Raw genomic sequence first — 112,337 nt, 5'->3', positions numbered from 1 at the left:
GATGCATTTGATGGTTCTCTTGAAGCCCCATGTGTTAGGGAGGGGTGTGGTCTACCTGCTACAGCAATTTGTCTGAAAACGATTAGAACAATAAGGGTCCTGAAGTCCATAACAAATTGGTAGTGGCTGTAAAATCTGCTTTGACCGTGAGGCAGGGGATTCCTTGTTCTATTTAGGATCGCTACCTTGCTTTCTGAATCTCGTGTGCATCTTTTGACCTCACCTAGATCACTAGAAGATCTCACGGGTCCGTGGGTTGTCGTACTCTGTGCTTTGCATCAGAGACGATACATTTTTTACTATGAACGAGGTCATTCTGCTTCCCACTTGAGTTCGTCTCTAGATTCTTTCGATGTCAATGGTTGTGGTACTCTGGCTAGTTTGCCACGTTGTGGACCAGAGTGCCGCTTAAGACGAGCACGGCCGTCCCCTGGAAATGGTGAGCCTGCAGAAATGCCTTCTTGTTGTGATTTTTCCTTTTTATTGGTCTTAAAGAAGAAATATCGTTTGCGCAATCTAGCTGAGTTGTTCGTGAGAAAATGTGCAAAACGAAGGTTGAGCACCAGTTCTGGTGTCAATGGTGATTCTTTAGCAGTTCACGTTGTCTGGCATTTGAAATTGATAGCTTGACGTTGCTAAAAGCTCTGTGCAAGTAAACTATTTGTTCACTGTCATCTAGAATATCAGGCTTCGGCAGATGGCAGTGCTGAAAATATGTGTACCTTGGCTTACAGTTTAGTTCGTCCAATTAGCGCTGAAATTAGTTCGCGTGGCATTTGCAAATGACAGGCCTGATAATTCTTGAGTGCTACTTCCTCCTGAAATACAGGGAGTTTCAATTTGCAAAGTGAAGCATATTTGCTGAGAATGAAGCATTTTTGCAAGCCGTGTATTCTCCCCAAACCAACTACTTGCTTCGACGAGGACGCTTCTTGCTCAGCACCAGCTCAGCGACCCAATCGCACCCGGCGACCTAAAAAGAGGTCGGCAGCCAAACGAACTACTTCTTGCTCCTACGTAGCTTCATGACGAGCGGGCGACACGTAAAACCGCCGTGTGACGACGGTCGCTCGTGTGGTGAGGGCGGCGGTTAACTCCCCGCTACCGCCGGAGCATGGAAAGGCCGCCGGATGGAGGAAAAAGAGGCTGCTCTTCTTCAGGCTTCCTGCAGCATCCAGCAGATGGACGGAGTCAAAGCCGTGAGCGAATTCGGAGTCAAAACCACGGCGAGCAAAAGCTTTCGGCAGTTGACAACAGGCTGGTCAGAAGATGCGACCTTAACATTCAAAATTTCAACAATCCCAAACAAAGAATGCTTCAAACCGGGACGAACCACGTTTGGTCCCGATATAACGTACTCGTGTTTCGTCCCGGTTTTGTACGCAAGGTGCACGAACAGTCAACGAAACTGAAAATGGGCTGGTAAATGTGAAAGTCTGCCATTCCAGTAACACTAATGCTCTACCGTTCAACATCAGAAAGTACCCAACTGATATGCTTGATTCAGGACTGATCGTGCAGTTTTGCCATTAGAATAGGCGCCTGCTTACCTAAGAATGTTGCGTGCACTAGTTGAATTCTTTGGTAGAGCGATTACCGCAGCAGCAAGCACGCCAGACAAAGAGTCAAATCCTCGCAAAGTTTAACAGTAACCCAAACGGAGGATTGCTTCTCCCTTCCAGCAAGAGGAAATAGCTGACCCCTTAACTGAATTCGACTCAGTTCATCCTACAAGTATACATAAGTAAACCACTCCTCAATGGCAGCATGAACATAAGAAGCAAGAAGCCTTGAGATTTCATATCTAAATTTAACACACACACATAGTATATCCACGAGATATATCTTACATATGACCTTCACCTGACCACTAATATCACATAACTGATGACTTAGTTCATGACTCGACTAACACACCTCTACCAAAACACACAGATAAAACGCACACCAAACCTTCAATTATTTTGCGACGATAACCTAACCTGAATCACACTCAGGTCGTCCAGTAACACTAGCAGATCACCTAAACCAAACAGCTATTTCACACACTAATTTACCCACAACTGAACTCCTGAAAAGAACACCATCAAGAACAAAGTAACCATCCACCTGCCTGCCCTTGATCCACCAACCAGCCTAGTTATTCTACCTAAAGACATCAGATTTCCAGAGAAGCCAACCGAGCTGCAAGCGACTTGTGAACCTAACCACCACCAAATCCAACCACCGGTTGCTCGTTCCCCAACCCTTCCTCTGAAAAAATACCGGAAGAGGTTGCCGGAGCGGCTACCGGGAATCTGATCTGATCTGATCCGGAGATGCTTTCCATCGGATCCAATCTCCCATCAGGCGCTAACCATCCATCACCGGAGACGAGGGGAGACTAAACAGAAAGGCGACGACTTCAGAGGAGCGGACGCTAGTCCGGCGGTGGCCGGGCCGTGTCAGGCGAGCTCGCCGATGCGGAGGAGGCAGCGGAGGCTGCGGGTGGCCTCGGACTCAGCGCGACGGAGGAAGAAAGCCGGCATGGGAAGCGAGCTCGGCTCGGGCGCCGCGGCAGCAAACGCCGGGCCCGCGTAGCCAGCCGTGTCGGCCACGATCTTCTTCGTTGGCACGACGGCGGGCGCCTGCGGCCCGATCCGGCCAGTGGAGCAGACGACGCGCTGGTCAACAGCCGCAGCGGGCGCTGCTAAGACCGGCGCCGGGGCCGGGGCCGGGGCTGGGGCGGGAGCAGGCGGCTCCTCGCCGCGCTTGAGGATCCGGACCTCCTCCATAACAAGCCGCTGCTTCTCCTTCGTCGGAGACGGCTGCTTCCGAGCAGCCGGCCTCGCCGGTGGCGAGCGGCGGCCCGCTGCCGCTGCCTTAACGGGCGGTGACGCCACCGCCGCCGCGGCCTTAGGCGCCGGAGATGCTACAGCGGCGGGCCTGGGGGGCGGCGAGGACGCGCCCGCCGGCTTGGGGCTCCGGCGCCGGCGGGGCTTCGTCGGGGACGGCGTGAACGCGTCCAGATGCATCCGGTTGGACAGCGCGTCATGGGATCTGAGCACCGCCGTCGCCATGAGCGCCGGATCAGGACAACTGAGGAAGATTTGAGACGGGGGGAGGAGACTTCGGAACCAAGGGAAGGGAGGATGAGGACGCGAAGGCGCTGAGGTCACCGCCGCTGGGCTAACCCTAACAGAGAGGCGTGGGGGAAGAGACGGGGAGGAGAGAGCAATGCGAGGCGGAACGGGTTGCGATGAGGCGGCTTATATGGCTCGGAGACGAAGAGGGGGGATCAGGGATGCGTGCGTGGCCAGAACTCCGTTTCGAAAATTAATAAAAACGATTTTATTTTATTTTCGTTTCCTTTGGGGCTCGGTCGGTCGGGTGATTGGGGGGAGATTTTTTTTCTGCGTGGGCGCGAGCGGGGCGCCGTCGGATGCAGGCACGGACGGCCGCGGATGCCGTGACGCGTGCGCGGTGGGCCGGGTCTGGCACCGCCCGCCTTTGTTGAGTGGGGCCCGCCCTCGCGGTTTGGCTTTGGCTCGGGCGTGTGCGGTGTGCCGTGTGCGACGCATCGGTGTCGACATGGGCGGCTCGGTTATTGGTGCGGTTAGGAAGGTGCCCTTGGTGTTGCTCAGAATTACAGGACGTGCCATTGCCGGGATGGCGGTTCGGTACTGGTAACCCGTCTGTCTAGTTTGACCAGGTGTGATCATGCCAGAATTATTGTGATTGTATTAGCGAAACCAATAGAAATCACCGGGAAATATCCACCTCACTGATACAAAGAAACCAGGTGTGGTTGCGAGTTTCAACATGAGAAACTCAGGACATGCTTGTTCTAATGTTCTTTTATTTTCATCATCTAAAATCTACTCGTGGCACTGCTGGGGTTCGTTGGGAACATTGCGCCAAACTTTCCCTTTGACTCGGGCATAAAGAGGAGACGGGAGCAACAAAAGAAACTAAAATAAAATGAGGAAAAAAAAAGTAAGCGAGAAAATGGGGGCAGTTGCCGTGTGAGCCGCGCAAGTGGAGAAGGTGGTGGGCCAAGCGACAGCTGTGGTGGGCGTTCCAGCGGCCTGCGAGGCGGTTTCCCAGCAAGCACGCAGGGCCCAGCCCGGCGCGTCCTCATTTACTAATCCCACCCACCAATTATTAAACCCCTCCAATAATCCCCTGCTCCCTCATAATTGATGCTCGGCATCTCAAGGGTGTGGTTGGCATAAAATTAAAAGAAAAATCGCCTTTGCACTGTGGCCTATAACAACAAGGTTTGGCATCATCTTCCTTTTTCCAGATAATAAGAAATCTGTAATTTCCGATCCGTAATCTCACTCACTGCGTTCGGCAGGCTGGAGTTGGAGGCTGGAGCTGGAGTGGTGTGAGAGAAAAATATTGTTATCTGGCTGGTGGCTGGAGGCTGGAGCCGGAGCAATATTAGAAAGAAATACTGTAGCGCTGGAGCTGGAGGAGCCGAACACAGTGAGTATCTTCTATGATCCTCTCGATCACCGTATAAATTAACACCCCTTTAGCCTTTGTCATTATGCGCTGGTGGGGCCCTGCAGTCAGTGCCGAGGTGAGAGAAGACACGGCACCCCGCACCCAATACCTTTCTCACCTTTGGCGACCAAACTTTGAGCTGCCGTGGGCCCGCCACTTCCGCTCCGGCCCACATGTCATGGGTGGGCGCTAAGCGCAAAGGTGCGAGAGGAGGGGTATCGGTTTCATCACATGATTAAAGCGCTCAAAGAAAGGCCGGGGGGACACGTCAGTCCGTGGGGGACAGACAGGGAGACGAAAGGTGATGCCGACATGGGATGGTCGGATGGAGCGTTTGCTCGGCTCGCTCACGTTCACGTGCACCGCATGCCACCTCCACCGCCTTTGCTTTCCCTCTTTCCCCGGCATCGGGGCCGTCGACTGGACACAGGACGCGTGCGGCACGGACACAGCGCGGCCACCGCTGGACTGCTGGAGAGACGACGGCCACAGCCGAGCCGGGGTCGGCACGGCGACCACACGCCGCCACAGCTGGGTCTCGGCTGTGATCACGGCTGACTCAGGGAGTCCGTGGCATCGGCAGGCGGCAGCGACTTCTTACGGGGGCAGAATGAAGGCTTGACGATTGTCTAAACTGAGTGAAACCTCCGCCATTTTTTTTGCAGATGCAGAAATCATGGCAACAAAGGGAATAGGCAAGAGGGCTGCCAATCAATCAGTTTGGTGGAATGGCAACACCAAGACAAAGAGGAATCTTGATCGAACGATATGTCTCAGTCAGTTCCCTGTCACTACTAGGATCTGCATGATATCCTCTACAACCCGCGACAAGCTTGCATCAAACTCGCCACAAATGACAAACCCATCGGCCGTACCATCAAAATTTACCACAAGAATGCATAAACCGAAGCTCCTAAGAAAAATTCTGGAGCCCGCAACGTCCAATTGGCGGCCATCGAGCAAGCAATTTGCAAAACGTGAATGTTATGGGCAGGCGCAAGTAACATTGCCAATGCCATTATTTAATTAAGTATTACGATCCTGTAAATAGCTACTGTTACATGTAGCCAGGCACTTGAGTTGTGCTGTGATGACAAAAAATTATTTGTCCAAATTACACTGGGTGTAATACACCTGAAAACTATAGCTGGAAGGACCCAAAAATCCCAGCCAAGCGTCCAAGGACTCAACCGGAATAGCTTCACCTCAATTCTTTAGGCCTCTATCTAGCTGACATTGTGGAAGGAATCGATGATGGCGTCGGCAAGATAATCGCACTTAGCCAGGGAAAGTCCAGCTAACGAAATCCGCCCATCCTTGGTCATATAAACATGCCATTTATCTGTCATGTTATCACTCTGCAAATAAAAAGAATGAAACCATGAGTGTATGATTTTTATGTTTTAGTAATTAGTGTGCAATTGGTAGCTGAATAGCATGTGCCATATGCACAAGTAGAAACAGTTTTACCTGTGCTTTGTTCAGGCCAGTGTAGGAGAACATACCAATCTGCCTCAGAATGAAAGACCAGTCCTTGCCACTCTTGTCCTTTGCAGACAAACTATCATAGAGCTTCTGCCTTACATTCTTGATCCGCCCTGCCATTTGTTCCATCTCCTGCTTCCATTCACCAAACATAGTTGGGTCACCAACAACATTGGCAACTATCCTAGCACCATGAATAGGGGGGTTCGAATACATGGGACGAGCCAGACGTTTCAGCTGGCTCTTTACCCTGCAAGGAAGCATGGAATGTCAGACAAAAACATGCTTTACAATGCAAGCATAGGAAGATGATTTGCTTGTAAATTTTCCATATCAAACAACAATCGCACACATTAACTGTTAAATGTTTTACTGCTTACCTAAGTGCTGATCAAAATGTGTGTGTGATGTGGGTCGGGTCCAGGGGGGGAGGGGGGGAGTGGGTAGGCAGGCAATCAGCAAGAAAACAAAATATTACCTATCTGCAACTTCTGGTGCTGAGCAAACAACATTTATTGCCCCAACCCTTTCTGCATATAGACCAAGGTTCTTGCTGTAAGATTGTGCAACAAATACTTCCATGCCACGCTTAACAAAAAGCCTAACTGAAAATGCATCTTCATCAAGGCTTCCACTGGCAAAACCCTAAAAGAAAACGTACCAGTCAGTAGGAGGCAAATTGTGATAAACAATAAACAAAGTACACGAGTAAAAAATACGCACCTGATATGCAACATCAAAGAAAGGCATATGCTTTTTCTCTTGAATAACATCTGCAATTTTCTCCCATTGCTCAGGAGTTGGGTCTATTCCAGTTGGGTTGTGAGCGCAACCATGTAGCAGAACAAAAGATCCTTCAGGAGCAGCCTGTTGTGCAAAGAGGAAATGCATGGATAATGAACACTGAACAATCAATTGGTTTGTAGCAAAGTATTCGTTTTGAAAAGAAAAAAACTTAAATGAATGCAGCCCTAATTGCTGAAAGCATTACTCCCTACACCCAACAGACTTCATCATCAAAAGGAAGGTAGCCAGTGGTAATAACAATGCTGAATTTTATTGCAAGAACATCTAAGTACCTCAATGTCAGCTATCATTCCCTCGAAATCTAACCCAACAGTCTTGGGGTCATAGTACCGGTACTCTGACCAAGGTACCCTAGCATCATTGAAGATGTTCTTGTGGTTCCCTGTTAACATGCAGAATGAATGATATTCAAAGTCAGATTGACAAGACACCCCACGAAAAACACAAAAGTTCAAAAATCATGGCTCGTGAGTTGCACATAAGTCGTGAAGAATAGTTGCATACCCCACGTGGGTGATGATATAAGTACTTTGGCTTCAGGGAAGTATCTTTGTATAAATGCTGCAGCAAGTCGTAGCGATCCAGTGCCTGAGAGAGATTGAAGTGTAGCAACCTACAGAAGAAGAGTTATTAAATAAAGTTAAACTAAAAGAAGCAAAGGAAACACCTCACTATCAGCATTACACGAAACACTACAGGTACAATACCGGCAGCAAGTGCAGCATAGTACATACCAGTCCTTGCTTGATGACGGGGTTGTCAGCTCCAAGCAGTAGCTCTGCAGTTGCTTTGTTAAATGCTGCTAAGCCTTCAATAGGAAGATACTGCACCATAATCCAGAACTTTCCTTCAGTTTCAGATACATAAAACAAAAATAGACTAAGGAGAAATGAATTCTTATGACCATGCAACTTGAATTCCAAACTTCCACCGTACCTCTTTGTTTTCTCCTTTCTCCAACATAAGATTTTCAGCCTACAGCAAGCAAAAGAGAACATGAAGACAGGAACCTCTATTATTAACAAAATGCTGCTGCTGATTAGGCTCACCTTCTTGACTACATTGAGGACATAGGGCTGCAACTCTTCTGTTCTATAGGCACCAACACCAAGATTGAGCTTCAGGTCATTTTTATCTGCTTTAAAGGCCTCTGAAACCCCAAGAATTGGGTCTGGAGGAGCCATTGGCACTCCCTCAAAACGAGAAACATCCACTGCAAGGGCCATCATAACATGGCCAAAGCTCTGCGCTCAAGAAAGGAACAATCATAACTGAAAGCACAAAGAGTTGTCAAAGCTTCAGACAGGATTGCAAGACCAAACACTAAATAAAGGCGACAAAAATACAAAACATCACCCTCAATGAAGAAGAAAATTCTCATAACTAGCTAGCCTGTCAATAGTGATGTGTCTTAGCTTCAGCATAGGAAATTCAAGTGTGTACCAATCAACATAATAATCATTCCTATACAGCACTTGGTGCGTCATTTTGTTTATCATGAAATGAGGTTCTCAGTTCCTTTCAGAACTCTAAGACAATTATTTGCTTATGCATTGAAAGCACTTAAGCTCCGACAGCTGTGTTCATAAGTGAACTTATGATATTTTCTGCATGCAGAAACACAGTATGGAGCATATCTTTTCTTGCAGAAGTTATTAACGCAAGTAGTCCTCCATTCAAAGTCGATGATCCTGTGACATGCTTATAGATCAATGGTTAGCAGGACAATTCTGCTGCTTACCCAACAGTAACCTACATGCTTATATGGGAAGGCAGATAATGTCCTAGAAACCTGCAGTAACTGATAACATAGGAGATCACAGAGACTAGAATTCGGCAAAAGCTATTATAAGTTGTCCCAATTCATGAATGGCTAATTAAGAAACTGATGACTAACAATTCACAGACCATACACGACGATAACCATGGCCCATGGGCATCTCATGCTACAGCACCCAAGTAATTCACCAAATCAACTCCACGATCCAAATAAGCAGTACGAGGCTACGACTACGAGTAATTAGAAAGGGCAGCAGGCGGTCACCTTCCTCGTGATCCCCACGCGGCAGCCATTTCTCCCCTGATTCTTTCCCCCTCCAAGCACCTGCGCCCATCAACAAGCCATCACAGAAGACATTCAGACCCCGGACCAGTAGAGCAGCAAATGGGTAGGGACTGAGGGTTAGGGGCGGGCCGTGCCTTGGACCGGGCGGCGACGGCGGAGGCCGCCGGCGAGGCGACGGCCAAGGCGGCGGAAGCCATCTCCGGACGGCGAGGGAGCGGCGGATCGGAGGCGTGGGTAGCCTGCTGCTACTACTGTACTGAAGAGATCAGCGGATGGTGCTCGTCTCTTGCGTTTGTCGGATCAGGCGGAGGCGCGGAGCCGGGACGGGAGCAACCGAGTGGGTGGGTGGCGATTGGCGATGGCCTCGGTCTCTCCGTCTCCGTCACAAACTGGGACTTCGCGTTTTTTTTTTGGCTTTCCAAATTCTGAAAACCCACGTGAGGTCCTGTCCTGTTTTTTCAAAAAAATTTATACAGTTGCCGTCACATCGAACATTTAGACACATGTATAAAATATTAAATATAATTAAAAAAACTAATTACACCGTCTAACTAATTAGCACAAGCTTGAATTTTTTAAACCTAATTAGTTCACAATTAGACATTATTTATTAAGTAACAACGAAATGTGCTACAGTATCAAAACACAAACTTTTTCACCAACTAAACACACCTTGAGTGGGAGCCACTGTTTTTTTTTACCCTACTAAAACTAGATCTACGCTACCGCCACAGAGAGAGCAAATGCTAGCAAAACTCCACAAATCATCTTCTTTAGCTCCTTATTCAACGGATGTGTTGATTTCCTTTCGCGACTCGATTGCAAAATTGGTGTGGCCCAACTTTATGTGTTTGCTTTGCTAAGCATTCAATAAATATGGCTACTAGAGTACTAGGTATACGGCTTCAATGAAAAATAGATATGATGGATAAGAAGGTTTTGTCGAATTTATTGTAATTCCTTTTCTGGTAGGATCTATTTTGTATTGGTTTTGCGTTTTTTTATATGAACCAGGTTTAAAATACCCAAGTTGTTTTTTGTCGGGAAATGATGCTAGTGCTAAAATAGCGTTGATGGTATCTCCATTTATAAGTAGATCTAGGTAATATATGGTCTGCATGAGAACTGGTTGTACTAATTTCAAACAAAAGATATAACGAAATTCATTATGAATTATTTGGTCTGTAAGAAACAAGTGGAGAGCCAAGCAACAAGCTCTGTATACAGTGACCAAAGTTATACCCCATAGTCCATAGATGCTAGAAGCATAGAAAGCAGCTCCTTATGGAATTTGCACTAATACTGCATACTATCTTTAAACATGTCTGTCGAATACTGGATATATGATTCTTCTTTTGTTTTCGAAAAAGATATAAGAATATAACTGCTGGTAGGATGTTGTTTTATTTTCCTTTAGACCCTGAGTCGAATTTTGATGTAGAAAAAATGTTTTCCCGAGAGGAAGAAAAAACCATCTTTTTTTGGTTGTTGTTGCTGGGCTTTTGTTCAGTTCAGGATTCCATCCAAGCCTGACAACCAGCTCGGCCCATAACAACAGTCCTGCTCTGAAGTTTCTCCCTCCGCCGCCGCCAACCCTATCGAACAGGCAACGAGCAAAGCCCTCCTCCCGCCAAAACCTCCACCATTTTCCCGCCCAATCCCTCCTCTATTACCCTCTTCCCGCCACCATCCATCCCCGTATTCCCGTCCCCTCGCCGTCCTCCCAGTCCACACCCACGCACCCGCATCCCTCCCCCTATTTCGCCGCCGCCGCAGCCATGTCGGGTTGGGACGAGGGCGCTGTGTTCTACAGCGACCAGGCGCAATTCCCCCGCGGCGGCCCTGGCGGCGACCCAGCCGCCGACCTCAGCCGCCACTCTGCTCTCCGCAAGTTCAAGGAGTTCCTCCGCGGCTTCACCGGCCCCACCGGCGACTTCCCCTACCGGTACGGCCCTCATCACGCTCTCACATTCATTCTCTCTCTCTCCAGATTCGACGCTTCCATGGCGAAACAAAACTGATCCATGTGTTCATCTGGTTCAGTGAGAGCCTGGTACACAACCGCGACCATGTCACCGTCGCCATCGAGGATCTCGATGCCTTCGATGCCGAGCTCTCCGACAAGATCCGCAAGTCGCCCGCCGATTATCTTCCATTGGTGCGCTGCATTCTCAGAAATTTCGTTAGTTGTGTGGACCATCGAGCTCTATCTGACTCACATATGGGTCTGTGCAGTTTGAGACGGCTGCAGCCGAGGTTCTCGCAAGCCTCCGTTCGAAGGTCGCCGGCGAGACCGGGGAGATGGAGGAGCCCGTCACCGGAGATGTTCAGATCTTCCTCTCCTCCAAGGAGAATTGCCTGTCCATGAGATCTATTGGGGTCAGTTGTGGAACAATTCTAAACGGGACGATGTTGACAGTGTTCCAGAGAATTCATTTCGGTATTGTTGTTTGAAATTTCAGGCAGATTACATGTCGAAGCTGGTTAAGATTGCGGGAATTGCAATTGCTGCATCCAGAGTGAAAGCCAAGGCCACCCATGTAACTCTTCTCTGCAAGAACTGCCGGAGTGTCAGAACAGTGTCTTGCAGGCCAGGCCTCGGTGGGGCTATTGTTCCACGATCGTGTGATCATGTTCCTCAGGTATATTCCTCAGGTCATACTTGAGTATTCCGCGACTTGCCCAGCCATAAGAACTATTCTACTATTCCCCAGACTTGAAATCCAAGCAAGAAGGTCCGGTGCAAAAAAACTTTAATAAGATTGTTTTACATCAAGCTATAAATAACATCCGGAACCAGTGGCGAATCTAGAATTTGGATGTAGGGGGGCTTATCTTCCTCTTTTTCTTCTTCTTCTTCTTCCTCATTTTTCTCTTCTTCCTCTTGATTCATGGTTGAAAATTGTAGGGGGACTTTGGGGGCTCCATGGGTTGCATTGGAGTAGGGGGGGCTGGAGCACCCCCAGCACCCCCCTAGCTCCGCTGCTGTCTGGAACCTACTCCAAAACAATCTTACATGCGACAGACAAACCTCTTAACAGACTTGTTCATACTGCATTATTCGATCGTTAATGGTTATTTACTAACAGTTATGTACGTATGTAATTCCTTACCCTTAGCCTGGAGAAGAACCTTGCCCCCTGGACCCCTGGATTCCTGTCCCAGATAAGAGCAAGTATGTGGATCTCCAGACCCTCAAATTGCAGGAGAATCCCGAGGTTAGTTGATGTTCTTCCTTCATTGTAGTTTTGAGTCAAAGCAATCTGCTGCTAGTGTTGTTTGTGACTGACAATGACCTCCTTTTTGCTAGGATGTTCCAACTGGTGAGCTTCCTAGAAATATGCTTCTGTCTGTAGATAGGCACCTTGTTCAGACCATTGTTCCAGGGACTAGATTAACTGTTGTTGGCATCTACAGCGTCTACCAAGCATCCGCAAAGTATGACGAATCTGAAGCTTATTTTGCCTGTTTATTGATCTTAACTGTACCAAATACATGACTAATAATGGTGTTGCATTCATTTTGCAGCCAGAAGGGCGCTGTTGGTGTTAAACAGCCATACATTAGAGTTGTTGGTTTGGAGCAATCTCGAGACAATAACTCAAATGGACCCTCCAATTTCACTCTCGACGAGGTGGTTTCTTTCTCAATGTTTTTATTAATAAGGGAGTTACATGTACCCGTAAGGCTAATATTTCTTGCTGGCTTATAGGAAGTGGAATTCAAAGAATTTGCACAGAGGCCAGATGCATATGCCAAGCTTTGCTCAATGATTGGCCCTTCAATTTATGGTCATTCTGATGTCAAGAAAGCTATTGCATGCTTGTTATTTGGGGGATCTAAGAAGGTATACGTTCTTATCAAGTGACTTGTAGATTTTCAGAGAAGCAATCTTAATTCCATTTGATTTCTCAAAATAATTCCATTTACCAATTGACGGTGTTCTCATGCTATGCTTTAAACCTCTTTCTGCAGAGGCTACCTGATGGTGTACGTTTGAGAGGGGACATTCATGTCTTGCTTCTGGGTGATCCATCCACAGCAAAATCACAGGCAAGTTTTGTTTGATATTGTCATAGAATTTACCTTGATGGCAAAAATAAAGTGACAATAAAACTCACATCTGCGCCTGTGCTTTGGCATGGTGTGAATTGGTACTTTAATTCAGTTTAGTAACTTGACAATAATGCCTATGATTCTTTTGTCACTATTTTAAACCATAGTCACAAAGTTCCTGGGTCGACCGAGTCGAGGAACGGAGTCGAGGGTCGAGGGTCGTCACTTTATAAAATTGTGGTACGAAGGGGGTATACCTCTGTGGAACGATAAATTATTATGTGGAACGTGATCCTGATTCATCCGGGTCGATATTTTCGGGTCGATGCGTCTTTAAAAAGACAAAAACTATATATGTGCTACTAATGAAGAAACTAATCTGCACAAGCATATAAGAAATGTATAAAAAGAGTACATTTAGACAATAGTACACGTACTCGGCTCATTATCTAACAAAAACCACACCCTTAACCTTCTCATCCCAATTAAATCTGCTAGTAATGGGGCTGCGACCCCTCTCAAACCGGGACGCGATCCAATCTTGAATGGGACACTGACCCTCTTTGACCCCGACCCTCGAATCGGAACGGCGTTCCCGGGTCGTGGGACGAGGCATCGACCCCGAATCCTGTAACTATGTTTTAAACCGAATGTCCATAGTTGAGTGATATTGAATGTCTCTTTTTCCACAGTTCCTCAAATTTGTAGAGAAGACAGCTCCTATTGCAGTCTATACATCTGGAAAAGGTTCCTCTGCTGCTGGTCTCACGGCATCTGTAACGCGGGATAGTAGCTCGGTAGGTTTAGTTCACTCAATTGTTTGTTGTTTACCAAAGCTCTGTTTCCAAAGGTTGTGAACATTTCTTTTCCTCTGCAGCGTGAGTTTTATTTGGAAGGAGGGGCCATGGTTTTGGCTGATGGTGGAGTTGTTTGTATTGATGAATTTGACAAGATGAGGCCTGAGGACCGGTAGACATCAGTTTATATGTTCTTGTGGATTAAACATAATATTCTCTTCTTTTGGTGTGCTCTTTTGAAATCTTATTAACCTATTGCCCATTGTGTAATTCCAGAGTTGCAATTCATGAAGCCATGGAGCAACAGACAATATCTATTGCCAAAGCTGGCATTACAACAGTACTCAATTCAAGGACTTCAGTTCTTGCAGCTGCCAATCCAATTTCAGGACGTTATGATGATCTTAAGGTCAATGAACATTTTTTAATTGATTTTCTTAGTATTATTTTTTTAAAAAAAAGTGCAACTGTTCTAGTCATATATATGAAACAATTGATTTGACAACTTCTCTTTTGCTGTTCACCAGACTGCACAAGATAACATTGATCTGCAGACAACCATTCTTTCTAGATTTGATCTAATCTTTATTGTAAAAGATATCAGAATGTATGATCAAGATAAGGTATGAGGTCAAAATTTTTTCTTCAGCTTCTCTGTGGTATTCAAGAGACTAAATGCAACTTAAAAAATTTGCAGCGAATAGCAAGCCACATTATCAAGGTGCATGCCAGTGGTGCTGCTGCTTCATCCAAGAACACAGAGGCAAGTGAAGGAGAAAATTGGCTGAAAAGGTGTGGTTCGCCTTGCCTTTCTTGCACTTGACTTTATTTTCTTGGCTTCTTTTTCTCGAACACGCAGGAGAGCTGCGTATCAATATATTAAGAAGAATATTTTTCTTGGCTTCTTATGTATTATATTTTTTATATATAGGTACATTGAGTACTGCCGTGCTACTTGCAAACCACGGCTTTCAGAAAAAGCCGCTGAGATGCTGCAAAACAAATATGTTGAGATTAGACAGGTGCGCACTGGGCATTTTCACGCAATTAACTGGCTCTCGAGGATTCTATTCCTCTCTGTTCCAGATGTCACTCGCGCTACTGATTCAAATCCATAACTTCCTTGAAATAGATCTTTATATGTGTTTATCTTGTACATTCTGCAGAAAATGAGACAGCAAGCTCACGAGACAGGGAGGGCTGCAGCGATACCCATTACTGTGAGGCAGCTTGAAGCCATCATACGTTTGAGTGAATCTCTTGCAAAGATGAGATTGTAAGTACTAGTTAATCACATGCCACAACTGGAAGATGTGTGTATATCCATTCTCATGTGCTATGGCACGAGTTCACTCCATTACATATGACTGATGCCTGAATGACTCTTAGGACAAGTGTGGCCACACCAGAGCATGTTGAAGAGGCATTCAGACTATTCAACGTTTCCACCGTTGATGCTGCAAGATCTGGAATCAACGAGCATTTGAACTTGTCACCAGAGATTGCAAACGAAATCAAGGTTAATCTTTGCAGCCAGAAGTTAAAATTCATTTCTTGAACCTAGCATTTTCTGAATGCCTTCCATTTTGTTCTGACAGCAAGCGGAGGCACAAATAAAAAGAAGAATGGGTATTGGAAGCCACATATCTGAGCGACGGCTGATTGATGAGCTAACTAGGATGGGAATGAATGAATCCATTGTAAGTATCTCGTATTATATGGCTGAAATAATCTCCAAGTCATATACACTGGTTTTCTGATAATCTCATCACCAATGTGTTTCAGATCAGAAGAGCCCTTCTGATCATGCATCAAAGGGACGAGGTCGAGTACAAGAGGGAGCGCCATGTGATCGTCCGAAAGGCTTGATGGTGGGTGGGTGGAGAATGCGCATCAATGACATGGAAGGCGTCCTCTCTACTGCTGTGTGTATACCGTCACTGAAACTGCAACCCGTTCCGGGGAGGAGGACGAGGCACGCAGGCTCCGCAGAAGGATGAATGAACGAAGTTCTGGCCTGCGAGGAGATGGCAAGATGTGATCCTAATTATCCAGTGTGACTGACAATGTAGGCGCTTAGCTTTGGAACCAAGGCTCTGAACCTGTACTACTTACTATAACACCGTTCGTGGTTGCAAAGCTTGTTTTCTGCATCACAATTCACAACTCGATGTGTTGAAGAATCAGGCCATGCTTTCCCAGCATTCTGAGTGAGTGGTAGCAAGACAGGATGTGTGCATTCACAGGGGAACAGGTGGTGGTGATTGCTACAATACGAGATGAATTCAGGAAGAGTTTACAGGTTACAAGAAATTAGAAACAAGGCCGAACGCTGGTAGAGAAACCTGACTGACGTAACACGTAACCAGCGTCCCCATCTCATCTCTTCCCAGCGAAAGCACAGACGCGCACAAATATATGTTGATTTCTATGTGGAAGTTAAAGAAACTGATGAAAACGAGACCCTGATGGATGATGGATTCATTCCCCTGCCCTCTCAGCAAGTCAGCAGTCAGCAATGTCATTACACGGTGTAGCTCTGCTGGATGGTGTCGATGTCGAGCCCCTTGAGCTTGACCACCGACTCGACGTGGCCCTTGAGCGTGTGCAGCTCCCTGAGCCTGGCCACCTCGGCGCGCTTGGCGGCCTGCTCGGCGAGCTCCGACAGCTCGCGGTAGCCGGTGTTGTCGCCGAAGAGGTCGGAGCCGGTGGCGGCCTGGTTGAGGCCGTGCAGCGTCCGCTGCGCGGTGGCCCACTGCGCCTCGCGCTCGCCCCTGCCGTAGTCGTTCCGGTTGACGAAGGCCGTCTTGTTGTTGATGTTGTTCCAGGCCTTGCCGCTCAGCGCGTAGCGGATGGCGAACTTGAGCACGTCCAGCGGCAGGTAGGTGGCGACGCTGAAGGCCCAGATGGCGACGCCCCAGCCCCAGCCGACGCCCTGCATCTTGCAGAAGTCCCAGCTGGCGTACACGGCGATGCAGGTGGCCACCAGCTGCGCCACGAGGAAGGCGACCACCAGCAGCGCGCCGGGGCGCTCCACGAAGGACCAGCTCCGGGACCGGGTCACGAAGATGAGCGCCTGGCTGATGATGCTCACTTGGAGGTACAGCGCCGCCATCAGCTCCTTGTCGTTCTCCTTGATGGACCGCACGCCGAAGGTGGTCGTGAAGAAGTCGGTGTCGTGCGCGAGGTAGAAGAAGAGCGCCGTGGTGAGCGCCATGTAGGTGCCGAGCACGATGCCGGTGGCGAAGATCTCCTTGAGCTTCCACGAGTCGGGGGTCGGCGACGGCTTGACGCGGTCCTTGGAGATGGTCATGATGGTGCCGTCGTTGAGGATGGCGATGATGAGCACCATGAAGGGCGCGAAGTCGAACTCCCAGACCAGGGCCACCAGCAGGAAGCCCAGCACGATGCGGATGGTGATGGACACCGCGTAGATGGTGTAGTTCTTCATGCGCTGGAAGATGGCGCGGCTCGTCAGAACCGCGCTCACGATCACGCTCAGCCCGGGCTCCGTCAGCACGATGTCCGACGCGCTCCGGGCCGCGTCCGTCGCGTCGTCCACCGCGATGCCGATGTCCGCCTTCTTCAGCGCCGGCGCGTCGTTCACGCCGTCCCCGGTCATGCCGCAGATGTGCTTCCGGTCCTGCAGCCGCTTCACGATCTCGTACTTGTGCTCCGGGAACACCCCGGCGAAGCCGTCCGCCTTCTCGATCAGCTCGTCGATGTTGAGCCCGCCCATCTCGCCGGTCTTGTTGTCGCCGAGCAGGGTGGTCGAGGGGTACATGTTGCTGCCCATGCCCAGCCGCCGCGCCGTCTCCTTGCCGATGGCCAGCTGGTCGCCGGTGATCATCTTCACGTTCACGCCGAGGTGGAGCGCGCGCCGGATGGTCTCCGCGCTGTCGTGCCTCGGCGGGTCGAACAGCGGCAGCAGGCCGATGAACTGCCACGGCTCGCCGGCGCTCTCCTTGCTCTTCTCCGGCACCTGCTGGTACGACACGCCCAGGGAGCGGAGGCCGCGGTCGGCGTAGCTGTCGATCAGGCCGTGGATCTTCTTCTCGGCGTCCTTGCTCATCCGGCACAGCTCGATGATCTGCTCGGGGGCGCCCTTGCTGATCCTGTGCCAGTCGCCGTTGCCGTCGATGTAGGTGATGGCCGTGCGCTTCTCCACCGGGTTGAAGGGCAGGAAGTGCACCTCCTTGATGCCGGCGCGGGCCTCCTTGGGGTCGGCGAGCATGCCGACGATGCAGGTGTCGATGGCGTCCTGGTTCTCGACGCGGGAGGCCCTCGCGGCGTAGAGGAGCACCATGTCCTTGTCGACGCCCTTGCCACACACCTCGATGAGGGTCTTGTCGACGGTGAGCTTGTTGAGGGTGAGCGTGCCGGTCTTGTCGCTGCACAGCACGTCCATGCCGGCCATCTCCTCGATGGCGGTCATGCGTTTGGTGATGGCGCCCTGCTGGGAGAGGCGGTGGGAGCCGATGGCCATGGTGACGGAGAGCACGGTGGGCATGGCGATGGGGATGCCGCCGATGAGCAGAACGAGGAGGTTGTCGATGCCGTCGCGGTAGGCGCGGTGCTGGATGGGGTACATGACGATGATCTCGATGACCATGCCGACGGCGATGGAGATGATGCAGAAGTTGCCGATGGCCGTGAGCACCTGCTGGAAATGGCCGACGTTGTTGGTGCTGTCCACCAGGTGGGCCGCCTTGCCGAAGAAGGTGTGCACGCCGGTGGCGATGACGACGGCCTCAATCTCGCCCTGCTTGACGGTGGAGCCGGAGAAGACCCCCTGGCCCGAGTGCTTGTTGACGGGCAGCGACTCGCCGGTGAGCGCGGCCTGGTCGACCTTGAGCGGGTCGCCCTCGAGCAGCCTGGCGTCGGCGGGGATGATGTCCCCGAGCTTAATGCTGATGATGTCGCCGGGCACGAGGATGGAGGCGTCCTCCTCCTTCCACTTGCCGTCCCTGAGGACCTTGGTCTTGGGCGCGAGGCCGGCCATGAGGGCGGCGGCGGCGTTCCCGGCGTTGTTCTCCTCGATGAAGCTGATGGTGGAGTTGATGAAGAGGAGGACGGTGATGCCGACGAAGTCCTGCCAGTCCGGGGGCTTGCCGCCGCCGTTGGCGAGGACGATGGCCATGATGGCGGCGGACTCCATGACCCACGAGAGCGGGTTCCACATGAAGCCCAGGAACTTGAGCAGCTTGCTCTCCGACTTCTCCTCGAGCTTGTTGGGCCCGAAGATCTTGAGCCGGTTGTCGCCCTCCGCGGTGGAGAGCCCCTGCTTGCTGCATTTCAGGTGCTGGAACACCTCCTGGACCGGGACGGTCTCCTGCATGCGTCGAGCCGAGCCGAGCCGTGCCGTGTTGTGCCATGTCAGCCAAAGCAAAGCCATGGGAGAGAGAGGTGGAGGAGGAGGCGTACGAGGTCGACGGTCTCGTTGCGGACGTCCTCGAGGGAGATGGACGCCATCTTCTTGTTTTATTAGTTGATGACGACGGAGGAGCTGCCGGAGGAGCCCGTGATGGTTCGGTGTTGGTGGTGGTGGGGGGCGCGCGCGGACTCGGGAGGCGCGCTCGCTCGCTCTCGCTCTCCCGGCTGGCCGCTCGCTCACTCGCCCTGCCCGCGCGGGTACGGCTAGGCCTTCATTGGAACGGGACGGAGCCGGGCCCTGCCCTTTGCCTCGCTCCGCGCGCTGCTTGAAGACGAAGATGCCCGTGCCCCGCCGGAGCACCTCTTATACCGGGACGGACGCGCTCCTCGCGGGCCGACGCCACGCGACGCGACGCCCGCGACGCGCGCTGCCGAGGCGCGCGCCCGACCGCCTCCTGCTCGCTCGCCGCCGGCCCCCGCCTACCCGCGTGCCTGCCTGCCTGCCACTCGGCTGGCTCGCGTTGCAAAAATAGAAACCGGAATCATTTTTGGGTGCCTGCCGCCAGCGTCCATTTGGATGCATCCACCTGGCCGCGGCAGTCAGCTCCAGGCTGCATAAATTATATGATTGGAAATAGCGAGTTATGAAGTTTAGCGGTAACTTTCTCTAAAAGCTATAGAATAGTTATAGCGAAATTATAGCAGGCTATAGCGAAAGCTAAATCATTTAGCGAAATAATAAAATAATAAATAATCTCATATAAATTATAAGTATCGTTGGTCTAACACCTAAAATTTGAGTCTAACACGTCTCTTAACTACCCAACAGTACCCAATTGACATTTAGTGCTGCCAAGTCTCACAAAAACCTATTTAGCGGACATTTAGCATGGCTAAATCTCATAAAACCTCCTTTAACGGATATAGCGAACAAATGTTGTATAGCATAGCGGTAGATCTCCTAAAAAACTATTAGCAGGCTATAGCGAAACTATAGCGGGCTATTTCCAACCATGCAACTAATAAATCTACTGGCGCAGCTCCAGGCTGCTGCCGTTGCCAATCATCAATCTACTGGCGCAGCTCTCGCTGTGCTTCCAATCATCAATTGCTACTCGTCCGGTTCTTGCCTTCTCACAACAAACTGCTCAGCCTACATCAGGCGTCTCCTCAAACCATCAAACCAAACAAGGACTTACTATTTTTGCTACAGGTACCATATACATTTGCGGTAAACTCGTGCTACAATCAAGAATCACTGCACAAACAACAGCCACCTGCCAGCGCAAATTTCAGGTGCACAACCAGAATCGGAGCGAGGCAAAACGTTCACAGGAACGAAGGTCATGAAACATCGCATCACAAATCCAGGATAAAATTCAACGCGCCATACTAACTAAATTAGCATCCCAAACGAAGCAGCAGGCAAACCAGCATCAAGAGAAGAACAATTGTGCCAATGATATGACATCAGAAATGTTCAGTGCTGGTTCTGGTATTGCAATTTTCAGGTGCACAACCAGAACCGAAGCGAGGCAAAACGTTCACAGGAACGAAGGTCATGAATCACTGCATCACGAATCCTGGATAAAATTCGACGCGCCATACTAACTAAATTAGCATCCCAAATGAAGCAGCAGGCAAACCAGTATCAAGTCAAGAGAAGAACAATTGTGCCAATGATATAACATCAGAAATGTTCAGTGCTGGTTCTGGTATTGCAATTTATGCAGTCTAATCATCATAACTAGCAAGGTGGCTCACGCAAATAGTGCGGGTATCTAGATTTTTCATACTAACATTTTGTGTTTATTTTTAAAATTTTAAATTGAATTAATTTGAATGAATTTGTTTTATTGTTTCGAGTCCAAGTAAATCTCTAGACCATCAAAGTTATAATGCAAGGGTAACGTCACATGTTAATAAAACCACTAAATCATCATAAAATTTAGTGTTACATGTTCTTTTACTTTTCAACTAACTTGGTAATTCCTAAAACCTCTTAACATTTAAAACATATTTATATTTATTTGTTGTACTCTTCGGCATGCTCCATTTTTTGTTAGTCTAAACTTGCAGGATCAGCAGATCTATTTGTAGTTCATATATTTTTAATTAATTTGAAGATCTAATGAACTTAAATATTTTCTCATAGATCCTTTTGATTAATTAATATTGATCAAAGTGTTTTATGAGCATTTGCGTAAAAAATATAGATATTGTAGGATCTTAAACTTTTATCATCACTGAACCACCATCGGTTTGTAAGCAATTTCTTACCTGATGCCCATCTAAAAAACAAGCGAACCTACAAAGCTTCCCCTAATCTTATCCTCTCCCATCCCCTTATATTGTAGCTCATAGAGATCCCATCACTTCCGGCCTCTTCCTGTGGCGTCTTGCTAGTGATGAGTGGGAGGTGGGTGTCTCCTTCTCTTAGTGTATATTATCTATAGTTTGTTATGCTCGGATGGGCGTTTGGCCGCCGCCGCTCCCCTACTGTTGTGGCTATTGCTGGTGTCGTTAGTGTCCTCATCGCTTTCTCTGTTTTTGTGGCTTGCTATGGTGGCTGCAGGGTGAGCTCGAATAAAGGTCCCCCCCTCTTATTCATCTTTTCGCTCTGCCCGACCAAATCTCATCCATCTTCCTCCATTTCCTCGGCCCGCCTGGTTTGGGTCTTCCTCTTCCTCCTCCTTCCTCTTTTTTCTCCTCTTTCTCTTGCTTCCAGGTTTCTACCGATCTGGTTGCTTTAGTTTTTGTTTTGGTTAGAGTCATGGTATATTTGCTTTTGCTGCTGCTGCGGATTTGCTTCTGTTCTTCATAGGAGTGAAATATATGTGGTCTTTGCTTGCTGACTTTTGTTGTGGCTCCGATTTGCTTCTCCTCTCACCGCTATCTTTTGTATTGAAGCAGCTTTGAGCTTTTTTCTCTTCGGGTTCCCGTGGACCTCTATCTTTTGTTGCGTTGCAAAATTTCCCTTGGATTTGAGGATTATGCTTTTCTACCTGTTGGCATCGCTTTCATCTACGTCCTTGGGTCACCAGCATTGGCCTTCATCAACAAAGTCTTTTTCCTCTTCAAGGCTCCGGAGTAGGCTTCTCCATACTAGCTCCAAGCATCATTATATGTGGGTCCCTTTGGACTCCGGTGCCTCTAGTGGCTTTTTTCGCCGAGATTCACTGAGGTGACAACAGTGTTTTGCATCTTGCTCATGGATTCCTCTAGGTTCTTGCTTCTGCGATAAGTGGAGGGGTTTGTGTGTGTCTGGTCATTTGGGCCTGGTTTATAATTGGCTCCTCCTTGGAGGGCCTTTCTGTAAGACTACTACTTATATAATATATGTTATAAGGTTATTTTCAAAAGAAATTTGTATAATATATCTGATGTTCACCGTTTATGCTTCCCATATCACCCAATTATTCTTTGCAATAATTAAGTGTTGTCTAATCTTTAATTTTTTGGATGAAATTTTTATTCAACGTAGATCAATAGCTCATCATAAACATGTTTGGTATGACTTTGAAGAATAGATGCCACCCTTAATCAGCTCCTACATTGTCTGTACTGATCCACAGCTGCATAGCTTCATTGTGACGGTAAACTGCGCCTTGCCGGAAGTTTGCTTGATAATAACTAACACATCATTTTGTCAAAACGACTCGATCTTGTGTCCTTCCCGCTCTCTTGCCGAACCAGCTAATTCCTCCCTTCTCTAGCGTCAGCACCCTCCTCCCTTCTCCTTCTTTTGCTAACCCTGCACAAAATGCAAAACGCAAGCCGCGTCGCTGCCTCTGACTCTATTCCAGCGATTATTCATCATCATGTAACATCCTATTAGTTTCTTGGGCTAAAGATGCTGATGGATTCAACCTCAACCTTATTAGCTTCCCCTATGCTATGGTCAGCTCCTCTCCTAAGAAAACAACCGTTGTTTCTTTCAGACTTGGCAACAATTGATATATTTTATATTCTGCATTGTGTGCCTGACATGTAGCTTTAAATTGGTCACCATCGAGCTCAGGCAGTACGAGGCCAACGTTCTTGTCCTCACGGTTCACCTCCTCAGTCCACCGAAGACATTGTCGATCATCGCCCAAGCAAGCTAGAAGTTAATTGCATTTTTGCAGCGGTCGCCGAGGCGTCAGTCTAAGGCTGTCTGCACTCGTCATACTCTAAATTCATTCTCTAAAAGAAATATCCGTTCTGGTCATCAAAATTCTCTTCTTTATACACAGTTTCTCTGCATCCGTCATACTCTATATTTCATCTTCTATCCCAACTACCCACCCGCTGGCCCCATATGCCAGCCTCACCTTCTCTCTCCCTCCCCATCACCTCCCCCTCTCTCTCTCCCCCGGAATCCCTCTCTCCCTCCCCATCCCCTCCTCTGCTACCTCCCTCCGTGCTGCCCTGCGCCCCTCGCCGGCGGCCGGCGGGTGAGGACGGCGAGGAGGAGCAGGTGGCGGCGGCCGTGGGCTAGTGCGGCGCCCTCCCCTCTCGCCATGCCCCCTCCCTGCATGAGGCCTCGCCGGATGCGTGCGGCGGCCGCCTCCAGAGCGCGCCCGCCGGCCGCGCTCGCCGGCGGCTTCTCCAGGCCGCGGCGCGCCCTCCTTCTCCGCGAGCACCGGCCGCCCCTCTTCCTCGAGCCCCTCCTTCTCCTGGAGCGCTGGCCGCCCTCCTCCCGCGGCTCCTCCTCCGGCCGCGCCCCTACTCTGGCCGCGCCCTTCCTCCGGTCGCGCGCGGCGGGGTGGGCGGACGGCGGCGAGCAGGCGGCCCCTACTCCCTGGCCTTGCTCCATCCGCTCGCGCCGGCCCAGATCCACGGCGAGGCGGAGCGGCGGCCGCGACAGGCTGTCCGCGGCGGGGCGGAGCGGCGGCTCGGGTGGTGGCGAGCGGAGAGGGCCCCGGCGGCGGCTTCCGGCGAGCAGGGGCACAACGGCGGAGGCGAGCGCGACCGGCGGCGGAGGCGAGCAGGGCCCTTTCCTCCTCCCCTGCTTCCTCCCTGCAGCGTCCCGACGCGACTCCCTCCGCGACGCCGGCCATCCCCCTCCCCTCCCTCCTCGGTCCACCCTACGCCGGCGCCCCTCCTCTTCCGCGGCGGTGTCCGCGGTGTCCGCAGCGGCGCGTCCGTGCGTCCGTGGCGTCCGTGGCGGCGTGCGTGTGCGGCGGCGTCCGCGGCTGCGGCGTGCATGTCCGCGGCGACGGCGTGCGCGTCCGCGGCGTCTGGCGTGGTGGCGTGCGCGTCTGCGCCGGATGCGTGCCGCGTGCGGCGTCTGCGGCGGCGGCGTGCGCGTCCGCGGCGGCGGCATGCGTCCAGGGCCATCGTCGCGGTGCCAGCGGCGAGCAAGGGCGGCCAAGCTCCGCGGTGGGGTGGACTGGCGGTTGGGGACGGACGCGGAAAGACGAAGGGGGCCCGCGCGCGCGTGGATAGCGTCTCTTCCGTACTGCGTTCTACATGCCGCCTGCCAAGCGCTGCGGTAAAATGGCGTACCCTACACGAGCTGATCGATATGAGAATGGTCTTCTTCCTTACAGTACCGACTTACGAGCTCAGGTTGATAGAAAGAAAAACTTTTTTGTTGACATGAACAGCCAAGGCTCTGCTTCAATAGGGAAAAACAACACAGATAATGGGCAGGGATCAGAGCCAACACGTTCAATTACAAAATCATCTTACAACCAGACTTTTGGTACTGGTGTTCCAAGAGAACAGAATGAAAGTCATAGTAATGATGATAAAGGGGCGAGGATACACTTCCCAGCAGAATGAATAACATAGAGGGGGCAATCTTGAATGATAGTCCAAAGCACGATATCCCAATTTGCATAAGAAAAGAAATATCTCAGGAAAATAGCTGTAACTCTTCAGGCCAAGGGAAAAAAGAAAGCCTTTTCAAAGTTCTGAAAAGGGGAGAAAGATTTAATAATGGAAGATACTAATGGTGCTGGCTCTATGGAAATGGCCTTAGTGGCGGTCCAGCCAACTGGACCACGTTATACTAGAGCGGCTTACGCAGATGATGAACCATATGAAAGTGAATGAACAAGTTAAGAGGCAGAGGAAGGAGTATGAACCCACACTGAGTATATCGGCGGTGGCTGGGACCCAGCCCCGCCGAAAGCCATGAATCTCTTATGTTGGAACTGTCGAGGTTTAGGGACGGACTCGACAGTTGGTGAGCTTCGTCATTTGGTGAAGCGATATCGTCCCTCCCTCCTGTTTTTATCGGAAACTAAAATGAGGGATACCAAAGTGAGGAAATTTATGTGGTCTCTGGGGTTCCATGGCTGTTTTGCAGTTAGTAGTGAAGGGAAAAGTGGAGGTTTGGCTTTATTTTGGGTTCAGGAATGTATAGTTTCTCTGAAGCATTATTCTCCAAATATTATAGATGTTACTATAGGTTCAGAAGCAAATCAATTATGGAGAGCTTCTTTTGTCTATGGTGAGCCGAGGTCTAAATTGCGCCATAATTTTTGGGATCTTTTGCGCTTTGTTCGTTCCCAGTGGTCTGGACCTTGGCTCTGTGCCGGGGATTTTAATGAAGTCCTGAGCAGCGATGAACATCTGAGCAGAGGGGAAAGAGGGGAGCAGCAAATGAGGTTATTTAGGGATTGCCTTGAAGACGGTGAATTATCTGATTTAGGCTTTTCTGGGCCAAAGTACACCTGGAATAATAGGCAGGTTGGAAGTGACAATGTGAAAGTACGCTTAGACAGAGCAGTGGCAAATGGTCATTTTATCCAACTCTTTGAAGATTATCATGTTGAAAATGTCATCACATCAACTTCAGATCATTATGCCATTCTTGTATCAATTAATCGAGATTCTCAGTATAATGATAGGAGTTCCTTTGATAACAATTTCAAATATGAAGCAATGTGGGCAAGAGCACCAGATTATAATGATATTGTTGAAAAGAAATGGAAAGAGGATTTTGAGGGGCCTAGAAATCTCCAATCATTTTGGTCAAACCTAAGCAGAATGGCGACCTCTTTAAAACACTGGAGCTCAAGAACTTTTGGGTCTATCCGGAAGGAAATAAAAAAACTTGAACGACAGTTGGCGATGCTTCGTTCCTCAAGTGCCACACCAGCTTTTTCAGTTGAAGAGAGGAGAATTGAACGAAAGCTATGTGACTTATTTGAATGTGAAGAAATTATGGCTCGCCAACGTTCTAGAGTGGATTGGCTCCAAGCGGGTGACCGAAACACTTCATTTTTTCATGCCAGAGCCTCTGCCAGAAGAAAAACTAATAGAATTTCATATCTATTGAGAGAAGATGGTACAAGGTGTGAAGACAGAGAGGAGCTTAAAGGTATGGTCCGTGATTTCTATACAACTTTATTTTCTGCAGAACGTTGTGACCATATAGATGATATTCTTGAGGCCATCCCGTGCAAAATAGACCAAAGCATCAATGAAATGTTATGTAAACCCTATACAGATGAGGAGATACGTGAAGCTCTGTTCCAGATGGGACCGACCAAGGCGCCTGGTCCTGATGGCTTCCCGGCGTTGTTTTACCAACGCCATTGGGATTTTTTACAGGCTGATATCTGCACAGCTGTTAGGGATTTTCTACAAGGTGATGCTATCCCAGATGGTCTCTGTGACACAACTATTGTTTTAATTCCTAAAATATCAAAACCTGAGAGGTTGAATAATTTTCGTCCAATTAGTCTATGCAATGTGCTTTATAAAATTGCATCAAAGGTCCTTGCTAATAGACTAAAAAATTTCCTTCCGTTTATTATTTCTGAAGAGCAAAGTGCTTTTGTCCCAGGCAGGCTTATTACAGATAATGTTTTAGTTGCTTATGAATGCATGCATACCATTCGTAAACAAAAGGCCAACACCCCTTTCTTTGCTTTGAAAATAGATATGATGAAGGCTTATGACCGGGTCGAATGGAAATATCTTCAGGGAGTTTTAAGTAAGATGGGTTTTGCTGATGGATGGATCCAAACTGTAATGAAATGTGTGACAAAGGTGCGATATGCCATACGAGTTAATGGTGAACTCTCTGAGCATTTTATTCCAACAAGGGGATTGAGGCAAGGAGATCCCATCAGTCCATACCTTTTTCTCTTATGTGCGGAAGGCCTATCTTGCTTAATGAAGAAAAAAGAAGCTGAAGGTAAAATAAACGGTGTAAAAAATGGGAGAACTGGACCAGCAATATCTCACCTCCTTTTTGTAGACGATAGTATTTTTTTCATTAGAGGTGATATGAAGAACCTTCAAGCTCTTAATGAGGTGTTGCACTTGTACAGTGAAGGAACAGGCCAGCGGATTAATTTTCAGAAATCATCACTTTTCTTTGGTGACAAATGTCCGGAACAAGTTAAGGACAGAATTAAATCATATATCAATGTCCGTAATGTAGTTGTGCAAGCAAATTATTTGGACATGCCGTCTTGGGTGGGGAGATCTCCTACAAGCACTTTCAATTTCTTACCTGAACGTATGTGGAGGAAAATAAGAGGCTGGAATGATCGCCCCCTTTCAAGGGCTGGTAAGGAGGTTATGTTTAAATCAGTCATTCAAGCAATTCCAATATATGTTATGAGCTGTTTCCGCCTGCCAGCTGCAATTTGTGATAAGATGAGGACAACAATCTCGAATCATTGGTGGGGCATTGAAGAGGGTAAGAAAAAGATGCACTGGCGTTCATGGGAATGGCTGACCGCCCCTAAAGCCATGGGTGGCATGGGGTTTCGAGATATGCAAATTTTTAATCAAGCTATGTTGGGCAAACAAGCTTGGAGAATTCTAACTGTTCCTAATTCGCTTTGTGCGAGAGTGCTCAAAGGGCGCTACTTTCCTTGTTGTTCTTTTTGGGATGCGTCTCAGCCCCGAAGTTCATCTTTCACATGGCGCAGCATCATGTATGGTAAGGAACTTTTAATGAAGGGTATCATATGGAGAGTTGGAGATGGGAGAACAATTCGAATAACTAGAGACTACTGGGTTAATGATTCCAGCATGCTTAAACCAATTGTCTCCATATCTGATAATTCAAATGTGTATTCTCTTATAGATGGAGCAGCTGGCAGCTGGAATGAAGAGATGGTTCGAGCTTGTTTCAATGAAGATGATGCTGAAAAGATTTTGCAGATACCTCTGTGCCATACTCCTTGTGAGGATTTCCCAGCTTGGCTACACACTAAGTCAGGTATCTACACGGTTAAATCAACTTACTTTTTAGCAAGGCTAGAAAGCTTCCATGTCTTTTTGGGTGAAAATGGTAGAGGTGAAACATCTGATCAAAGTAAAATCTCTAAGTCCTGGAAACGTCTATGGGCAATTCAAGCACCACCTAAAATGAAAATAGTATTATGGAGAATGGCTCATGACTGTCTGCCAACCGGGTCGCAACTTAAAAAAAGACATATCCTTGATTTTGATGCGTGCTGCTTTTGTGGGCGAGAAGAAACCGTGGAACATGTGTTTTTTATGTGTCAATTTGCTTCTGAGATATGGCGCCAAGTACGAAAGTGTTTCAATATAAATTATAAGATGCATGCTTCTGCTAATATTAGACATTGGCTTTTTTATTTTTTAGAGGCCGCAGAGGATCATGAAGCAACAGTTTTTGCAATCACAGTATGGCACATTTGGGAGTCAAGAAATGCAGTTAGAAATGGTGAGAATATGATGCATCCCCAATCCATTGCACAACGAGCAGTAGCTTACATAGAGATGTTTCTGTTACACGTGACACAACCAAAAAATCAAAGGTGTGAGTCTAATTTCTCTGTATCTAGATGGACTCCACCGCCGATTGGTCGGTTGATGCTCAATGTGGATGCTGCTCTTTTTAAAAATCCATCTCGTATTGGCGTGGGTGTAGTAATCCGCGATCACGATGGGGATTTCAAAATGGCCTTTTGCAAGGTGATGGATAGGATTAAAGATCCTGAGATGGCTGAAGCTATGGCAGTCCGATGTGCTGTTATTTTTGCGAAGGAAAAAAATCTTCAACATATTGTTGTTGCATCAGACTGTCATAATATCATCAAGAAGTTACAATCACAAAATCTAGACAGATCTGAAGTTGGTGCTATCATATGTGATATAAAAAACTTAGTAAGAGAGGTTACATTCTCTTTTATGTATATTCGTCGAAGTTGCAATGGGGCAGCTCATGTAATGGCTAGGCTAGCAGATCAATTCTCTGAATCTGTTTGGTGTAATGAAGCTCCGGATGCAATCCGGGCTATCCTTTGTAATGACCTTTATAGTAATTAGTATGAAGCTGCCTTTTCAAAAATGGCGTACCCCTTTGTAGTACCCGGTGCAGCGTTTTTTACGCTACACCGGTACTGCATGGTGGCGTACCGGGTGTGCTACCGGGTGCTTTAGCGCACCCGGTGCAGACAGTCTAACGGCCTCATCCATTGCGGGTTCTAGAGCATAAAAGATTACTCCTAATGCTCAGGTCGTAGCAGTTGCATACAATTTGTGGCATGCTTGATCAGTTGAACGTGGTAGCTTCTTTTAATACAGTAGCAAAAAGATCTAGATCACTTATTAGGTGCTCTAAATCATTTGGGTGGTCTGATAGATGGGCGATGGCCAAGGCTCGTCTTCACCTCTTTGCCCTCTCGTTAGTCCAATGATCTTCCTCCCCTATTGAAACTTGTATCTGTATGTCCCGGCCGCTCGAGTGCATGGAATACATATGAGAGTAGCTCGTGACGGCTTTGGCGGCGCTTTAGCCACCACCATGCTGCTAAGTGCTAACCACTACCACCCCCGGTGCCGGGTCTCTCGCCCCAGGCATCCTGCAAGCCTGGGGACACCTCTGTAGATCAAGGAATGCTTGCCGCTTAGGTGGTAATGGCCATGTCTCTAGTGGTCTCTTCACAATCCAATTCCAATATGGCTCTTAAGTTTTTAGCTGAAAATTGTATACGATTAGAGTCCGATTCTTTTAACGCCCGGCCCTTAGATTTTCTAGGCTAAAAACTAAATCCCTTTACCACCCCTACGCCTAGGCGGCCACTGCACCATCAACTGAACCAAGCCTCGATGTCTAGGCGATTGGAGAATTTTAAGTGTGATGAATAAAACTTTATTCTTATTCTAAATTGATCGCATGATAAAAATGATCGACCTTCTATGGATGCAAATCAGCAGATGCATGAGAGGAGAAATAAAATCTGCCCCGGCCCGGACATGAGTCGCTCGCCTAGGGAGCATGGAGCGGAAGACGACATCGTCCTGGTTGCCACACCCGACGTCGCGCACATTGCCATCAACACAGTGCTTTTAAAAAAAAGTGCTAATTTTCTTGTTTTGGTTGTGGTATGTGTCGTCATTTTTTTTTGAAACTGCAGATGAGAAATTAGTAAAGAATTGCTTATCTTATCAATTGTATATTGTTTTCCTTTTAATTTATACAATTTATTGTCATATTTGATATGGACTCTTTAAATAAATCTAAGCCATTACATCTTCATAAAATCCAACGGTGTAAATCATTCTCTTTTTTAGATTAATGTGGAAATTTATAGATTCTCTCGGCGAACGTGGTTGCTTCTTTTAACACTATTGTATTAAGATAATACATGCTATTCCAACTGTGACGCATAGTTACATGAATGGAAGCAAGCCAATAAATTTCAGTAAGACAAAGAAAAAATCAAGGCTCCGAAAACATAAGAGTAACAACATAAATGTTTCACACCACAACAGACACTTCAGCAAATAAATAGGGGATTAGAATTTCTAAAATCAGACATCATCATTGTTGTAGAATTAATTTCACACCAACATCATCGTCCACGACAACCAGACTATTGACTGGCAATATGGCCACCACAGCACCTAAGGTTAACTAGCTCAATTATATTTGAAATAATTCCATAACTCATTCTACATCCTGCAATTCTGTGTCCTGAGGCCAAAATCCATATATATGCCAGAAGACCATAACAGGACACTGATCATCGATTGAGATCTGTAAACCAGATTTTCTAAAGAAATCCTAACTTAGCAAGTGCAAGCATTCGCTCCAGATAAACATGCACCTGTAACCATCTATACATGGGTAAATACAGTCAAAACCAACAATAACAACATCACTACACCCCAGACATAATAGTCTAAGCAACAATTGTCAGAGCCACCACAATACAAGCCTGCTCAGCAGTAGACCTAATAAAACCTGATAAACCAGAAACGAACCATTTGTCCTTGTTCAATAGCAAATTATCACATCAACAATGAGATACCAATGGTTGGTTTATAAAAGGCTGCTAACAAAATATAGTCATAAAACAAATGCTAGCACAAGCACAATTAAAGAGCATCCACAAAACAACTTAACAGCGAAAGGTTGTGCTAACTGCTCAGGGCTGAAAGCTATTCTTGCACTGTATCAAAAACCAACGATGGCAGAATCATAGCCGGCAGCATACAGTTAGAATGCCACTCCTCCATCCATGCAACAAAAATGAACAGATGAATCAAATTTAGGCCTCAGAAATAACTGCACCACTACATATATCGGGCAACAAGGGCACTTTACTTAGCATGGCAATGCATGGTATCCAGAGTACAACAGAGTACTACCAATTTTCTTAACATCACCAAAGCCTCAATAAAAGCATCCTGGAATCACTTCCTAGCTTGCAGAAACACTGAAACACCCATAAAACATAAGGAAGATAACACCTAAACCCCAGCCTTCCGACGCAGCAGCAGGTCCATCCCCTCGCTCAGAAGCCGAGCTTGGTGCGGCGCCAATGCCTGCGCTTCGCGTTGTACCTGAAATAGCACAGACCAAGGCACAGGATTAGCAAGAGCCGATTTCGAATCAGACGAGCGGGGGTTAGCGATGAAGCGACCGTCACCTGATGGTGTTGTCGGTGCGCATGCGGATCCAGTAGGGGATGGGGCGGTTCTGGCGCATCTTCTTCGCCAGCTTCTTCTTAATCTGGAAGGTCTTGTGCGACGGCTGCGAAGACAAAGACGCAAAAATGAAACCGCATCAGAGAGACATCGAAACCACGGCCGCATAGGTCAAATTTCATGGGAGATAGGGCGAGATCGAGTGCATTACCATCGTTCCGGTGGAGACGAAGAAGCGGCGACGGCAGCGCGAAAACCCTAACTGACGCGAGAGACGCGATAGCGGGGGGGTCCTTGAGCTGCGGCAAAGGGCTGAGTATTGGGCCTATTCGACCTAGGCCCTTTAGTCTCATTGGTCTTGGGCTGTAAAGCTTATACCGGGCTGGATTAGATGGACAATGATCTTGGGCTGATGCCCTGATTTAAAGTGGGTCAGAATTTTATTTTTCGTTTGTTAGTATTTTTTTCGTTTTCTTATGATGGGATCCGAGTCCGTACCGAGAGTGAAGATTCCATTCCAGTCGATTCATCGAGCCAACCTTTTTTTTTTTGTCAATGTGGCAGTTAAATAACAACCGTCATGGTACCAGCTATAGATCCTGCACTGCTAGTACATGCGTTCCAAGTCGTAACCACAATTCCCGGGCCGTCCAGAACCCTCTCACCTGAGCCCTACGGCTAGGTGAAATCAAGCCGATCACGGCCTAAACAACCGGAACGAAACAGAAACGTCGCTCTCAAACACAGCTCAAATGCTCAATGATCTCCAATCTCCCAAAGGAAAACGCGTCTCGGGGGGAAGGAAAGACCGAGATGATGCATGCATCAGCATCAGGCAGAATAAAAAACCTTCATCAGGATTGTATAAGCAGGCTAACCTGATGATGCAGAATCCTGCAGATCGTCGTCGGCATCCTACGAACATCGCGATCGTGGTCATGGACCATGGCCACATGGGGATTTTGGACGCTGTCTTTGAGCTCGGCGATCTCCATCCGTTTGGGACTGGAGGGCTTTGAGATTGATGATCGATGAAGAACCCCGTTCATGAACCGACCGAGATTTTCTGAATACCGACAGGTCACAGGCGCCCCCAGCAGGGCCCAGCAGCAGCTTCTTCTGCCGATCGAGCTGCATTACGCGTGTCCGCAAGAGTTCCCAATGATCGATACGATTAGCGGGGCAGCAGTGCCTTGCTTGGGATGGTCGTCGGCTGCATTAGCCCAGATAACGGGTCGCGATCATGGCCACATGGGCGTTTTACATGCTGTCTGCCATGATCCGTGCCATGGCGCACGCCACTTGCCGCGCGCTCGAATTGCACTTTCATCGCCAAACTGTCACCGGGAAGGGAAAAGATGAGACAAAACGGAGATAATATCCTGCCATTCCCCCAAGATTTGCTACGAATCTAGTAGTTCATGATCCACTGGAGGTGCTGCGCAGTCAAATGGAACTCTGGAAGTATCTTCAGCTAGCTCATCAGTTGCCTGGTTGCCTGAAATACAGCTGCAAGAAAGCACCACCAAAGAAGAAAGCATAAACAGAATGCATGGACACAGAATTCTGACCGAGTTTTTTTATAAATTAAAGTGCTGGGCTAGGTGCGGGTGCCTGTCAAATTCGAGGAACTAATGGCATCCTAAGATCCTGTCCCAATCATTACATGTCATTCAGGTCAAATAAGATCCCACGAAATGCGGATCGCTGGCGAGGTCTGATGACTGCGCTCGGCCAATGCAAAACCGATTGGCAATCACCCATATGATCAGAATTCAGATCATCATGACTTCTGTAGGCTACAAGTAACAAGAACTCCTTCTAGACAACGACAGGCGAGCTATAAACAAAACTATCTTCAAACCCTGCTTAAGCTATTTCTCATTGTCATAGTTACAACTAGCAAGGTGGCCTGCGCAAATAGCGCGGGTGGCTAGTTTTTATTTTTATTCTTCCATTTGCAATTTCTTAAAATTTATGAATATATGCATTTATTTTGTTTTATGGTCGCGGTATATTTTCTCTATTACGTGCCGTTTGCGGGCTCTACAAATTTATTATTATAGCCAGCAAGGTACAATCTCCTTCTTTATGTTCACCATCCTCTATGGTCGTCATCACTCTCTCAAAGTCTCACTCGTATTCACTTTTTCTACTCATAATTTTTTAAACAATGCTATTAAATTATACTTCTCCAGGGCCATGCCAATGGTTTTTTAGTTGCTAACATGCTTCCTAGATCGCACACTAACAATTTATTTGGTTGGACCTCATCTCCTCCTAAAACTTCTTTAGTTTGACATTAATGGTGAAACCATATTTTTTTTCACGGCGGCCCATGCTAATAGCACGGGTAGCTAGTTTTTTTATTTATTTTCTTAAATTTTTTATCTTACCATAATAGTCTATTTGGTATTTTATTTACTGTACCTCTCGTTCCCTCTCGTTGAATACTACTTGCAGCTTCCTATGGGTTTGTATTAAATTATCGGATTTTAAATTGCTTTATTATATATCACATTTCTATATTTATAATATTTTAACTTGCAAAATCTAAATATGATGATTCAATAATATTAGGTAACCTTGAATATGGACGCATATTGTAGCACATAATATTTAAGTTCGATGATTCGCAAGATGGAATCAACTTGGATACATGTTTATATTTTTACAAAGTTTTTATATGTAGGTACTAAATATATTTATATGTATGGGTTAGTGATGTTGAAGCCAACAACTTGTAACTTAGATGTTGAACTTTGATTTGTGCAATATTTTGAATAATATTAAGTGACAGAAAGTCTAGCCTAGTTGTTAGAGCACCTGAGTAACATCCAGCAGATCTCGATAGGTCATATCCTATTTTTTATTCTGAAATTAGATATTTATTAATTATATTTGATATAGACTTTTTGGATTAATTTTGACTGTTAGATGTTCATTAAATTCAACAGTGTATATTCTTCTTTTTAGATTAATGTGTGAATTTATAGACCCTCTCGATGAATGTATTTAATATGGACTCTTTGGGTTAGTTTTAAACATGGTCTCTTTAGGCTAGTTTAGACCGTTCAATTTTCATGACATATGGTGTATCTTTTTGAAATTAACATGGGAATTTTTAGATGCTCTTGGCGAACGTGGTGGCTTCTTTTAACGATCCCTTACCTGTTCTTTCAGCGGTAACAGGATGAGTGCCACACCCTTTTCATCCCTCTTGATGGTTATGCTATTAGTGACATGCATCTCATTGCCTTGGATTTATGATGTATCGATCTCCATCTATCTAGTTCAACTTTGGCTCCTTGAGCCAATCTCACCAAGGACGCTTTCACAATAAAGAATCAAGCAAATATATTGAAGACCGCGAGGCGAATAGGGATGATGATTCACTAAAAAATCCTCAAATATGTGAAAATCGATATCCACATGTCTAGTTCGACTTTGGTTCCTTGGGCCATTCTCACCAAGGACGCTTTATAATTAAGAATCAAGCAAACAGACTGAAGATCGACATGCGAGGCAAAGGGAGATGATAATGGTCCAAAACAAATTTTAGAGCGCTGCATGGTTGGCTTGATTGACACATGTATATGTAATTGTCCTCGTTTTTTCTTTCGAAACTAATATACTGCCGGGTAGAGTTTGTTGTCATTTATGTCATATTTGTGAGATCGATTGCACACTCCAAGGAACATGATTTTGGATTGATGTCCAAATTAAACCTATTGCATGAAATTAGATAGCATTAACCTCTCTTCCTTCCATTCTACTTTTTATGATTTGCACTCTCTATAAAATTGTTGTAGTTTTGATCTGGTCAATTTGGCCAATGGATTTAGTTAAAGGTGGGACGTTTGCCTCTCTACTTTTTCCTTATAAAAAGAAAAAAAATGAAGCCCTAATTTTCTATTTTTATTAGTACGACTGGTTGTTGTTGTTTCTTTTTTTTTTGAAAAGAACAGTTGAGAAATTAGTAAAGAGATATAATGATCTTATTACTCTTATATTCTTTTAATTTTATATATTTAATATATGCATACTATTTTTTTACAATAATTTAATATCTTTGATTGTATTCAACATGGATTCTTTGAATTAATCTTAAATTCTTTTCTTTTTCTATATTTAATATATGCATACTCTTTTTTACAATAACTAAATATCTTTGATCATATTTGGCATGGACTCTTTGTATTAATCTTACATTCTTTTCTTTTCTTTTCTATATTTAATATATGCATACTCCTTTTTACAATAACTAAATATCTTTGATTGTATTTGGCATGAACTCTTTGATTAATCTAAGCCATTAGATCTTCATAAAATCCAACGGTCCAAATTCTTCTCTTTTTTAGATTAACGTGGGAATTTCTATCCTCTCTCGGCGAACGTGGTGGCTTCTTCAGTTGAGAAATTAGTAAAGAGATATAATGATCTTATTACTCTTATATTGTTTTAATTTTATATATTTAATATATGCATACTATTTTTTACAATAATTTAATATCTTTGATTGGATTCAGCATGGATTCTTTGAATTAATCTTAAATTCTTTTCTTTTTCTATATTTAATATATGCATACTCTTTTTTACAATAACTAAATATCTTTGATCATATTTGGCATGGACCCTTTGTACTAATCTTACATTCTTTTCTTTTCTATATTTAATATATGCATACTCTTTTTTACAATAACTAAATATCTTTGATTGTATTTGGCATGAACTTTTTGATTAATCTAAGCTATTAGATCTTCATAAAATCCAACGGTCCAAATTCATCTTTAGATTAACGTGGGAATTTCTATCCTCTCTCGGCGAACGTGGTGACTTCTTCTAACATTCAAATATTTATATAATAGATAGATAGATAGATGGCAAGAGAACATATTGATAAAAGGGAAAACGTCCATCAGGCAATCAACTCGCCGATATTTTTACTTTCTGAAATGTCTCTGTAGCTCAGCTCATGTTTGAGATATTATTGTCCATTACGTTGCTGATGCTGATCGGATAGGATGGTCGTTGGAACTCGTAGTTGACAGTAACATGACAATGTCAGGGTCAGCACCAATTTGTTCATGCATGTGCTTGGACGTTGGACCATCGTTCAGCCTTCGTTAACAACCGAGCTTGGTTTCAGACTTCCAGTGTGATCCAGAGAATCCCAGAACGGTTCAGAAAAACTTTACAGCCAACTGTGCCTGCTCTGATAAAAGGTACTGTAATTGGTTGCTATTGCCCTGATTTTTCTGAGGAGCTATCCCGGGAATCTGTTGAATTGGGAGGCATTCGAGTTAAAGTTTGCGGCTGCGCTCGAGCTCGACACATGGACCATTTGCAACTGTGATGCCCACAAGAGCAGGATTATATTTAACAACTTCTTTTTTGAAAACTAATTTAACAACTTCTACTGCAAGGCACAGCTACAGCAGCTGCCTAACAGGACAACGGTCTGCAAGAACTGACCTGATTTGTCCACATTTACCAGCTATTGAGTTGTATACTGCTCCGCACTAGTAGGCTTTAGCTGCAAGTTCCGAAATCCTTTTATGATGTAGAAAAAAATCGTTGGAACTACCTGTAGCTTCAGAATTCAGTATTCCACCAAGTTGACTGTTCACAGGGCAATCCAAACAAGGGGAAATGAATTCCCATCTTTTCTTCATTCTTATTTCTGAATAGTGCCATTCGCATGTGGCATGGAGAAAATTTGCAAAACGAATAGAGTAACCACTTACCGGCTTAATAAACCTTGGACTGGAAAAAAAAATCAAAGCTAACTATTGCCGACAGAAATCGCAGAGAATTACTGGCCTGTAGTACCAGGAAATGATCTGAAGCCTGCTGAAGGCTGAAGCCGAGCAGGTCTCTTTCGCCTCTTCAGAGCGGCAGCAAGGCCATGGCGCTGGCGCCAGCGGCCAGCGCCATGCGGTCAATCCCACGTGGCTCCAGAGACCGTTTGCGCCTGAGCCGCGGATGGCATCATCTATCTATCCGCTCAGTCGTAGGCTGCGCAGGTAGCTGAGCCTACTCTACGGCGCCACGGCCACAACGCGCGTAGGGCTGCGTGCAGTGCGCGGCCGAAGACGATAAGCCAAGCCGATAAGCGCGCGCGTCGCATGTACAGCCGCACATGCGGTGCTCACTTGCATGCTGCATGCGCTGCTCTTCTTCCCAAGGCCGCCGTCGGAGTTGGCGCCCTGCAGGTAGCTAGTGACCGCGCAGATCGCCGCCCGGATTCGTCGCCGCCGGCCGATGAAGCATGCGTTTGCTGCGGGCGAGCTGATCGATCAGCGGTTGAACACACCAATCTGAGAAACGCGCAGTAGCATGCGAGACGTAGGAGACCATCGTCCCGGAGTCCCATGGTTTGTCGATTTCCATCTGCTTTTGGTTTTGGGGCATGTTACGGCACTGCCATGTTTTCGGCTGGTTTTGCTTCGTTCATTGCAACGAGAACGAACACTGGAGCCTGAGGTAGTAGTTACATGTAATATATTTTTTTATTTAAAAGTAATTATTATTTGAGATATTATTGGTTAAAGATAAAAAAATGTTTGACTTTGAAAAGTCAAAAAGTTGTTATATTTTGGGACGAAGATAGTAGCTACTTAGTTAAATTAAATACAAACAAACTAACTTGGGATAAAATCTGCAATTCGAAATAGATGGAGTCTGAGGCATGAAAAGTTGGAGCAACGTGGTGGTGCTGTTCCAACTAACGGCAGGGGGATCATATCGTCCTCCTGACCTGACCTAGATGGCGGTATGGCCGTCCTAGTCCTGATGGCTATCACAATTCATTTTAGTACACGGGCTATCCGGCCGGAGGGACTGGATGTAGGGGGACTCACATGTGCTGTGTCTTCTATGCTCAGCTCAGCTCGCTAGGGTTGTGCAGTTTCACTCCATGGTTACCTCACCCGGATTTGGGTGCATTGGTGCTCGGAGATTCCTCCCTACCGGCCGGCCGGGCCGCCGGGGCGGGCGCCTTCCCCATGTGAGCTTGTGTTGTCGGGCCTGCACCGTTGCACGTTACCGGCCGACGGCGGCACGGGAACTGCCACGAGCCGCAATCTCCAGCATGCTCCCTTGTCTCTACGGCAGGGTTAACCATTTCGTTTTCCGGTCAAATCCCGGTGTTTAGCGGAAACGGAATTCCGTTCCGAAATTTCGGTAAATTTCGGCGAATTTCGTTGAATTTCGGTCGAAATTTGTTGAATTTTGAATTTGAAAACGAAATATACCGAAAAATACCGAAATTTAGAATCCCGGTAACTAGCGGAAACGAAAAATTTTCCGAAATTTCGACGAAATTTCGCCGAAATTGTTAACCTGCTCTACGGTGACGAAAGGTCAGCTAGCACAACAGTCAACAGGGCCGTGAAAAACTGAAAAAAAATCCTTGCGGATGATGCCAAGCTACTTATTATGATCTACCCATCTATCTAGATACCCTTTTTCATGAACAGAGCCCAGCATGCTATTGCTATGCGTAGACTAGAGAGAGCATCTTTTGGGTAGTTGCTATGCTATTGCTATGCTAGAGAGAGCATCTTTTGGGATGTGCGATGTGAATGGGTGAATCTCAGCATGTTGCCACAGTGCACTCTGCCTAAAAGTTCAGCATAGTTGGGTGACAGTAGCTCAGAACAAGCATGACGACGGCGACTAGAATTGGGCAGCCAGAGGAAGAAAGAATCAGAGAATGCCCACAGACCCAGGAGAAGACCAATCAAACCACACCCAACTCGACGGTAGCACGAGGTGGGCCCGCCATAGAGACATTCATGTGGGCCCGCCTGGTAAGCTAGCCGAGAGCCGAGATAGATTAATATTCCCATTTCGCCTCTCCTATTTATAAGGGCTCCCTTCCGCGAGTGACCAACGACACCCCTGCATCTCCAGCTCTCCAGTCTCCACGCGCGCGCAGAAGCAGCAAGAAGAGCGACCAATCGAGCCGTCGCCTGACAGAGTGACAGGGGAGCACCTTGCCGCTGGAGTTGCCGTCGTCGTCGTCGCCGACCACCGCGCCGCCGCCCAGCCACCATGGCCCGGCCGCAGCAACGGTACCGCGGCGTGCGGCAGCGACACTGGGGTTCCTGGGTCTCCGAGATCCGCCACCCTCTCCTGTGCGTATTCGATCGATCGACCTCCTTGTCAGTCAGCTCTGGCATCGTTGCCCAGCTCCGATCATGACGAGTTCGGTTTGGCTGTGGTTTGCAGGAAGACGCGGATATGGCTGGGCACGTTCGAGACGGCCGAGGACGCGGCGCGCGCCTACGACGAGGCCGCGCGGATCATGTGCGGGCCGCGCGCGCGCACCAACTTCCCCGCCGGCGCCGCGCCCGCGTCGTTCCTCTCCGCGGCGCTCGTCGAGAAGCTGCACCGGTTCAACCTGGCGTCCGTGCAGGCCGCGCAGCGGCAGAGGGAGGCGGCCGCCTCCGCCGCCGCGGCCTCGGCCGCAATGCCGGCCGGCGGCGACGCCTGGGCCGCGGAGTGGGGCGGGAGGTTCCTCGAGGAGCAGCACGTGGAGCAGATGATCGAGGAGCTGCTGGACTCCAACTTCTCCATGGAGATATGCTGTTGATTAGTAGCTGGCGATGGCAGCCCGTTCGTCCCCTGTCCCTGCTGCTGCTGCTTGCTCTCTGTTCTTGCACCAAGGAGCACTGCTGGCATGGCATGCGTGGGCGTTGCTCTGCAACCGTGCATAGTAGTCTCAGTCTGATTGCACGAGTTCTCCACTGGTAGTGTATATTAGTAGCACCAGTGTATGTTGAGTACTTTCATTCGTGCAGAGCCCCCAGCGAAACTATTTATGAGTTTATTTTATAAAAACTATTTTATGAGAAAATGAGCTAGAAAATGGTGAAGAAAAGAAAATGCATGATCACTGAGAAGTGGGAGTGCAGTTTGTTTTGCTCCAGCCACCAGGTCATTGGACCGACATAAAATTAGCTGGCTAAACCACCACTGGTCATTGGTGTCACCACTCACCTCAAACTACTGGACTGCACCCTACATGTTTCTTTTCACCTTTTCAAGAAAAAGAATATCTGCAAGATGGAGGGCATTGGCTACACGAGATGGATCCATTCCATAGAGGCGTAGGCTTTCAGGCCCTCGTCAAGCAGAGCTTTTCCTCTGCCCTGAGGCCTTGCCTCTTCAAAGCAACCCACAAGGGTCCGAAAGAAGTTAATCAGATGATGCACCCGCATGTGCGTGGCTGGCTACGCTACACCGGCGAGGCGAGGGCATGACGCTGACGCGCACATCACTCGGGTCTCATTAGGTTATCGAAAGCGATCATGCGACGACGGGACTCGGGACGGGCCTGATGTTTGATATCCAGGGAGGATTCACTTGGCCTCGGAACTCGGCAGCCGGCATGTGCCGACGTCGCCTCCGCGCGCGACATGCCAGCCGCCCCTCAGCCCCGAGACCAAACCTGCAAGGGACATCAGGTGAGCCCCCCCCCCCCCCCCGGCCTCGGCCACACCCGCTGCCGCCGCTCTCGCTGCAGCTGGCTGGGCTGATTGGCCGGCCCGCCTGCTTCGCAACGGCAGCCAGCAGGCCGGCCGGCCGGCCGGCGAGCAGCACCTGCCGCGTCGCAGCTCTCTCGACACCATCGGTGGTGGACACGCGGGGCGCGTGCTCGTGAGTCTCGGTCGCGGGTCTGGCCGTGCATTTCGCAGGCGGGGTGGAGACGGTTCATTCTGGGTCCCGAACACTGATCGAAAGCTGCTGCTTTGCTCTGTGTTTCTGAATTCTTGATCGTGACGCCTGTTCAGTTTGATTCCTTCCTTCTCGTGCCGAATCATTGCTCTTACGCTTCGTCACATTTGTGTGGATCGAGTAGCTGGTTTATCAGATGTTCTTCTGAGCACGATGTTTCTTTCTCTCTCTACTTTCAATCAGTTGGAGTGCAGGGAGAGACCGGTCCGTTCATGATCCAATCCTGGCTCCTACCCAGCTCACTTTTGCAGTAGGAGGAGATGGATACGACATGAGGCACACAAGGAATCATCGATCTGTTGCTCTTGCTCCTTTGAGAAGGTGGGGCAGTCAAAATTTAGTGCCTCCATGGATAAGGCCTAGCTGGTTTCAGTCCTTTTTGTGATCTTGCTGCCCTAAGATTTTGCGGGGACATATGGCTGAGAGAGACAGGGGAGGAATCAGGCGTGATGTGTTTCTTCAGTGTTTGTGGGACACAGCTGAAGCATCCCTTGTGCTTCCTGTCTCCTAGTCTGCTGCCATTGCCTCCGTTGCCGCATGTTCCTCCACCTTGAGAGAGTCACAAATATCACTAGAGAGAGAGACTAATTTTCAGGGTTTTGTTTGTCACCTTTTGATGTGTGATCAAGAAATGTTAGTTGTCACTTGGCACCAGACCGTTGCCTCTCAACTCTCTGTTATGTTGTATAGAAATATCTTCTGATTTTTACTTTCAGCTCATTTGATGTACAGAAATGCTTCCAACAAAAATGTAACACATAATAGTAGTGGAATAAATAGAAAGAAAAAGAAAGCAGCCTGGGCCGATGTATTCCGTATATGGGCCAACTTGGGCTTGCTTAGCTAACACAGCTGCTGCAGGCCCGTAGCAAGTCCCCACGCGGCCACGCCACTCTACTCTTCTCCGACCTCCGCATGCCCGCTGCCGCCGTTCGAAAATTTCCCCTTGTTCCTTCAAAAAAAAAAAATCCCTTGTCGAGGGTTTCTCTCCTCCCCCCAAATCCCTCCGCGTCGCGAGATCCTGCTCGCAGAGGAGCTGACGCGATGCCGCCGAGGAGGAGGCGGCGGGCGCCGCCCGCCAAACCGCAGTCGCAGCCAGATCCACAGCACCAGGAGCCTCCAGGCGCGGGCGCGCCGTTGGAGGAGCGGCTGGCGTGGGACAGCCACCAAGAAAGTACGGCACCCGAAACCCCTCCCCAGTCCCTTCATTCCCCCTCATCTATGCCAGGGGAGTGCACAAAATTTTGGTCCATGATTGATGCATCTTGCAAGCATGTCATCTGGCCAGGCTGTCTTTAAGTTGGGCAAAACTAGGGTGCGAAGGATTTCGTTGCTCTGAAGTATATTATTTCGCAGTAGCTGTAGTGCTGTACCCGCTGATTAACCGGAACCGGTGGGACTAGTGGCACTGTTTCTCAGGAGCTCTTATTGGCAGCAACAATCCGCTGCTAAAATGAGCTAACTATTTGAGTTTGTAGACTGAAGAATCAATTGAGCCTAACAAAAAATAAGTGAACAACAGTAAGGATTGCACTAGAAAAACCTGATGGTAGGTTCCACGTGGAAGTCTTCTCGGCAGTACCGCAGAGAGACTTGTGCCCACTGGCGTGTGGGCTTGAGTGCCGTGTTAGACTTTTTGAATTTCTAGTTTTGCAGATTTAAAAGAGTAGCTTCAAATTATGGTTCCTTACCATCCTGCTGAGGCGATAATGTTGAAGGCCAACTGTTTTCTTGGTCTATCAGGAATGCATGGCATACATGTGCTGTTCATTGCATTTGGTATTCTCATGCAATGATAATGATTCCAAATCGCTAACCCAGAGTTCTAGTAAACAGGTGAGCGCCGGATTACTGCCATCAAAGCGATAAAAGACGCAGAGGCTGGGAACATACATTCTCAGTTGCAATTACTGCGGTCCTATTTTTCCAAGGAGCAACTAGAGGCAAATGCCTTGGAATATTTTAAGGAGAACTTGACCAATTTATCTGTTGTCCCTAATGAAAAATGTGATGTGCTTGAGTTGAAATGGAATGATGGCGACAAATGCATACTTGGAGACTTTATAGATGACAAGATTCTGCAAGCCTCGATTGCATCATTGCCAACTGCTGGCGGCCTTCAATTCCCAGGGAATTCAGGTCCGACCATGTCATCTTCCTACTAATGGTTTTTCACTTTATGGGAACCAGCCAATAGCAGCCTTCTTAAACGATTTTGTCACTGCATATGCAGTTGGGAAGGACTTCTACAGGCGCATTAGCAGTTTCAGCGACTTTGTCAGTATTTCTGCATGTACTATCATGAGATGCTTCTGCTCTACCCTTCATTACTCTTATCAATGTATGCTGTTTTTGAAGGGTTGGAATGAAATACCTGAAGGGCAAATGGCAGGAACATCAGATGCTTTTCAGACACCTGGGGTATGCTTGTTTCTTCTTTCCAATCTATACATCTGGAAAAAAATATTTTATCAATAATACATTGCAATCTCACCTTTTGTGTTTAAACATAATGCTTTGACAGGCTGCGAGTAACCGGCTGTCCTTCGGCATGACACCCAAAACCGTAAGGTTACCCAAGAATGGCGAGATGCTCTTATCTGTGCATGGTTCACCTCTTGGGGTCTACAAAGAAGAAAATCTAGCAGCTATTCAGGGTATTCACCATGTTCTCTTGCTAATTTTCCTGTACCGGAAGCCTCATTTGGTGTTGTCCTGTCAAGTAATCATTTTTCTTCTTCCAGAATCTGGTAATGGAGATGGAGATGGAGATGCTCCCTGTTGATGCACTAGATGTACCAGTAAGAAAGTTGGTGTGATTGATTAATTACTGCAGTGACACACATATCAGGAGGTTGATCATTATTTACATCTCAGGGTGTTGCCAGCCATTGAGTTCTTGACAATAACAGTAGGCCTTGCTGATCAAGATCCTGATACCTGTTCTATGTTAACAAATTGGTGTGGCTAGTCAATGGTATGGCGCTCATATCTTAAGGACTGAAGCTGACAACCAGCATTGAAGTATCTCTAATCTCTTGGTTACTAGGTCTTAGAGCATGTAGTGGATAACCAATGGCAGTAATAACTGATAGACTGATTGGTGCCTCTCTACTAAATGTACCCTGAATTCAGTGTATTTAGGCCACTCTGTAATTTTGAATTTGATGAACCCCTGTTGTAGGATGCCGACTTTCTTTCAGCAGAAATTGCGCTTTCAGCTGTGTTGTTGTTGGTTTGCTGCTAGAGATAGGCAAAAACAGTTCTAGGGCTCCGTGCTGGCTTGTTTCAGCCAGAGACAAGTTGTCTTAGGCATGGGCTCCCTTTGTGTGCATTTCCACTCCGTTCTCTCTCCTTCCCCACTTGGCTGAAATGAACCATATGGTGTGAAGAAACTCCTCTCACATGAGTGCTTTCGTGCTGGTGCTGTCCCCCATCTTCCCGGTTCCCATTCATCCAGTACAGACCGGAGCGGAAGCCGTTTCCGTGCAAACCCCACAAACTATCCGTTATAATGTCTCGTATCGTGTCCAGGAAGAATCGGGCCAAGGCACGCGCTGACGCGCAGCAATAGCAATCCTACTCCTACCCCGCCGAAGTCCCGAACCGCACGGATACGCAATACGCACGCAAACGGGGTCAGCGTGTTGGAGCCCAACAGCAGGCCAACACACACAGCACCCCAACTAGGCCGCCGCACAAATTACCCGATCGATCGCCTACGCCCCACGCAACGCCACGGCGCACCCGCCAAGCGAGAAGCGAAGCGAAGCAAACCCCAGACGCCGGCGAGCCGCGGCCCCGGCGGCGGGGAGGTAGGAAGGGGGCGGCGGCCGCCGTGATGGGGAATAAGATCGCGCGGACGACGCAGGCGTCGGCGACGGAGTACTACCTCCATGACCTGCCGTCCACCTACAACCTCGTGCTCCTCGATGTCGTCACTCGCGGCCGCTGCCTCAAGTCCATCCGCTGCAAGCACGATGAGGGCTTGCTCCTCGTCAAGGTCTACTTCAAGCGCGCCGGCGAGCCCATCGACCTCAGGGTAACTGCGGCTACTGGCCTGTTCCCTGGCCCCCCTCGCGAATCCCTTCGGATTTGGTTCCGGATCGTGCCATGAGATCTCGCTGATGGCTTCGCAGGAGCACGAGCGGAGGCTAGAGCGGATTAGGAACGCGCTCAAGGGGATCGAGGGCTCCCACGTATGGCCCTTCCAGGTGAGGATTCCGTGCTTAGGGCCTTCGGTGGCGATACTAGTTAAATTTCGCCTGTATGCTAGACCTTATGAACGGTAACTAATAATAATGCGCATCATTGCATGTTTTAAGAGAAAATTTTAGTTTGGGTTTAGCGGACTTTTCTTTTGCCCCATTTAACTGTTTTTGTTTTTAGCAATATAAGTTGGTTTCAGTGTGTTTTTAAGTTATATATTTGGGGCTATTATAGATTGCGATGCCAGGATCTCTGGTTTGATTAAGTCCCGATGAAAAGTTAGTGATATACCCACTTATTTTGATGTTTCCACACAAGATGTTATGGGTGTGAAATACCAATCTATCATGAATCAATGATGTACATTTCATCTCAGTTAACATGGTGCATCGGCTTCCGATGTTGTTCAGGTTTGGCTACAAACAGATAAGGCAGCATATCTCCTGAGACAGTACTTCTTCAACAACCTGCATGATCGACTGAGTACACGCCCTTTCCTCAGTCAGATTGCGAAGAAATGGCTTGCTTTTCAGGTGCCGCCACCCTTTTTTTTCTTGTGTGTGTTGGGTGGCTATCAATATTTCCAAAGGCATAGAAGTTATTCCTGCTGGTGGCCAAGGTTTTAAAAAACGCTAGACGCTAGGTGAACGCTAGCCTATGGTTTAGAGTTTTTTGTGATTAAACGTAGATTAAACGTCTTTTGTGATTAAACGACACTGTGATTAAATGCAACGCTAGGCCAAAGTTTAGAGTTTAATCAAGATTAAACGTAGTTTTAAAACGTTTTTTAAAACAGGGCTGGTGGCTCTAGCCCATATGGAGTCATGTATTCCCCCGGCTAAGTGCTGATATAAAATTACGCTAAAATTAGTGAGGGCATATAAGAGTCATTCTTTATTTTTTCTTTCCTTTCCAGAGATGGTTGTCGACTTAGATCATTTGGTTGTGCAGTTAATCCATGCAGTGGAGCAGAGCCATAGTAAGGGAGTTTGCCATGGTGAGTTGCATTGGCAGTAAATTATTTTGACTGTTAATTTCACACTTATTATTATTATTATTTTGCTGTCAGGTGACATAAAATGTGAGAATGTGCTTGTTACTTCTTGGAATTGGCTATATCTTGCGGACTTTGCATCTTTCAAGCCAACTTACATCCCACTTGATGATCCATCTGATTATTCATTCTACTTCGACACTGGAGGAAGGCGAAGATGCTATCTAGCACCTGAAGTAAGTTCTGTAATCCAAATTGCTCAAAAGTTATATGCCCCTTTTTGTTCTTTCTGTGGAAACAAGGAGGTGTTTCTGGGAAAGATCCTAACCATTGATTGCACGCAGTCTGTTTATTTTTTATGTGTTTTCTTTTTATAAAAAATAAAATGCAACTTACTCTGGTACATAGGTGTAATTGCAAGATCATGAAAGTTAAACAAGCACCAAACGTGTGTGTTAAGATTTAAGACTGGTTGCAGTTAAGGCCTCATTTACTTTCATTCTCTCGCCATTTTGATGTTATGTGTTTTTTTTTGTTCTATTTGTCACACTGCATCCTGAAACCTGCTATTGCTTATTGTTAATGGGGATGCTGCTATGTGGTGTTTTCTGTAGAAGGAAAACATTCATATTACAGTGTGATCTTGTCAAAGTCTGAAATTTGTTTTGTTACTTTTGTGGTACATCTTTTATCTAACATTACTAATTTTGTTGCTTATTTGCTGTTTTGTGAACGAACCTAATTTACCCAGAGATTCTATGAACATGGTGGGGAGTCCCAAGTTGCAGTAGATGCACCTCTGCAACCATCTATGGATATATTTTCGCTCGGGTATGCTTCACATTCATGCCTTTCTTTTTTTTGTCATTTTTTTAAGAGTAAGTTTTGGTTCATTTTCCACCTTGTAACCTACGAGTAAGTTTTGGTTCATATGCTTTCCTTGTCATATGAATAGTTTCCCTACGAGTATGTTTAGCTTGGACGTGCTAGTTTCATCTCATGGGCTATGTTGCCATGTGTGTGGCAAGTGGGAACATTATTTTCTGTTCTGATGAAAGATGATGATCATCGGAAGGCAGTTCTCATAAGTTAGTGCACAAAACTTGTTTAATAAACAATATAGGTGACATCATTTTATTTCTTGATCTTTGAGACAGGTTTGCACAATACACAGCTTTACTATTAACTGGGGAACAGCTTGGAAATATTTTGGATTCTTTTGGGGCTTCATGTTTATTCATAAATAGGAAAAATTCAATTTACTCCCTTTCCATTATAAATATCATGTTGATTATCAGCTATTTGCATGTCTTAAGCGCAATCAGCTAGGATTTGTATTGTTGAATTTTCTTTCAAAAATTGAACTTTAGGATAGGAGCTCGCCTGCCCTTGTTTTGTCAATATATCGAGTGTTTCCACATCTCATCCGTATTCAGCTTCATGAACTTTGGATCAGATCCAAAATGTAGATTAGTGGTTGATAACTCTGGGTTGAAAACATGAATTTTGCGAATTTCTCTGCAGCTTCGCATTTTTCAGCAGTGGTTAGAATTCTGCTCTCACTTAACTGCCATTTTCTTTTTAAAATACATTGATCATTCAACAGAATATTGTGCATCTTCTTTCCAGGTGCGTTATTGCTGAGCTTTTCCTGGGTGGCCAGCCACTTTTTGAGTATGCACAACTTCTGTCTTATCGGCGTGGTCAGCATGACCCCATGATTGCTCTAGAAAAGGTTTTTATGTTGTTTCTTGCTCTTCTTGAACAGTTTAACCCTTCATTGTGAATCATTGTAATGTTTGTATTCTTCTAACATGTAATTTTTTACTGCATTTCGGCCATTTACCTCTGAGCTACTATATACTCTTTCGGTTGCGAAATGAGTGTCTGCACATCCATCTCTGATGAGACTTTAGTAGATATAGGTCGTTCTGTTAAAACACTTCTAATAGATAGGCCTTTTCTTACATATTCACACTTGTATGGTTAACTTTTAGCTAGTTGGCAAGATCAATGTTGGAATGCTTGTTACACGTGATTTTAGATGGTTTATCTGCACAAGTATTTCACTCCCGTCCAAAAAGGTTAAATTTGAACTGTTCATACCTCTTAGGCTATAGAGAAGTACCTACATAGCCTATTGAATGATGTATCATTAAGAAGATAAGTATGGATATATTCAAATGATAGTAAACTCTTCAACTTAAAGGAGCTTTCAACTTTCATGAGCCAAAATCTTTACATAACTTAATGCAGCAATCCTAGATGAGCAAACTCATGATAAATCTCATATTCATGATTGCCGTTACATGAGTTAGTGTTAGATCAATTTAAAAATCTTTGTATTCATGAGCGAGTGGATCTCAAGTAACCCATTGTAACTACTTGTGCATTTCTAACACTGCGAAATGCAAAAAAATAGGACATAATCTACTTTAGCATGCCTTATATTACATCTGTACTCGTATTATGTTACAAGGACCAGAATGAGACAGGTATTTACAGACCTAATCAGCGAAAGAATCAAATTGATTTGAGTTGCACTTTTTTTTTGTGAAAACTTTGTACTTGTAAAAGATGCATGGAATGCATGGAAGCCTGTCTTTTTTTGCTGGTAAACATGCTTCCATTTGCAACTGTATCTTCATCATGGGTTTCCTTACTGATTTTACTGCTATTTCCTAATTTTGTTTGACTAGAGGATTGTTGGATCCCATTCAGATATTATCTGTACAAAGCTGCTAAAATGAACTTGTGCTTGCAGATACAAGATTCTGGTATTCGTGACATGATACTTCACATGATCCAGTTGGATCCCAAAAAAAGGCTACCTTGTCGAAGCTATCTGCAAAAGTATGAATCTGTTGTGTTCCCATTTTATTTTTCGAACTTTCTGCACAAGTTCTTTGCAGATATTGTTCCAATTGACTCAGATGCCAGGGTAAGGACCATTCTAGTTTCTAGTAGCCTCTGGTTTCCTCTCTAATGCTGGACAAGTTTCTAAATGTAATTCTCTTTGCAGGTTGAGAAGACTCAAGAAAATTTTGAGAAGATACTTGAAATAATGATGGGCAGCTCAACAATTGAACAAATTGAGAGATCTACATTGTCTCAGCATAGTGAACCATCTGAGAGAAAAGGTACGGGAAGGCGAATTTTAAACTCACCAGGAGATTCTAAAAAAAACACATCTGTAGTTAAGAAACATACTCCGGTAGACCATCAACATATTGCTGGAGATATCAATTTCCTCCTCAAAGAAGTGGAGAACAGGAGCAACAGCACAAGCACAAAGGTCACAAAAGACATGGACCATATTAGGCCCTCACAGCTGGTTAATCCAGCAGGAAGCAGAACTGGAAGTGGTTTGATGGCCCAGAACAATGTTGTATCCCATGTGCAGAAGATCTCAAAGAGTAATTTATGCTCCTTGGTGGCTGGTTATGATGGTCAATCAGATACCTATAGCTTTGACATTTTTCAACAGACAGACTCCAAGGTGAGCTGTGAAGGCATGGTCTTACTTGCCTCATTACTCTGCTCGTGCATACGCAGTGTGAAAAAACCTGAGCTAAGAAGGGCCAGTCTCATTCTTCTGAAGTTTTCGTCCACATACGTTGATGATGACAGTCGCTTACAGCTAGTGGTTCCCTATGTGATTGCGATGCTTTCGGATCCAGCTGCCATTGTCCGCTGCGCTGCTTTGGAAACCTTATGTGACGTTCTTTGTCTTGTGCAAGACTTCCCTATCAGTGATGCTGTTATATTCCCTGAGTACATCCTCCCAATGCTCTCTTTGCTCCCTGATGATACAGAGGAGAGTGTTAGAGTGTGCTATGCTAGCAATATTCATAAGCTGGCTTTAACAGCTTATAGGTTCCTACTTCGTTCTCGTAGCATAGCTGATATTGGACCTCTGGATGAATCAGTGGAAGCTCCCAGATCACAGTCTGCAAGTTCACCAGTGAAGAAGCAAGATAAAATTTATGGCCAGCTTGCAGAACTGAGGAAAAATATTTATGAAATAGTACAAGATTTGGCAATGGGTCAAAAGCAGACACCTAACGTCCGCAGAGCTCTTCTGCAGGATATAGGTTATTTGTGTTACTTCTTTGGGCACAAGCAAAGTAACGACTTTCTTCTTCCTATACTTCCAGCATTTCTGAATGACCATGATGAGCAGCTCCGTGCAGTTTTCTTTGGCCAAATTGTCTTTGTTTGCTATTTCATTGGTTCAAGGAGTGTTGAGGAATATCTTTTGCCATATCTTGAACAGGCACTAAGTGATGGTATGGAGGCTGTCCTTGTAAACGCACTTGATTGCTTGTCCATGATGTGCAAAAGTGGTTATTTGAGGAAAAGAGTAATTGTTGGTCTATTGGGAAAGGCTCTCCCGCTGCTTCGGTATCCAATCAATTGGGTTAAACAGTCTGCTTTAAGATTTGTTGCTGCTTGCAGTGAGAGTTTAGGGGCTGTTGATACTTATGTGTACCTTACTCCTCATCTAAGGCAGTTCCTACACAGGGAGCCACCTTCATTGTCCTCTGAAACTGCTCTTCTTTCATGCCTTAAGCCTCCTCTGCCCAAATCAATCTTCTACGAAGCTTTAGAGGATGCTCAGGACATGGGCGACATTTTACTGAAGGGCGGTGGCAAGAAAGAACTGATAGTACATGGTGGAAAATACCCTGGTAAAGTACAAAGTGGATCCTCGATAAATTTTGAAGATGTTGCACGGTTGAAAGGCCCTAATATTTTGAGCAATATATCTTTGGATGTCAAAGATTCAGTTTCTCCTGACAAATCGTTATATTCTGGTTTTGCATTACATGCATCTGCTGGGAATAGCTCCTTTTATGATGGCTTATCTAAAGGAATACCATCATATTCTGTTTGTACTGATAAGCGAGGTTTAGGAGAAACACATGTGGTCCCTGATTCTTCGGTGTATAAAGCATCAATAAGGCTACCGTGGTTGGAACCCAACCGCCCAGGCGTGCAGACTAGAGATGATTATTTCAGTAGCAAGCGTCGAGATTTAAGCATCAATGATTCTATGAAGAGCAGTTCATCTTTGCAAGGGGATAGCATGCCAAACTCTGATATTGGAGGATTGCCATCCTTCTCCAGATCAGCAATGAACCTGGAGGCTGGATGGAAGCCCCGTGGAATTCTAGTGGCACATCTCCAGGAGCATCGCTCGTCTGTCAATGATATCGCCGTGTCAAACGATAATACCTTTTTTGTGACTGCGTCTGATGACTCAAGTATCAAGATATGGGATACAAGAAGGTTGGAAAAGGACATTGCCTTCAGATCTAGGTTAACGTACAGCATGGGTACTAGTCAAGCTCTATGTACGACAATGGTTCGCGGTACTTCACAGATTGTTGTCGGTGGAAGTGATGGAACACTGCACTTGTTTTCTGTTGATTGTGCACGCGGTGTTGGGAGTGTTGTGGAAAGGTATTCTGGCATTGTTGATGTAAAAAGGAATGATATTAAAGAAGGCTCAATTCTCAGTGTTGTGAATTGTTCAAGTGACAGCTTTAGCCCAACTGTCCTTTTCAGCACTGAGCATTGTGGCATCCATAAATGGGATACAAGGACCAACTCAGAATCCTGGTCATTTACATCATCACCTGAGGAGGGCTATATATCGGCCCTTGTTGTTGGCCAGTGTGGAAATTGGTTCATCTCAGGTTCTTCAAGAGGTGTCCTTACATTGTGGGATAATAGGTTTTTGCTGCCTGTTAACACGTGGCACTATTCAACAGTAAGCCCTATAGAGAAATTGTGCTTGCTTATACCTCCACCAAGCTCAATATCTTCTTCTGGAAGGCCATTGGTCTTTGTTGCCGCCGGCTGCAACGAAGTTTCCCTATGGAATGCTGAAAATGGAAGCTGCCACCAGGTAATAAAGTGTCTAAAGATATGTTGGTAGAACAACTCATCATGGCTTTATCATCGTTTTATAGAGATTAATGCCATAGTAGAATTCCTGAATTAAATCTGCTACTGACACTGGAGATTTATACTGATCTTTGCATAGCTTTTTAGCATTTCATCTTCCTTATGTCATGTTCTAAGAAGTGCTTGACCCATATCTAATAGTACAATTGCATCTTGAACATTCAACAAACTATGCAGGTGTTTAGAACGGCAAGCACCGAGAATGAAGATGTGATGCCGAAGGCACCATCAAGACCTCTTAACAAGCCAAGCACCAAATATGTAAGACGATCAGGCAATTATAAGTACAGAATCGACGAATTGAATGACCCACCTGTACGCCATCCGGGCATTCGCTCTTTGCTTCCCTTACCTGGCGGTGATCTATTGACTGGAGGAACAGACTTGAAAATTCGTTACTGGGATCAAGCCAGGTTCAATTTTGTCTGTGCTACATTCTTGCATCATTTTTTTCCCCCTCCACCATCTGACATCATAGTGTTTTTTTACATTTGTCAATGCTGAAGACCTGAGCAAAGCTTTTGTATTGCTGGTCCCTTGGCCAAAGAAGTCCGTTCGGCAAAAGGAGATATTTTGGAGAAAGCAATTGGAAACAATGAGTGTTATGATATAAGATCCAGTTTTGGAGTACAAGTCGTGCAGGTAACCCTCGTTCCTTGTTGGGTATTTCTTTCATGTAGCTCGGCCATTCACGTTTCCCAATAACCATGCAAATTCACCAGTCTGTGACTTCAACAAGGCATGCTATAAACTGCTGATTCTTACAGTCTTTTCCTGTTCTGTTCAGGAAATGTATAAACAGACTACCGCTGTGTCCGGTTTGACACCCAAGACACAGCTTGCAGTGGCCGCTGCAGACTCTGCTGGGTGCCACCGAGACGCAATACTCGTGCTGGCATCCTTCAATCTGTCGAGCCAGAGGTTGATATCAGCCAGCAGAGATGGAGTCGTCAAAGTATGGAAATAGCTGCTCCAGCGGTAAGATATCAAGCACCTGGCGCTGTACATATTTGGCCTGTGTTTAGTGCTTACACTGTACGTAGTTATTGCTGTACAGAAGATAATTTCGATCAATACAAAATCAAAATTGACATGTACGCCTTGATCCGGTGTGATCTGTTCTATTGTTTGTTTTGCAATGGATTAAGAAAAATATAGTGAGAAAATAGATGGTAGGTGGTTATCTAGCGAGTAACAACAATTATATTGGGCTCCAACTGATATTCTCCAATTTACAAAGAAGATTTGTAGGTGCTGTTATTTTGGAGAATAAAGGAGCCGATCATTAGTGTTGGGATTGTGATTTTGAGAGATCCATACTTGTTGGAGGTTAATGTCTTTATGAGGCATTGAGGACTGAAGTAGTTTTTTTATTTATTTTTGGGAGCGAAATGAGGCCTGAAGTAGTTTAGTTGGATGGCTCTTTGCTTGTGGGGTTGTGTTTTCTGTTCTGGTAGCCACAGCAGCCAGGCAAGGGCAAATCTTCCGTTGACCGGCCCCTTTCTCCCTTTGACCGCCTCAGGCCTATGAAAGGAAGAGCTGCATGTGGTCACAGGAACCTTTGATGGTGTGGTCCTAGCTGATAAAGAGGGTAAAGGGAATTATGAGGTCATAGTCCCCCACTCTTGAGCAATGAACACATTGGTGTAACTGTGCATTTGTCATATTCAGCATGTGTTCATGGTCGAATGCAACTATAATCTATTTGTATACGCCAGCTACAGTTCAGGAACATGTCCACAGGTTTTGTATAATCATATGCTCTGTAGTGTGCAATAGTAATCCCCTAGAAACGAAATGCATATGGGTTCTGGGATCCAGTTGTCAACTGATGGTGTGCGAGTATGACGTTGAGTGTTGCCTGAAGTAAGCGGTAGCATTCCTCGACTTTGAAAAGGTGATGAGAGCATTTACCAGAAATGCGAAAGGCGCATTCACTGAAAAAGAGAACCCACAAAATGAGAGCTTGGCTGGTGTAGACACAGAGTTGCCCTGCACTCTAGAGGATGCCACTGTGCCTTTGTCAGACAAAGCACCTAAGCAAGTTTTCTTCTTTTTCTAGGGAATGCTCTCGCTTTTCATATGTTAACTTTCCAAAGTGATCAGCTTGTGATTACCAGAAAGAAGGTTCATAAACGAGAAATGGAGGCTATTCAAAAGCAGGTGAAGTAATCTAGACGCCGGTTGAGGTTGAGATGCAACTGTGGGAGCGGCCGAGCGGGGTTTGCTTGGGCACATGGTCCTGTACTTCTTTCGCTACTCTGCTCATTTGGCGATCAGTGCGTTCGGCAGCCAGCTCCAGCCCAACAGTAATTTCTTCTCACCACTCCAGCCAGCCCAATAGTATTTTTCTCTCACACCATTTTAGCTCTAACCTCCAGCTCCAGCCTGCCGAACACAGTGATCCACTGTTGGGCTGTAGATGCATAGCGTGGAAGTTTACGTCTGTCAGTCTGTACGCTTGCACACAAAAAGCTGATGATTCGAGACATGCAACGTCGCTATGTTTCTATGGTGAGACATCCTGTTTTCTCTTTACCACGCAATCATTCCTATGCAGATGCTTCAAAAGATGAGCACCATGAGAATGTTCTGTCCAGTGTGCGTTATATTACGTGACTGTGACTTCACTTTTGTTTTATGGAAACTATTAAGTGACTACTTGTGTCCCTCTACTACCCCAAATAGTTCAAGCATAAGGTGAGAGGTATCCCTCTGAAAATAGTGAGAGGTATCAGCACTGTGAAAGAGAACTGTAACAGTAGCGATAACTGGATGCACCAATGGCATCGTGTTGGATTGGAATGCCAGATTGCCAGTAATGGAAACCAGAGGACCATGGGCATCATCAGCGCTCACTGGCACAAAGAAACGGAGAACAGCCGGAGAGAGATTAACAGAAGTCCTGATGGCAGCATCAGTGATGACAGCCTCACAGGCAGTTGCTGCTAGCGCGGGGGGCACCCTACAGTGGCTCACCCAGTCGCTCTCGCACCCGCCAGCAGGAAGCAGCCGTGCAGCCAATCCCATTCACTCATCATTTCCCTGGTCAGTCAGTCGCCACGGTCCTTTGCGCTCTGCTTCGCTTTTGACCGAATCTTGACCACCCCCTTCAATCCGCGGCCGTGCGTTACCTTCCACTTGAACAGATCTGACTTTGTTTACCGCTAGTATTTGCACTCGCAGCCGCCTTAACAATTTTTGAACTCTTTAGACCTGCGTAAAGTATTTGAAGTCTCTAACCTCTTGATAAATGCAAATATACGTCTTTCAACTTACTAGTCCATTTTTTAATCAACGTGATTTGCCTACATGAAGAGAGGTCACCTAGCAGCGTCATTGTCACGTCCCTTGCCAATCCGACTCTCTCCATGAGGCATCTTTAGCCTTCGCTGGCTGGGGCTCGTAGCTGGTGTTGATTTATTGTCAGAGAAAAATACTGCTAGCTGGTGGCTGATGCTAATTTGGTGTGAGAGAAAATCACTACTGGCTGGCTGGCTGACAAGCCAGCTGAACAAAGCGACTGCATGTAGCGCCCCTCTTTAGCACCGCTCAGGGATATGTAGTCTCTATCGATCTTTTATGTAGGCAAAATTAATGTATCCGACTATAGAGGTATGAATTTTAAGTGGTACATTTAACAAGCTTAAATTTTTTAATGTATATTTGAAGAGTTTAGGATTTGAATGGTACTCCACAACAAGTTATGTTTTTTTCTTTTGCAGTTTTTACCTTTTTTGTGGTGGCTTCCTAGACAAGAGTTATTAGTACCTTTTTAGTACAATATTGTTGTTTTGATCTAATTAAAGAAATATATCTATAATGATTCTATCAATATCAAGATAAATATGTCGGTTCAGCCTTTTGGAGATAACTGTATGACTAACGTTATAGTGCGTTTGTGTTCATGAAGCTGAATATACATGTGTGTGTGTGTAGAGTGCCTACTCTATACTAATTTTATACACAAATTTAGAATTTTTTATGAAGGATTGGCTTGGCTTGGTTAATTGTATGATGTAGATTTCAAATTTTGGGGGAAAATATATTTAAATTGATCTTTCTAATTCAGTCTATCTAATGTCTTTTTCAGAAGTCAGAGATAAAAAAAAAAGCAAAGGGAATAAAAGGAAAAAAGGGCTAGAAACATGAGCCTCCTCATCGAGAAGTTCTCCGTTACACCTGTCCACCCGCTTCCTCGTAAGGACGGAGGGAAGAAACGAGACCGCAACTCCGCGCGAGCAAGAGCCACCACCCACCTCACGTTGCGGCCACCACCTCCAGTCCTCCACCCGCCTGGGCACCCCCGGAATAGGCAGCAGCCGCAGCCAGCCGGCCATTGGGGAGGCTCATGCGGCGGGGGCAGGGGGAAGGGTAGAATGGGCAACGTCACGTCGTCGGTGGCGGCGCGGCTGGCCTTCTTCCCTCCGGAGCCGCCGACGTACGGCGTCGAGCCCGCACAGGATGGCGCCGGCGCCGGCGGGCTGCTGCGGATGACGGGGGTGTCGTCGGACGCGGGCGTCGAGGTGCGCGCGCTGCCCACCAGGGCCGGCACGCGCGTCGTCTCGGCCTTCTGGCGCCACCCCTCCGCGCGCCTCACGCTGCTCTACTCCCACGGCAACGCCGCGGACCTCGGGCAGATGCTCGGGCTCTTCCTCGAGCTCCGCGCACACCTCCGCGTCAACATCATGAGGTCAGAGACAGAGAGCCCGCACGCCTCCGTTATCCTCCATCGCTTCTGCTCGTTTCTTCCAAGCATTTTTCCAATATTTTTTTCCGGGAGTGGATGGATTTGTCGAGCTGTTCGTTTTTAGTCGTACGACATGAAATTACACATGTAGATTTATTTTGATCGCTGCTGGACATGTTGATTTAGTTCGGAGGAGGTTTAATTGAATTATCCTCTGTGTTTGCAAGTTATCCAGTTGCTGCTATCATAATTTGGTGGTGGTATTTGGGGCTTTTTAATTGATTTTGAGGAGATCTAATTGTCTGTTGTTAAACAATTGGTTCAATTATATTGAATCATGAGATGTGGCTAAACTGATAGTTTTATTTACTTCTACTTTAATCGTCCTAAATTCAATTCGGCATGAAGTTGATGATTTGCTTCCATTTTACCGAGCAGTTGATGGATTAAATCTAAAACCTCATGTGCTCTGTTTTTTCCTTTCATGAATAGTATGATACCGCCCTTTGTTTTCTGCATGGTAGTCATTTTCTGTAGGGATATCCTTACCACAAAACAACTGCTTGGGAAAGGCATGAGGAATCTGAGGTTAATGTGAAGAAGATCCCATGTCTCATGAACAGTTCCAATTATTGTACTACATCGTTCGTCAGGTCTTGTTCTGTTGCAGATAAATGCTGCACCGTGTCCTGTGGTACCTCGGCTGTTCTTGCCTTCAGCAATTTCAGTTAGTTACCGGACACCACTCTGACACAGCATTAGATGTACCACTACCGAAATACTGCTAACATTGTGCCCCAATTGTGTTGTATATGCGTGAGCCAGGCTCAATTTGTGTCAATTATCTTTGTGACTCTGTAAAAGATTCAAGAGTTGCAGACTCTACAATACTGGCTTTAGCAAAAGAGCACAAGGTCGCTGGTTCTTTTTCTAGCTCATTGCTTCCTCTCAACCAAAGAAAACCGACAAGGAAAGTTTGCATCATGTCCAGGTTTCACAGGCAGTTGGATGTACAAATTTCGAGTGATCTAGTTGATCCCTTACCGTTTGACTTAAGGAACAAATTTGTTGGGATGCTGGCTGACTTTTCTTTGCAACCATAAAACATTTACTGTTATGTTGGTCAGTCCGACATTTTCCATTTGATGTACGGTACATGTGATTAATGCCGTTTTCCTTTTTTTTTTCTTTTCAGCTATGATTACTCGGGCTATGGTGCTTCTACAGGAAAAGTAAGTTCCAAAAAGAGCTGCAATGTGGTTCTCTTGTTGCTTAGATTTGCCGTTAAGGTGTCTTTTTGGATTAGATTGTCATTTCGTCTCATCACTAATTATTTTCTGTTTTAAGATCATGATGTCTCCTGTGTATGACTGTACCACATTATTAGCGATGACTCCTACTATTGACTGTTTGATTGGACTGTTCCCTATCCTTTTAGCGTAATCAATCCCATGTTCTTCAATAGGTGTATGGGCACCTTTTCTCAAAGCTAATAATTATTTTACACTCTATCTTCACTAGCCTCATCCAGGACAGGACTTGCTGGTTAGCCTCTTTCAGTTTTCACCTTCATTATCAATGCTTCCCAAAGAACGTGCCGCCATTGCTTTCTGGTTCTAGATCATGATGGCTCCTTTGTTCTGGTAGCCATACTTTTGCCAAAGTTTTTAAACTAAGGGACCATCAGCTCAATTTATAGGTGATCATGGCTACTCAAGAGCTTGCTCAGACCGTAAACAATAAAGTTGCATGTGTGCTTGTTCCCATAAGTTACACATAGATTTTTTTTGAAAAAAAAAACAGACACCCCACACACTCACAAAAAACATGGGTCTATGAACTAATGAACACTTCAATTTAGAAACGAATAAATGATGGTAGGGTAGGCACGTTCCTGTCTGTGTACCTGTGCCGTTGTGTGCCTAGTTATAGTATCTGTTTTTTTATTTTGGAATACATATTAACTGTGCTCCTTTTGTGGTCTAACAGCCATCAGAGTACAACACATACTATGATATAGAGGCTGTTTATGATTGCTTGAAAAAGGAGTATGGGATAGAAGAAGAGGAATTAATCCTGTATGGGCAATCAGTTGGAAGTGGACCAACATTGCATTTGGCCTCACGTTTGGAAAAGTTAAGAGGGGTTGTCCTTCACAGCGGTATACTCTCTGGCATACGGGTTCTCTATCCAGTGAAAGTCACACTTTGGTTTGATATCTTCAAGGCAAGTCTGGAGCATAATAATTTGATAATTTCCCTTCTGTTCCAGAACAGTGTTTATTTTATCATCCTAATTTGGTTAACTTTTATATGTTTATAGAACATTGACAAAATAAAGCAGGTCGACTGCCCTGTGTTAGTCATACATGTGAGTTCGCTTTTAACCTCGTTTTCATAATCTGAAGTGATCTAAACTTTTTTGCTCCTTTTGAAAACAAGCAATGCATCTTCATATTCTCTGAAAATAAGGAAAATGTGTAACTACAAATATTGTACTAGGCCCCAAGGAAGTAGGTAGTTTTTATTGTTTGTATCTCGACTTGACTTGCTGAAGCAAAACATATATGGCAGGGGACAGCTGATGACATCGTCGACTTCGCCCATGGCAAGCGGCTGTGGGAGCTAGCAAAGGAGAAGTACGAGCCCCTATGGGTGAAAGGCGGGGGTCACTGCAACCTGGAAACTTACCCCGAATACATCAGGCACTTGCGCAAGTTCATAAACGCGATGGAGAAGCTGGCGAAAGATAAAGCACCCAAGGCATCCCAGGTGCCGCCTTCGTCGAGCATGGCCGACGGAAAACACAAGTGCTTGAGATTCGGGAAGAAGTGAGTCGACACTACCGCAGGCTGTCAACTGAACTAACCATGTCGCTGCCTGGTCATGTTCATACATGCAAGCGGAAGCAATGGCAGGAGGGAAGTCATCAGCCAAGTGGCAGGGACTCCTTTATTTCTTGCATTGGTGACTCTGACCATGCACCCCTGGAAATCGCAATGCGGCAACCCTAGCTTGTGATCCGTGTGAGTTGAGGTTATTGTTAGGCAGATGGATCGACCCGTGGCTGCAGCAGTGTGCTGGCTGGAGAGATGCCTTTGTTTTTCTACTGGGCGCCACAAAATTAGCCTGTTCCTAGGTCATGTTTTCTTTTCTTTTCTTTGGTTTTTCCTACTTGTATTGTAGTCATCGTGCGAAAGAATTCGTTCTAATTATTACTTGTTGACTTGAAAGTTTGCAACGAAGTGCACTGTGAGTGTGTGAGGTTTGAACTGACGCGAGGCTTCATCCGTAACATCAGGACTCGGGCTCTCTTGGGCTGGCTCGCCTGGTGGGGATCCATCTCAGGCCCGTTTAGGTGGCGGTGTGTACCGGGCCGGTCAGGCAGCCAAGCTTCATCGGTGGGCCGGGATGAAAGAAGGAAAGAAAGAGCCTTTTTTTCATTTTTATATTAAAAAAACAAAATTTCAAAAATATATGTCGAATAAAAAAAATTTCAAAAATGTATCACCGTGTGCCCAGCCGTGCAAAAACTTAACGCCGTGTGCCCACACTCGAATCTTCGTCCACGCATGTATGTTGCCATCTATGTGGCCGCGGATCTTGCGAACCAGCCGTTGGCGCGCAAACGCGGGAAACCAATCACCTCCAAATGGATACGTGGCCGACCGATCTAGAGTAGGAGTATACTCGAATGGGCCCCACCCTGGTTGAATGCCGCGCATTTATCGCGTCCGAGCAGCCAGCAGCCAACTAGGAGAGCAAAATTAAAACAAGGTCTGGTTTAGTTGCAGGCGTAAAGTTTTTAAAAATAAATTTTTTTATATTTGAAGTACTAAATATAGACTAATTACAAAATTAATTATAGAACTCGTCTGTAAATCGTGAGACGAATCTAATGAACATAATTAATCCATCATTAGAGGTTATTTACTGTAGTATTAATGTAGCAATTTAGCATCTAATTACGGCCTAATTAGGTTCATTAGATTCGTCTCGCGATTTACAGACAAATTGTGCGATGCGTTTTTTATTTCGTCTAGATTTAAATCTCCATGCAGGTGCTGGAAAAAAAATAGAATTTTGAATTACGCAACTAAACAAGGGCCAAGTATTATAACAGACTGCAAGAAGGCTAAGACCATCCCAACCCATAATATCTATAGATAGTGTCTAAAAAAATAGTAAAAAACTACTGATACACACTATCTCCCTAATGCATAGTTTCTATGATAAATTTAAAAAATAATCTCATCCAATTTTCTCTCGTATCTCTCTTTGCCTTACCTTATCACTCTCCTCTCTTTCTTGGTTTTTGTGTAGACATGATGTCTTGTATGAGAAATCATGTCTATCTTTTTCATCATTAACTCTCTTGCCATGTCATCAAATTGCTTATGTGGCAGTATAATTAAAGCTATGGACACCATCCTAGTAGGAGGGTTGTGGATGATCTAAAATGCTAAGGTGGAGGAGAGAAGAGAGAGGAGAAGTGGGACTGCAAGGTTGCAGCCAGTTTCGACAAAAAATTAAGATGTTGTGAGAGAGATAAGTGGGACTTTATATTAATAATGAAAGGTTAACTACTATATGATTGGGCTGAGAGGTAGGCTGCAAGAATCCTTATAGCCAGCAGTTCGCTGAATTATTACCCTTGCTCTTACAAGGGATTGTTTGAATCCAGATATTAAATTTTAGACCATGTCATATAAAAAAGAATCTTATATTTAGAAGTATTAAATGAAGTCTAATTATAAAACCTTAAAGCTAAACTGCGAGACGAATCTAATAAGCTATATTAATCTATAATTAACAAATAGTTACTGTAGCATCACTGTGCCAAATCATAAATTAATTAGCCTTATTAGATTCGTCTCACTAATTAGCATCTATCTGTGCAAAAAGTTTTATAAACAGATTTTATTTAATACTTCTAAATAATAAGATTCTTTTTGATGTATCAGGAGCTAAAAATATGTCTATGAAAACAAATAGAATTTAAGCAAGTTGAATGCTGAGGTGGAGGATAGAAAAAAAACAGACTGTAAGTTTACAGACAGCTTTGACATGAGAATTAAGAAACTTTATAAAAGAGACAATATGCTATATATTAATACCCAATAACTAATTACTATATGAGTTTTGGCCGAAAGGTAAACGGCAAGAATCTTTGCAGCTAACAGCAAGCTAAATTATTATTAGCTAAGCTGTGAGCTATAGCCTACCTGTCGGGAGGCGGCGCAGCATTCGGCACCCGTGATGACGATGCATTTACCCATGCACGATTACGGATACGGGCTGACCACACGCCCGCGTATGTAAACTGTGATCGTCGTGTGCATGCCTCCTGGTGCGTCCCGTGGCATCACGACTACTGTATAGTACTAGTGACTAGTGAGCTCTGGTGCCATCAATGAGGATTTGAGGTTGACGAACAAACACAATTTTACACACACACACACCAAAAAAGTAATAGAAGCAGGAAAAAGGAAACGTAAAGTAAGACAGCGGCTACATGTGCAACTATTTTTTTTGAATTAAATGTGCAACTAATTTCATGGTAGGATTGTAGGAAAACAGCCGGTGATGATGTCAACAATGATGTTTGTGTGTCCTAAACTACGGTTCTCTAGCTTCTTTTGGCATACATGATACATCACATGTTTTTGCTCGTCGCTTTACAGAGATTTTACGTTACAGGATTTGTTCGATGACCCCTGGCTAAAATTAAAGAAAAACACCAGGACAAAGGTTCAGAATGCTTCACTGTTTCACCGTAGCAACGCTAGAGTGAGTGGAGTGCGCGCAGAATGCAGCTCGTGGTACCTCTCGGTTGCGCGCTACATACAGAGGATCACGCCTGTAGTTATCAGTTGTTGCTTGTGGATGGGCGGGGCCCACTTGCTTGCGTTGTTGCCTTGCCACCACCATTTGACCGACCCCATGGGAGGTCCAGGAGGATATGCAAGTATGCTCGTGCCCCCCTCTAGACATTCTTCCCATCCCATCTTCTCCCTCCGACCCTTCCCAACCACTCGAACCAAAATTAATGTTCTTGCGCCTCCTCTTCATCAACTAGCTCGCGGTGAGCAGTGGCGCCGGCCGGAGAGGAACTGGCTGGTGTGATCAGCTTTCTTTGGCGAGAGAGAGAGAGAGAGAGAGAGAGAGAGAGAGAGAGAGAGAGAGAGAGAGAGAGAGAGAGAGAGAGAGAGGCGGCTTGGTTCATCTGCAACAGTCACCATCTCTGCTTTCCCCCCTGCCCGTCTCTTTTGGCCTCCATCCAGCCTCCTCCAACTCCCAATCCCCTTTTGCTTTCCCACATCTTTGCTCCAATAATGATGGGCTGGTGGGTTTGGTCCTGAAGCTGCATCCACACTCTCTCCCTCGTCCAAATCCACCACCAGCTTGCTTTCCATCCTGCGCTTCCCCCCTTTCTTCTTTTCGGCTATAGTTGGGTAGTAGGTTGGTTCTGTTTGCCTCCCCCCCCTTCTTTTCCTTGCTGGGGATTGGGAGGCCTTCAAGCCATCTCCTTCCCTGTCCACATCTCGCTCCTTGTAGGGTGGTGCTGGTTGCTGCTGGTGCTAGCCTCGTGCAATTGGCTCCCCGATTTCTTGATTGGACTAGTTGGTGCCAACGGCAACTTGTCTTGTTGGTCTTCCTTCTTGCTTCAGTTGGTGCTCTGCCGGGAGCACGAACTATAGCGTGTTCTTGCGCCGGGTTTCCTGTGGCATCTAGCAGTTAATTGGTTCAAGTTGGGGGCGGCTCTTCCCCCTTTGGAGTCTGCCATGAGGCCTGAGGAGAGGAATGGCGCGGTGTTGAAGGGTTAGGGTGTTGGCTTCGCCCAGGAACTCTCTCACACTCACGAACACACGATGCCGGCGAGGGAGACGATGAACACAAGAATTTTTGGCGACGAACGCCTGTATTTTGGCCTGTTATTTCACTGGACTTGGCAAAAGAAAACGGTGGAGTACAGAGGCTATTTATCAGCCAGGGAACACACACATAGGAGCCACGAACTCCCAGCCCGGCCATCTCGCCAAGATTCGCACGATCCTACCCTCAACGTCCTGCATGCTCGTTCCGGACGACTCGGCCACCTCCCGTGCTAACCGGCGCCTCCCTCTTCTCCTAACCTCCTCCTAGGATACTGCAGCCTGGACGCAACAACCATGCATCCGTTCTGCCCCAAGACCTGGACTCCGATTGGCACAGCAACTCAACTGCATGGCGCCAACACACACAACACACACACCAGCAACACATCCATGCATGGCGTGTTTATTCCAACAAACTCCCTCTAAACACGACATGTCATTGCCGGAGTTGCCGCAGCTGCCGTCGTCTTCATCGCCACAGCCGCCGCTACGCCCTCCCGACATGACGCGGCCACGAGCCACCTCTGCATGTCCATCTCCGGCGAATGCTGCACGCTTGCTGTCGCCGCCACGGCCGCCACTACGGCCTCCACCCTCGACGCGAACCGAGCACCCGATGGCCTTCATCATCTTCTCCGGCGACACACGCCGTTGTCTCCGGCTCCGGCGACACACGCCGAGCTTCTTCTCCACAAGCAACTTGTGGCCATGGACAGCACCATACGCACTGCAGCCACCATCTTCGTCCTCAGCGACACACGCCGCGCACGAACGCGAACTGGTTGACGCCTCCTCCTAATCAGCGCCATGAGTGCCACACAATTTTTTGCGATGGAGCCAAGTGCCATGACTTGCAGACTGCCGCACGGTCCGGGCGACAAACGCCCTACCCCTGGCGACGAACGCCACGGAGCAGCACACCATCTTCTTTCGGCCCCGGTGCGACGCACACGCCGCTGAGCACATCTTGCCCGGCAAGATCGACACACGATCCGCTGTCGAGCGCCTCCACTGGCGACCACGCACAGACCGACACATGGCCCGGCAATTAACCTCGTCGCTTCGCAACCGGACAACGCCATCACGCCGCCGGCGAACTCCGGCTTGCGCCAGCCGCCGCCATGAACGCCGGCTCGTGCCGGCCACCACCAGCACACCTCCGACGAGGGGAACGGATCTCCTGACGACCTAACCTTGCTCTGATAAGTGATACCAATTGTTGGCTTCGCCCAGGAACTCTCTCACACTCACGAACACACGATGCCGGCGAGGGAGACGATGAACACAAGAATTTTTGGCGACGAACGCCTGTATCTTGGCCTGTTATTTCACTGGACTTGGCAAAAGAAAATGGTGGAGTACAGAGGCTATTTATCAGCCAGGGAACACACACATAGGAGCCACGAACTCCCACAGCCCGGCCATCTCGCCAAGATTCGCACGATCCTACCCTCAACGTCCTGCATGCTCGTTCCGGACGACTCGGCCACCTCCCGTGCTAACCGGCGCCTCCCTCTACTCCTAACCTCCTCCTAGGATACTGCAGCCTGGACGCAACAACCATGCATCCGTTCTGCCCCAAGACCTGGATTCCGATTGGCACAGCAGCTCAACTGCATGGCGCCAACACACACAACACACACACCAGCAACACATTCATGCATGGCGTGTTTATTCCAACATAGGGACCAGTTTCCGGTCGGCATGCGGGTCCTCGCCGTGGACGACGACCCGGTGTGCCTCAAGGTTCTTGAGACCCTCCTGCGCCGCTGTCAGTATCATGGTAAGGATTTGTGCACCTCAGGGCTGTGATTATATTTTGCGGCTGCTATATTTCTGGTTCGGTGGTGTTGGAATTTTTTTTTTAATTTTCCTGAATTTTGCCGAATTGTCTGCACCCAGAACCGGAACCGACGCAATTAAAAAAAAAGATAAAAATGTTGTTGCTACTTTTGTTACAGGTAGATTAAATGTACTTATCATTAAGTTCTTCCTGTACCTACAGAACTATGATACACGGATACTTCGCAAAACTCACGTACCGGTATCAGATACCGTATCGGATACCCGTACTCCACGGATACTCCCGGATACGTATCCCATAAGTATCAGACTATTTAGATATTTTCAAATAATAAAAATAAATCGGATACTCGTGGGATACCTGTGGATACATGTCCGATACCTTCAAATCCTAATAACACCACTCAATCGCTTCGTATAAAGGTCCTCCGTTCAGCTGTGCCACCCTCTCATCCCCACTCGCGCAGCCGCAGGCCCACAGCAGCCTCGCACGGCTCCCTTGCTGTCACCGCCGCTCGGCCACCCGCCCACGCCTCCTCCGGCTCCTTTCCCGCTGCTCATCGCTCCCTTGCCGTCATCGCCGCCCGGCCACCCGCCCGTGCCTCCTCCTGCTCCTTCCCCATCGCTCGTCGCTCCCTTGCTGTCACCTCCGCCCGCCCACCCGTCCGTGCCTCTACTGCTCCAGCGGCTGCGCGGCCTGTCCAGACAGAGGCCCGCACATCTGTTAAAGTACTATTTAGAGTGGTACTGCGCTGCTGGAGCTCGCCGCTGGCGGGCCACCACGGCCGCCGGAGCACGCCTCTGGACGGCCCGCACGGCCGCTAGAGAGGGAGAGGATGAGCCGCGGCCTTCGGAGAGGGAGAGGAGCCGCGGCCGCCGGAGTTGGCCGCTACACAGAGAAAGAGAGAGAGAGAGAGTGCCGGAGGTTGGGAAAGAAGACGACCGACATCCATTCGTGGAACAGACGAACAGGTAAGATAATGTTGGTTCTTTTTTCCTTTGCCCTTCCCTTTTCTAATAATTATAAAACATATGAATATATGAGTTTATGACGCATTATAGTCCCTGGAACTTCTATTTTCTCACATTATAGTTCCTGAAACTTTTATTTATTTTTATTTTTTATATATATTGGCGTATCCCCATATCCTTGTTTTTGGAAAAATGGCGTATCGGAGTATCCCCGTATCGCGTACCGGTATCCGTATCCGCGTATCCGGGCAACATAGTGAACTGTATTGCACTGAATTTATGGCTTCACTATCTCCCCGTAATTGAATGCTGCATTGCTTTGGACTCTAGTACAATTGATTGTTTAACCATGCAATATGTTCAAGATGCTTCTTGCTTTCACGGTTACTCACCTGTAAGAGGACCTGTTCTTTATTTGCAGTGACTCCGACGAATCAGGCTGTCATTGCCCTGAGGATGCTAAGGGAAAACAGGGACTTGTTTGATCTAGTTATCAGTGATGTGCACATGCCAGATATGGACGGCTTTAAGCTTCTGGAGCTTGTGGGGCTTGAAATGGACCTCCCTGTCATAAGTAAGTCCAAAATGCTACTCCCTCCGTTCCAAATCATAAGTCATTCCAAGAATCTTGGAGAGTCAAACTATCTCAAAGTTTGACCAAAATTATAGAGAGGAGCACATAGATTTATGACATTAAATAGGTATACTATGAAAATATAGCTAATAAAGAATATATTGATACTTAATTGGTATCATAAATGTTAATATCTTGCTATATAAATTTGGTCAAACTTGAAAAACTTTGACTCTCCAAGATTCTTGGAATAACTTATAAATTGGAACAAAGGGAGTACTATTTATCTTACTGGTACTCGACTCTCACTGTTCTTGATAGTAATATGCATCTTTTAATTAATGATTTTTCTTTATAGCTGAAAAGCATTGATGGCTTGATGCACAATGTCAAACATTAAGCTTATAATAGAGGAAGGCAAAAATTTGTATGTTAACACACTATCATCCATGCAGTGCTGTCTGTGAATGGTGAGACAAAAACTGTAATGAAGGGGATAACTCATGGTGCCTGTGACTATCTCCTAAAACCTGTTCGGTTGGAAGAGCTTAGGAATATCTGGCAGCATGTTGTTAGGAGGAAATTCAGTAACCGTGAGCATGCTAATGTTGATGGCTATGAGGAGTGCAACAGGCTATCAAATGCAGATTTTGATAATGTGCATGGCCAAACTTGTGGGTCACCTGACCAAAGTGGAAGGCCCAGCAAGAAGAGGAAGGAATACCATAGTGAAAGGAAGATGAAGGCGAGGAGAGTAATAGCCAAGAAAATGATGATTCTTCAGGTCCAAAGAAGCCAAGGGTTGTTTGGTCAGTTGAACTACACCGAAAATTTGTTGCTGCTGTTAACCAGCTGGGAATTGACAGTAAGTACCACTGCCACCTGGCACCTGCTATTCTTTTCTCAACTTTGCTGCTGTTAAGTGTTAAATTCTTTACTATATGGTTCATTCTACAATCTTTTCTGTTGATGCAGAAGCTGTGCCTAAAAGGATACTCGAGCTCATGAATGTTGAGAAACTCACCAGGGAAAATGTTGCAAGTCACCTACAGGCAAGGCATTTATCCACTTTGTTCAATTTAGCAAGTACTAGTAATTCTAAGAATTACCATGTTTAGTTCTGTACTGTGGTTCATCAGTACGTGTAATAAGGAAGCATTGATTTTTTTTGTTCAGAATATGTATGGCTTAAATTTTACTGTTTTCTGGCATTAGGCCCTAAAGGGGAAAATGTTGCAAATGTCAAGGAGCTTTCAGATGAAGAATTGCTAATAAATTGTTTGCCCGGACATTATTATCTCGAAATAAAAAAGTCACTTCACCACAATAATCCAAGACACAGATGTTTTAGGCTTATATGTTACAGTGGGAGCTCATGACAGCAAGTGAATACATTTCTTAAAATTCTGTCTTTTCCTGATCAATCCGAAAAATGCATAAGAAAGGACACATATTTGTGCTCTGTAGCTGTCTTTTTAGTTTATTGTATAACATTTTGATTTCAGACTATATCTTGCATGCATTTTGAAACTGACTCGGCAGACACATTTCTATGCAAAACTAGCCCTCTTATTACTGTGCATATCTTTGCCTAAAAAAATATTACTGTGCATATCAGATGCCAAAAGCTCAAAAGAAACTAAATGGGAGCTGCGCATATATACACGTCTAAACTGTTTGATTTTGTACCATGCAGAAGTACAGACTCTATCTCAAACGGCTAAGTGCTGTGGCATCACATCAAGCTAGCATTGTTGCTGCTTTGGGAAGCAGTGACCCCTTTATGCGCATGGGTGCCTTTGAAGGGCTCCAGAGTTATCAAGGTTTTACCTCTTCGGCAGCTCTGTCATCTCTCAGTACACAGGGGTTGTTAGCTAGAAACAATCCAACATCATTCGGGATTCAAGGGATGGCTGCTTCCAGGCCAATTCAGATTGCAACTGTCAATTCCACAATAAGCCATTCCATTTGTGACACAAACAAATATCAGCTTAGCTTACCAGGTACTAGTAACCGACCAGGAAATTTGTCACAAGGTTTGAAGGCAACTTCAGTTGGGCAGGTCCAGCTGCCACAAAAGTGGATACAAGAAGAAACCCATGACTTATCTACCATCATTTCTGTGAATGGCCTGGTTAATGGTGTGCCTGGCACACTCCGAAGTGTCACAGACAGTCCTTTGCTGCAGCAAGACCTTGTTGAACACAGACATGCCAAAATAGTTATCCAGCCGTCTTCATCTGCAAATTCAGAGCATCTTGAAGGCACCACTGGAGTTTCTTCCAGTCTGATGGATTCTCATATATCCCAACAGAGTGATCTTCTGTTGTCTGCGTTTTCGGCCAGTGCAGTGCCTATGAATGGCTCATTCAGTGGTACTGATGTTGCCAGGTTGGGTGGTACATCCTCGGGGGGCACAAATATTCGTCCCTCCCATGACCTGAGAGTAGCAAGAGACAAAGATGTGGGAGATAGCTCTTTTGGTAGTGTGATACTTTTGCCTCCAGACACTGCACAAAACCAAAAGTACTTGAATTTTGGTGGTGGAAGCAGTGTGAGACACAACACGGATGGAGGGAACGCAGACAGCAGTCTATTGGATGCAAAACTTGCATGGAGTTCTTTGCCAACCTCTCAACCACCATGTACTATTGGAAGTCATCATCCCTTGAGCCAAAGACCGAATAATGGTAGCCTTGGTGTCAAGATGATTGAGCAGACAAGAGGTTCAATAGCTGCTCCACAAACAAAGGTTGACATGTTTATTTCAGGAGATATACTGACACCAAAGAACGCATCGGGTTTAAGCTTTCCTAGGCTTAACAGTGAGCTTAGTTCAAGCAGCTGCAGCTTCGACGGCCTTCTCAATTCCATAATCAAAATGGTAAGGAGGCTTTTTTTTTTGGTTATGCTTCCGATTATTTTGTCTAGCATTCGTCTTCTGAGTTCTGACAAAAGAACCACAAAACTTTTCAGCCATTTCATCTAACAGCAGTCTTTATCCACGTGCAGGAGAAGGATGATGCTTCCTTCAGCGATGATCTGGGATGCGACTTCTACTCCCTGGGTGCTTGCATATGAAAGCCGCCGACACATTCCTGCATCTGTGTACATCTCTCATTGTATGCTGTGTAGCTAGCGTTAATCTTAGGTGAAATGTGGCGGTACGCCCATTTGACTATTTGTTGCGTTCACTGTGCAGCGGTTGCAGTAACTAATTACTACTAGGTTTGTATGTAATCTAGCAGTCGGATGTCTGAAAGATAGTATCGTTGCTAAATCGAGCTAGGGACACTCGTGGCTTTGTAAGTTGCAACCTGGAGCGCTTCGTCCTTACCAGTGGACGCGTAGCGGAGTAATAAGAGATCTGAGCTTTGATTTGAAATTTTTCTTGAAGTTCCTGGCCTGATCCACATCCATCGCGCCTGGACCCGTCCTGATGATTCCTAGCAGACGAATGATCACAATAACAACGTGAGCCTCTGTAATTCCAAGTTTGCAAAAGGGAAAAAACTGAGAGACCTTTAAGAAAACAAGAAAACAAACTAGAGATTTGATGAATAGACAAAGACAAGAGTCAGCTGTTGCCGAACCCAAATACTCCTTGCCTGCCCATGGGCCATGGGCTTGGGCTATGGCCGCTGCTGCCGCGGGCCCCTCGCGGCGCCTCGCCGGCTTCCTCCTCCTCGTCGCCTGCCGCACACCGAACCCTAAACCCCTCTCCTCCTCGGCCAGCTCCGCCCCTCCCACGACCGCCCGGGTCCGCGAGGATAACGACCTCACGCGGCGCCTCCTCCGGCTCCGCTTCCGTCCGCCGCGCGGGGCCGCCGCGGCCGCCGTCGAGAGATGGGCCCGGGAGCGCGGCCACGTCTCGCCGCCGGAGCTCCGTCGCGCAATCGTGCAGCTCCGGGGCACACGCCGCTACGAGCACGCCCTCGAGGTGAGCACTTCTCCTCTAGTTTGGGTGCTCCAGGCTCTGGTGGCGCCAAACTGTTGCTCTATCATTCGAGCTGAGGATGTAATAGCACTGGGAATGAGAGCTCAATAGCACTATTACTGTTCCGTGCACCGTGCTATAGACACTTGGAATCATTTTTGCATCTTGACCTTCGTACTGAAAGAGCACACGTTTGGTTTTGTTTCAGATTATTGCAAAATACAACTATACAATTGATCAATTCGAGCTGTCCCCAATGCTTAATTGCAAAGAATGTTGTATAGATTAACTCGCACTCGATAAGGGTTTGATTGCAACGGAACAAATATTTGTAATGTTACTTTGATCTTTATCAGGACTCCGAAGTTAGGGATACAAGGTTTTTGCTGCTTGGCTGTTCTGTTCATGATATCTTCTGAATGATATGCGGTAGCATAATACGGACTACACTGGCTAAGCAGAGTTACATTGCGCTGCAGGTTTTCTCTTGGATGGACTCCTGCAACTCTCTCGAATTGTCATCATGTGATCATGCAGCAAGACTGGGCTTGATTGCTAAAGCTCACGGTGCTTCTCAAGCTGAGGAATATTACAAGAAACTAAAGAACGCTGCTGCCAAAAGAGCTGCATCATTCCCTCTACTCCACTGCTATGTTTCAGAAAGAAATGTAAAGAAGGCTGAAACCTTTATGTCTGAGTTGCAAAGTTGTGGGCTGCCTGTTGATCCTCACTCATTCAATGAAATGATGAAGCTCTATGTTGCAACCTGTCAGTATGAAAAAGTCCTCGGTGTAATTGACCTCATGAAACACAATAATATTCACAGAAACGTTCTATCCTACAACCTCTGGATGAATGCATGCGCTCAAGTTTCTTGTATTGCCTCAATACAATCAGTGTTCAAGGAGATGGTGAATGATGATATGGTGGAGATTGGTTGGAGCACATACTGCACATTAGCCAACATCTTCATGATGCACGGGCTGACTACTAAAGCGCAAGCTTGCCTTAGGAAAGCAGAAACAAAACTGTCGCCAACAAGGCGCTTAGGATACTCTTTCCTAATGACATGTTATGCGGCTCTGAATGACAGTGATGGAGTTATGAGACTGTGGGAGGCTAGTAAAAGTGTCCCAGGTAGAATCCCCAATGCAAACTACATGACTGCAATGCTGTGTTCAATAAAAGTTGGTGACATCAGCCGGGCTGAGTGGATCTTTGGAAGCTGGGAACCAGAGTGCAAGAAACATGATGTGCGGGTTTCAAATGTTCTTCTTGGTGCTTATGTGAGGAATGGGTGGATTGAAAAAGCTGAGAGGCTCCACCTCCACATGCTAGAGAAAGGAGCACGTCCAAATTACAAGACATGGGAGATATTGCTGGAGGGATACGTTCAGAGTAGGCAGATGGACAAAGCTGTGGATGCCATGAAGAAAGGTTTGTCTTTGTTGAAGAGCTGCCATTGGAGACCTCCACTTGAACTGGTGGAGGCCATTGCAAAGCATTTCGAGGAGCAATGCAGTGCCGATGATGCATATAGATACGCTAAGGTTCTCCGAAGGTTTAACTTGACAAGCTTGCCCCTGTACAAGTCATTGCTTCGAGCATATATCAATGCTGACATTGTGCCGCCGAATATCCTTGAGATGATAGCAAAAGATCAGATTATTATGGATGAAGAAATGGACCGATTGATTTTACTTGCTGGTAAGATAGATATCACATGCAATGGATTGACCTTTACCAGAACAGGCAATCATCAGTCAAATGATAAATAACATTTAATCGACTTGTCAATTAGCGCTGCAAAGTCCAGAACAGAACCTGCAAATAAGATTCCAAAAAAGGTGAGCTCCTGGAGTCCCTGCCCGGTGTTTAACCTGAGTAACTCCATCTCCTTGGGAACCTTAAGATTGTATTTGGAGAATGTGGAGCATGAAGTGACCACCTGAACCGACACCGAAACATGCTTACAACTTCTCAACGATCACCTGAACCTTTGGACTACCAGAGCTTCCTCGAGCCTGAATCTCCATTCCCCAGTCACTTATTTAGTCGTGCAACCAGTTCTGTGATGCAAGAACATGGCTTGCTAACTTATTTCTTACCCCCTCTATCCACAAAAGCTGGGCAGCTGCATGTAATATCTGCGGATAAAATGAATGAGTTGTTCTGGTAGAATTTTCCACAGATCAGGCCCCAGAATCTTGCTCTGACTTCCAGGATGGTTGAGCAAAGTGAATAGCAGATTTGTTGTTCCATTCCCAGAAGTACCTTACAAATTTTTAGAGTTACAGGGCAAATAGATGAGGCAGGGAAGTATAAACGTTTTTACGTAGCATTTGTTTCATTTTTCAGTGATGTCTTTGGAATAAACTTTGATACACAGTTTTGCATAGATTCTATTTATCTGTTATTTCATGCCTTAGTTTGGAGGGTCGAAAGTTGGCACTCCATGCCTTTAGTGATGCATCCAGGTAATTACAGATATACAGGTGAGATTGCGCCAACAACTGAATTTTGTAAAGCCTGGGGAACAATATATTGGGAATGCCACCTTCGGCCCGGTACCGAAGGTCCTCACACGAAGCCCGACCCGGCGGCGATGGAGGGTCGTCGGCTTCGGCGCGTAGCTGATGACCTGCGAAGAGTCGAGAAGCAAATGCGCGTGAAGGTCCCAACAGCCCGAGAGAAGTCCTGAGACAAAGGGCCAAGGACTCGATGTAAATTACTTGTATGCCCATGGATATTCAAGGAATCTAGTCGTTGAAGGGCAAAAAGTATAAATGAGCGAAGGGGTAGTTGAGAGAAGTTCGGAGACAAAGGGGCAGGGACTCGATGTAAATTACTTGTATGCCCATAGATATTCAAGGAATCTAGTTGAAGGGCAAAAAGGTATAAATGAGCGAAGGGTAGTTGAGCCGATGCTTATAAATACCCCATGTAACCACTGTTGATGGAACATTCAATACACATTTATTGTCGTGCTATTACCGTGTTAGGATCCATTTAGTCTTTCCGGAGTCTTCATTTTCTTTCCTGAGGTCTTTCCGGAGTCTTCATTTTCTTTCCTGAGGCTGTTGTGATGCATCTTCGCTCCGTGTAGAGAATTGAAAAAAACACCACACACCCTAGGAGGGGGAGTGACCTTCATTATATAAGCTGTATATGCTTGAGTTACAAGAAACACAATACAAACACATATACAACTCTATATTTCTAACACGAAGGATACCTTCCACCAACACAATCAAAGTTCCTCATAACCTGGTGTGAGGTACATAGGTTTTATGAATCTGGCGCTAATATCAATTTCATATTACATTACATTAATTCAGGGACCACACTGTGCCCTACAAGCTGAGTAATTGCCAAAGAGTGAGAGCGAGAGGAGAGTTGTGAGTCCTGCACCGAGGAATCCATTCCATGCTTTGATGAGGTGAGCTGGTGAAGAGTCTCTGCTCAACGATGGATGTGAGAATGCGGACAGCTTTGAGCTGATTGCAGGAGACTGGCACATTGAAGTTTAGCTGCCTAACCAGTGAACTCTTTGCATAACTTGTCTTGACGGGCATAATAGTATGAACACTCGGAATGCATCCCGCTCAAGAAAAATACATAAGACAGCTACACTGATAGGCATACCTGCAAAACATGGAAGATCACACGATCCAAATATATGTTAGGTAAACTTCTAAGGCTTGAATAATTTACTTTGTAGTTTGTAAGCTCTCTCGATAAGCAGGCAAATGAAAATGGCTAAGGTGAACAATATTAGCCACATCAGAATGTATGGTGATCAGCATAACAAGAAGATGAGGCTAAGCAAAAACTAAAACAATCTAACCTTAAAGCCCACCAACTCCGGCCTGGATGCAGGCTAGTTTAAGCTGAACCTGTTGTCTCCCCAGAAAACGATGTACTGGAATCTGCAACATTTTTGGAACATGAAGAATATTTTCTCCACATGATAAGATCCTCTATTGGAAAACAACTATTTCAATGAGTAAAAGTAAACACATGTATAAAAGTAATAAACATGCTAACAAACCAGGTGAAATCAGAGGGTATGAGGATTCATCTCAACAATCAATCCACAAGAAGGGCCTGTAAAAACCAAAGCAATTGACAGTCTAATATGAAATGAAAAAGAAACAAAGTAGCAGGAATGCATCCAGCAATGAAATTATCCTTAAAGTGATCTAATTATCCAGCCATTAGTAAAAAAAATGAATCAAATGCAGTACACATATCTACTGTCCCAATCCAAGTGAGTTTCTGAAGAACAAGTGAACTTGCATCAGAATCTATAGCTCAGGGCATTTTTATCATGAACCAGAGTATCATGGAGAAACGTGGCCAAGAAGAATATAAACTACTGATGCTTATGTTCTGCACATGGTTTCTTTTTTTTCCTTTTCTTTTTTTTTCTTTTTTTGATAAGGGCTTCTGTACATAGTTTGAAAGATTAGTTCTAAGATAAGAAATATATATAGGGAACATTTCAAACATTTCAAACTCTACAGTTCAAACATTTCAAACTCTACAGTTCCCATAGTACTCATGTAAAGATACATTTACAGAGACAGAAAGTCCAATAGTCAATTGGCGGCACTAGGCGCTAGCGTCATATTTTATGAATAGATTCTACTAGGTCTTAGCAAACAATGGGACAAAATGATGTGTACAAGTGTGATTTTTCCAGGCTGCTATTGGAATACTAAACTATGTGAAAACAGTGTTTGAAAGTAGAAGGCACCTTGCATACAGAATTACTGAAACCAGAAATTTTCAATCAAGATGCATTCATAGGGTCATCAAGTTTACTATATTTTTATAAATGCTTAGAATGTAATATTACACTATCATTATTTTTAAGACTACCAACTTCTCATATAAGGGGTGGTATATTGGCTGGGCCTGGGCCCTTTGGACTGTAAATCCAAACGGAATAGAGCAACATATTGATTATTTTCCCATTCCCATGAGAAAACAAAATTGGACTAATGCGATTGTGGCAATGCAAGTAGAGGCTTAAGTCTCAAAGGTGATCTTTCACTATTTTTCAGTTAGTGTAGTACTATCTTGCTAGGAGAAAAAGGAAAAATGGAGAGCAAAAGCTGAAAGAGAAATAACTATTTCAACAAGCAACTGAAGAACACTACATGGGATTACATCCAAATGAGGTGGAACTGAGTGAGACAGACTTAACCTACAGAATTGGTCTTAATTGAGCCCTCTTGCACACTTGTCACCTTTTCTGTCCTAAATCAATCCATTCACAAAGCTAAAATTCAAATAGAGTACCATCCCTCAATGTGCACTAACACCATTCTCTGCATTGAGCCCATACAGCACGCCTGCGTATTTCTCTGTTGAGCCAGCGAAGAATGAATCCCTGAGCTTCCAGAACGCGCAGGACGTGACCAGGCTATCGGACCCGGCCTGGTGGGACTCCCCCACACGCTCCACGTCGAGCAGTTCAGCGAGCTTGTTCAGCCCGCCGTGCAGGCTGTTGCAGAACTTCATGAGGTGCTTGATGTCGTACACGGTTGGGAAATATATCTTCATGAGTTTGAAGAACCCGGCTTGCGTGTCTGGGAGACTGTTGCAAGTGAGGATCTTGAGCAGGTACCCAAAGTCGTATCCCGCGTGGAAGGTAACCCAGTATACCGAATCGTTGAGCACGACGCCGGAGGACATGAGGAGCTCCGCGAACCGGCGCGCATCGACGCCGCGCTCGGCATTTCGGCGGAAGTCGATGCCGCTGCGACGGAGCAGCTCGATGGAGTCGGATGCGAAGATGTCGCGCGCGCCGTCGAACTCGCGGAAGTTGAACTGCCAGACGCAGCGGCGGCGGCCAGCGCCGAGGGCCGGCAGCTCGCCGCGCGGGCCGGAGAAGGTGAGGCCGAGCTGGATGAGGTGGAGCATGTCGACGTTGGCCTTGAGGGTGGCGTAGTTGTAGTCCGCCGGAGAGCGGAAGGCGCCGACGGGGCGGCAGACAATGCCCGGGAACTCCGTGTCCATCGCGACGAAAGGGAACTCGTCGACGATGTCACGAATCAGGGCGAACTCCTCCTCGAGGTTGTCCGCCCACACCTCCCGGATCTCCACCGACTCGTCGTCGTCGCCGCCGTCGGGCTTGGGGATCACGGCGGCTGGGGGATCTGACATTGCCATGCCAAATCTCCGATCGAATTCTATGGCTTCTAGGGTTTGGTCCGATTGGGGAATGGGTTGGGCGAAAGGCTCGAGAAGGGGGTGCGAAGCCTCTGGAGACAGAGGTGCGTGGGTAGGTGTGGGAGCCAGGAGGCGACGATGCGGCAATACCTCATCACATGTCAACGGCTGAGATTAACATCCACACTAAATGTGCGGTTCTCGACAGTTCTCACTCTTCCTCCCAAATTCAAATTTTACGACCCAGAATATTGAACTGGACAAAATTTTTCGTGACCATGTCATGTCCCGTGGATCCATTACCACCACATTTGCCGGACGCCAGGAGCCTGTTACCGTTGTTGGCCGGCGGACGGCCACTGACCTCATCGTCAAGCACCCAAGACGGTCCTGCCAGTGCAGTATTCTCCGCGCAGCATCTACAGTGAGCTAACGTGCTCGATAATGTAGGCATTACCACTCTCTTAAAAAGATGGTTCAAAAACATTCTAGAGAGAGGTGGGTCGGTAGGTGTGGTGGCCAGGAGGCGACCATCACTATGTTCGATAGCTCCAGCAGCCTCTAGCTCAACAGTATTTTTCTCTCACACCGTTCCAACACCAGCTTCCAGCCAGCCAACAGTATTTTTCTCTCACACCACTCCAGCCACCAGCTCCAGCTAAATGTGCGGTAGGTGTGGTAATGCGAGTTGTTTGGATACCTCTATCACATGTCAACGGCTGAGATTAACATCCGCACTAAATGTGCGGTTCTCGATATTTCTCACTCTTCCTTCCAAATTTAAATTTTCCGACCCAAAATATTGAACTGATCAAAATTAGAACCCTTTTATCGTGAGTTCAGAGTTCGTGACCATAGCATGTCCCGTGGATCCGTTACCACCACATCTGCCGGATGCCGGAAGCCTGCCGGAGCCGGTTACTTCTGTTGGCCAGCGGATGGCTACTGACCTCATCGTCAAGCACCCAAGCTGGTCCTGCCGGTGGAGTATTCTCCGCCAGCATCTACAGTGAGCTAACCTGCTCGATAGTGTAGGCATTACCACTCTCTTAAAAAGATGGTTCAGAAACATTCTAGCTTAACAGGGACACTTTATTCCACGTGTACTGTTGCTGAAACTTACTGAAACAGCTAGTTCCCTTCACCTAGCAGCAACAGACACCAATGCCAAATGGATAGTACATGAGATAAGATGTACAGTCTTACAAATTACAGTAGGATATGTCTAATTGACAGCATGAACGCCAACCGATACACGAGGCTAATGCATCAAACACGTAATCTGATTACACCCCTTTTGGAAGTCCGGTAACTGAATCGATCAGTGCTTGGTTTTCGTCGGCAATAACCTTTGGGCCAGATCCAAGCCTGCTGCAGATGAAGTAGCTAACGTCGCCCTTGAATTTCTGATCCGGTATCTTCACCTCTGGAGGTGCAGGAAGAGCATCCACGTCTTGAATGGAATGCAATCCAGCATCACCTAGAATTGATTTATCGCCAACCAAATAGCTGCAAGATCATGTTGATCAGACATACCCATGGAGCCCCACAATACGGTCGGTACCATCAGATTTTATCGTGAAATTATCAAACACACCTGCTCAAATCCTTATCTTGTGGAGGGAAATAGTACAGGAGCTTCTGGAGGAGAAGTGCTGCAGTTTTACGGTTTGGTGAAATCAGGACCGCGTTAGGCCCAGCATCGAAGGTGTAGGCAACCTGTCATTGGAAATTCTCAACCGGAGTTAGAGGTCTACAGCTGAAATGTCTTCTATGTCCACACTCATAAAAGGTCTTGGTATCACATCAAATGCACCAGCCAGAAACCACGGTCTGGCAGAATGGATGAAATTCATTATCAGAAACCGCAAGTACTATAAATAGCTAACGCTCATCAAAAGGGCTGCAATCGAAAAAACATAACTGCCTTTGGGCTTAGGTACTTCCAACTTTAGATGACAAACTGGTAGATATCAAGTCCTACAGAAGCATTTCAAAAACTGTTGCCTTGCAAAGTTAATAACAACATAAGCGATACCAGCAACGCATGTTTTCGACGATTTGCTCTACTCGAGCAATATCCACTAGGGTAAAACAGCAAAACCAGGTAGAGCACATAAGTATTGAGAAGATAAGAGACAACAGATATTCAAGAAAAAAAAAACCTGTGGAGTTCCTTGTGAGTGGTTCCACTTCTCCACTAGGCTAATTATCCTGCAGTTGATTGGGACAGCAATTCTTACTTCTGGGATTTTAGTTGTAACAGAATTTCAACCAATACTCTGCTAAAACATACCGGTGAGACGTATCATTCATATAGAAGATGGGAGGGCTCGTGTCCAAGCATACAGCGTGAAACTGATTGCTATCTGCACAAGTTAATTTGGCAAAAGAATCAAAGTCCCGATTCTTAATAGCCTCTTCCATTTTCAACACCCGACTCGGCACTACAGTCTGAAACACGTGAACAACCAGTACAGTGCACAGTAAGAACTGGAAAATAACTCGCATCGAAATATCCAAACAACAAAAAGTTCAACCAAAATTCAGTTTAGAATTAAAATTACCTGGGCCCTGTACTGCAAGAGGGGACTTGTTTCAACACTATCTCGCATCCCACTGGTGCTACTGGTTTCCTTTTGCTTTGAACTGACCTAGTGCCACAAATGAAAGTTTGGCAACTGAAGATAACAGATAGAGTACAATGAGGGGAAAATGCACAGGTCATGTCGGATATAGATCATATACCACTGCAATAATAATTACAAGATCGTTCCAATGTGTTTCATCAGCAAGCTGCACGGCCAAACTGTCACTTCCATCATCTTTCTGCAAGCAAAGAATCAGGCCCCACTCAGTCATTATTGAATATTGAATAGGGAAAACGTCCATTTAACCAGGGCAGTTTTTCTGTCAAAACCATATGATTACTCACCTTTCCCATACACCATTTCACAAATCCACCATATAAACTGCGGCATGCACTCCCAGATCCCTGCCTGAATGAAGTTTGCCAAGGTTAAGTACCGATTTGCAAGATCCCTGAGTTATTAGCATACTGATTGGCAAACCAAATACAATCCTTGCAATATCTCATGAAAAGAACAAGTACGAGCATGAAAATGGTGGATCTTGATGTTTGTATCAATAACATGAACGGACCTTGCTATTGAAGAAAGTTCTCCATAATCTTCTTTCACATTCATCAGCTTTCCGAGGGTGAAAACTGCAGCAGTAGTCCAATAACAAATGCTTATGCTGTGATACATGATATGCCAAAACATGTGGAAATCTTTATGGGAAACTAAGAAATAGTGTATTATTATTTGGCATTGGATAGAACTACTGAGTTTCAAGCTACAAACAACAGATCTGATCTTTCCTAGCTTTTACCAGTAACAAAGAACAAGGCCAGGGCCCAAGAATTAGTACTATTCAAATAAGACAATGGCCATGTGGGGCAGCATAACAGCACCAATAAATATAATTTGCTATTTTTTCATACTTCTATGAAAATAGAGAAAACATTACATTGATAGTCCCAAACAAAAGCAGTGCAAGACTATTGCTAATCCAAACAAAGTAACTTTGAAAGTTAACAGATCGGTTTCAGTTATAAAGCCTGAAGATGGCACTAAAAGGGGATAAGATGTCAAAAATAAATTAAAAAAAACTCTATCCACTCCTAAATAAGTTGTCCTGATGTCACAATTGCCAACTTGGGTTCCAAATTCACAAAAACAATAGTCAGATCGGTCACACGACAACAGTACTGGTAAAGTTTCGGTAAACATACTTTTCACAATTTACAGGTTTACAGTTCCAATACAATTGACCAACAAACCACCACTAAGAAATAGCCTTCAATGCAAACTTAATTTTGAGAACATGGAGAGACTATCATGATAGCAGAAGAGACTTTACCGAGACAAGCGAAGCCAGCAGCCGAAGAGGCTAAACCAGCAGCGGTGGGGAAGTTGTTGTAGGAGGCTATGTGGACATGCAAGTTCTCCCAGTCCTCTTTCTTGATCTTGATCCCCTTCTTCTCATCCTCAAACTCACAGGCCCGCTTTCGGATCTCTCTCAGGCAGCTCTGAAACCTTCCTCCTGACAGCGAGATCTCCTGCTCAATTCCAAACCAGGAGCCAAAGTAAGCAGGAAGGCTCCACTTAGTAAGTGTCCAGAGTAGCACATACAACAAAAGACTTTGACTGTTTTTTATGAACAAACAACTGAGGAGGAGGTGGACTCGCAGTGACACACCTTGCCGTTAAGCCACATGCGGTCGGAGGGGAATGAGGGGCTGACGGCGACGGTGGTGGTGGCGGAGAGGTGGTCGGGGTCGAGTGTGACGCTGATGCTGTCGTTGACGGGGAGGATGAGGGCCTCGTCGCGCTTCCCCCAGTACTTGATAACCGCGATGTTGGTCGGCGACCGCCCCGTTGCCATGAGCACCCACTGCCCCTCCGACGCCGCCATTGGATCCCTCGCCTCGCGCCGCTACACCTGGGGTTCGCCGGAGATGAGATCGGACCGGAGGGGTGTGCGCGCGTGGTCCCGGTCGGCGGAGACTACAAGGTGCGGAAGGCGGAAGCGGAAGGACTGGGCTGTCAACGGGCCGAGCTCTCTATCTCTATCGGCTGTTCGCCTGCCGCCCCCTCAACTGTACCTGAATCTGATAGAAATACTTTTTTTTTTAAATTGTGTCGGAGAACCCTACCTACTCCTACTTACTACCATTATTAGTTCAGTTATTATGAGTAGAGTCTCGGTATACCGAGAGGTGAATACATGACGAGGGAGAAACAAAATTACGGGGGAAAACTAGCAGTATACAGTTTATTTTCATTCAAACCAAAATGGATGAAATAAGAAATACTAATATACATGACTTGGCAGGCATAACATATACAAAATTTTCCAGAGGTAAAAAGAAGCGCACAGAACTTTTTCCATATGCTTCAAATGAACATTTTCGCCAGGACTAGTCAAACTAACCACCTCCAGTGATTTTGTTCCTTAGCATTTGAAGCTCACGGGGGTGGTGTATCTCAATAACTTCAAATAAGGCTTCCTGAACTTCAGCAAACAAGCCGGGGACATGGCACTCCAGCATAGGGAAGATATCAGCATTGCTGTATTCAATTATCAGCACTCTATTCCGACATGCAACACAGTCATCTGTGCAGTGATGACAGCAGTGACGTCCGAGTAAAGTGACACCAGCTTCATCAGCAGTGTAGTACCCACACTTCTGATGGTAGAAGATCTTCAACAGAACAGTATTCCGCTTCACCTCTTTTTGCCAATCGCGCGAACCACACTTAACATAACTCAAAGCTTTGAGGTAAATATTGTAATCCAGTTTCCTGATAGTTGAGAGTTTCTGGTAAAGAATGATGAACTTCCCTACCTTAGATTCATCATCGAGAAAGCAGATGTTGTTCCTTATCAAATTTGCATATTTGACTGGATCAGATGTCATATAGCGCATCAAGTGCTTAAGCTCTCTAGGGACTTTCGATCCAGCAAAGACATAGTCCCTAATCATATCATGAATCCATACAAAGTCAGACTGAATCCCTGGCTCGGTCTTCTTTACCATATCACCAATTACTAGGCCAGATATCTTCACTGTTTTAGTTTGTGAAAGCCAGTAAAGATTCTTTAGAGTCAGCTTGCCATTGAAGCAAAACCCATCATGTAGTACTTGATCCATCAGATGTACCAAACCTCTGATAATATCAAGTGCATCCTGTGTGGGGCGGGAAAATCCATGGTAATGGTTCTTGGGCACGATTCCATATGGTTTCATAAAGTAGATGCCCCGAAAACCAACAAAAAGTTTGTCTAATCTCACAGCTCCATTCTTCTCGTGCTTACATAAGATGAATGTGTGGTGCTTGTTTATATGCTCTCTGTAAATGGATTTTATCAGCCTCTTAATCTGCAGCATTTAGAAATAAGAACATATTTAGAATCAACCCATATTAACTACATCACCAAACCACCAGATGTACAAAAAAACATGTTTGTACACAAATTAGCCCATAAAGATAAGCCAAGTAATAATCTACATTGTTGACAAAAAACAAACCTCCAATCCTCCCGGAATGGAATGTGAGGAACCTGGACAATCTGCCCTGCACATGAATCACTGAACATGTGCTAAAGCATCTAACCACTTGTAGAAGAATTTGTAATAATGGGAACATTCGCCATTTATGTTCATATTGGTGTCCAAAAAAACATTGGTATCCAAAAAAATAGGATAAAATAGTCCTAGGCAGCCATATGTGCAGGATAATCTAAACAACAAAGGCTCGGAGAGCAATCAGGGGATATTGTTATAAACAATAGCGATCGATGGAAAACCAGATCACTTGCAATCGTACTAGTATTAGACATGCTAGGAACTCAAAGTTGCAAGAAGCTACTGGTAACAACTACACCACCTAACCACCAGATGTACCAATGAACATGTTTATACACAATTACCACCAAGAGATAAATCAAGGAATAATCTACATTAGTGACAAAAGGGAAAACACACAATCATCCGGGAGGCGGAGCGTGAGGAACCCTGAGCAAACTGTACTGCACCTTAGTCATTCAAAGGTGCTGAATCAACAAACCAGTTGTAGAAGAATTTGTAATAATTGGACATTCGTATGTTCATATTTGTGTAAACAAAATATGACTACAGCAACCAAATGTACAGGATGCTCTGAACAAAGAAAGGCTAGAAATCAAAGAACATTGTACAGACAAATTATCTACATATTTTTGTTAAAAAAATTGACTACAGCATCCAAATGTACAGGATACTCTGAACAAAGAAAGGCTAGAAATAAAAGAACATTGTACAATCCAGGACTTGCAATTTTGCATGCAGGTATATATATAAATCAGAGTACCAGACAAAGAAACTGTACTATAATTAGACATGATAGGGCCTACTACAGCAAAATCTCGATAGTAAAAAGGCAAAAAGAGGAGGCGGAAGGCACCCCCGCCGCACTCCCGCAGCGTCCCCCCTTGTAGGCGCCTCGACATCAACTTTGAAGCCTCATAGCATCTCCGGATATGCCATCCTACAAGCTGATCACCGCTCCGCAGCTTGACCCCACCCAAGATTTAGGGACGCCCGGCTGGCCGGGCGTTGGCCGCTGCGCTCCGGACGCGCCGCCGCTAGGTTTGGTGTTGGGGGCGACCGGACTGTCGAGAGAGGAGGGGAAGAAGGTAGCAGGGCAGGCCAGACAGCTGCTCTGGTATCTGGGCCTTCCACTACCCCCCACCCGCTCGCTCATTCTCTGCTAACGGCCCACCAACTGACGAAAGCCCATAGCGCTTGTTATTCGGCGGTTCTTCTTCCCGCCGCTCGCCGCTTTCTTCTTTGCTTCCGAGCTCCGGCGGCCGGCTCCGAAGGGGAGACATGGTCCCTGATGGCATCGCCTATCTCTCTCGCCGATCCTCTTACAGCCTCCTCACCTCTCTTCCCCACTAATCCATGACAAGTTTTACCCCACCCGACAATCAAGATTACAACTAAGAGCCCGAACAAGAACGATGAAAGAAACAAGAACGACAGATACTACATTCAAGAACTAACACTATGCCCCCCAGAAAGAACAAGAATGAATGCTGAAGTGCCAGAGGAAGACTACAAGCAAGAAACGAACGAAATAGCCCGCCGCGCGATGAAAAGAAACGGTGCGAGGCCAGGGGCAGGAAGCGGAACGGAGTCGAATTTCGTTACCTGCTTCTTGGCGGCGTCCATGGCCATCGCGGGTTCAAAGCTGAAGGTCGTCGGAGAAGGCGGCGCCAGTAGGAGACGCGAGCTAGATGGGAGATAGCACCGCAACAGCTGATGATCTCCGCCGGGCGCAGAGGATACGGCACCGGCGGCGAGAGTTTAGGACCGATTGGTTCGGGGTTTGAGGGAGAGCAGTCGAGCGGGAGAGAAAATAGATACTTGAGGGACGCGCGGTGCGTTGGTGTTGTGAGGGACGTGAGGCTGGGTGGCGGACTGGCGGTGCTCTTGTGTAATTCTCGATTGGCTCTGGCTATTGTATTAGCACTTCTTTTTCTCACGCATCGCCTAAACTGGGATAATTTAGCACTTCTTTTTCTCACCTAGTAATATTTATAGTTTTCTGAAAAGAAATTCAAAGTTTTCGATTTTTTTCTACCAATTTGGTTGTCCAAAAGTGCAGCACAATCCAACAAAATGTAGCAAAACTTGAATGAGATCGATCCTCAGGGGCTTTTCTGGGATATCTGGAAGGATCGAAAGCAAAACGCCAACCCAAGTCCGACGAGCAGCAGCAGCCAGTAATGAGAAGCTTCTCTCACCGTTTTTATGTTCACAATGTACTTGTGTTATGCTTGCGTTCCAGCTCTGATTCAATAAAGCTCAAGCGAGCAATTGTTTATCCGTTAAAAACAAGAAGCCCTTGGTCTAAAAAATAAAATAAAATCCTAATTTCATTTAATCATCCTTTATGTTGGCATGTGAGGAGGCCTTTTTTATAAAGTAAGTGAATGCATTAATAGGATGGCAGGCGCGCTACGCCACGCCCATTTTGAGAAAGCTTTAATATATTTATCATAATACTTGCACATGCAAATAGTTTTAAAAAATATAATAATGCACCAGACCCATAGTATTTTCATTTGAGTTTACAGTCGGGTTGCAAGTACTGACATCCATTGGTATTATTTATAATCAGCAGGGGCGAAGCCAGCTAAAATTGGCGACGGGGTCTTGCATATTGCATACTGAGATCTTTATCTTTGAAAAATAGTATGGAACAGTGTTTTCTCTTGATTTGCAAAAATTTATCGGGGTCTGCGGACCCCGGCGGCAAAGGGCAGCTCCGCCACTGATAATCAGAGTCATCATTACAAAAAATAAAATAAAATTGGAGTGCTAACAGGATGATCCATTCGCTAAAAACTAAAATGCATCATTATTTAACTGAAGATTGATTGTTCGTTTCAAGAGAAATTGGATCCTCACTCCCGATTTTGGATCATGTAGCATGAGTTGTAGCCTTTAAACTGTACGAGGAAGGTATTCTGGGCTCTCAGGCCCTGTCAATCGCCCTACAGGGATGAGCGCCAGATGAATCTTTCCTATATGGTCCTTCTAGACATGCAGAACATGTTTGGGCAAAAATTCCTTAGTTTCTTTGAAACGAAAAGTATTACTGACTTCGCTATTCAGTTAGAAGTATGTGAGCGATACCCTGAAAACAATACTCGACAGTAAAGCTGTAAAAAGTTATCAGAATTATACACTTAGAAGTATGTTAACTGTATTGCTGTGTCACGATGATGCTATTGCTTTGCTGCAAGCTTAACTGATGCTTAAGAGTGACCCTGCCTTGTGTTAAAAACAGGGGAGCTGTCATTTTCCTTACAGGGACGGGCACCCTAAGGTTGTAGCATCAATCCAATATTCCAATCCAAGTGGGGTGTGGAGGTAGACGTTTCTGTCGAGCAAGGGGCACCCAGAACAGTGGCATGTCCCCCTCTTCCTGATGCAGGCGTGCTCATCTTGGACGTGACATCCTCATCAACTGTGGAGAACTATATAGGTACGCTATTTGTCCTTGTCCATCCCATAGTTCTCTTTTCTTTTTCATACCGAGTGAAACCAGTTTCGTTTTCACTATATGAGTTGGCTCGCTTAGAAGAGCTCCAGCTCCTAGAATTTGCAGCTAAATAACCGTTGGTTCGGTGAGATGGAATCAAGAATGATGCCCAAGACGACTGCCACGACCGGCGCCATACCCCACAGTGTACTTCCCAAAGTGCTCGATCACTGCACCCCCGCGATTCGGGGAGAAGACGACGACTTCCACGATCCCCTGTGCATGTACACCGTCCCTCTTTATGACTATAAAAGGGGGGTCGGCCCTCTCGGTAGAACACAATGCTTCGCACTACTAACAGAGCACATACGCTCCTCTGAACCCCGATATTGGCACTCGACTCAATCAACTTCTCCTCTAGTAGAGACTTGGGAGCTTCCCTTCCTCTCTCTCGCCTCCCGCCACTGGATCCTCCACCGCTACTCTATTCCGTGATACCCCCGACCGACAGCATCCCTGCTGCTACGCCGCACCTCCAGTACTATTTTCAATGGATAATCATTAAAAACCTGCTATATCACTTACAGTGCAAGAAGCCCACAAATGCAATTTATGTGTCCTTAACCAAAAATAAGACCATAATATAGGCATTACGCAACAGAAATTCTTATCAGAAAACTGAGAGTCAGCACGAAGGCACACACACTATAAGACCTACCTTAAATAATCCACTAATGGCCTCATAGAAAACTCTTGCTGATCTATTGAATCCACTGAATAACATACTGATGATCTATTGAATTGCAAGGACAAAATGATCACATATGAGATATATAACACACTACGTTGGTTTCAGCATAGTAATTATATTGGTGTCGGGAAGCTTAAATCTAGCATGAATAATATATATAGATATGATAAACAAGGGGACATATCTAGTTGTTTGTTACGTTCGCTAGGCCTAGTCACGTGGAGGATGTTCCGATCTAGCAGTGAAGTTGTTACCATCGTGGATTAAGATCAATTAGATTTGATTGAAGCAGTTTTATAGTGATTTGCTCTATTTATCATATCCGGATACAATCAGATCCCGTCTGACACCGGGACTCGATCGGCTCTTCAAAGCCGATGCAAGAGTCGTCCCGGGGAGCCGACCACGGCTCGGACTTACGTTTACACGTGTCTTTGTAGGCAGGAAACTGTTCGGAGCACGTCTGCACCCTCCTGATCGGGTATAGGTCAGGTGGCACGCCCGGTTTTCACACATCCTCCGGGCGCGTGACGGAAATTGCGGGCCGTCGACGAGAGAGCAGTGCCTCTAGCGCCCTAGCAACCTCCCGGCTCTTCGTGTTGCCCGTCGTTGCTCGCCAGTGGGTTTCGGTCGACAACAGGATGGCGTGCGCCGCGCAGGGCCACGGGAGTCTTGCGGACGGCCATGTCGATCAGAATGGAGCTCGAGGATGGTGCTAGCCTTTTTTTTTAAACGAAGAGGAAGCCGCCATCCTTGCACGGGAGGAAGATGACAGTGCGGAGCCCCGTGGATTGGGCGAGGAACGCACAGACGTATCATCGGGCGTGGTCTCTCTCGCCGGCACCGAATTCGCGAGGGCGCGGGTCCACGGCGGTCCAGAAGTGGCGAGCCGAGGCCAGCGTGTGCCCCAGCCCGCTCGCGGCCTCCAGGAAAGAGAAGTACAATATATTGATGCTAGAAAGAGCCGCCGGTGATCGTCGAGGCGGAGCTCATGATCGGGAGGAGCGGGAGACGGTGAATAGGGGGTGAGTTTTTTTTTCCCGAGATTGGATGCGTGGGCAGCAATCTATTGCCGAGGCACCGACGATGCCCCCTGCCATGTGCCGTATCAGCTACTTTTTTTTTTCAGCTAGCTAGTCTAAGGACGGTAGAACAATGCAGTGGGACACGCGTCGATGCCAATTGGGTTAAAACGCAGATGCCGCTTGGTGATGGTAAGAAGGTTCAACAAGAAGATACTCTCTCCCTACTTTTGAAATATAATGAATGAGGGGAATGTGTCTTTGACTATGCGTCTTGCGGGTGTTTTTTTCACATGGAAATGCGCAAAACTCGTGACCATTTGCCACTTGTCCATATCTTCCCTCCCAATTTTTGAATTTTTCACGAGTTGATCAATACTTATTTAGATGCCATAATTTTCATCGTACAGTTTTATGACCACTTTGTCAATGTGTTCCTCACTAAATGTAATGATTAACAATTTAGTGATGATAGCTTTGTCCTAAGTTAAAACCATCTTAAATTTGATTAAATTTGTGAAAAAATTACAAATATATATTTATGATTCATCATTAGATTTTTTTTTTTTGAAATGGGAAACTTTATTGATTTCGAGAGGATACATCTAGGTGATATGTCTTGAAATTTTTTCGAGCTCTGCCTAACCGACACATAGCCTACCGAAAGTCTGACAAAGATTCTGACATGCTACTAACCATTGATCCTAAGATTAAACCGTCACCCATGTGCCTGGGCAAAAAAAGAGCCGCCGCTACAAGCTAGATCAAATATATTTTCATAGTATATCATAAATGTCAATACTCTTCCAAGATAGTTTTACATAACACAATAGGAATGCACTTTTTGTCGACGTGATAACAAAACCTAAGCAGAGATATGGACCACGTTTTATAGCATGGTAGGTACCACCTCGCGACTCGCGTTTTCTATTTGCTTGCTTGGCATCATCATGTTTTGAAACTTTTATAGCCAAAATGCCAATGGTTTCAGCGACCCCCCATAATCGTGAGGTCGATTGTACATCTTACGCGCGCGAGATCGTTGCAGCGTAGTTCGCAGCTGTCCCTCCTTACCATACTTGAGACCAAACGTGGTCATGTCAAGCACACGGCGGCGGGGCTGGTCGCTGCTCGGATGGTCGTCGTCCTTGTGAAGCAGGAACTCAACGAGACAGAAGTTGCTGCGACCCATGTAGACAAGCTTGGCACCCAGATGCAGCTGTGGATTCTTGCGGAACAGCTTCTCCTTGCCGATCTTCCAGGATGGCGGCCTAGTGAACTCAGCGGCGACGGGCGCGACGTCGCAGGAGCAGAGGTGCCCAGCGCTGTCGCCCCGCTCGCTGCAGAGGCCAACCCATGCTTCCAGCTCGGCGTCGAAGTAGGCCTGGCCACTGAAAGGCAGCAGCCAATCCCCGTGGCGTCTCCACTCGAGCCGCTCCGTATCCAAGGAGAAGGTCCCGGAGCGGTGGCTCCGGAGGGACTCGGCGGACACGAAGAGGGTGCGGCCGTCAGGATGCAACGCGTAGCATCTGACTTGGCTGGCGTAGAACGGCGACCGCGCCTTAATGGCAGTCCAGGACCACGGCGCCTTGCTGCCGCACGGCGGCTGGTCGCCGAGGTACGCGGCATCGAACTCCGTGAACGCCAGGAGCTTGCCGGCGGCGGAGGCGAAGAAGGGCAGCGGGTACTGCCTGTAGGAGAAGGGCCACGGGCAGAGTGACAGGGCCAGCGTGCTGGCGTCGAAGGCCGGGATGGCAGGGCTGGCTTCTCCAGGCTGCATGGCGAAGATCTTGGTGCCGTGCGAAACGAAGTTGCGCTCGCTCTCGTACTCTGCAGCCTCTGCTTCGATGCGGGCGACCGGCGGCTCCGTGAAGCGCTCCGGCGGCGGCAGGTCGTCAGCGCCGGCGTCGTCAGGCTCGAACGCGTCGACGTCCAGCCTGCGAACGCTGTAGCCCCTCTCCCAGTCGTCCAGCAGCAGGTAGAGGTGCTGCTTATTAGTACACTGCAGCGCCGGCCGCTTGGCGGCGCCGCCGCGCTCTTCCGAGCTCTTGCGCTTCGGCGGCATACCGTGTCTACCTCCGATGTTCTTCTCCCCTTGCGTACGGCGTGCGCCTGATGGATTGGAGATATAAATCGTGATGAGGGCGATGAATTCATATCGGAATCGGAACCCTAACCTTGTCCGTCACCAGACTGCATGGAGAGTCCGATCGACTCTGGAAGACTGGAATCTCCATGAACTCGGATAAACAAATCCGATTCGTGGTTGACCCCTTGTCGTTAGCTGGAGCTGCACGTGCCTCAGTTCATTTCATCACAGTTGGTACCCAGCACCAAGGTTTTCGTTATCGGAATTTTAAATTTATCGGAGGTTATAGAGAAATAAGATATATCGAAAATATCGGACCAAATTAAAAAAAATCAAATTATTTTTATTTTTTTTATAGAATTTGACTTGAAATTATTTCTAAGCTATATTAAGCATCACTTGTTCACAGATAAACAAGAATACAATACTATGAGAGCAGAATTATCGCGCGGGTGAATTTGAGATGTCTGTGTAAAAGCAGAATAAATAGCAGATATCAAATTTTATCTAACCCTAGGGATAAAAAGAAAATATCGGAGATTTCGGCCAATATCGGCCCAGCAGCTTTGCGACCTCTCCCTCGTGTAAATCCTGATTCCTGACGTCCCACCAGCGTGTGCAGGTCTCCCTCGACTCGGATACAACGACTTGGAGCCGATCGCTCGAGTGGAGCCTGAAGCCAAAAGCTCAAGCTCGGCTCCACAGGAAATGCTCTCGTTACTTGTTAGCAGTCCAGCAGTCCTACTTGCCGTGAGGGTTGGAGCTGATGCCTGATGGGCAGGTGCTCTAGGTGATGATGGGACTGAAGGCCAACAGGCAACAGAGGCGTGGTTGCATTGCATTGTGAGGGAAGACGACAAGCTACGGAATACCTCATGGTATATCTGTTGTCGGCGCATAGAAAACTTAAATATAAATTAAATTCGTTTTATTTAGTGCAAAGCAATTTTCCCTAGTTTTTTGGATTTGTTTGCAAGTGCAACGACCAGCCGCTCGGTCAACTTGCACATGGGGTGGTCGCCGGCCAAGTCCTCACCCGGCTCAACGCCACCGTGCAGCCGCGCAGCACCTCGCGCAGCCTGGGAGAGGTGCTGCTAGGACTTGGAGCCTAGTAGGTGCGAGCCGAGCCGAGCCGAGCCGAGCGCTTCGTTTTCCTGCCGCGGAGGCGGAGCCCCTAGGACTAGGAGCAACCCTCCGATCTCCACGTGGACGGCATTGGAGGAGGGCTGCAGGGAGTTCGGTTTGCAGCCGTCCTCCACCAAATTTTTCCGGGCCGGGGGCGTGGGGTCAAAACGTGGCTGGCCCAACAGAATACAGCCCAACCCATCCCACCCCACCCCCAATCCAGCGAGCGAGTCCTCCTCGGCTCCTCGCCGTCGCAGCCACTCCCTGCCCGCCCCCCCCCGCGCCGCCTCGCATCACCAGTGCTCCTCGCCGGCTTCAGCTCCTCCGCGAATTTATCACATTACCTGAGGCGAGTTCTGTCGCTGATGGTGGCCATGGCGAGGAAGGATGAGGAAGAGGGGCCCGCGGACCGCGTGCCGCACCTGCCGTGGATGCGGTACCCCGTCGACATCGACGCTTTCTCCGGCTGCCCCGTCGCGCAGCTTCCCCGCCTCGACCCCAGGTGCGCTCTCGGCTCTCGATGCTCCCGCGTTTTCCTTGTGATCACTTGAAACAGGCGATTCGTTAGTTTGGTTGCTTCATTGCTGCTAGGAGTAGAACTAACTATGTGGTTTTAGTTTTGATTTTGCTGTCTGTAAGTCGGTGGGGGAAATTACAGTGCGGATGCTATTTAGTTTTCACTCTCGTGGAGTTAGGAGTAGGATTTTTTTGAAAAGCTTTTAGGAGTAGGATTGTCTTGGAATTTAGCTTGCCTTGCTTGGTTGCTCGCAGAAACTGTTGAGCTGGATGGTGGTTGCTGCTTCTGCAATTTGTTAGGTCCGAGGTTCTATTTCCAACTAGGTTGTCTTGGCAAAGCTTGGCGTGTGGTGATAATCCGCCCAGTGACTAGCTTGTGTCACTGTGCTTAGCATTTTGGTTCTTTCGTTATAAGAGTTACTAATACTATAACTCAAACATGACCTCAAGTCTATATAAACTTTCACAACTTTTTGTAGTCCATTCAAGAAATTGTAATGTCAGGCCTTCAGATCACTTAATTTAGAAAGGTTACATGCATCATCATACACAATCATGCTAGTTAATATCACCTTAGTAAATCCTGTTCAAATCAACACATAAATACACTTATCATATTCACACTATTATCATCATCAATCCATTCATTCAACCATAAATGCCCCTGTGATGCTTCCGGCCTTCCGTTAAAAGCATATTATAGATGAATTCTGGAAGATCCGATTTCTTATATTCATAATAATCCAACGGATCCAAAAGGATGTTGTCAAGTTCCTTAGCAATTCATCCTTCTTGAAAGGGACTAGACCTCTAAACTATCAAGTTGTCAAAAGCATTTTTATTGCAGTTAATCTATCAAGCTAGGGAAGTGTCTGATGGGTATGTTTACCATTGTAGATTAGCAGAGGCTTTGCAGAGAATGGGAATTGAATCATTTTTTCCAGTTCAAGAAGCAGCTTGGGTGGAAACGATTGGTCCTGGTGCTTTTGAGAGGGATGTATGTATTAACTCCCCAACTGGATCTGGCAAAACTCTAGCTTATGCCCTACCTATTGTGCAAATGCTCTCCACACGGAAAGTAAGGTGCTTACGTGCTTTGGTTGTGCTTCCTACACGGGATTTAGCCTTGCAGGTTGGTGCATTTTTTTGTTTACCTTTTTGAAATTTATCTCTCCTCTCCTAATTCATAGCGCCCACATTTGAGTCTGACATTATCCATTTCATATCAGGCCAAAACAAATGAAAGTTTTATTCTGTTTTTAATCAATTGCAGGTTAAAGAGGTTTTTGATGCTATTGCTCCTGTGGTGGGCTTGTCAGTAGGTTCAGCAGTTGGCCAATCTTCAATTGCAGATGAAGTTTCCAATCTTGTCAGGAAGCCCAAACAAGAGCTTTACCCAACTATTGATGAAGAATATGTCAAAATGGAACCACAGACTAAAGTTGATATATTGGTGGCAACACCTGGAAGACTGATGGATCACATTAACATGACAAACGGTTTCAGTCTGGAGCATCTTCAGTACCTGGTAGGCTCATTGGTAACTTTGTTGCGTAACTCTTTTTACATCTCCACAGTGCTTGGTATGCTTACATTGTCGATAGTTTTTGTTTTCTCTGATGAATCTAATGTCCTCCTCCATGGAATGGTCTGTTTTAAGCCTTGAAAGATCACTGTAGTTTGTGTGTGCTTTGTAGACTGTACACTAAAATATGTGAAAGGAACACACCAGGTAGATTTTTAGTGAGATTATGCCCTGGTTTGTGCCAGAGTGTGCAGTTTGCTTTGTGCCTGGTTTATATCCAGATATATGGAGATGTGTATGATATAATGGCATCGATGCATGATTATTCTGGACCAATTTGTGGCAACACAGAACTACCAGATTCACCTCTTTAGATCCTTAGTACATATGTCTTTTGGAACCATGCAACTTGCAAGTTTCAATATAATTTGACATATGGGGCTCTTGTTGTTTCATGGAATTGTAGTGTTTTTGTCTAAACATACAAACCTTTGCTTTATCCTTTTTTTAGACTGCTTTAGCCTTATCATGTGTGTGTACTTTTTCAACTTTCTAGCACCTCATATTTCATTTATTATATTGGGATTCAGGTCATTGATGAAACAGATAGGATGTTAAGAGAGGCTTACCAATCCTGGTTGCCAACAGTTATCGAACTTAAACACTCAATTGGCAAAGATCGTTCCTGGCACGACACTGATGTGAAAACTCTACTTCATCCATTGACTACTGTTAGAAGATCGTAATTCCTATTACTAATTAATTACATGCTCATGTAGTTTCCTCTTTTAGTAAAGGTCACATTGTATGTTCATATTATCATCCACCTCTTTTATTAAGGTTAACAAATTTGCCCATATTCTCCGTACTTGCATTCTTGTCTTTCCGTACCATATGAAGAGTTTAATACAGTACTATATATTTTGTTTGAGTATTTAACTAATCTGCTCTGTACCATGTAGAGGTGTTGAGCGTGGGTTTAAAGGTAAATGCTATCCAAGATTAGCAAAGATAGTTTTGTCTGCTACACTGACTCAAGATCCTAGCAAGCTTTCTCAACTCGAGCTGCACCACCCCTTATTGTTGAATAGTGGGAAGAAGCGTTACAGAATTCCTGCAAAACTTGAATCCTACAAACTGGTATCTCTCTCTTTTATCTTAGATCAACAGTTTTGTGCCATTTAAGTGTAAAAGTACTATTGGAAACTCTTTTGCGCATACTCATATTTGTTCTATGCTGTAATTGCAGATTTGTACATCAAACTTAAAGCCACTTTCTCTCATTGTTCTTCTCCAAGAGCTGCAAGGGAACAAGTGCTTAGTTTTTACCTCATCTGTAGAATCAAGCCACAGACTAAGCACGTTGCTGGGATTTTTTGAAGACTTGCCCTTTAAATTTAGTGAATATTCACGCTTGCAGCGAGAATCTACTCGAAGGTAAGCTATCAAATTACAATTGTTTAACTTGATAAATCAGAGTTTTTTTTGTTGAGTTTTGGTTGATTAGCCACATCATGATTAACAAGAAAAGAATGGGACTCTTGTCTCTACTTGGATCTGCCTTACTAAGGTGCTGAGGTCATAATCTTTGGTTTACATGAATGTGAATTTAGAAAAAAAAATTACTTCGAAAGTAGGTGATCTGGTGATGATGGGATTAGAGAATGATATGAAGTTGAGCTCATCCCCAACTTGAGACATTAATTGTTATGGGATATTATGGCCATGGTCTATGCGTATGTGGTAGGTTAAATTAGGAATAGGTCATACAGTTGGAGGAATAGGTGATGAGCTTTTTTTCTCTCTATAAATTAGGGATGTAGATATCAAGTTTGTTTCTATAATAGTCGAGATTGGTAACTTAAGTGACCGATATGATGCCATTATACTAATTTATTTTCTCTCTTGTAGGAAAACACTGGAGGCCTTCAAGGAAGGGGAAATCGATGTTCTAATAGGTACTGATAGAATGGCTCGTGGAATACATATTGATGGTTTAAGATATGTTATCAATTATGATATGCCACCATATGTGAAAACATACATACATCGAGCGGGGCGGACTGCAAGAGCAGGGGAGTTTGGTTCCTGCTTCACCTTTTTAAGAAAACATGAGGTATTGCTCTGCCTAACGATAATAGGTAGCTTTCCCAATGCCTGTGTACGCATAATTATATTGTGAAAAGGTTGCAATCTCTTTCTCCTTCCTGTATGGCTGTACCCTTGGGGTTAGACTCATGGACTGTGAGCTGAGTATTTGTTGAGCTGCTGGATGTTTGTTTGGTACCATATGATTTGGTGTGGAAAGTTGTTATAGGGACACTGCTCAGTACTGACTACTGAGCACTGAGGCTTCCTGACTTGCATTAGGAATTAAGAATGCATAAGCACTTTGGTGTCCATTCTAAAGTGAAATATAACTATGTACGCTACTAGATGCCTCCATTTTATTACCAGGCATACACCCAACTGGATCATACCCAGAGCAGTTGCAATAAGAATATACTTTGTGAATTATTTATTTCTATTCCAGTTGCTGAGCCAAATGTTTTGTAGGTTAAAACTTTTAACAAAATGCTGAAGAAGGCTGACAATGCTAGCTGCAGTCGTCATTCATTGCCTGAGGAATCGATAGAAACACTTCGTCCAGTTTTCTCCAGTGGTGAGATAATGGTCCTGTAATTAGGATGTGCTGGTCTTTAGTTACTTCTCACCTATAATTTTAACATTCCATTCATTCTAACTATTGTCATCTTGTTTGGTTTAAAAGCTCTGAAAAAACTGGAAGAGTCTCTGGAATCAGAAGCAGCAAAGAAATCTAATTCAGGAGATAAAATCCCAAGTGGTTCTAAACGAAAGAGAACAAACCAGAAGTGAAGCAATAGATTAGCTTTAGTTCTGCAGTATTGATGTCGCATCTGCATTTGCTACAGAGATTTGGTGAGATCTACTCTCTGAGATGTCATGCAGTTTTTCTAAAGTACCATACTACCATTATATATTTTTTCTTATGTTCAGTGTAATGTTGGTGAATTGCCCTTACATTCGTCAATGGGGGAAAAGAGAGCCATGAGGCAATTTCTCAGTTAGAAGACAGGCTAGAATGGTGTATAATAAACCTGTAATTTGAAGTGTGCTTGACTTTGATTAATCAAATTTGAGATTGAGCCTGGTCATTCTGAATTGGACTTGAAAATTTGAGCCAAATCTTTATTCTACTGTTCAACTTGTTAACATATCCAGCCCTTGCATCATATACATCATTTTCTGCTTCCTTGATTTCTATGCATCTCTTATGAGGTCTTACATAGTTACATTCCAGCCATTTTGTTCTCCACTAACAAGAGATGGTTATATCTTATATATGGTACTTGCATTCCAGGTTCCAGCCATTTTGATCAGAATTCAGAACAAAATAATATCCCACATCTTTTATCATAGATATCTAGTAGTCTCCACCGACATATTTTGTTATTCAGATTTGAGAATGAATTTTGAAGGATCCTCTGTGCAGAAGCTCTGATGTTCTTAAGAGTATAGTAGTAATTTCCCAAGCATATTTATTTACTGATGTACTACTTTTCATTTTGGCAGCCAGCATGACTTCTTAAAATCTTGGTGACATAATTTCAGATTCCTACTTCTATATGCCCATATCATCTAGGTAGTTCTGAGCCCCAACAATTCTGTAACTGGTTGGTCGTTCATTATGGATACCCAAAGTAAGACGGATGATTTCATATGTTTGCTGTGCATTCCTGTGTCCTACCTCCGCGCAACTTTCGCCATGCCTTCAACAGGCCGATCCATTTTGATGAATGGTACAGTAAATTTCTCGGTCATGGACAGTTGGAAAAGCATCCTTCTTTCCCTTATGTGGTGTTCATCATTCACTGTGCATTTATGGCTGGAAGGAGGCCACCCCAAAGAAAAAGTTGGGTACCTTCACATCAATGTATCGGCAGCAGTAACCTTTCAGTTATGCTTTACACTTGGAATATTCCTTTCTGTCTTTGTCAATACAATTTTTTTACTCAATTATTTAGTGCCATTGATCGGGAAATGTCAAACTAGCATATCACTCGACTGAAAACCTCATTTCCTTCTCTCCAACTTTCAACATGATTTTTTTTTTGTCTTGGTTGGTAACAATGGGAGATCTCATCTGCATCCTTGCAAAAAAAAAAAAAAAATCGCAATGTCTTTGTGCTCCAGTTTTAGACTGCCTTCCCTTCAGTTGCCCTTGTTCCCTAGAGCTATCAATGGGAGTTGTTTAAAGCATGATAAAAGATGCTCTTCATTTACTTCACCAACGTGGGTGCATCTCCTTACCAGGGATCCTGCTGTTATCAGGTAAATATATATGCCCATGATCCTCTCGTCTCCATTTGTTTACTCGGAGCCAGCCCATCGCGATGTGCGAATTGAAGGCAGGGAGGGAATATTGCCACTTAGTAGCCTGCACGCACGCTCATTCCCTCGCCCTTCTCGTATCATCCAGCCTTGTTATCGCCTGCGCTGCAATCATTAACGCTGCATCATCACATTTGTAGGTGGTTAGGGGGGAAACTAGCTGTGGAATGTCTTTGCCGTCTGATAGGATAGTTGTACATGGTTTCTTTTTGTCTGGAACTGATACGTCTGTGCCTGCAGATCGAGGATTAGGATACATCCTTCGCAGAGTACTATTTACATGTATGTTTTCAGATTGTTCAGACCATTAGGCGCTCGCAAACAATTGCTTGGCACCGTTCCTTTGCAAGTAGCCATGCGCTGCAAAATAAGCACCTTCCCCTCTATAATGTTACATCAGGGAACCCTTTATGTGCTTAGCTTTAAGGTACACTCTGGATATCTAAGGTTATCGGGTGGTCCGAAAAGCGCCTAATTTCAGCAGTGGAGAGGAGACTTTGCAGCTCATCTGTAATTAGGCGCTTTTCGGATGAGCTGCATCCCCGTTCCATCTCACATAATCTTTCATTTTGTTGACCAGCTTTGCACTTGATACCTCCCTAACACCCAGTTGATAATTTTGTAAGCGGGATGGGATATGAATACGATCCTTTGGACCAATAATTTGGATTCCTCCTCACCTCCACCTAACAAGAGACACGACAGCTCCACGACAAATTTTGCAGAAAAAGAAAGGTAGGGATAGAGGAGCAGGGGAGGTAAAAGAGACCAGAAAAGCTATTTCGCAAGAACTTGAAAAGACGGAGCTAAAGGTTGCATGATTCAACATCATTTCTTATAATATAAACAAACAAAAGGAGGGCAGGAAAGGTGGAGGGAAAAGGCCTGCTGCACCATTTCACAATTCCACCCCTACAAGACCACCCTTTTGAGCACACAACCTCCCGAGAAGGCAAGAACACCGCCTCTGCCTTCACTGTTTACTGCCGGCACCAGCATCCTTGACGGTCCGGGAGTCATCGCCGCCGGCGCCGTTCATCAGCGGAGGCGACGCAGGGTTGCCGCCTTCATGCGCAGGGCCTCCTCTAGCACTGCCCATTGAGCCAATGGAGGGGCGGGATAGGAGGGACGACGATGTGGCAGAGGAGATGGCCGAGGCTAGAGAGATGGGCATCAGGCAGAGCCCCTTGCCCTGCAGGTACTGCATGGCGGTGCCCATATCCTCCTCCATCAACCTCGCCACTTGTTGCTCCGTCACCTTCAGGCTGCCGCCGCCATTTTCACCATTGCCGCCGCCGTTAGCAGCATCGCCATCTCCGCTGTCGCTTGTACCATTCCCATTCCCATTGCCCTGCAACAAGGATTTGAGTTTGATGCGATGGCAATTTGGCTGATGCACAAGATGATAAAAACTGACAGGCATCTTCTCAGCCAAGATGATAAAAAAAAACCATGAACATTTTGTCAAATTTCACTCGGTTGACCTTGTAGCAGCCGGGACAATTTTCAGGAGTTGGGGGATTCTCCTAACTGGGCTAGTAGCCTCTGCGGCTTAAACACCTGATACCCTCTAATCACTTTTCAGGCATGTTTTTCCTTTTTGGCTTGAGTCCTGATCAACAAAGATTCCTACAAACCTTTTCCGATGTGTTGGCCACTAATGCTTGATCAGTTCCTTAAGCAAAGTTATGGCACATATTTCTTTTTGATTTCGTGCAATTCTGCAACAATGCTGTTTGGTTTTCTTTTTTGGTGACTTTAGCCCTCGAATGCCAAAGGTAGAATCGAATTTTTTTTATATTGATATCCTATTATTTAGACTTAATCATGAATCAACTTTAGACTGACATAAACAATTTTCTATGGGCTAAACGATTCTTAAATGGTTCGGAATGCCAACTTTAAGGATGATGAAATTATGAATACCTATTTGGACCTAACCAACGGTCAAAAGCATAACACTTTCCCTGATTGCTTTATGCTTCAGTGAACATCATTAGAGCATTTCAGGGTTCAACATACTTGCCCCACATATATTAGTTAGCCTCTGGCTTTGTATCAATTGGGGTCGTTGCTGGCACTTTAATTAGTTTTCAAAATAATAAAAGATTATATGAAACAACCATAGGTACCTCTGATGACATGTTAGCAACTAGAGGGCCGACCCCTGCAGCTCCACCTAATCGGCTCATGCTAAGAACCTGAAACAATGAGAAACATTTGAGGAGGATAAGTTTTGTCCAGTGCCCAAATTATGAGCAGAACTTTGAAAGCCATCCCACGGTAACCTAGCTAGGTGTAGCAAAGCAGAAATACCTTGACTTGGAGCTGGAGGAACTTCACATAATCAATGATCTCATCGAGCATTGATGCCTTGTCGGTCTGCAAACAAAATTCCATACGATCACTTCAGCAACAGTGATCTATGTCCATTCTAGTTTGTGCTGTCTGTGCAAGCTCTATCGACTAAGACACGACGAGTGATGTTTTTATTCCAAAGGGCAGCAAAAGAGCATTCGTTATTGCTTCATGATACTCTAACAGTGGCTGCAAGTAGTGCCGAAAAGGATCTCAAATGTGCCAAATGGAAGCTCCATCGTGGCACGTGGTGTTCGTGGGGAACAGAAGCTGGAGTGTTAGAAAATGCTCATGTCTCCGGCTTAGTGTTTTGCATCTGTCGCTTAGTTCAAGCAGGGTATGTCTCGAAGTTCATGTATATCTCTACATTTTATACCAAAACCTAGCTAGTTAACCTGCCATTCCCCTCAAAGGAAACTTGTGGCTTCCAGTGATCAACATTCCCCCACATAAATATCATGTAATAGTTTTGCGGCCTTACTGGCAACAGATTTTTACTACTGCTATTCCTAGACCATCTTTTTAAAAAATAAAGCACTAGACCATCTTTAGAAGCTACTAATCACTAAAACACATCCTCCAATGGAGGTCCAACACGTGTGGCGTCAGCCAAGCAGTGAAGTGGGCAAATGCACAATATATATGCCCTCACTACCAAGTTTTTCTATTCTGTAATGCACTTGTTATTTTACCAATGTTACATATAGGAGAGCATAGCACGTTATACTATAACAAGTCAAGGTAGTGTATCAGCCAAAGGCTGAATTTAAGGAAAAACGTACTCCTACATCACCCCACAGCACAAAAAAAAGAAATGTGTGCACCCTCACCACATCTCAAGGAAAGCTTCCTGCTACTTTGTTCAAAAGAAAGGGCAAAAGGAGAAAAGAGGGGAGAAAAGAAAAGATAGGGGGAAAAATTGGTCTACCTTGTTGGCGTTAGGGACCAGCTCCTGCAACGCCTTCATCCTCTCAGCTATCCTCTCCCTCCGGAGCTGCAACAAACGCATGGCGAGAGTGAGCAAGAAGACACACAGGAGATGCACAGCTGAAGTATGAAAGTGATAGGCAAAGACCGATTTCATCTCTAATTCTCTGCTGTATCTCAGTATCTGAACACTGAAACCAAAATTTGTGGCCAACAAACTTTGCAGCTTAAATTGGAGCAAGCGACAGTGAAATTGAAGTCTGTGATAGGTCAAACTGGCGTCCGAGAATTGTGGAGCTCCAGCACAACGCAGGAGGAGAGGAATACAGTGATGCAGGCATTAAAAAATGGAGGGAGAAGGGAAAGGTGGTGGGAGAGTGGCGTACACGTTCGGCGATGCTGTGAGGGTCTGTCGCTTGTCCCCTCCTCGCCCGCTGGCGCTGCTGGCGCGGCGGCGCAGCCCCTCCGCCCGGCGACGCTCCAGCTGCCGGAGCGCCCGCCGGTGCCGACCCGCCGCCACCCGAGGCCGCGCCTCCTCCGAAGCTCTGCGCCGGCATTGATCCGCCCTTTGACCACACGAGGATAAAAGACACGGTTTTCTCAGTCCAATTGATCAACCAAGAAAAAAAAAACTAAACAAACTTGCCAGCAAAATTGAAGAACTGAAATTCTAGTAGCTTTGCCAGTTGCTTGCGCCATGAGTGCAGAAGCAAAGCGACTGTTGTTGGATATATAATTGAGAGTGCAAACGTCCTGATGAACCTGCCCGAACTGCGGCGGCACGGCGGCGGCGCCATGCATCCCGGCGGCTCCGAATCCGTTGTATAGTGCCTGGTCGCCTCCCTGCAAAACACCAAAACCATGTCAGCGACGGGGCAACAAAATGAAAGCTCTCCAGGAGGCAGGCAGAGCGGAGCAGAATAATAAAAATAAAATTACAGCGGCATTGGGGGACTTGAAGGCGGCGTCCATGTCCTCCCGCGCCCGGTCGGTGAACAGAGGCAGCGGCAGGAAGCCCGCAGCGCCGCCGTCCTCCCCGCCGGCGGCGAGGCCGTGCAGGTCGCTGAGGTGGAGCATGACGGGCTTGTCCCCGCCGCCGCCGATCTGGTGGTGGCGGAGCCGCGAGGCGAGGAGCGCGGACTCGTCGAAGGCGGCGTCCTCGGAGGCACCCGCGGCGGGGAGCTCCCAGTGGGACTTGCCGGAGCCGAGGTCGGACCACGCGGCCGGCAGCGTGGACAGCATCTGGTCGAAGAAGTCGTCCTGCCCGCCTCCTCCCACGCCCTGCATTTCGCGGCCGCTCGGCTGCATGGGCGGGGGCGGCGAACCGGCGTCCGGTGAGGCGCGCGGTTCCTTACTTGGCAAGAGCCTGTTGCAGGGAGATGATGGCAATGGCGGTGAGGAAGGGGAGCGAGCGAGCGAGAGGAAAGGCGTTCGCTGGGCTCGGAAAGGAGTGGGCGTGTAGCGTGCGGGGTTTTATAATCGCGCTTTACGTGGCCAAATAATGGTGTCCTGATGTTGCAAAACCGTGCAGGGAGGCCCTTGGATTTCTTGGGAATTCTTCAGTGGCCCCTTGTATAGCAAGCAAGCAAGCAGAGAGGCCTGTCACTCTTGATTCAAGTCATCAGGTGAGGTGATTGATTCCCGTTGTCGCGCGCGCTTGGGCTTGGCCAGCCGCATTTGACCGCACGGGCAAGACAACTCTCCTTCCGATCCGTTTCGTTCCACAGCAGCTGATGAACAGAAGAAGGTGAAGATCTCTATTCTCTAGTAGCTTGCCAAGAGGTTCTTGTACGGTGAAATCGGCCAACAGCTGAAACGGCTGTGGGTTTCTTCCATTCGTCACTGGGAGAGATGACGAGGTTGAGGCGCAGGAGACGGCGGGAGAGTATCGGGCGAGATTTCTTCTGGTGGCTAGAGGAATTCAGAAATCGCGAGCGAGATTTCAGCCTCGAAGCATCATCGGAGCAAGGCCTTGTTTAGTTCTTTTAAAATTCCAAAACTTTATAAGATTCCACATTATATCGAATCTTTGAACATATGCATGAAATATTAAATGTAACTAAACAAAATAACTAATTATGCAGTTTGTTTATAATTTGCGAGACGAATCTTCTGAGTCTAGTTAACTCATTGCGGAATAATAATTATCAAATACAAACAAAAATATTATAGTATTTTACAGATTATTTTGCTGATTCACTTTTATGCATCTAATGGCAGAACAAAGCGGTGGTTGACAAATGACAGCAAGAGCCAAAGCAAAAGCAGCAGCAGTTGTGTCTGGGTGCAGCAGGCCCGCAGGAGCAGAGGCTCGGCAGCTACTACAGCTACAGCCACGGCTCGTACAAGACAAAACACGAGCACCCTCTCTGCCCACTCTCTGCGCGCTGCGGCTGCGCTTCTTCTTCGCTCGCAGAGTCGCAGGAGACAAGACCTGCGAGGCGGCGACTTTTCTTTCTTTGCCCTCTCTTCCCCTCCGATTATCAGATGTATCCGCTGACTCGTTCGTCAGTTCGTCACTACCGCCATTAGCAAAGCTGCTTGCTGCCTCTCACTCACGCCAACACGTCCCGGGTCAAATGGATATGCTACGTATCCGTCACCGTCTCATGACGCATGCCTGCCTCGGAACCGTGACCTGTTTTCCTCGAGAGAGCGCGCGAGAGGATCAGAGGAAGAAACGTGCGTGTACGCTTCTGCCTCTGGTTTCCATTGTCGTATGCTAACTTAGCACTGGTTCTTCAATCATTCAATGGAGTAGCATGCTTGTGTAATTGTTCTTGTAGGCAAAGATTTGATGGTAATGCAGCTGAGGCATGGCGATTCTGGAATGGCCACGGAACTGACCTTAGAGCAGATTGCCAGATTGGTTGACGGTGTGTAAAGTCTAGGAACGTGGTATGGTGCCACATTCCTCGTACGGGAAACGCGGGTACATTTTTGCTCTAATAATATTAAAATCACTCTTAAATAATGTACCATGTGCCATGTTTCTCGATCTATCGATCAGAAACTTTTTGTGACTGGTCATAGACTATCTTCTGTACGTCTGTGGATATACAATACTACACTGCTGGAATATTTGCAAGGAGACAACCCCTATCTATATGTACATCGATCTTTGATAGGAAGAATCTTGCTTTAGACTGATATTTCGTTTGGTAATAAACCCTTTTCATCAAAGGAAAAAAAAAGAAAGCAAGCTGGCTTCTTTGGAGTGGGTGACGAGAGAGTGAGTTGTATTTTTTGTTCCAGTAGGGAAATTGCGGTCAATTTGAAGTGATTTGTATGCAGAATAGGTATTTAATTCTTGCATCGTAATTCCTAAAACTGCTATCGATATATATGTCGCTCCAAAGATGGAAGAAGCAAAGAGCAAGCTGGTCAAGTAATCACCCCATAAAAAGTAGTAACCCATAAAGCCACAATATTCAGGGTATCCCATGTCTCCTCCAGGAGTCATTTCCTTGACATTGTTTAGACAGAATAACTATCTTCTTCATCAGCCAGCAATCTCCAAAACACGAAAGGGCGTCCCACGGCCATTCCCTGGCCTGAGAGCGTGGCCACGTAGCGTGTGTTTCCTGGCCGTTTGATCGGCCATATGGATGGTTCGGATCGTTCGTTTCCCAGTAATTTTGCAATAAGCCCCTCAAACTTAGAGAAACCAACCCGCCGTCCCGTTACCTCTCGAACTCCGTCGTGCTCTCCGGTTGGCGGCTGCCGCTCCGCACGCCGGCCTTCACCTTTCACTTCCCTCCTCGAGCTCCGCCCTGCCGCTCGGTCCTTCGGCTGGTCGCGACGTCCCGACGCCTCGACAGCCCGTCATCCCGTCCTCCGCCGGCCGGGCCGCTGCTCCCGGCTCACCCAGCTACGCGCTGGCTCCCTCTGCTCCTCTTCCGCGCGCTGCGCCCCAGCGCGCCGAGGGCCGCGCGAGCGGCGAGATGGCCTGCGGTGTCAGTTCCAAGGGCGCACAGGTGAGGCGACCAGCGACGGCGGCGACCGCTGCGGGCACGCGCGGGCGAGGTGGCCGTCGACCTCCATCTCCAAACAGACCAGCGGCCGAGCGCGGCGTCAGTTGCAAGGGCGCACGGATAGGGCTGGAAAAAAAAAAAAGCTCGTGAAGCTGGCTCGGTGGCTCGTTTCAAAATTGCTCCGATTACGTTCGTTTTTTTAAAATAAAAATTAGTTGATTTGGAATAAAAGTCAGTTTTACTCGGCTCGGCTCGGCTCGTTATGCTCGATTTGAAGTTGAATATCAAACAACGGGGAAGACTATAATAAATACGAATATATTAATTTCGAAAAAAGCTCGAAAAAAATCGAGGCTCAGCTCGATTCCACCCTACGCACGGATGAGGCGACCAGCGACGACAGTGTCCGCTACAGGCATGAGCGGGCAACGCGGCCGTCAACCTCCACCTCCAAGCAGACCGACGCTACCCCTCGCTCTCCATTTCCACACGAGCCACGCACACATCCCCTTCTACGCTTTTCCTAGGCTAGGGACACGGAGAAGATGGCCAGCCAGCCTTAATCGCCACACCTAGGGCTAGGGACTCTAGCTAGCATGTTGAAATACAACACATTAGAGCCCAAAATCGAAGGGGAAAGTGGGAGAGATGGCAGTAGAACATCATGGGGAGTAGCATAGAGATGGCATACTTCAAGATTTGCAGTTCCTGGAGGCCGATTTGGGCACTGGTGGTTGCTGTTCTGTGTAGAACAGAGGACTGCTACGAGGGAGATGACAGAGCAGAAAAGGGTGATGTACTTATTTGTCCGTCAGTGCAAAGAGAAATGAATGATGAAGGAAAGAAGAGCAGCTAATGTCTGTGCTGTCAATAAACGTTGCAAGTGTGCTAGTATTAGCAAAGCCATCACTACCACCAGAATTTAGCTTCTCAAATTAATGTTATGTGTAGTATGAAGATTTTCGTCATGGATAAAAAAATATATAATTAGTGCACCAACCAATTCTTGACTACTACCCTGAACATAACCACGCTGCCATAAAATAGGAAAGCCCCTATGAGCGGCAGCATGAAATGCACTAAACATTAGTTAACAAAAAAAGGAACACGGTTCACAATTCAATATTAAGATAAAAAACTTGAGAACTAAAGCACGCGTGGTAATCTTTCGTTATCAATATTTCATATAAAAAAAATTCGAGAAAGGGCCTTTAGGTGCGGCAATGCCGCGCCATCTTTCTAGTGCAAACGAAAGTGCGGTTCTAATGGAACCAAGGTTCTCTGTATCTCTTATAAAGTGACAGGGTACTAATTACCACATGCTTATCTATGACAACTTACAAGCAGTGACGATCAAAGGGGTTCTTATGCCTTTATTTAGGGGGGGACTAGCCGACGACTCAACTCTAGATTCCTCGATGAAAAAACAAAAAGCACTCACGATCAATAGCTAAGCTGAGCCAGAAAGAGACCTGTTAACTACAGTATACCTCTCTAGTTACTAGCTAGCTTATTCCTTGTCAACTTTATATCTGATAAGAAACACGTTAAATAGATATAGTTATCAAATTAAAGGCAAGAAATTTTACTATACCATATCTATCAGAAAATGTAGTGCGTCGCTATCAACACTTTTCGCTAGCGATCGATACGTAGATTAAAGGGATGTTTGAATCTATGTGCTAATACCTCAAAGTAGGGGCGAATTCAACAGTGCGGTGGGACGGGCTCTAGCTCTCCCTACCGCTGTCATACCCATGGAGCCCCTCCTAAGTCCTAAGTCCCTCTAAATTTTTGTTATGGATGCACTACGAGGAGAGGTAGGTGAAAGAAAGCCTCTCTAACAACTATTTTGGATTGGCCACTGCATCAAAGTGCTAAAGTTTAGCACTACCCTATCTAAACGGGAGTGCTAATGGTATAGGTTAAATTTTACCTAGGATTAAAGACTTTAGCAAAAAATATAAATGCTAAAAGCACTCAACTTTAAACCATTAAAACCATTCAAACGGAACCTAAGCCGCAAATACAACTAGAAGACGTGGCGGTTTGACACACACCGGAATTGTTTTGCCTCTGATGGAGACCTGGACGCTGCCAGGATAAAATAAAGAGAAATACTCGAGAGACATCAGACATTGACACCGGGAGGAATCAAATAAGCACGTCCACCCCTGCAGCATTAGATATCGTTGTAATGATGCGCTAATTATATACGAGCCAAAAGGCAGTTGAGGCCGACTAGATTAAGGGTCCGTAGATTAAAGTTGAATGCTAAACTTTAGCATCTATTAGTACTACAACGGGACCGAGAACGCCCGATTCTGGATCCTTAGCACAAGTTATAGCCTTTAAAGTGCACTGGAAAGTTATTCGGGGCTCTCAGGCCCTGTCTATCGTGCTATAGGGTTGAGCTCTAGGTGGATGTTTCCTATATGGTCCTTCAAGATGTGTGGAACATGTTTGGAAAAAAATCCCTCAGTTTCATCGGAGGCTAGTCGGTTGGGTGGGTGTAACAGAGCCACCTGCTCATAATAAATCGATGAGAACGTATGTGTCCATTTCGGTATGGTAAGGACTATTATATTTGTTAGAAAAATATGTAGGGGTCCTCTATATGAGTATTCATTCATACATGGTACTATTCTGTGCCCCTGTTCCAATGGGACCGAGAACGCCCGATTCTGTATCCTGTAGCGCAAGTTATAGCCTTTAAACTGCACAAGGAAGGTATTCGGGGCTCTCAGTCCCTTTCTATCGCCCTACAGAGATGATCTCCAGGTGCATGTTTCCTCTATGGTCCTTCTAGATATGTGGAACATGTTTGGGCTAAAATCCCTCAGTTTCATCGGAGGCTAGTCGGTTGGGCGGGTGCAACAGAGCCACCTGCTCATAATAAATCGATGAGAACGTTGGTGCTCATTTTGGTGTGGTAAAGACTATTATATTTTAAAAAATATATGTAGGGGTCCTCTATATGAGTTTTCATCCCTACAAGATAGTATTCTATGCCCCCATTCCAACGGGATCAAGAACGCCCGATTCTGAATCCTGTAGCATGAGTTATAGTCTTTAAAATTCACGGGGAAGGTATTCGGGGTTCCGAGGATCTGTCTATCGCCCTACAGGGATGAACGCCAGATGGATCTTTCCTATATGGTCCTCCTAGACGTGTGGAACATGTATGGGCAAAAATCCCTCAGTTTTATTGGAGGCTAGTCATTTGGGCGGGTGCAACAGAGCCACCTGCCCATAATAAATCGATGAGAACGTAGGTGCCCATTTTGGTGTGGTAAAGACTATTATAGTTTTAAAAAATATGTAGGGGTCATCTATATGAGTTTTCATTCCTACAAGATAGTATTCTGAGCCCCTGTTCCAACGGGACCGAGAACGCCCGATTCCGGATCCTGTAGCACAGGTTATAGTCTTTAAACTGCAAAGGGAAGATATTCGGGGCTCTCAGGCCCTGTCTATCGCCGTACAGGGATGAGCGCTAGGTGGATCTTTCCCATATGGTCCCTCTAGATATGTGGAACATGTTTGGGCACAAATCCCTCAGTTTCATCGGAGGCTAGTCGGTTGGGCGGGTGCAACAGAGCCATCTGCTTGTTGACATTTCTTAGCGCAATCACTAGGAATGGTTAATCCTTAGCAACAGCGCAAGAAATGCTTGTTGGCAGTCCTTACTGCAATCACTAAAAATGAGGGCGCTGAACCCATCCTAGCAACTGCACCCAATGGGTGCCACTCTCGTGGTATAATCAATACGATTACAGATGGATCCGCAAGCGCATGGATACCGTTGTAGCATTTCACCCGGAGAGTAAGGGTATCGTCATTTATTTGTGTCCCAAAGGACGGCAGCGGCAAAGGTATTGTACTCAACATTAACCATGATATTGTGCCTCAAGTAATAGGCAATGCTCTAACAGGGGTAAGTACAAATAAAGAATAAGCAAGGGTAATGTGACACAGCACACATCCACACTCCAAGAGGAAGGAAAAAAGGAGAGAAACTATAAAACAAGGAACTACTCTATCCTACGTCAAGTCAGCTGGAGCTTAGGCCAGGTTAGGTGTCCTAGTGCTTCTATCCAAAGCTGGGGTCATGTTAGATCATGGTTAGGACTGCACGTGCCAGAAAAATGGGATAGCGGGGAGAAGGTCCCGTACCGGAGTACATCTAGTCCCGTTACCTCTGTGCATGAACTCCTACACCGAACCCGAACGTCGGGAGTACGCTAAACGCAACACCGCTGTTACACCGGACGGACAGGGCTGTCACCACCTGCCGTCTACCCCAGTCACACCGTGGAGCACGGTCATATCCGAAGGATCCCGCATACCGAGCACCACGCTCGTGTATGAAGTCACTACTCTAGTGCCCCCAGGTCTCCCACCCTTGGGATGGACGAGTAAAACACTAGAGCAAGTCCGAAGGCACAATGAACCTCTATCCGTACCTGGATCATCTGGCCTAACCAAGACCGTAGCATAACTTATGAACGAACTAAGCATGGATTGATAGACTATCAAGATAGTAAAGCAACCATGGTAGAACTCTATATTATGAATAGAAGTCTGACAAGTCGGATACAAAGCCATACCAGGAGCCGAGGATTGCTCAACGACCCCGAGGACGTCTTGCTCGCTAAAGAGAACTAGCCTAGCTCCACTACCTAGCTAAGAGAGCAAGAGAGGAGAGCCTTTTGAAGAGAATGGAATGAAGTGTGTGTGTGTGTGTGTGTGTGTGTGTGTGTGTGTGTGTGTGTGTGTGTGTGTGTTGAGAGGGGGGAGAGAGGCCCTATTTATACTACTTGGAGGTCGGTTTCCCGCCAATGCATATATCGAAAGTGATCAGGTGCCTTGGCCATGACTCCTCCTCGAGATGCACCTGGACGCGTTGCAGGCCAGGTTCGGCCGATCCTAGGGGTCGGCCGACCCCACCTGTCAGCCGTTCGTGCTGATCCTTTGCTGGGTGGTTGATTCTTTGGATCTTATCCTTATCCTCTAGTTCATCTTGCGTGGAGGCCCCGTTTCCTCTGACATGTGGGCCCTCTTTGTAAGGGTGTGACGCCGAATGTGATATTTTGCATAGTTATGTGGCATCTGCTGCGTGTTTTCGTCTTATTCCGCTCTTGCTCATCTGAAATGTACAAAACTCGAAAACAACTGTGGAGCGAGGTTAGTGATACAAATATGTGAGTAAGGCATGTAGTTTTCCTTTATTATTGAGTACAGTTGACTGGTGAAAATGGCATTTAAGCACCATCAACAACTCCCCCAAGCTAGCCCTTTGCTCGTCCCGAGCAAAGTTTTAGACTTAGGTTGTTGATCAGGAGTTGCTACAATGTCGCATTCCTGACTTATGCCCAAGGCACAACTAAGTGTTCTTACCTTTATTCTGAATAAGTTGGCCTTGTTCACACCTTTTACCTTACTCCTGTGGGGCTTATAGCATCATCCTCATTTTGGCGGTTGAGGGTCAGAATGGCTTGCAGAGTACCACTTACCACTCCTTTGTTTAACCATCAATCCGGAGGTTTTTATAAAGTTTTTGAAAAGAAATATTGTAGTTCCTCGGGTGATCTCTCGGATAGCTCAAATGTGTTTCATTCCTCACCAAGGCCTTTTTATGTGCCTTTGTTTTTCCATCCTACTTCTAATGGATCTTTTTGGTGGATCTGTAGGTATGGAGGATATAATGGCAAACTTGCTTCTCATATTTTGCTAAGTCAAAGACCGGATCCAAAGGAGAAACAAGTCATAAGCCTTGCTCAAGATGTGCAAGTGTGTGGATATTTTTTTGGTGGATGGTGGATGAAACTCCTTTATATGATTTCTCTCTCCCTTGTAATATTTTTGGTATGGGCTATATTTTTTTTGACACACCTTGTGGGTGTGTGGCACACCTTCTTTGGGCATGCATCTTTTTTCTCTCTCTTTTTTTGACATGCCTTGTGGGCATGTGGCATACCTTCTTTAGGTATGCATCTTTTATTTCTTTTTGTATAGCCCATACATTATGATGATAACTTTGGAGAGAGATAAACATGGCACATCTTGGAGTTTTATTTGTGGATGGATGGGGGATGTACTTGCTATCTTCCAGGTGTAGAAGTATAGCATGTGAGTGGACATGGACGTGAT

The 112,337-nt window shown here is 46.1% G+C and overlaps 16 protein-coding genes and 1 pseudogene across 30 annotated transcripts; 9 read left to right on the top strand and 8 right to left on the bottom strand.

Annotated features, from left to right (window-relative positions):
- Positions 1-1,774: 1,774 nt before the first annotated feature.
- LOC120657493 (translation initiation factor IF-2-like) lies at positions 1,775-3,287 on the bottom strand. The gene has a single exon (XM_039935816.1). It carries the CDS (start codon positions 3,057-3,059, stop codon positions 2,445-2,447), a length of 615 nt encoding a protein of 204 aa, XP_039791750.1. The 5' UTR covers positions 3,060-3,287; the 3' UTR covers positions 1,775-2,444.
- A 2,177-nt stretch (positions 3,288-5,464) lies between these two features.
- Positions 5,465-9,236, bottom strand: LOC120657491 (aspartate aminotransferase, chloroplastic-like). Its single transcript, XM_039935814.1, has 11 exons — positions 8,983-9,236; positions 8,828-8,887; positions 7,833-8,027; positions 7,720-7,758; positions 7,518-7,607; positions 7,288-7,396; positions 7,056-7,165; positions 6,700-6,843; positions 6,455-6,621; positions 5,962-6,226; positions 5,465-5,849 (listed from the first exon to the last, which is right to left on the bottom strand). The coding sequence occupies exons 1-11, from the start codon at positions 9,043-9,045 to the stop codon at positions 5,718-5,720; spliced, it is 1,374 nt and encodes a 457-aa protein (XP_039791748.1). The 5' UTR covers positions 9,046-9,236; the 3' UTR covers positions 5,465-5,717.
- A 1,301-nt stretch (positions 9,237-10,537) lies between these two features.
- Positions 10,538-15,905, top strand: LOC120657490 (DNA replication licensing factor MCM5). The gene is made up of 19 exons (XM_039935813.1): positions 10,538-10,793; positions 10,892-11,006; positions 11,084-11,227; positions 11,311-11,490; positions 11,968-12,066; positions 12,159-12,286; positions 12,377-12,482; positions 12,561-12,695; positions 12,824-12,901; positions 13,597-13,701; positions 13,782-13,873; positions 13,978-14,110; positions 14,229-14,324; positions 14,399-14,493; positions 14,633-14,723; positions 14,868-14,977; positions 15,091-15,220; positions 15,300-15,401; positions 15,487-15,905. The coding sequence occupies exons 1-19, from the start codon at positions 10,627-10,629 to the stop codon at positions 15,568-15,570; spliced, it is 2,190 nt and encodes a 729-aa protein (XP_039791747.1). The 5' UTR covers positions 10,538-10,626; the 3' UTR covers positions 15,571-15,905.
- Positions 15,906-16,153: 248 nt separating this feature from the next.
- On the bottom strand, positions 16,154-19,342 carry LOC120657489 (ATPase 8, plasma membrane-type-like). Its single transcript, XM_039935812.1, has one exon. The coding sequence runs from the start codon at positions 19,094-19,096 to the stop codon at positions 16,226-16,228; it is 2,871 nt and encodes a 956-aa protein (XP_039791746.1). The 5' UTR covers positions 19,097-19,342; the 3' UTR covers positions 16,154-16,225.
- A 5,027-nt stretch (positions 19,343-24,369) lies between these two features.
- LOC120657488 lies at positions 24,370-29,347 on the top strand. 8 transcript variants are annotated; one of them, XR_005668198.1, is made up of 6 exons: positions 24,370-26,389; positions 26,519-26,659; positions 26,954-27,967; positions 28,115-28,244; positions 28,640-28,814; positions 28,928-29,064. XR_005668198.1 is itself a non-coding variant. In XM_039935807.1 (6 exons), the coding sequence occupies exons 1-6, from the start codon at positions 25,198-25,200 to the stop codon at positions 29,323-29,325; spliced, it is 3,096 nt and encodes a 1,031-aa protein (XP_039791741.1). In that variant the 5' UTR covers positions 24,370-25,197; the 3' UTR covers positions 29,326-29,347. The 8 variants fall into 8 exon arrangements, 5 of the variants coding, with proteins under 5 accessions (XP_039791741.1, XP_039791742.1, XP_039791743.1 ...); XR_005668199.1 differs by having other exon boundaries at positions 28,640-28,720; positions 28,928-29,056; XR_005668197.1 differs by having other exon boundaries at positions 28,640-28,720; positions 28,842-28,983.
- Positions 29,348-31,552: 2,205 nt separating this feature from the next.
- LOC120657487 (60S ribosomal protein L39-3) lies at positions 31,553-32,269 on the bottom strand. The gene is made up of 3 exons (XM_039935805.1): positions 32,144-32,269; positions 31,935-32,038; positions 31,553-31,848 (listed from the first exon to the last, which is right to left on the bottom strand). Exons 1-3 carry the CDS (start codon positions 32,144-32,146, stop codon positions 31,800-31,802), a joined length of 156 nt encoding a protein of 51 aa, XP_039791739.1. The 5' UTR covers positions 32,147-32,269; the 3' UTR covers positions 31,553-31,799.
- A 7,541-nt stretch (positions 32,270-39,810) lies between these two features.
- LOC120654260 (ethylene-responsive transcription factor ERF003) lies at positions 39,811-40,861 on the top strand. Its single transcript, XM_039931775.1, has 2 exons — positions 39,811-40,073; positions 40,168-40,861. Exons 1-2 carry the CDS (start codon positions 39,991-39,993, stop codon positions 40,529-40,531), a joined length of 447 nt encoding a protein of 148 aa, XP_039787709.1. The 5' UTR covers positions 39,811-39,990; the 3' UTR covers positions 40,532-40,861.
- A 1,711-nt stretch (positions 40,862-42,572) lies between these two features.
- On the top strand, positions 42,573-44,901 carry LOC120657486. The gene is made up of 7 exons (XM_039935804.1): positions 42,573-42,850; positions 43,513-43,815; positions 43,910-43,953; positions 44,035-44,097; positions 44,201-44,333; positions 44,421-44,477; positions 44,554-44,901. Exons 1-6 carry the CDS (start codon positions 42,592-42,594, stop codon positions 44,459-44,461), a joined length of 843 nt encoding a protein of 280 aa, XP_039791738.1. The 5' UTR covers positions 42,573-42,591; the 3' UTR covers positions 44,462-44,477; positions 44,554-44,901.
- A 456-nt stretch (positions 44,902-45,357) lies between these two features.
- On the top strand, positions 45,358-56,963 carry LOC120657484 (serine/threonine-protein kinase VPS15-like). 5 transcript variants are annotated; one of them, XM_039935800.1, is made up of 13 exons: positions 45,358-45,718; positions 45,816-45,890; positions 46,296-46,418; positions 46,837-46,882; positions 46,955-47,115; positions 47,631-47,710; positions 48,509-48,614; positions 49,644-49,820; positions 49,902-52,793; positions 53,030-53,265; positions 53,359-53,494; positions 53,640-53,830; positions 56,946-56,963. In XM_039935800.1, exons 1-12 carry the CDS (start codon positions 45,518-45,520, stop codon positions 53,817-53,819), a joined length of 4,413 nt encoding a protein of 1,470 aa, XP_039791734.1. In that variant the 5' UTR covers positions 45,358-45,517; the 3' UTR covers positions 53,820-53,830; positions 56,946-56,963. The 5 variants fall into 5 exon arrangements, with proteins under 5 accessions (XP_039791734.1, XP_039791733.1, XP_039791731.1 ...); XM_039935799.1 differs by lacking the exon at positions 56,946-56,963 and adding an exon at positions 54,959-55,333; XM_039935797.1 differs by lacking the exon at positions 56,946-56,963 and adding an exon at positions 54,096-54,606.
- A 16-nt stretch (positions 56,964-56,979) lies between these two features.
- Positions 56,980-60,786, top strand: LOC120657485 (alpha/beta hydrolase domain-containing protein 17C-like). Its single transcript, XM_039935803.1, has 5 exons — positions 56,980-57,545; positions 58,738-58,774; positions 59,532-59,768; positions 59,865-59,912; positions 60,116-60,786. Exons 1-5 carry the CDS (start codon positions 57,001-57,003, stop codon positions 60,374-60,376), a joined length of 1,128 nt encoding a protein of 375 aa, XP_039791737.1. The 5' UTR covers positions 56,980-57,000; the 3' UTR covers positions 60,377-60,786.
- Positions 60,787-63,500: 2,714 nt separating this feature from the next.
- On the top strand, positions 63,501-71,153 carry LOC120657482 (annotated as a pseudogene).
- Positions 71,154-71,353: 200 nt separating this feature from the next.
- LOC120657483 (pentatricopeptide repeat-containing protein At5g27460-like) lies at positions 71,354-74,149 on the top strand. The gene is made up of 2 exons (XM_039935796.1): positions 71,354-71,708; positions 72,185-74,149. Exons 1-2 carry the CDS (start codon positions 71,403-71,405, stop codon positions 73,481-73,483), a joined length of 1,605 nt encoding a protein of 534 aa, XP_039791730.1. The 5' UTR covers positions 71,354-71,402; the 3' UTR covers positions 73,484-74,149.
- Positions 74,150-74,836: 687 nt separating this feature from the next.
- LOC120657481 (probable CCR4-associated factor 1 homolog 7) lies at positions 74,837-78,026 on the bottom strand. Of its 2 annotated transcripts, XM_039935795.1 has the most exons (3): positions 75,757-78,026; positions 75,553-75,634; positions 74,837-75,350 (listed from the first exon to the last, which is right to left on the bottom strand). In XM_039935795.1, exon 1 carries the CDS (start codon positions 77,883-77,885, stop codon positions 77,019-77,021), a length of 867 nt encoding a protein of 288 aa, XP_039791729.1. In that variant the 5' UTR covers positions 77,886-78,026; the 3' UTR covers positions 74,837-75,350; positions 75,553-75,634; positions 75,757-77,018. The 2 variants fall into 2 exon arrangements, with proteins under 2 accessions (XP_039791729.1, XP_039791727.1); XM_039935793.1 differs by having other exon boundaries at positions 75,553-78,026.
- Positions 78,027-78,950: 924 nt separating this feature from the next.
- Positions 78,951-82,550, bottom strand: LOC120657479 (diphosphomevalonate decarboxylase MVD2, peroxisomal-like). Its single transcript, XM_039935791.1, has 10 exons — positions 82,149-82,550; positions 81,810-82,008; positions 81,048-81,111; positions 80,821-80,884; positions 80,634-80,714; positions 80,453-80,539; positions 80,182-80,339; positions 80,051-80,099; positions 79,483-79,604; positions 78,951-79,394 (listed from the first exon to the last, which is right to left on the bottom strand). Exons 1-10 carry the CDS (start codon positions 82,362-82,364, stop codon positions 79,172-79,174), a joined length of 1,263 nt encoding a protein of 420 aa, XP_039791725.1. The 5' UTR covers positions 82,365-82,550; the 3' UTR covers positions 78,951-79,171.
- Positions 82,551-82,701: 151 nt separating this feature from the next.
- On the bottom strand, positions 82,702-85,156 carry LOC120657480. The gene is made up of 2 exons (XM_039935792.1): positions 83,983-85,156; positions 82,702-83,832 (listed from the first exon to the last, which is right to left on the bottom strand). Exons 1-2 carry the CDS (start codon positions 84,034-84,036, stop codon positions 82,879-82,881), a joined length of 1,008 nt encoding a protein of 335 aa, XP_039791726.1. The 5' UTR covers positions 84,037-85,156; the 3' UTR covers positions 82,702-82,878.
- A 7,531-nt stretch (positions 85,157-92,687) lies between these two features.
- LOC120657476 (DEAD-box ATP-dependent RNA helicase 1-like) lies at positions 92,688-98,618 on the top strand. Of its 3 annotated transcripts, XR_005668195.1 has the most exons (10): positions 92,688-92,973; positions 93,885-94,119; positions 94,261-94,515; positions 95,103-95,254; positions 95,475-95,652; positions 95,762-95,949; positions 96,424-96,628; positions 97,069-97,174; positions 97,283-97,452; positions 98,107-98,618. XR_005668195.1 is itself a non-coding variant. In XM_039935789.1 (9 exons), the coding sequence occupies exons 1-9, from the start codon at positions 92,837-92,839 to the stop codon at positions 97,387-97,389; spliced, it is 1,563 nt and encodes a 520-aa protein (XP_039791723.1). In that variant the 5' UTR covers positions 92,688-92,836; the 3' UTR covers positions 97,390-97,708. The 3 variants fall into 3 exon arrangements, 1 of the variants encoding a protein (XP_039791723.1); XM_039935789.1 differs by lacking the exon at positions 98,107-98,618 and having other exon boundaries at positions 97,283-97,708; XR_005668196.1 differs by lacking the exons at positions 95,103-95,254; positions 98,107-98,618 and having other exon boundaries at positions 92,704-92,973; positions 97,283-97,708.
- A 947-nt stretch (positions 98,619-99,565) lies between these two features.
- On the bottom strand, positions 99,566-103,661 carry LOC120657477 (transcription factor LRL3-like). Its single transcript, XM_039935790.1, has 7 exons — positions 103,150-103,661; positions 102,973-103,053; positions 102,597-102,776; positions 102,212-102,277; positions 101,242-101,307; positions 101,058-101,126; positions 99,566-100,276 (listed from the first exon to the last, which is right to left on the bottom strand). Exons 1-7 carry the CDS (start codon positions 103,516-103,518, stop codon positions 99,899-99,901), a joined length of 1,209 nt encoding a protein of 402 aa, XP_039791724.1. The 5' UTR covers positions 103,519-103,661; the 3' UTR covers positions 99,566-99,898.
- Between the last annotated feature and the right edge of the window lie 8,676 nt (positions 103,662-112,337).

Source organism: Panicum virgatum, chromosome 1N (assembly GCF_016808335.1).
Source record: "Panicum virgatum strain AP13 chromosome 1N, P.virgatum_v5, whole genome shotgun sequence".
Lineage (NCBI taxonomy): Eukaryota > Viridiplantae > Streptophyta > Magnoliopsida > Poales > Poaceae > Panicum > Panicum virgatum.
The sequence above is the reverse complement of the archived record's forward strand: the minus strand, read 5'-3'. Positions and strand labels throughout refer to the sequence as shown.

Excerpts from the sequence above, each read along its gene's own strand:
- LOC120657493 (XM_039935816.1), bottom strand. The coding sequence starts at position 3,059 with ATGGCGACGGCGGTGCTCAGATCCCATGACGCGCTGTCCAACCGGATG.
- LOC120657491 (XM_039935814.1), bottom strand. The coding sequence starts at position 9,045 with ATGGCTTCCGCCGCCTTGGCCGTCGCCTCGCCGGCGGCCTCCGCCGTC. Across the intron at positions 6,622-6,699 it reads TCTTTGATGTTGCATATCAG|GGTTTTGCCAGTGGAAGCCT; the intron begins GTGCGTATTTTT and ends GTTTTCTTTTAG. Across the intron at positions 6,227-6,454 it reads GCACCAGAAGTTGCAGATAG|GGTAAAGAGCCAGCTGAAAC; the intron begins GTAATATTTTGT and ends GCTTCCTTGCAG.
- LOC120657490 (XM_039935813.1), top strand. The coding sequence starts at position 10,627 with ATGTCGGGTTGGGACGAGGGCGCTGTGTTCTACAGCGACCAGGCGCAA. Across the intron at positions 12,067-12,158 it reads AATTGCAGGAGAATCCCGAG|GATGTTCCAACTGGTGAGCT; the intron begins GTTAGTTGATGT and ends CCTTTTTGCTAG. Across the intron at positions 14,494-14,632 it reads GGAGAAAATTGGCTGAAAAG|GTACATTGAGTACTGCCGTG; the intron begins GTGTGGTTCGCC and ends TTTTATATATAG.
- LOC120657489 (XM_039935812.1), bottom strand. The coding sequence starts at position 19,096 with ATGGCTTTGCTTTGGCTGACATGGCACAACACGGCACGGCTCGGCTCG.
- LOC120657488 (XM_039935806.1), top strand. The coding sequence starts at position 25,198 with ATGAATCTCTTATGTTGGAACTGTCGAGGTTTAGGGACGGACTCGACA. Across the intron at positions 26,660-26,953 it reads TGTTAGGGATTTTCTACAAG|ATATGATGAAGGCTTATGAC; the intron begins GTGATGCTATCC and ends CTTTGAAAATAG. Across the intron at positions 28,250-28,639 it reads TTGGCTACACACTAAGTCAG|AGGCCGCAGAGGATCATGAA; the intron begins GTATCTACACGG and ends TTTATTTTTTAG.
- LOC120657487 (XM_039935805.1), bottom strand. Across the intron at positions 31,849-31,934 it reads CGCACCGACAACACCATCAG|GTACAACGCGAAGCGCAGGC; the intron begins GTGACGGTCGCT and ends GTGCTATTTCAG.
- LOC120654260 (XM_039931775.1), top strand. The coding sequence starts at position 39,991 with ATGGCCCGGCCGCAGCAACGGTACCGCGGCGTGCGGCAGCGACACTGG. Across the intron at positions 40,074-40,167 it reads GAGATCCGCCACCCTCTCCT|GAAGACGCGGATATGGCTGG; the intron begins GTGCGTATTCGA and ends TGTGGTTTGCAG.
- LOC120657486 (XM_039935804.1), top strand. The coding sequence starts at position 42,592 with ATGCCCGCTGCCGCCGTTCGAAAATTTCCCCTTGTTCCTTCAAAAAAA. Across the intron at positions 42,851-43,512 it reads GTGGGACAGCCACCAAGAAA|GTGAGCGCCGGATTACTGCC; the intron begins GTACGGCACCCG and ends TCTAGTAAACAG. Across the intron at positions 43,954-44,034 it reads TTAGCAGTTTCAGCGACTTT|GGTTGGAATGAAATACCTGA; the intron begins GTCAGTATTTCT and ends CTGTTTTTGAAG.
- LOC120657484 (XM_039935800.1), top strand. The coding sequence starts at position 45,518 with ATGGGGAATAAGATCGCGCGGACGACGCAGGCGTCGGCGACGGAGTAC. Across the intron at positions 48,615-49,643 it reads CCATGATTGCTCTAGAAAAG|ATACAAGATTCTGGTATTCG; the intron begins GTTTTTATGTTG and ends TTGTGCTTGCAG. Across the intron at positions 53,495-53,639 it reads TTGGAGTACAAGTCGTGCAG|GAAATGTATAAACAGACTAC; the intron begins GTAACCCTCGTT and ends TGTTCTGTTCAG.
- LOC120657485 (XM_039935803.1), top strand. The coding sequence starts at position 57,001 with ATGAGCCTCCTCATCGAGAAGTTCTCCGTTACACCTGTCCACCCGCTT. Across the intron at positions 57,546-58,737 it reads CTCCGCGTCAACATCATGAG|CTATGATTACTCGGGCTATG; the intron begins GTCAGAGACAGA and ends TTTTCTTTTCAG. Across the intron at positions 59,913-60,115 it reads GCCCTGTGTTAGTCATACAT|GGGACAGCTGATGACATCGT; the intron begins GTGAGTTCGCTT and ends CATATATGGCAG.
- LOC120657483 (XM_039935796.1), top strand. The coding sequence starts at position 71,403 with ATGGCCGCTGCTGCCGCGGGCCCCTCGCGGCGCCTCGCCGGCTTCCTC. Across the intron at positions 71,709-72,184 it reads GCTACGAGCACGCCCTCGAG|GTTTTCTCTTGGATGGACTC; the intron begins GTGAGCACTTCT and ends ATTGCGCTGCAG.
- LOC120657481 (XM_039935793.1), bottom strand. The coding sequence starts at position 77,885 with ATGGCAATGTCAGATCCCCCAGCCGCCGTGATCCCCAAGCCCGACGGC.
- LOC120657479 (XM_039935791.1), bottom strand. The coding sequence starts at position 82,364 with ATGGCGGCGTCGGAGGGGCAGTGGGTGCTCATGGCAACGGGGCGGTCG. Across the intron at positions 80,540-80,633 it reads TTGTAATTATTATTGCAGTG|GTCAGTTCAAAGCAAAAGGA; the intron begins GTATATGATCTA and ends TTGTGGCACTAG. Across the intron at positions 79,605-80,050 it reads ACTCACAAGGAACTCCACAG|GTTGCCTACACCTTCGATGC; the intron begins GTTTTTTTTTTC and ends TTCCAATGACAG.
- LOC120657480 (XM_039935792.1), bottom strand. The coding sequence starts at position 84,036 with ATGTGCAGGGCAGATTGTCCAGGTTCCTCACATTCCATTCCGGGAGGA. Across the intron at positions 83,833-83,982 it reads CCATTCCGGGAGGATTGGAG|ATTAAGAGGCTGATAAAATC; the intron begins GTTTGTTTTTTG and ends TAAATGCTGCAG.
- LOC120657476 (XM_039935789.1), top strand. The coding sequence starts at position 92,837 with ATGGTGGCCATGGCGAGGAAGGATGAGGAAGAGGGGCCCGCGGACCGC. Across the intron at positions 95,653-95,761 it reads AACTTGAATCCTACAAACTG|ATTTGTACATCAAACTTAAA; the intron begins GTATCTCTCTCT and ends CTGTAATTGCAG. Across the intron at positions 97,175-97,282 it reads TCGTCCAGTTTTCTCCAGTG|CTCTGAAAAAACTGGAAGAG; the intron begins GTGAGATAATGG and ends TTGGTTTAAAAG.
- LOC120657477 (XM_039935790.1), bottom strand. The coding sequence starts at position 103,518 with ATGCAGCCGAGCGGCCGCGAAATGCAGGGCGTGGGAGGAGGCGGGCAG. Across the intron at positions 102,777-102,972 it reads TGCCGCCGCAGTTCGGGCAG|GGCGGATCAATGCCGGCGCA; the intron begins GTTCATCAGGAC and ends GTGTGGTCAAAG. Across the intron at positions 102,278-102,596 it reads CTCACAGCATCGCCGAACGT|CTCCGGAGGGAGAGGATAGC; the intron begins GTACGCCACTCT and ends CGTTTGTTGCAG.